The sequence below is a fragment of the Phyllopteryx taeniolatus genome, chromosome 1 (genome assembly GCF_024500385.1).
Source record: "Phyllopteryx taeniolatus isolate TA_2022b chromosome 1, UOR_Ptae_1.2, whole genome shotgun sequence".
Taxonomy (NCBI): Eukaryota; Metazoa; Chordata; class Actinopteri; order Syngnathiformes; family Syngnathidae; genus Phyllopteryx; species Phyllopteryx taeniolatus.
The window spans coordinates 19324458-19468636 of record NC_084502.1 but is presented as its reverse complement, the minus strand read 5'-3'; the positions used below and the strand labels follow the sequence as shown (position 1 = coordinate 19468636).

The window sequence follows — 144179 nt, the reverse complement described above, 5'->3', positions numbered from 1 at the left end:
TCATATCCATACTGTTAGAGAGGGAGTTTGCATTGTTAAAACTGCCAGAAAATTTTTAATATACGTAACATACACTGTAAACAAGCCAACGTTAGCCACAACTGCTACATTGGTAGCATGACTAATTCGTAATGAAGTTTACTATTACACGGAAAATTTCTATCGGTTTGAAGTTTTATTTTATGGAATGTACAATCAATGAGAAATCAAAAAGATGTGATAAACATACCTGTAAAGCAGATATACAGGAAGTCCTCGAGTTACGACGCACTCGACCTACGACGTTTCGACTTTACGACGCCCGTGCCTCGTCTGCCATTTTGTCCCAGCACCATAGTGTTGCTGCTTAGCTAGTGCATAGTGCTTGACTGTGTTGGTGCGCCAGGAGTATCTTTGCCTTTTTCGTCCTACTTTTTTCACACTCTCAGCAGTAATGGTAAGTACAGCGTATTTTTTTATTTTAATGTGTTTTAGTTTCTTTATACAAAGTGTTAACCTTTCCTGCTACGGTCACCTGACCGTGGTCGGGAGACGCAGGGGTTAACTCCCTTCTCTCGTTGCAGAGCTGAGCTGGGTGACGGCAACAATAAAGGCACGAAGCACCGATTTGCTGCTTTAATGGCTTTTATTAGCTCCTCAGCACATTCAACGTCAACGGGTCCTCCGCTAATCGCTACTCTTCCCCGGTCGCCATCACTACACTTGCTACTGTACACAGTCGCACTGGCGCGCACTCCTTCCTCCTTCACTCTCCCGCCGGACGACGCCTGCGCAGTCACGTCTCACTCACACATCGACGCATACGCCCACACACACTGAGCTTGCTTTCACAGTCACGTGGGACACTACCCGTAACAGAAGTATTTCGCCGTAAATTTCGACTTTAACGGGGAAATCCGACTTACGCGAAAATTTGTGTTACGTCGCCAGCGTAGGAACGGGACTCGTTCATAAATCGAGGACTTCCTGGACTGCTAATTCCGCGTCGCTTCTGAATCGTCTCAGCTGCCTGAGTTCCTTACACGTTATTAGGATTCCCACATAGTTTCCAGGCAGGACACATCCCACTGCAATATGACTGACTCCTGCATCGCGGGGAGGGCAGGCTACGCAAATATAACAAGATGACCATCCCAAACATGTATCATATTTGTATGAAATAAAAACAAAGAAATTTGTTATGGTGAGGTTTAGGGCTAGGGTTGGGGTTGAAGGCGGTTTAGAATAGTTAAGGTTAGGGTTAGGGTGGGTTAGGGTCAGTGGGAAATATATTAACGGCGCAAAAATTGTCAAAAGTCAATAGTGCGCATTATACATAGGTATGGAAAAACTTTCACATTTTATAAATGTATGCCGCCATCTAGTGGCTATGAAAAAGCTGTTCTTTTAAGAATTGTACCCATCCTACAAATTATGCCTGGGTTATCAAACATATGAGCACAACTGTGTGTTTACTAAATAAAAGTAGGGCTGTGAATTTCAAAATAAGAGCAAGTAAATTAAAAAAAGAATTACATGTTCCAATAAAGTGCTTAACTTCAGAATAATTCCCTGGGGGAAAAAAACTAAATACAGTTAATACTTCGTTTTGGTCATATGGGTAGAGGCAAAATCATGCATTGTAAAAATGCATTATACATGGGTAGAAGGGTTTTCCAGAATTTTGAAGTCAACTTTGGGGGTGCGTATTATACATGAGTGCTTTTTCCCCCCTTCTGGAAGCAGTAGTGCATGTTCTGCTGGGATACAGCAGCCAATCATAGTGCAGCGACGCATGTCCAGGAGCCAGTAATATTGGAGCGGTGCATTTCCTGCCTGGAAACTATGTGGGAATCCTAATAACACGTTCCTTGCAACTCTGAAGTGCAACTGTGTTCAGTGTTCACCCTTGTTTTGTCTCCGGGTCTTTCTAACTCCTCCTTTTGTTGCTTCTTCGCTTTGCTTTTGTTTGCTAGTCTTATGCCCAGTTGTCGGCTAATGAGGGATGGGAGTTTATTTTTAATTATTTTTTGCTGGAGGTGGATATTCTGTCACCATTGCCCACAGGACAGCGTGAGGCTGCAGGGATATCTCTGCAAGTACAACCCCAATTCCAATGAAGTTGTGTTAAACATAAATAAAAACAGAATACAATGATTTGCAAATCATGTTCGACCTACATTTAATTGAATACACTACGAAGACAAGATATTTAACGTTCAAACTTTAAAGTTAATAATCATTAACTTCGGATTTTATGGCTGCAACACGTTCCAAAAAAGCTGGGACAGGGTCATGTTTACCACTGTGTTACATCACGTTTTCTTTTAACAACATTCAATAAACGTTTGGGAACTGAGGACACTAATTGTTGAAGCTTTGTAGGTGGAATTCTTTCCCATTTTTGATTGATGTACAGATTCAGCTGTTCAACAGTCCGGTGTCTCCGTTGTTGTATTTTACGCTTCATAATGCGCCACACATTTTCAATGGGAGACAGGTCTGGACTGCAGGCAGGCCAGTCTAGTACCCGCACTCTTTTACTATGAAGCCACGCTGTTGTAACACATGCAGAATGTGGTTTGGCATTGTCTTGCTGAAATAAGCAGGGGCGTCCAAGAAAAAGACGTTGCTTGGATGGCAGCATATGTTTCTCCAAAACCTGTATGTACTTTTCAGCATGAATGGTGCCTTCACAGATGTGTAAGTTACCCATGCCATTGGCATTAACACAGCCCCATACCATAACAGATGCTGGCTTTTGAACTTTGCTTCCATAACAGTCCGGATGGTTCTTTTCCTCTTTGGCCCGAAGTCCACGATTTCCAAAAACAATTAGAAATGTGGACACGTCGGACCACAGAACACTTTTCCACTTTGCATCAGGCCATCTTAGATGAGCTCGGGCCCAGAGAAACTGGTGGCGTTTCTGGGTGTTGTTGATAAATGGCTTTTGCTTTGCGTTTCAAGTTGCACTTACGTATGTAGAGCTGAACTGTATTTAATGACATTGGTTTTCTGAAGTATTCCTGATATCCTTTACACATTGATGTCGGTCTTTGATGCAATGCCGGCTGAGGGATCGAAGGTCACGGGCATTCAATGTTGGTTTTCGGCCTTGCCGCTTACATGCAGTGATTTCTCCAGATTCTCTGAACCTTTTGATGATATTATGGACCGTAGATGATGAAATCCCTAAATTCCTTGCAATTGTACATTGAGGAACATTGTCCTTAAACTGTTCGACTATTTTCTCATCCACTTGTTCACAAAGAGGTGAACCTCGCCCCATCTTTGCTTGTGAATGACTGAGCAATTCAGGGACGTTCCTTTTAAGACCCAATCATGGCATCCACCTGTTCCCAATTAGCCTGTTCACCTGTGGGATGTTTAATGAGCATTCCTCAACTTTTTTGCCCCCTGTCCCAGCTTTTTGGGAACATGTTGCAGCCATAAAATTCTAAGTTAATCATCATTTGCTAAAAACAATAAAGTTGATCAGTTTGAACTTTAAATATCTTGTCTTTGTAGCGTATTCAATTAAATATAGATTGAACGTGATTTGCAAATCATTATATTCTGTTTTTATTCATGTTTAACACAATGTCCCAACTTGAATGGAATTGGGGTTGTACATGGGAAATCTTTGACATCTCATCTGTCTAATGTCTATAATTGTTTTTTTCCCCGGGCGTGGTGGATTCTTAATAATCAAATTAGAGATACATAAAGAGACCGGAGAGGGCTGAATTCTTTTCACAGCTCATTCTAGTTATTTATTACTGTCAGATCATTCTGACAGTTTTAACAAATATGACAAAAGTTTTTTTGTTTTTTTTTAATTAAATTGTAAACACTCCTTTAAAGCTCTTGTTTTAGCACTTTGAAGATCATGCATGATGCAGTGCAACTAAAGGCATTGATTCGCTGTCACATTATTAACGCATTTAGATTTGTCAGCTCTTTGCTTTCTCTGTAAATATGCTGCGAAGATATTTAGCATTTGGCATTTTGTGTCTACATCTGTCCTGTCCATACAGAGGACTTAATTACTTATTATACTATTAATGTAGACTACATTATTAATCATTCAGGTGTGAAAACGGGTGGTCAAGAAGAGAGGATTTTTGCATGGTTTATGCATTCAACCAAAGTAGTTATAGTCGGGACTGATTTTCATTGGTGCCTCTGTAGGAAAGGTGTGGCATTACAACCTGCTGAGGTGAGAAGCATTGTCACTGAGTATGTGAAGAAGAATGACCTGGTATATGAAAACAACAAGAAGTAAGTACATTTCAGAATTGTGAAAATAAACATTAGTGGATTCATGGGGAGTAATACATTCTTTGTAAAACATTTCACTTCCCACAATACTGCTTGCTTAATTTGTAAAGGTGATTGATTGACTACAGTACGACATAGTGTTTATGTTCCATGGAATTTTTCCAGAGTCAAATAAAACTCTGTTCCAGGTAGAGAATAATAAACATTGGAAGAATAGAACCTTAAAACGGCACTGCTTGCTTCAGGATTTGATATGGTGCCATGGTGAAAGGGCAACAGCATTCACTCCCGGGCATGTGATGTTGATCAGATAAAAAGCTCAAATGTGACTTGGAATCTGAGGAGGCATCTCTGTTCTTTTTTAGGTCTCAAAATCTCCTCTGTGTCTTTTCATGTGCCACATAAATTGATGATTAGTGGTAGAGATTAAACAGATTTGACCACGAAAGCCTAAGGAGGCAAAATGTGTTCTGCCATCCAGTTGAATGAATGATCAAGTGCAAAGAAGACAGTCATTTTGTTTTTGTTTTTCCCAACCAGTTATGTGAGAATCAACCCAACACTGTGTGACTGTTTACTTGAGAAATCAGAGTACCAGGATATACAGACTCTCAATTGGGATGACCTTTTCACCAGGTAACATACTGTATTTTCTATTGCCATGACATAAACTAACACTGATAAACAACCTTACCCTCCTTTGTTGTACACTATACATTCTTGCAAGTGTATTTACATCGTTTGGTCTCAAAGCATTTGGACCTTGACACGTTTTTTTTAATGTTTCCTTCATACACCACTACAATTGATTTAAAACAACACAACCACGTTGACATTTAACTATAGATTTCCAGCTTTAATATAGAATGTTTCAAAAGTAAAAATTAAATGTATGTTCTTTACTACAGCCATTTTTTTGCACAGTACCTCCATTTTCAAGGGCTCAGACAATTCCCACACAAGAGGTTGATAGACCAGGTACAATCCTTTACCTTGTTACTTTAAAGTTGTGATTCTCAACTGGTGGGTCACGGACAGCTACTAAAAAAATTGTGTTGTTTTCCTATTCTGATTTTTCCGCTACAGTACATAGTAGGGCTGCACGATATTTGGGAAAAAATTAGTTTTTTGTTGTTCTTGTTTTTTTAGGTGACGCTATATGAAAACTAAATATTGTCATGCAGATGTGTTCAGGGCATGACTAGTATGAAGCATGAAGTTTGGGATTTTTTTGGGAGCATGTACAGGGGAGTTAAGCATTTTCTGTTTTGTGGCAAAGGACATTTGATATGCAAAATTTGATGCCCCGTCCGTGCCCATCATATAGCATGGCGAAATAAGGTCACTTTAAACTGCATACGTTCCTTCAAGTCTCGCCCTTTGCACAATGGTCATTGCACCAAACTATTGCTATATTAGTCATTCAAACTGCTCTAATTGCTAGAGGACTCTGCATCGTTTTGCACAATTGTCAAAAAAATTAAAAAAATAAAAACAAAATTGTACCGGCATTACTAGCAACCTTTTATTGCTCAGTGACTGTTTTTCTCAATGTCTTTATGTCTCAAAAGTATTCTCTGTCAATTGACTGTCTGTTGTCGTACTAGAGTGGCTCCAACTACCGGAGACAAATTCCTTGTGTGTTTTTTGGACATATTTGGCAAAATAAGGATGATTCTGAAAAGATTTTTTTTTTTAAATGTAAAATTGTCTGGAGATACTACACACCAAGTTTGAAGTCAATCGAAGGAAAACTGTAGGACAGGTTTGCGAAAGTATGACCCCTGTGAATGTGGAAAAATGGCCAACAAAACACCAAAATTCAATTTTCAAATAATCATAGTTCACTTCCTGTTGATTTTAGGATAACTTTCTTTTAGATTTGTAGGTGGCGCTACGGAGCCATTTTCTAGTAATCGTGTATGATAACTTTAAAATATCAAATGTTTCGCCAGGCCCAATGTGCGTGCAAACTTTGGTGCGAATCGGCGGCATGTTTAGGCCCTCAAAAATGCGATTGATTTTGAGAATAATAATATTTTCTACGATTACAATAGGATCCTTGGAGCGGTCGCTGCTCGGGCCCCAACTAGTTCAGTTCGTAGTTCATAATGAAAAATGTTGAACTAAGTTTACCGGTTCAAAAACGAACTAATTCATATATATATATTTCAATATGTTGCTGATGGGCTATTACAGTAGCCTCAAAATACTGGCATGTCATTTCCTCATTGTTGCCACCCAATTAGTCCACACTTGTAGCTTTCACCCTACAATCTCAAAAATATAAAAATATAATATACTGTATATATGTACTTAGAGGCTGTTTTTAAATTAAAAAAATATTTATTGACTAGATTACAAAGGCCTTAAAGTGAAATCTGCTGCCCGTTGTCAGAAAGCTTGGTCGCAGATTTAGTTTTTCAACAGGATAAAGACACAAACACACAGATATTAAAAAACCAACAATGGCTCAGAACAACAACAACTGCTAGGGTGAAGGGAAATGTTTATAAGACGGTGGTGAGGCCAGCCAGGATGTTCGGATGAGAGACAGTGGCACAGGAAGCAGAGATGGAAGTGGCAGAAATGAAGATGTTGAGGTTCTTTCTAGGGGTAACTAGGTTGGATAGGATTAGAAATGAGCTCATCAGAGGGATGGCTAAGGTTAGATGTTTTGGAGACAAAGTAAGAGACCGCAGACTTCGATGGTTTGGACAAATCCAGAGGAGAGAGAGTGAGTATATTGGTAGAAGGATGATGAAGATGGAGCTGCCAGGCAAGAGAGCTCAAGGAAGACAAAAGAGAAGGTTGATAGATGTAGTGAGGTGAAGAGATGAGGGCACTTGGTGCGAGAGAGGAGGATGCAGGAGATAGGCTTACATGGAAAAGGATGACGCGCTGTGGCGACCCCTAAAGAGACAAGCCGAAAGGAAAAGAAGAAGAAGACACGACAAAGAAGATAGATTTTTTTCTCTCAAACAATTCGGCAGCTCAAAGAATTACCTCCAAAATACATCCAATCATCATCAGCGACCATGCACCAATTTCTCTCAATCTAAAAATGTTGTCAAAACGTCTCTATTGAAGGACCCGGATTTTGATTCTTTCGTGAGGAAGGAATGGGATGAGTTTTTGAAATTCAACGACTCCCCAACCAAATCCCCATCTCTGCTGTGGGAAACCGGGAAAGCTGTATTGAGAGGTCGAATAATATCATACTCTTCATACAAGAAAAAACAAGAACAAAAATTAGAAAATGGAATTGAGGAATAAATTAAACACCTCACAGAAGAATATGCAATTAATCCGACAGATACGCTTAGAACCCAACTTCAAAAGGCAAAACATCAATTAGACATGAACAGTTTTGGTCGTATTGTGTGTGTTGTGCTCCGATAATCCCAACACAGAACACCACACACATAAAGAAATCTTTACGTGAGCTCACAAAACCAAAGACGAAAGACTTCCAGCTTTGTGCTGATGTTTCCCGAAGGTTACCGGAGCCGGGAATCTTATAAAATGGCATTGTCCTCAAAAAACGAATTGCTTTGGAAAATACTTCTTGCTGTCTGGGGAACCCACTTTTATACAAAAAAAACATCGGGTGAGACTTGCTTGTTTTTCTTTACGGTCGTTTAATTTTTTTGAGTCAGGGTGCTTCTTCTCACAATTGCATCATGACTCTGGAGGAGTTGGCTCGCCCTCACACACAAAGACTTTTTTCATTAATATTGAGCACGTTCATTATTTTAAGATTGTCGGCCCCGACCAGTTTCGAACCCTAAAATCGGGACGAATCTACTTTTAACACACATCAGACCTAAGGACAATCTTATAGGATCATCTTGTCAGATTTAAGATAGTCTGGCGTTTGACGTGCTTGGTTGAGAAAGGGCAGAATCGGCACAAAAACAGGTTGTTTGTTTTGGTGTGTACCGGGCTCAAGACAAACCTCAAGTCCAGTCTCCTATTGGGTGAGCCAAGGAAATAAAAGACCATTGAACACTTTAAAGCTACGTGCAGAATCTAAAGATGATGCTAAATGTTTGAATAAGGGTCTCTTTACAAATAAGGTTTTTCTCAGTTTTGATTAACACTGTCAGAGAATATTAGTGGAACAATAGGTTTATTTTTGTGGTCGTATAGAATAGATGAAACATTGACCTCTCATTCTTACAGGACATTAGGAAGAATGCAGGAGTGCTATCAAATAGTGTTTCCTGGACAAACACCCCTACTAAAGAAGGGACATATTGAGCCCATAGATGTCTCAGTGGCTTCCCGAGGCTCCAATAAAAAGGTAACCACCAGCCCTGAGATTCGAACTCGTCAACTGTACAGGACTATCAAATTATGTCCAGACTTTGTGCTTAATCACACATGGATATTTGCTGTTCTCTTTGCAATCGTCACATTTGTTAATAGCTTTAAGTTTATTTTTGTTTATATTTACAAGGTGTCCCAACGTCACTATACACTTCTGTTCTCCCATTCCACTTCAGGTATCATTCAGACAGACGTGAAACTATCAGAATTTGACAGCTAAGGTGTTGCAGTTTTTTTAAACATATTAATTCCCTTACCCACTCATTTGACACTAGAGCATGCTCATGTCCTCACTTCTGTCCAAATGATACGTGAAACCAAAAAGAAAAAAATGAAGTGTACAGTGACTTTTGTGACATGTCAGTCACATTTTTGTTGTTTTGTTTTTGGGATAAAAAGACAAGCCTAAAATGTTAAGATCCTTTTCTTTGGACAGCGCTGACGTGTAAGCTACTATAACCATTGTGCAAAACTGAAACCAGTTTCCTGGTTGATTTTATTATTCTAGCTCTGATCGTTTCCATGTGCTACACACATATAGGTGACCATAATAAAGAACCTGGAAGTATACGCTTTGGATCCTTCTGCTGTTGCCACTGCATTGCAGCACAGAGTTCAAGCCAGTTCAGTCCTGCAACCAATTCCTGGGGCCAAAGACAAGGTCCTGGTCCAAATTCAAGGCAATCAGATTCAACAAATTGGACATTTGCTGCTAGGTTTGCACCATTCACTGTTACATTTATAGCTTATATAAATTATTTAAAAAAACTATAGCAAATTATAGTTTAGCAAATTGTTTTGTTCATGTAAGTAAACATCTTGTCTAATCTTTCATTTCAGATCATTATCGAGTTCCTCGCAAGTACATCCACGGGTTAGACAAAGCTCCGAAAGGTGGAAAGAAGAAGTAGCATTTTAATGCTATACTTGGTATTCTGTCTGCATAGTCTACACAGCTGCTATAATGTTGGTTAACATTCCTGTGGGCCTTTTGCTAATATATGATCATCTTATGACAGCTGATGAATGAAACATCTCTGCATTTAATTCTGTATCGAGAATACTGTACATTTGCTGATGGTGTTTTGTCATATCTGCCACACATTGTTGCTGCAGGATAATTAGAGTCTGTTGCGGCAAGAACTATCCTCAAATGTTTAGACATTTAGTGCTGTCATCTTAAAGCAGCTGATAAGATGGCAAGGGATCGCACATGGCTTTCAGGATGTCATTAATGCCCAATTTAATTTCATGTAAACGCATTTCAGAGAAACTTTGTAATTATATCAGCGTTTCTGAAATGTGACGTCATCACTGCATAAAATGAATATTTTGGCAACGTAAAATGTGTTCTGCATTTATCATGTCAGTCGGTGAGATGGTGCTGAATAGAGGAGATAAGGGGAAAGTAAGGTCGAGAAATTATGTTCACCGTACCTCTACTCCCAGACACCAAATGAGAGATTGGACATCATGGCCCCGGGCCAATTGTTAAACCATTTATTAACCCTCTTTGTTCAGAAAAGATGTACTTGAATTCATTGGGATTTAACGGATAATACGGATTTCACGGGAATCATGAATCTGAGGCATGAAAATGGCTCGCCCATTTCTCCAGAAAGGACAAACCAATGTGACTGGGCTGTCGTATCTGCCAATCTGATCAATAAATCGAAGCGGGTCTTTCTTGCTGAAGTCAATCATGTCGAGAGTGAAAACATCCTCTCCATGAAGAAAATTCCTGGCTTCTGTTCTTATATTAAGAAATATTATTTCATTCTGATAGAAATCAAGTTTGTAGTAAGCTAACTATGAGTCAAGGAGGTATCCATTTAAAACACATTTACATTGGGAATACAATTTTGAAATGTATTGAATTTTTTAGGTTATTTATTTCAGTCAGAAATAAATAACCAAGTTAATAAAATAAAGAGAAAGAAACTACAAGTGCAGGATACACTGGATTTTAAACTACTACAGAGCATTTTTCTAGATAGTTTCCTTAATTTTAAGCACATACAATAGGTCTTTTAGCCAAATTAGGAATGTTCAACCTTGTCCACAGTTGTGTTTGGGAGGAATGTGTTTTTATGTGGAATACAGCTCTTACTTTTTTCCTGGTTCCAGGCTAGTATCCCACAAACGGATAATTGTACTGGTTTTGATAGAATCAAAGTATTTCAAACTTGCTGCATCACTGTCAAAACTTGAACCCAATTCACAAAACGATTGATGTTCAAAGGTTGCATGACACAGTAGCTGTAGTGATCTGACCTTTGCAGTGTCCACACACTTCAGTAGCTCTAAAACAAAATCCCTGCTCTTTATGGAAACTATATGGCACTGGTTAATGCAGTTTACAGTGGTTAAAAGTAATTTTTCATAAGGAAAGTGGGAGTAAAGATATGGAAGCCAGGACGGAGAGCAGCCTACAGAGATTACCCAATATTGAGGCCTGTCATTTGTCATTTTCATTTTCAGAATTCTGTACTTGACACTCTGTTAGTAACGAGCTAGTGAGATGATGTCTCAACAGTTTATCTCTCTCTTATTTTTCCTGGAATTAATCTTGTATTTCAGTACATCATCAACATTTATTGTCTTTTCTTTAATTTTCAGGTGTAAATATTATCATGGGAATGCTTTTAGACTTTCCAAAAACATTATCCATGGTTTTTCCACTCACCAGCATGTTAGAACAAAAATTAAAGTACAATTCAGTCGGAAAAGGGTGATTTTTTTTTTTGTGTTTCCTAATTGTTTAATCGTGGTCGTGATTTTTGGCTGCCACGATAAAATGTGCTGTATCGTTGGCGATTTTTGTACATTTAAAATGCAGGCCCGGCTGCTTATGTAAAGTGCTTCATTTGTAGCAGTGCCCACAAGCTAGTCAGCCAGCCACCAGGGGGTGAACGTATGGGATCAGGGTTCATTAATGCCTGGATCAGACTACAGTACAAATGTGGTCTTTCACGATGGCCCGATGCCAGACTACTGCCACAAAATCTTGGCATATCTGGGTAAGCCACTGGCAACACTACACAACATTTATTACGATAACACTGTATCCCCTCTTTTACGATTAGTGGGCTTTATCTTGTCAAATCAAACACTGGGAAGGCGGGACAAGAAAACATGTCAAGACACACGGTCGAGGCGGCCGGATACCCCGTGGCCATGGCGACGATAACAAAACTGGAGCGTGCCAAGGTATTGTATTGTGTTTGGGGGGGAAAAGAACAAAAAGAGGAAAAACCGGTGCTGGGGAGTGGGCTGTCCATTCAAGAAGGGCTTGAGGTATGTAAGCAGGCAACATAATAATATGTAGCCTAGCAAGCTAGTGCCAGCATTAACATTTGTATGTAAACATGCCGGCTTTCTGTCCAGTCATGCTCTAAAACTTCGGTAAACATTGGTTCGGTGTCCGCGAATAAATGTTGACAACGGCGACAAAGTTTTGTCGCTGTTGACAAAATACGTCAGGCCCGATCTGGGAAATCGGCTGTGAGAGCTAATCAAGTCAATAATGGGGCTAAAATACTGTAATCTGATCTAGGCATAAAGGCCGGCACCGTGCTCCGTGGCCAACTTCCAAATCAAATCTTAAAATTGCATTGATGTCCATCCATCCATTTTCTGAACCGCTTCTCCTCACTAGGGCGTGCTGGAGCCTATCCCAGCTATCATCGGGCAGGAAGCGGGGTACACCCTGAACTGGTTGCCAGCCAATCGCAGGCCACGTACAAACAAATAACCAGTCGCACTCACATTTATACCTACAGGCAATTTAGAGTTGTCAATCAACCTACCATGCATGTTTTTGGGATGTGGGAGGAAACCAGAGTGCCCGGAGAAAACCCACGCAGGCACGGGGAGAACATGCAAACTCCACACAGGCGGGGCCGGGGCTTGAACCCCGCTCCTCAGAACTTGGGAGGCAGACGCTCTAACCAGTCTGTCACCCTGCCACCGCATTGCTGTCCAATGTAGTAACATATGAAGCTTTTTTTTTTGAAGATGGACCTTCAGCACGGCGGAGAGGCAGCGTGTCACAGTAAGACAATCGTTGTAGCAGCTGCCTTGACTTTAACTTATCGGCTGGCCGCAGTAAAAAAAAACAAAAAAAACGCCAGAAGTAAATAGAGAGGGAAATCACAAGTGTCGAGTTCTTTGCTGTTTGTGACCGTGCTCGACTGACCAATGGTCAACCAGAACAACGGAGATGTACCCTTCCGTGACATTTTCACTATATTGACGGGGATTTTCTAATGAAAAGTCTGCTTACAGCCTAATGTTATTGCGTTTTATACATTAACTGTGTTTGCAATTCATGATTGCACTTTGTAAAAACATATTTATTCAGTTAGCCCTTGGTAAAGTAAAATATGTTTTGGTGTATTTTTTTAGTATTATCTATAATTTAGTCTTATTTCAAGATTCATTTTGCACTAAAAATTTACATTTTGTTTGTTGAAAACCCCTGACTTGAGGAATAATCCTGATTAATAATCGTGATTACAATATTGATCAAAATAATCGCGATTATTATTTCGGCCATAATCAGTGCAGCCCTAACATTAAGGATTTGCTTTGAGAAAAAAATCGGAGTGTGTTAGTGTGGAATCATGCGCATCAACATATTAGGTAAGCAACAGGAAGTACAGCCGCCACTAGTTTAGGCCTACTTCAGAAACAAATACAGTGAAGCTCAGCCACTGGTAAGCAGTCGTCGTGGCGAACAATATGCTTTTGGCGGTACATCAAACGTGGCATTTGAAAATATGATTTACTACGCATGTTTTCAGAGGCTGTTTTGAAACAAAACGTTCTTAATTGTTCTTAACTTCTGCAAAAGTGGGTCGCGACTTTGCAGCGATAGGAAAATGCAGGTACCAGGATGACGGCAGTTGAGAATCATTGATTTAGACAATATCTCAACCGCAGCCTGCTGGTCATAGCGGAATAAAAAAAAAAAAATGTTGCGTAAACCAGCCCACAAAAGAAATTCACAGATTCTTCCAAGCAAACAACATAATTCAGTTAAAATGGAGCGGATAATAAAAATGGGAGTATGATATCTCCAAGGGTTCAATATTCAGTGGCAACGTACAATACATAGGGGTGTGCTCTGGTTGGAGAACACATACTTGCAATTGATTGGTTTATTTACTGTGCCCTGCAACAACACAGACAAAGAAGAATTAGCAAGGGATCGACATCATGACTCTCACATTTCCACAAGAGTGAATCCAAGTTGGATAAATCACTGCATTCAGTAGTTGAATAACTAAACCCAAACAAACCACCTTCACTTAAAACTCATTACATTAGTTAACATATTGGCCTGAATAACATGCTGGCACAGACTGGCGTGAGTGACGTCACACGTGTCAACAAATACAGTGGAGGTAATAATTATTTGATCCCTCACTGATTTTTGTAAGTTCACCCAAAAAGACTTGCTTTCTATCATGTTAATGGTCGATTTATGTTAACAGTGAGAGACAGAATATCTACAAGAAAATCCAGAAAATTTAAAAAAGGATAAAAACGTATTTGCATTTTATTGATTGAAATAAGTATTTTATCCCCTATCAACAAAGAAAGAATTCTAGCTCCCACAGACTAGTCCTCTGACTTTAAGAAAGTAGTCCTAATCAAAAGTCATTAGCTGTATGAAAGACACCTTTCTCAACTTTGTTACCTGCATAAAGACAACTGTCTACGGAATCAATCAATCAGACACCAGCCTCTCCATCATGCACGGCCTGCCACAGGAGCTGTTGAGGCAGTTCTACACAGCGGTCATCGAATCAGTCCTGTGTTCTTCCATCACCATCTGGTTCGGTGCTGCTACAAAAAAGGACAAACTCCGACTGCAACGGACAATCAAAACTGCTGAAAAGATTGTCGGTACCCCCCTACCCACCCGTGAGGACTTGCACACTGCCAGAACTAAGACAAGAGCGTGCAAAATCCTCTCGGACCCTCCACATCCCGGTCACCAGCTCTTCCAGCTGTTGTTGACCAATAGTGGCCACTCATGCCAGAGTAGCATCTGCCCCACTTGCACACTGACTGAGGAGTATCTGCACCATTTGCACAATCAACATTGTCCCAGATTATCACACTACAAGTCACTTTAAACTGCATACATTCCTTGAAGTCTCAGCGCCCTTTGCACCATGGTCATTGCACCGGACTATTGCTATATTGGTCATTCAAACTGCTCTAAGTGCTCAAGGACTCTGCATCTTTTTGCACAATTGTAAAAAAAAATAATAATAATTTTATTGTACCGGCATTACCAAATAACTAGCAACCCTTTATTGCTCAGTGACTGTTTTTCTCTATGTCTTTATGTCTCAGTAGTGTTCTCTGTCAAATGACTGTCTGTTGTCGTACTAGAGCGGCTCCAACTACCGGAGGCAAAATAAAGATGATGATTCTGATTATACGTTTGTTCACAAGTACACATGTATGAGTGCCCTGTTAACAATAGCCAGTACCTGTGTTATTGGTGTTTTATATGACGACATTAAGTAGTTAAAGTTGCTGTGTAGCAATCGCTAAATTATCGGGCTTATCCTCCTTTCCTTTCGGCTTGTCCCGTTAGGGGTCGCCACAGCGCGTCATCCTTTTCCATGAGAGCCTATCTCCTGCATCCTCCTCTCGAACAGCAACTGCTCTCATGTCTTCCCTCACGACATCCATCAACCTTCTCTTTGGTCTTCCTCTAGCTCTCTTGCCTGGCAGCTCCATCCTCATCATCCTTCTACCAATATACTCACTATTTCTCCTCTGGACGTGTCCAAACCATCGAAGTCTGCTCTCTCTAACTTTGTGTCCAAAACATCGAACCTTGGCTGTCCCTCTGATGAGCTCATTTCTAATTTTATCCAACCTGGTCACTCCGAGAGCGAACCTCAACATCTTCATTTCCGCCACCTCCAGCTCTGCTTCCTGTTGTCTCTTCAGTGCCACTGTCTCTAATTCGTACATCATGGCTGGCCTCACCACTGTTTTATAAACTTTGCCCTTCATCCTAGCAGAGACTCTTCTGTTAGATAACACACCTGACACCTTCCTCCACCCGTTCCAACTTGCTTGCACCCGTTTCTTCACTTCCTGACCACACTCACCGTTGCTCTGGACTGTTGACCCCAAGTATCTAAAGTCCTCCACCCTTGCTATATCTTCTCCCTGTAGCCTCACCCCTCTCATTCATGCACGTATATTCTGTCTTACTTCGGCTAATCTTCATTCCTCTGCTTTCCAGTGCATGTCTCCATCTTTCTAACTGTTCCTCCACCTGCTCCCTGCTTTCACTGCAGATCACAATGTCGTCTGCAAACATCATGGTCCACAGGGATTCCTGTCTAACCTCATCTGTCAGCCTATTCATCACCACTGCAAACAGGAAGGGGCTCAGGGCTGATCCCTGATGCAGTCCCACCTCCACCTTAAATTCATCTGTCACACCTACAGCACACCTCACCACTGTTCTGCTGCCCTCATACATGTCCTGTATTATTCTAACATACTCCTCTGCCATTGCAGACTTCCGCATGCAGTACCACAGTTCCTCTCTGGGTACTCTGTCATAGGCTTTCTCTAGATCTACAAAGACACAATGTAGCTCCTTCTGACCTTCTCTGTACTTTTCCATCAACATCCTCAAGGCAAATAATGCATGTGTGGTACTCTTTCTAGGCATGAAACCATACTGTTGCTCGCAAATACTCACTTCTGTCCTGAGTCTAGCCTCCACTACTCTTTCCCATAACTTCATTGTGTGGCTCATCAACCTTATTCCTCTATAGTTCCCACAGCTCTGCACATCACCCTTGTTCTTTTTATTTTAAAAAATGGGCACCAGCACACTTTTCCTCCATTCCTCAGGCATCTTCTCACACGCTAGAATTCTATTGAACAAGCTGGTCAAAAACTCCACAGCCACCTCTCCTAGATGCTTCCATACCTCCACAGGAATGTCATCAGGACCAACTGCTTTTCCATTTTTCATCCTCTTTAATGCCTTTCTAACTTCCCCCTTACTAATCACTGCCATATAAATAAATAATAAATAATGATCATAAACAATTAAAAACCATATATATGCTGTCATATGATGCCCCCTTAATATTTCTGTCTGCACCCTCAAGTTTGCATTCCTATTTAGTTCTTTGGACACAATGGAGAGAAGCAGTTGAATGCAAGGGGATGATGATTTGTTCATTGAAGTTGCCATGCTCCTGAATAACTTGTCCCATCCACTTCTGAAATGATAGCTTTGCCCCATGAGACTCTCATGAGTGTGAACACGATGAGATTGTGAGAGACAGACATAGAAGAAAGGCAAACGTTTGCTGGGAAGTTAACGCAATTGATACAGGGACAACCTGAAGGCCTCCTTGAAGTGCTACACAGTATCAATCACTGGACCTGGGCGGACACAGCACAGGATCACTCCGCCTGGCAGGCCATGGCGCCCTCTGGAGTGCCTGTCCTGCTATGACGCAAGGCGTGAGGAGGAGGAACAGCATAAACGGCAGCAGAGGAAAAGAGCAAACATCGCCTCTGGCAGTCATCCGGTGTCCTCATTGCTAAAGAATTGTCAGGATTCGACTGTACAGCCAACTTCACACTCACAAAGATGTCGCCAGCAAGGAACGAGCATCACACTTTAAGAAATAAGTGTACAGTAGGGGTCAATGTCTGTCATCCAAGGTGAATCCAAAATAACAGGACAGACATTTTACATTGTAAAGAAATGAATGAGCCATAAAAGAGAAGTGAAAATCGTTAGTTTAAAAGATAAACGTACAGGAGGACGTATGGCCTCCTCTGCTTCAGACAAGGCGATGTGCCATGTTTGTCGCCATCTACTGGCTACCCTATATCACAACAACCGCACCAGTTGATGGAACATTTACATCGAAGCTGATCTAACCTATGCGTATCATCAAGTCGTTTAATTGCAAATGGAAAACTTGTTTAAAATCAATCATCTAGCTACCTATCTATCTTTTCTTGAATTTCCCCCATGGCATCATTAAAGAATTGTCTATCTTGACAAAAATAACATGGTTAGGACTAATTAATCCGCCCATTTTTGGATACCGCTTATCCTCACTAGAGTCACGGGTGAGCTGGAGCATATACCATCTGATTTTGGGCGAGAGGCGGGGTACATTCACGTTCACATGACTTACCTATGGACAATTGAGAGTGTACCTAACATGAATGTTTTTCAAATGTGGTAGGAAGCCAGAGTACCTGAAGCAAAGCCACGCAAGCACAGGGAAAACATGCAAACCCCACACAAGAAGGCCGGAGGCCGGATTCAAACCCCGAAACTCACCGAATTACGACAAGTGCAGTGCTGGATTTGTGCTATTCACAAAAATAAAAATTGTAAGAAAATGATATTCATAACATCCCAATGAATAAAGATAATTCAGTTACAGCAGTAAATAGTATGAATTTTGATGTGTTTACTCCACTTTATGTTCTATGTCAATGTCATTTTAGCACAGATTACACTTGTTTTGGTTCTGAATATGGAGATGCAATTCTGCTGCTGCTCAGTGCTGGGGTGGGTCTATTCAAGTGGGGTACAGGGCTGCAGGCCACCCCCAAACCCCTAAAAACATTTTTTCCTTAACAACCTAGCAGTTTTTTTAAAATAAATATATGTAATATATATACAAAAATATATATAATTGCTCAGTATACGTTTACCTACATTGATGGATTGGTTTAATGTGTTAAAAAAAAAAAAGGGTGTATAATGTCAAAGTGGCCCTTGCTTCCATTTTCTGTATGCAGCCCTTGGAAGAAAAAGTTTGGACACCCTTGATTTCAGGTCATATGTATAGTAACAGGCGGCACGGTGGCCGACTGGTTAGAGCGTCAGCCTCACAGTTCTGAGGTGTGGGGTTCAATCCCCGTCCCCGCCTGTGTGGAGTTTGCATGTTCTCCCCGTGCCTGCGTGGGTTTTCTCCGGGCACTCCGGTTTCCTCCCACATCCCAAAAACATGCATTAATTGGAGACTCTAAATTGCCCGTAGGCATGACTGTGAGTGCGAATGGTTGTTTGTTTCTATGTGCCCTGCGATTGGCTGGCAACCAGTTCAGGGTGTACCCCGCCTCCTGCCCGATGACAGCTGGGATAGGCTCCAGCACGGCCGCGACCCTAGTGAGGAGAAGCGGCTCAGAAAATGGATGGATGGATGTATAGTAACATCACGGCGCTTCAAGTGAACTAAGCAGATGTCACCAGCAAAGGTGACGTCATCATGCTGAGAGGATTTGTCTTCTAAAATAGGATTACATTATTTGACATTTTTCCTGATCAGAAATGCTAAACCACTTTGATTAAAGACCAAAAAAATATAAACTATTAAGAATATTTTTACAGGCTGTCGTTATAGCACAGCAAAACTGACATGGGTGAATCGTTGATTGGAGATTAGTTAAGGGCAAAAACAGCAACATACTATGAATGGAAATGCCATTAAAGCCTCCCCAAAAAGTTGTTGCGTTTTTAAGAAATATTGCAATCTCCAATATTGTACTTTATTTTAAAAAAATGCACAAATGATGTGATTAAATAGGATGTAAACAAATATAACCGTTTTTGACACCTTTTTGGCTTCAGTTTAATGGATATTTTGCTGCTCTTTGTGGGAGCAGTATAATACAGACATATGTACAGTATATATACTACATGCTTCTTAGTAACCCGCAGAAATATGAGTCATTCTTTACAGACGTTAAAGAATGCAGGTATACAGTATGCTTGTCACTATTGTTAAATTATTTGTCTACATGTGTTGCTCCACTGTTTTTTATTTATTTATTTTTTTTTATATAAAATATACTTTACTTAAAGGGTTACAACACCATAAAGTAACGGGCTAACTTTTTGTTGGCCCATCTATGGAGTTTTGTATTGTTTGTTGGTATTAAGCTAAAAGAGATTTATTAAGGCAGAGTATTGCGGTGGTTTTACGTACACAATGTTTAGTTTGACAGTAACTGGGAGTGACAATAAAGAGCTTGAAGCCTCTTTTTTTGAAGAATTGCTCACTGTCTGCCAAACTGCTGCTTGTTGTGAAGTGAGTTGAGTTCGTTGCCACATTACAGCGCTCGTATCTAAAAAAAAAATTCTCACAAGTAAAAGTAAAAAAATCGTCCAAACAACGGCTCGTGTCTCAAAAAACCTCTAAGTCGAGTCACTCGTATCTCAACGTACCATTGTATAAAAAAAATTGTCTTTAAGAAGAAATACATGAATTGCTCTGTTTTGATACAACATGGATTATCAACATTGTACGTGTTGAGGATTTTGAGGATACTAGTGCATTTGGCTATCGTTTTAAAATTACCATTACCATGGTCAAAGTGTCATAATAGAGTGATAAGAAAATCTGCCGCTGTGTTCAAAACATTCCCCTCGGCTGCGCCCTTTCTGGTTGTAAAGATCAAGTCCAGATGTTGAAAATAGCTCTCATCAGGTGTTTGTAAGATATGGTGCATTTTTCTCCTTGCAACCTTTTATCAATTGTAATAAATGATCAATTGTAATAAATTATACTCTCAGTCTTACTGATAATGTATGCATATCACAGTTTTTCTCAAATAGCAACTAATCAATAACATACCATTTATGTCTCCAATGATGATGTTTCAGCCAATCGAGTTAAATAACTGGCCTAAAAAAAATGCTCTTTTGACATTGCAAAGGTGAGACTGATGTGAACTACTCCAATATTTATCTATTTTTTTGCATGGATGACCATCACAAGAACATAGATTACTTTAATACTGTCATCCCCTACAGATACATTCGGCCTGAACCCCACCCTCTGTTACTGGCTGCTAGACTTCCTCACTTGCAGGCCGCAGTCTGTCAAGGTTGGTAACAGAATTTCAAGCAGCATTACCACAAACATGGGCACAACACAAGGATGCGTCCTCAGCCCCATCCTATACACCCTGTTCATGCACGACTGTGCATAATAGCTAAATGCTCCTTCACCATGTTTGCTTTGGACTGTGTGCTGCACTATTTGACCTGAGTCTGACAATCTCGGAGCCCTACTGGGTATATAGTGATTTATAGACCAGTAGCAGAACTTTAAAATCTATTCTAAAGCTGACTGGAAGCCAGTGTCACTTGATGGAGGTCTAAATAGCCAAAATATGGGACCTTTAAGTAATAAAACAAAAAAATAGTACTAAGATGAACAATTTCATACATACGTTTGACTTTTTGAATTAAATAATTGGTTGATAAATATAATTACATTCAGTATGAATAATAAAAGGATTAAAATCAACTAAAATCAAATATGGGCACAAATCTTTCCCCAGCCTTGTTTTAAACGCTCATCGTGCACTTTGGACACACAGGGGTCAATACAATAGTCCCTCATTTATCATATGGGGTTATGTTCCAGAACCCCCAGTGTTAGACGAAAATCCACAAAGTAACAACCATATATTTATTTTATTATTTATACAGTGCAACCTTGATTTAACAGACTAATGGGGGTTAGGGGTCGTCCATTAAATCCAATTGTCTGTTAAATTGAAACACTTTTTTTTTGCCTAAAAACATCAATACAGTGCAAAATTATTGTTTCATCCTTTTCGTGGCACAAAAACACCCGCCACACTACAACATTATTGTAAATAAATGTTTTTTTAAAAAGCTTTAAAATGTTGAAAAGTTTATCCAACCTTACCTCGCTGGTGCATGGAAGGGGGGGATTTTAAATTCCAACTGGATACGATTTTCAGTCTGTTAAATCCAAAATCTGTGAAATCTGGGTCAAAGTTCAATTCATCCATCCATTTTCCGTAACGCTTATCCTTACTAGGGTCGCGGGCGTGCTGGTGCCTATCTCTGGCCGAGAACCCTGAACTCATCACCAGTTAATCGCAGAGCACACATAGACAAACAACCCTTCGCACTCACATTCAAAGCTACGGGCAATTTAGCGTCTTCAATTAACCTACCATGTATTTTTGGGGGGAATGTCAGAGGAAACCGGAGCACCTGGAGAAAACTCACGCAGGCAGGCATGGGGAGAACATGCAAAGTCCACACAGGAGAGGCCAGATTTGAACCCAGGTACTCAGAACTGTGAAGCAGATGTGCTAACCAGTCATCCACCGGGCCGCCAAACCGAGGTTCCACTGTATATATTTGAAAGCTTAATGCATAGTACCAATACAAAATATGCATGTGAGGTACGGGTATTATTTTTGTCCACTTAGGGTCACCAGCCTCACTTTCGACACTGTAGTACCTGTGACTTTTAATGTGTGTGGCTTTAAAGGAAAGGCTTTGCCAAGTGAGTGACCTGTACTTTTGCGTATGAGAGCTTAGCCATTCTGCGTGTTGAGTTACTGGGTGTCAGTTGTAGCCATTGCAGTTAGTATATCAAGGTGTTTGTTATGTGTTTCTTTTGTTACCATTCTTTCAATAAAGCAATTGAAAGTGCACTAGTGGCTGTGTCTATCCTTGACCACCTGTGGAGGGATTACAATTCATTCTAACTAGCGGTGGTACGTATTAAATTTGCTAACTCTGTTTACCGTAGACGTGCAGTTGTCTGAGTCAGTTCTGTTTTGAAGTAGAAAGACGGCACTTTATTCTCTTTTTTAAGTGTAAAATGATCATAAATATTGGATATTCTCTGTCTTTTGTGTATTCTTTCCTCCTGGCTCACGCATATTGCTTCATGGGTCTGCAGTAACATTTTTGTGGAATAAAAATATTACTGCAAAATCCCACGATATGGCAAAATGTGCAATGTAGATTGCATACATACAATTTAAAAATCTACGATAGTGAGATTTCAAAAAATGAACAGCCATATGGCGAGGGACGACTGTATCATCATAAGGTGCCTTTGACTTACCCATTTCCACAATGTTGAGATTTTCCATTTAACTTCATTGTAATTGTACCAGTATTTAGTCGCTGGTGGAAATGCATATTTGTCAAGCTGAGCCAGCTTCTGCAGCTGGGGCATCCATTCATTTTCTGTTCCGCTTATCCTCACTAGGGTCGCTGAGGCAATTATTTATAAATTAACTGCAAGCAGACAATGTACACGTACATGCAAACGGCAAAATATGTGCGCTTACTGAAAGGATGGAGAATGACGCCTTATGAATCCCACTAGGCACCGGTTACGGTTAGGTGGGTTCATGGGATTCATAATAACATTGCCACACTGAAGTCAGATACTGCAATTCCCGCCTGGATACAGTAGGGTGTGTCCTGCCTGGATGCAGCAGCCAAACAGATTGCAGCAGGCTGTATCCTGCAGCCAATCATATTGTAGCAGGCCATGTCCCGGTGTGTATCCTGTCTACAGAACTCAAGTGGGATTTACAATACATATGTTGGACTTTGACTTAGCAATAGCGATGCACCGAAATAAAAATATTTGGCCCAAACTGAAAATGAGGAAACCAAGGCCGATTACCGAAAACTGAACCACTGAAAGAAATGATTATACCAATTAGCAGCCTATGCTCTAAACTTGCCAGTCTGCCAGAAATCAAGAAGAAGAAAAAAGAAGGGAATACTAATTCATTTCTGGATTCCGGTTCTGGGTGGCTGTGTAATGATTTTTATTTTTTTTTTTAAGCATTTTTTTTTATCTAGAAACTTAACTCATTTACCTGCTTTTTGCTCGGCTTGGTTACTGTCTGCTAGCTTAGCAATTAGAGTGGCTTCTTTGTCTTTCTCCTGTTAAAGTGGCTCTAAGCAGATATCCGTGTTTTGTTTCTAAATACATGAAAATATGTTTGACGATTTTTTTTAATTAATTATTTATTTATTTATTTGTATTCACTAGTCTCAAGTTACCCACAAAGCCATATTGTCTCTGGTGAAAGTTTACAAAACTATCCCTCATAGAATGCGCACTGCAGAGTCAGCTGGTGGTGTTGATGTTCAGCTTGTCTTCAAAAAGTCATTCCATCGCTTTTTTATTTCCTCATTTTATGGGAGCTTAAGAAAACGTCACCGAGCTGTTCTGTAAATTGAGGCATCCAGCAATGACACATTTTTGTGGTGTAGCCATCATTGGTTTGCCTACTGCAAGCTGGAGTGGTAAATGGGCCTTGTTATGGATATTAAGCACAGCTAACTCACAAGTGAGCAGCCAAACGAAATGATGTCACTTTGTACTTATATACTGGGGGAGGGAACTCACGCTAGAAAGAATACGCCCCAGCGCTGTGATATCACAGGGCTGTGTTTAAGCCACAAAATCAGGAAAATTCAAATGGGGAAAATGATGTTTAAGCTATATCTCAACAGTTGAGCACTATATTGTTATAAGTCTTTGCATTTTCGGTCTTGGACTCATCTAATGCCTCTAATTTATTTTTATTATTATTTTACCACTTTTCATGTCGCTGCAAGAATGGCTAATCAGAGACTGTAGAGAAAGGAGGAATGACCGAAGAGACGTCAATCATTTTATCATGCACACCTCACGAGGGGGACGTGCGCAGCCTCATGCAAAAGACTATACAGTAGTATCTTGGCCGTATTATTTAACTCCGGTTAGCAACAAACGCTAAAAAGAAGGAATTGGTCAGCTCTCGACTTCAAATCAAGCGTAAATATATATAACAGTGGTGTCCTATGCGTGGATGGCTGCATATTGATGGGCATGTAAAACCACCGGCGCCAATTTATGAATAAACAGTAAGTTCTACTTTTCTCACCAGGTCATCAGGTAAATTGATCACCTCCATCCATCCATCCATTTGCTTTACCGCTTATCCTCACTAGGGTCATGGCCGTGCTGGAGCCTATCCCAGCTATCTTTGGGCGAGAGGCGGGGTACAACCTGAACCGGTCACCAGCCAATCGCAGGGCACACAGATTTACACAAACTTACACATCTGTGAAGGCACCATTAATGCTGAAAGGTACATACAGCAATGTCTTTTTCATGGATGCCCGTGCTTATTTCAGCAAGACGATGCCAAACCACATTCTGCACGTGTTACAACGGTGTGGCTTCGTAGTAAAAGAGTGTGGGTACTAGACTGGCCTGCCTTGAAGTCCAGACCTGTCTCCCATTGAAATGTGTGGCGCATTATGAAGCGTAAAATACAACAACGGAGACCCCGGACTTCTAAACAGCTGCAGCTGTACATCAAGCAAGAATGGGAAAGAATTCCACCTACAAAGGTTCAACAATTAGTGTCCTCAGTTCCCAAACGTGTATTGAATGTTGTTAAAAGAAAAGGTGATGTAACACAGTGGTAAACATGACCCTGTCCCAGCTTATTTGGAACGTGTTGCAGCCATAAAATTCTAAGTCAATGATTATTTGCTAAAAACAATAAAGTTTATCAGTTTGAACATTAAATATCTTGTCTTTGTAGTGTATTCAATTAAATATGGGTTGAACATGACTTGCAAATCATTGTATTCCGTTTTTATTTATGTTTAACACAACGTCCCAACTTCATTGGAATTGGGGTTGTACATCCAATGACAAAAAGGATATATAATGAAGGAATCACATTTTCACTAATCGTCATTGTACTGGAATGTGTGTACATGTTTTCATGACTAAGCCATTCTGATGATGACAACAAGGGCAATTTATTGTGATAGTGACCCAAAAAGTGTTGGTTGGTCATTAAAGACATTTTCTTTCAGATATGACAAAGGTCAAATGTCTGCTACCTGCCAGTGGAGCTGGATCATCATCTGAGAGCAGTCTCTGTTTGATCAGGAAAAAGAAATAGTGGATTTTAGTCCAATGCTCCATGGCCTTAATCTGCAGGATTAGTGCATCAGAAACTTCAGTCCGGTGTTGTTATTGTCTTCTTGCCATTTCATTTGTGTGAGTCAAAGGGCTTACATGGCTTCCTTAATATAATTGTATTTGTGCATCATGGCTGTGTCGTAAATGCCTTGAAACTAGCACAGGTCGGATTGAACGTATGAGCAGCCACATCGTCGGCCACATGTGCAGCAGCGGCCAGCAGCCTGGATGGAGGGAGGTACACATGGGTTAAGAGCTAAAGCGGCTTGGCCCAGATGAACAGAAATCTCAGGCTCTCTGCCAATCAAAGCCCAGCCAATAGCCCACTCTCGCTGACATGGTAAGTAGACGAGCTTGGCCACATGCATAGTTGATGTACAGTATCAGTCAAAAGTTTTACATAACTTCTTATTTATAGCATGAGCAAGCATGTCCAAAACTATGCAGGTGTGTGATGCACTGTGGCTATACTCTACAGGGATGTCAAGGGATGTTGAGAAGTTCCAACTAGATATAGTCAGACTCGCCTCCACGCACAGCTTGGGCTCTGGTACCAGTCCTCTTGAGAGGGGTTGGACTCTCTTCCACTCTGGAGTTGCCCACGGTGAGAGGCGCCGAGCAGGTGTGGGTATACTTATTGCTCCCCGGCTCGGCGCCTGTATGTCGGGGTTCACCCCGGTTGACGAGAGGGTAGCCTCCCTCCACCTTCGGGTGGGGGGACGGGTCCTAACTGTTGTTTGTGCCTATGCACCAAACAGCAATTCAGAGTACCTACCCTTTTTGGGGTCTTTGGAGGGGGTGCTGGAGAGCGCTCCTGCTGGGAACTCCATCGTTCTGCTGGGGGACTTCAATGCTCATGTGGGCAATGACAGTGAGACCTGGAAGGGCGTAATTGGGAGGAACGGCTCCCCCGATCAGAAGCCGAGTGGTGTTCTGTTATTGGACTTCTGTGCTCACTACGGATTGTCCATAACGAACACCATGTTCAAGCATAAGGTTGTCCACATGTGCACTTGGCACCAGGACACCCTAGGTCGCAGTTCGATGATCGTCTTTGTGTCGTGTCATCGGACTTGCGGCCGCATGTCTTGGCCACTCGGGTGAAGAGAGGGGCGGAGCTGTCAAATGATCACCACCTGGTGGTGAGTTGGCTCCGATGGTGGGGGAAGATGCCGGTCCGACGTGGCAGGCCCAAACGTATTGTGAGGGTCTGCTGGGAACGTCTGGCGGAATCCCCTGTCAGAAGGAGTTTCAACTCCCACCTCCGACAGAGGTGCTCATGTTCCGGGGGAGGCGGGGGACATCGAGTCCGAGTGGACCATGTTCCACGCCTCCATTGCTGAGGCGGCCGACCGGAGCTGTGGCCATAAGGTGGTCGGTGCCTGTCGGTGCCTTTCCCGCAATCCCCGCACCCGTTGGTGGACACCAATAAGGTTGGTGAAGAATCAACGCTGGGCTCTCCCGCGCGTGGCTCAGAACAGCGTCCGTACGAAAGAGACCACGGAAGCTTTCGTCCACTTGTTTTGTGGCCAAAGCTGCTTCCTGTCGTGACGTCATGCAGTCTCGGACCAATCCTAGCTACACCTCAGTGTCTGGGTGCGGAAACTCATTCCGACGCTCTCGCCGTGTTTGCAGTACAGTTTGCAGTACTCAGAGACAGAGCATGCTTCATTTTCTATAACTTTACTAATGAACGTGTTGGCGATTGGCAGGGATATGTCAGTACGTCCGCCATATTGAATGTGTCAGTTCTGCTCGTATCCAACGGCACACTCCAACAACGTTCCCGTAGGTTCCGGGGTGCAGATAGGGCACCTGGAGTAAATTTCCTTGCGCACCCTGTGTTGATATTTTGTGCGTTTGTTGTGTCGGTGCAACTAAGTGTAATGCAACGACAGTGTTCCCTCGTTTTTCACGGTTAATGTGGACCAGAACCTCCCGCGAAAGGTGAAAAAATGTTCGTGGATGTCTATGTGGGTACCAGAATGTTTGAAATATATAAACAGTATTTATACTTTACATATTTGAGACAAAGATTACAACAGTACACGTATTTACTTAAATCTTTAATTATAAAACCTTATACAGTAATTAACATTTATTATACAGTAATTAACATTCATCAACATTGCCTCAACATTGGATGTTTGCTTCCTCTTTCTTTATGTACCGCACTGTAGATTTATTCATGCCATAATGACGTGCCACATATGCATAACTTCTGCCCTCTTTGATCAAATCTAAAAAGTTTCACTTTTTCGCTGATGGTCATCATCTTCTTCTTCCTCTTGGGCGCCCCGGAGGAATCTTTCGCAGGGGCACAGCGCTTCGGCGGCATTGTAAGGGCTTGCTTAACTAATCAAAAAAATTATCGCTTAAACAAAAAAACTTATTGCGAACACAACAGCGTGGACGAGACACAACAAGGGAAGATGTTGGGTGAGGCTGCGATGATGCGCAGTCCATCAGCTCATGGGATAAATCCACTCGTGCTCTCATTGGTCGATGTTGCGCCGGGAACCAATCACGTGCCTTGTAAACAACGCGTCTTTCTGCAATATGGCTGCCGATATGGCTGTATTTTTTATTTTATTTTATTTTTTTAATAAATATTTTGGAAAAACCCGCGAAGCACTGAAGCCGCAAAACGTGAAGCGCGAAGTGGCGAGGGAACACTGTATATGTTTATAAGGAGATCTGGGTGTGTATCTGTAATGTATGTAGTGTTGTTTAAGCGTGCAGCCAATAATTTCTATCAATACACTTCAAAAGAATGAAACCATTTTTGTCACACTACATCTATGGAATGGTCATTGTACTACTCTTTCTGGTGTGCCCGCCTTGGCCATCTGGGAGCAGTCTAAGACAGACAGACAGACATTGAGACGTCTCAACTCCTCACAGCTCATCAGTACAGCACTAATATTAGCCGTTCCTTGCAGAGGATAAGAAATATATGACTGTGAGCACTGTTATATTGTCTGTCTACATGAGTTGCTGATCATCTGTGTTCAACCCGTTGCTTAAAGGGTTATAGCGCCGCAACATACAGTAGATGCTAATTAATGTTAGAATTAAGCTAGCAGACTGAAAAGCTAAGTTATGTGGCTGTTTTAAATACACAAGGTGTAATTTTCTTTCTAATATGTTTAGTTTGACAGTAAACTTCAACTGGGAGAGGCATTAAACAGCTTGAAGCCTCTTTTTTGAAGAATTGTGCAGTATTTCACAGTGCTACTTATTGAGAAGTGAGTTCAGGTCACTGCCACCATACAGCGCTTGTAGCTCAAGTCTGCGCTCATAAGTCAAAGCAAAAAGATTGGCTAAACGACGAATCATATCTCCAAAAACTCATGTCGTGTCACTCATACCTCAAAACACCATGTAATGATTTCGTCCTATGCAACACCCTTTTCAATAAATTATATTGAACTGAATAGATGGCCATCTATATCTATGTTTCCCGCCTTATAGTGTTTGAAGACCAATTTAACACAGTCCCATTGGAGTTGTTCCCATAAATCAGCTTCGTGTAAGTGTAGTCTGGTGCTCTCATCTTGTCACAGAGGAGCGGGAGGACTTTATAATGCAGAGAACGTCAGAGAGGACCAAGGTGGGAGGTCATTGAGGATAAAGTCTATGTGGACATCTGCCAAAACTAAGAGATCATCTCACCACAGCAGAAATGGCTTGACAGTTCATTATGATGTAACATAGAAATACTAATGGGGAAAAGGCTTTGGGTTTTTATCTTTCATCCATTTAATGCCCATTGTGTTTTGGCAGCGCTATGTTGATCACGAGGCCGGTGGCTAAAAGGGCCGCATTTGGTGATAAACTCACCACTATCAAAAATTAAATGAAAAAACACCTGCGGCACGGTGAGCGACTGTTTAACACGTCTGTCTCACAGTTCTGAGGGCCTGGGTTCAAATCCGGCCGGCCTTGCCTGTGTGGGGTTTGCATGTTACACATAGGGGTAACACAGGGTAAAAAGTGGGAGGGGAGTGCTCCCAAGTCCCCCTGGGTCTGTCGCCTCTGCACCCCTCACATTTTTGTGTTAAATATTTTTGTGTTAAATATTTTGATGGGGCACGGTGAAGCTGTACATCAAGCAAGAATGTGAAAGAATGCACTCCCGGAGCCCTTGTGAGGATAAGATTAGAGAATGGATGGATGGATGGATGGATGGATGGATGGATTTTGATGGGACAGCATTGAAGAAATGAAACATTACATTGTAAAGTAGTCAGTATACCGCTTGTTTCACAGAGTCAATTTATTTTCCGCTCAAAATATCTAAACCGCTGGCAAAAAAGGTCAGTACACCTCTAAGTGAAAATTTCCAAATTGGGCCCAAAGTGTCAATATTACGTGCGGACACCACTTTTTCCCAGCACTGCCATGGGCATGAACTTCACCAGAGGTTCAGAAGTTGCCACAGGAATCCTCTTCCACTCCTCCATGACGACATCACCAAACTGGTGGATTTTAGGGCCTTTGTGCTCCTCCACCTTCCATTTGAAGAGGCCCCACAGATGCTCAATAAGGTTTAGGTCTGGTGACATGCTTGGCCGTCCTCAACTTTACTCTCAGCTTCTACTGTACATACGCACGCACACACACAGACAGACACAGACACAAACAGACACGCGCACACACAAAGGCCCACCTCATAAGGAGAAAGGCTTTTTAAGTTATACAAGTACAGCTTGCAGCCATTCCGACAGATAATTGGTCTTGGACGTGCACGGATATATGAAAAGGGAGACATTAGGTGGGGTAAAAATAACACATGAAAAGGATGTACAACAAGTAATGGAAAAAATGCAATTTTGTCTGCCCTCTGAAAAAGCATCAAAAGAGATGTCTAATCTCAGGAGACGGTGGGTTATCATCTAACATCCTCTCCATGCTTCCTGTCCTCATGATGACATGGATGATGGTGCGTGAGGGAGTGAAAAAGAGGACGGGAGGGAGAGGGATTATACCTTGTGAATACATGAATGTAGTGGTAGCGAGTGTAGCACAGGAACAGTGAGAGCGCATGTGTCATCAAGCTGGCCAACTCGCCCTTGTTGCCTCCCACTGTCCCTCAATCGTCCTGCTGAAGAACATCAAGCAAGTTAAAAGGGATACATACCTGTTCTTAACTTCTGAGAGACTGCAGCCCACATACAGCTTCTTTTTGAAGCACAGGAAAGGTTCCCGTGCACGCAGCAGAGTGCAGAGCTTTAGGAGGAGAGAGGATGCTCAACAACGTGACAACGGATTGCAAGGAAGGAGATGGGAACCCTAACAACCAGGGTGAGTGAGGCCGGTGAGAGGGGACCATGTGTGGCTGATGAGTGTGTGCACGTGTTAGGAGGGGAAAGGATGCTGTGGTTTGGCTTGTGGCTGTTGATGGACTTTTGCTTCTGTGTGACAGAGACATACAGACTTTCAGAGAGATGTGTCTGCTTTGTGATGCATTCACTTTTCTAAATCAAGTTTGCAACCGTACATTTTCATTGTTTGCTCGTGATTTGCTGGTTCAATGCAAACCAGCAGAGGGTTTAGCTTTTTAATTAATCCATGTAAAAGCAGGTCAAAAGCTTTATTGTACAAGTATACTAAGTGCAGTTGTTCCTTCAGTCTCATTCATCTCAGCAGCAAGAATGTCTTGCCAGGGGCTATACATGCCTTAATAATAGAGCATTTGCGTACTATGCACCCAACGCAATTTCAATAAATCCCATACGTGCTGAAAATGCTCCGTTTTAAATGACTTTTTATTGAACATTATTTTGAAGCATGGTGGACGAGTGGTTAGCACATCCACCTCACAATTTAGAGGTTGGGGGTTCAAATCTGAGCTGCAGCCTTCTTGTGTGGAATTTGTATGTTCTCCTGTGGTTGTGTTGTCCCAAGAAGTTTGTAAGGTCGTAAGAGTTGTTTATATCAATTGGGGAGTGGCCCCACACCAAGCAACTAAGTCCTGAGGGTGTGTGTCTGCGGACACATGCAAGTGAATTGACACCGTCTCGCATGCACAATAAATGTCAGAGGTGTCTTGGAATTGCTATGACCCCAACCCCCTCAGCCAAGTGGGGCCCACCCCAGAATGGCCCGGCCGACAGCACACCACCCACACTAAGGGATCCAGGGCAGTCCACCGGCCCCACAGAAGCAGCCCAAAACCGGCCACTCGGAGGAGAATACCGCCACACCCCTGGCCAACCACCACCACAGCCCCCCACACTATCGACACAATTATACAACTATTGACCAAGGAGGTGAAAGGAGTTTCCACAGTGGATGTAAAAATTAAACACACCCCTGTTCAAGTGACAGGTTTTTGGAAGGGTGCAAGGCAGGAGCATAGGTACAATTCTCCCAAGGACTCAAATAAATGCCCGTCAGATTTTAAAACACTTTGGGTAAAATTGATGACAGTGAGGGTAATTTTTATTTATTTTTTTAATATTGATGAAGACAAAAAAAATAGGCAAAAGAGCAGGTGCTTGAGCCCTACCTAGTTGGTATGTGTGCATGTGCCTGGGAGGGCTATACCCTGGACCGATCACCTATATCACAGGACTTACACATATAGACAGAGACATACAGCTAAAAACAGACAACCTTTCACATTCACATCCACAGCTTTGGACAATTTCCAATCTGCAATGGAACTCCAAACAGTCTTAGAAATGGGAGTAACTGGAGAAACCTCAAGCTAAACAAGCACAAAGAGAGCATGCGTCATTTACTGAGAAGTTTATTTTAATTGACCTACACCACCGCAAACTAAAACCCAGAGCCTGCCCTGGCCATAGACGACATAGACGGTCACCGAGGGCGCCATCTGCTGGAGGGGCGCACTGCCAATGCCCTCCTTCTCGGGAAAAATATTTCAATAAAATCCTAAAATATTTTGTGACGCCCACTGTTTCTGTCATGAAAATAACAAATAAAATTACAAAATAAACTAAAGTAGACTCTTCAATTAACCGATCATGCATGTTTTTGGGATTTGGGGAGGAAACCCACATGAACATGCAAACTCCACACAGGCGGGGCCGGGATTTGAACCCCAGTCCTCAGAACTCTGAGGCAGATGTGCTAACCAGTCATCCACTGGATTTTACTCACCGACTAAGAAACATTTTCCTTTTGTCTCATTTTCATTTTGCATTGAGTAAATCCCTCAAGAAATTTCATTCCTTACATTTGTTTCTAGCAATGAGGTGCTTATAAGTGGATTGGCATCTGCATTTTTATTATGTTTAGGATTTTGAGAAATATCTACAAAAAAACGAGTAATTATGTTATTGTGAATAAACAGTTACGAGAGAGAGATATTACACAAATTTGTAATTTCTATAACATCACGTTCTAGCCTTAGATTTACTCATTTTTTTTCCTCCACTGCAAATGAGGTCATCGTTGTTTTAACTTTTTAGTTTAACATTAAATGATTCCGTTTTTGCTTTGCACATTTATTGACGTCACCCCAGAGAACTTTGCAAACGTCAAAACGACCAAAACTGTCCAGAACGCAGGGAAGAAGAAAAAAAAGGAGGGGATGACAGGTCAACTTTTGGTTTGTCCCAGTAGCTGTCATTACTCACATGATTTGTTTGGCAGTAAGAATAGAGTAATCAAATGAAGAATGTTCTATTATATATTTTACATTGTGTGGCATGTTATTTTGGAAATTAAAGGCAATGTTAAAAACTATTGGACTATTCGACTTATTTAAATCATTATAAAGCTTATTTAAATCATTGATTGCGGGGGGGGTATGAGTAGCTTTGTAAAGGCAGAATTACTGATGTTTACAATGCACCGTGAAACAAAAGCTTTAATTATCCATCCATCCATTTTCAACACTGCTTATCCTGGTTAGCGTCGCGGCGCGCTGGAGCCTATCCCAGCTGATTTTGGGCGAAAGGCGGATTACACCCTGAACTGGTCGCCAGTCAGTCGCAGGGCACACCTTTAATTATAATCCCAATAATGCACTTGTTTAAAACCATGCAGCAGAGTGGCAACCAATCAAGCGCTAAAACACACACAAACTAAAACCACAAGTATTTCCAAAAACGAGCCACTACTACTTTGACGCAGCGTTGCTGAAAGAATGTTGGCTGGGTCATTTTATTTTTCACATCCCTGCAAAAGTCCAACTACTGCTGCACTGCACAGTGAAGTTTAATACCCAACTGGATAGTGATACAAATGATGTTGGCAGAATTGGACGAACATTTGCAAGCGAAGTAAAGTCTCAGCGTACAAGTTGTTCACCCTTGTCCGCACTTACAAAATATGTAACGTGAACGACGACTGTTAATTCACTTATAAATATTCAGAGCTCTTCATGGTCTCATACAGAAGCAATAAAAGTAATACCACTGATGTATCTTCACATCTAGGCCCAGTAAACAATATGTGGCAATTTGGCTTCTACAACGGCTGGACGTGTAATGTAGTAGAGTGGTTATAACTTCTTTTTAATTGGCTAGACTCTCTCATTTTCTCAATGGCTACCCACTGGGGATAGTGTATTTAATACTTCAAATGAATACAAAATAAAGAAAACAGTCTACATTAGCCTATATCATGTGAAGCAACAAAAGTACAGGTAGACTGACGCATGTTTGGAGGACTCATTGAGAAAATGAGACGCAGTAAATTGCATGAGGTAGAATAAATGCACACAATTGTTTTGCAAAGTGGCAAATGACCTTTGAAGCACACCACATCCAGTGCATTCACATAGAGTGGATTGTGATCATTCTGTAGGAGAAACACATGATGAATCCTACCAGTGAGATCCCTTGATTATTACATCCATTCCTGAGTAAAAGGAGCAGGCAAGATAACAAGTCTAGATAGATCCCACGAGAGGCCTACGGTCCACAGGTCATAAATTGCAATCAATAAGCTTGACTGGAATGTCTGTGAGGTTAAATTAGCAATTTGTCATAGCGGAATCAATGGTGATTCAGCGATGCACTGGAAAACATTTTATTTCATGTTATTTTGACTTTTCCCCTCAATTACTTTGCGTTCAATAACTTATTGATGAAATCACACACTCACCTGTTATACCTAATAACATCTGAGCCTAGCCACTTAAAGACATAAAAAGACACTTGCTATATATACAGTGGATATAAAAAGTCTACACACCTCTGTTCCAATGCCATTTAGTTTTTGGGATATTGAAAAATAAGTTCAAAACGTTTTCCAACATTAGTGTGACCTGTACAACTCTATTGAATTAAACAAATATATATATCTAGACACCCTCTTAAAACTGAAGATATGACTGTTTTTAGCATTAAACAAATTAACATTATAACATTAACATTTTCCCACATTTCGGGAGATTTTGTTTGGGTCCAGTGAAACCAAGCTTGAACATTTTGTAAACTTAAGGCACAAACACAACACTGCTCATCACCAAATGAAGCAACGTGGTGGCAACATTAGGCTTTGGGGATGTTTTCCTTCAACTGGACCTGGGGCCTTCGACGAGGTGAAGGGAATTCTTAATTGTCCCAAATAGCAGTTAGTGTTAGAATAAAACCTTCAAAATTCTGCTAGAAGGCAAAAGAAAATGTCAGGAAAAGCCTACTAGACAAATTGAAGGTTATTTGGGGTGAATGAGAGGGCATTTCAATGCAGTCAGGTGTGTGCTGACTCCCATTTAACTTGAGTTTGAATTTGATTGGTTAATTCGGAACACAGCCACATCCCAGTTATAAGAGGGCGTGTACAGTTGTGCAGGCACATAATCCCATTTGTTTATTTTCACATCCACTCTCAAACAGATTGTTTTTTAAAAAATACATTAAAAAAACAATTAAGCTGTACAGGTTATAGGCCATATTAACGGTGGAAAAAGTTTTGAAATGATTTACCTTTGTGTCTTTTTTTTATATGACACATACCTGGCATTCAAACAGGGTTGAGCCAACTTCTAATAAGCAGAGTAAGTAGTAGTCAACTTTCCCACGTTCAAAATTCTTTTTAGGTAATATTTCATGATCATATATTTGCCGTGGGAAATGGTTCAAGACATTGTGCAATGCATACAAGTCAAACTAAGTTGAATTTGTTTTGTTTTGAGAGCAGGAATTATCATGGATGAATCATCCGTTTGGACCAAAGTGGCAAAACTCCAGATGTTAACACAAAAAAAAAAAAAAAAAAAGTCCAAAACTGGATCATGATATAATCCATAACAAAGATAGGAGAAATAATCTGTTCCAGTGTCAAATGTCTTCACTACAAAACCCCAACTTTGACAAAAGCACACATCTGGACAAAAAAAAAAGCATGCCGTGGTTCTTCCTCACTGAGACGTGTATTGGAGCATACAGTACCAATGTATGTTATTGTTGCAATTCATTAGCTGCTGTTCACATTAGTGGATCACTGATTTTTCAACAGGCTCAAAGCCCTTCAAATCATCTGGCGCAGCTTGTAGAGGACAGCATAGGTCATTTCAATGACAAATATTTGTCAGCGTTTATGTAACAGCATAAAATGACACCGTGTGTGCTTAATGTAGGGTCAGGGGTGAAGCGTTGTGACTGTGTTATGCAAGTGAAGCACATGGATGGACACTAATACAAATGAAAATGAATAGAAAATTAAATCACTACAAAGAAATGCATCACATTCAAAGTAAAAGAAATGGAATCATACTTCTGCAACAGATTACAATTGTAATATCACAAGTGTATGAGAAGAACAAATATTGATTTACACAGAAAAGAGCCATTCTCGTAAACAGCCTGCTGTTTGGGTTGTGTCTGAAAGTTGCATAACACTCCATGCTTCAGTCCCATTGATGGGCTGCAACCGTTTCCCCTGATTCAACTGTGATTGGAGGTAGACCACACATGCTTTTTTGCTAGAAAAAAACAACAACAAAAACAACATTCTAAACCCAGAAAATATCAAATTGCATTGATGCTCATCTAACTGTGTGTGAGAAGGGAAAAGTTGATCCTTCTCAAATTTGCAGAAATCGTCTGTCTGCATCTGACGATATTGAGCTTTTTTCTTTGAAGGTGGTTTGAATACAGTGCAAGCTGCTGCTGCCTCGCTTTTGAAACAAACAGGCAGCTGAGACGAATTAATCCACTCGCCAGATGTCACAAGCCTGTCCATGGGCATGAGACTATGAATCCATTTCTCTGATTGCCCATACGTCAATGCAGCCTGTAATAATTCCCATGAAGGAGAAAGAGTCACACGAAATGGTCAATGAATGTAGCTATGTGATTGACAGATCAAACATTCTTCACATGCATTATCTAGCACACCCAATAATATAAAACATTGTGGTTTCCCTTTTTCACTGTAGAGGAATTCAAATGTGTTTACACTGGTGTGTGCCTTACGGGTTTTTTTGTTATACAAGCAGTCGTTTAGACGATTTGTTTGCTTTGACTTGACCACAAAAATTTGAAATACTTGCGCCCTATGGTGGCAGTGAACTAAACTCACTTCACAGAGAGCAGTTGGTAGATAGTGAAGAATTCTTTAGAGTGCAGGCTTCAAGATGTTTAATGCCACTCCCAGTTGAAGTTTACTGTCAAATAAAATATACAAAAGGGAATTATACATTGTGTATTTAAAACAACCACATAACAGCCTTAGGAAGGTCAGTTTAGTTTAATGCTATCAAACAATGCAAAATGCCATAGACGGGCTAACAAATAGCATTAGTCTCCCTGTGTTATAACCCTTTAAGCAACAGATATTTGAATACAAAAGGTGAAGCAACACATGTAGGCAGACAATATAATAATACTCACAGGCATGTATTCTTTATCCTCTGCGAAAAATGAGTATCATTACCGCGGCTTACTAAGTAGTTGACTGTGAACGTCTTCTTTTAGATCCATATGTGTGTATTGTACTGCCCCTATGTGGTCAAGGCGCACACACTAGAAGGAGCTGCCAACTCACAATGAATTAATCATGATGCATAAACTGTTTCATTTGTAACATTCTATCTAATTACATTATTGTATGTTGTTGTGGGTTTTTTTTGGGGGGGGGGGGCACAATATCACATCCTATTTTTAAAAAACACATTAAAAAAAACGTTTTTGGGGGAGACTGGAACATATTCATTTCAATGGGAAAAAGATGATTTGAGATCCAAGTGTTTTGAGTTACAAGCGTAACGGAATGAATCAAATTCGTATCTCAAGCACCATTGTACTAAGTGGCAAGCTGCTGTGTGTTAAGGCACTTTTCATAAATGGTAGCGTTTATGAAAACTTTAGCGCCACAGAGATAGCAGAGGTACCGCACATAACAGTCGTAGTTTAAAAAAAAAAAAAAAAGCAAATATTGATGCAAAAAGGCAAAACATTTTAGCAGTTTCCACTCATCTTTTCTTCCACAAAATGGAGCACATAGGGTTAGGGTTAGGGCTCACTAGCCTATCTGGTGTAGTTTCCTTTTATCTCCATTCATAATCAGGTAGTAATGGATATCCAGAGGTGGGTAGTAACGCATTACATTTACCTTTACGTTTACTCAAGTAGCGTTTTGTAAAAATTGCACTTGTCAAAGTAGTTTTAACATTGCATACTTTTTGAGTATTTATGTTCAGAAGAAATGGTACTTTTACTCCGTTACAATGATCTAAATGCCGCTCACTACTTGTATGTATCAATTATTGCTTATTTATCAACTATTTCGTGCGCGACATAACTGTTTAGACTACGACTTCAACTTCCGCATTGTGCGCTGTTTGCCCCAATCCAATTTAAGTGCTAATGACGTTTAATTATAATTCACCAATCAAACAACACAAAGAAGTCACATGCAACATGCTGTCAATTTTTTTGTCTTGAGTTTGTTGTCACATTTCTGTCGGGCCAATTATACATGACTTGTGCACTCACTGTAGTAGTCTCGCCACGCTGGACTATTTGCATACCTGTTGTTGACCAATACCGGCCACTCATGTCAGAGTAGAATCTGCCCCATTTGCACACTGATTGAGGATTATCTGCAACATTTGCACAATCAACATTGTCCCAGATGATTGCACTACGAGTCACTTTAAACTTCATACATTCCTTGAAGTCTCTGCGCCCTTTGCACAATGGTCATTGCACCGGACTATTGCTATATTAGTCAGTCAAACTGCTCTAAGTGCTAGAGGACATCTTTTTGCACCTTTGTCAAAAATAAATAAATAAATAAAATTGTACCGGCTTTACCAGATAACTAGCAACCCTTTATTGCTCAGTGACTGTTTTTGTCAATGTCTTTATGTCTCAAAAGTGTTCTCTGTCAATTGACTGTCTGTTGTCGTACTAGAGCGGCTCCAACTACCGGAGACAAATTCCTTGTGTGTTTTTTTGGACATACTTGGCAAATAAAGATGATTCTGATTCTGATGACTGCACACGTCTTCTATTGGGCTTCCCCGGAATAGGTATTAAACTAGATAAAGCAGCCCAGCTAATCGATGTGCCTACGTGGCGACCATGTGGAGAAGGTCATCATTACCAGTGAAGGCAGTGGCGCGTGAGTCATGTTTTCCTTTAGACAAGTGGTTCTTAACCTTGTTAGAGGGAAAGAACCCCGCAAGTTTCATCTGGAGTTCGCGGAACCCTTCCTAATTTGAAAAATAAAATGTGGTTTATTTCAAATTCAAAACAGGTATATATTTTATTGACTGTGTAGATTCTCAGTCATCCAGGTCATGCACAAAAGGAATCACGCATCAGTTGCACACAAACTCATTGTGTTAAAAGAACAAAACCAACAAAACATGAATTTCACACACAAAAAAAAAAAAATCAGTTCAATAAAAATTTACTGTAAGTGAATGTGAATTTGCGGCACGGTGGGCGACTGGTTAGAGCGTCAGCCTCACAGTTCTGAAGACTGGGGTTCAATCCCCGGCCCCGCCTGTGTGGAGTTTGCATGTTCTCCCCGTACCTGCGTGGGTTTTCTCCAGGCACTCCGGTTTCCTCCCACATCCCAAAAACATGCATTAATTGGAGACTCTAAATTGCCCGTAGGTGTGAATGTGAGTGGGAATTGTTGTTTGTTTGTATGTGCCCTGCGATTGGCTGGCAACCAGTTCAGGGTGTACCCCGCCTCCTGCCCGATGATAGCTGGGATGGGCTCCAGCACGCCCGCGACCCTAGTGAGGAGAAGCGGCTCAGAAAATGGATGGATGGATGGATGGATGAATGTTAATTTTGTTGTTGCCATTCTTCTTGGTAAGTGCCACTCTCATATCATTGGAATGGACTTCACTGTGAAAATTCACAACAAAATCTGTTCCTTTTCTTTATGTTATTTCTACAATCCTCGAAAAGGGTTAATAGGTAAGAGTACATTTTTTTTGTCTCTTTTTTATTATTGGATGAACTGTCTGACGCCACAGCAATGCTGTCAACTCAAGTGTATCATTGAAATGTTGTTAAATAAAGATAGTTTAAAAAACAACAAAACATTTCAACTCGAGGCGCAGCGTTGCGTTTTGAACGGCATGAACATGGCATTCAAAATGCAGTGTAAAAAGGCTTCTACGGATACATGCACGCATGCACACACGGTGTGTGTCGAATCCTCCGTTGAACCCCGGCATCTGCCTCACCGAACCCCTTGCGATCGATCGAACCCAGGTTAAAAACCACTGCTTTAGACGAAGAAAAACAACAGCAATTGAAGACTCTAAATTGCCTGTAGGTGTGACTGTGACTTCGAATGTTTGTTGGTTTATATGCGCCCTGCGACTGGCTGGCGACCAGTTAATTTCACTCTCAGCATCGTAGTACCTCAGGAATGCAAAGGACAGCCAAGGGCGAGGGGTGAGGAAAAATCCTGTCAGTGATCATCAGTAATCCTTACAATTTGTTTTTGTGCCTTTTCTATTACTCCACTCTAAATGTAGAGTGTGTCACATCGTGACTTTAATCTATAGAGCTCGAGTAGGTCGGAATGTCAAATTTGGATTATAGAGGTCTTGATACAGATCCAATTCATTTTCAGTATTATGGATTAGAATGTGAAGCACATAAATTGAGGGGTTACCACATTTGTCTCACAGTTCTGAGGTTCTGGGTTCCAATCTCAGCTACCTGCCTGTGTGGCGTTTGCAAGTTCTCATGTTTTGTCCGGTACTCAGAATTCCTCCCACATTCCAAAAACATGTTATGCTAAGTGAAGACTCTAAATTGTTCTGTGAATGCGAGTATGGTTGTTGTTTTGTCTACACTATACGAGTGTGTTGTGGTTGGCTGGCAACAAGGGTGTACCCCCCCCCTCTCACCCACAGTCAGCTGGGAGAGACTCCAGCTGACCCTAATAAGGACAAGCAGAATAGAGAAATGATTGGATGAATTTGAATATCTTTTAGATAAGCACACTTTGCATCATTAACAGCCATGTCTTAAGTTCGAGAAGCCTCAATACATTAGACTTGCAGTAAAAAGGACGTAAAATAACCACACTGTTCGTGTTTAGTGACAAGAAGAGAAGTACATTGTACTTATGTTCAATGAATAAAATTTATTTTAAAGCAAATTCAGTCTAAATTTGCCTCAAATTTAGGTTGGATTTGGATACACACCGTGGCAGTGGAATAAGAAAAATCTAAGGCCATCGATCATTTGGACATTTGGGACATACCCTATTTTTGGGAGTCAGACAATATGTTGTCACTTCCATTTCTGTACTGGTATGTGTTACTTGAAAGTGGATGTACTGTAAACAATGAAAATATGGGCTTGTGATCAAGAAAAGAAAACACATGTTGTCAAAGCTTCCTCATGCTCATATTACTAAGTTGTTCACAAATCTCCGGGGATCACCCTGCTGAGAATGTTTGTCTACGATCCAGAAGAACAGCAATGAGATGTGGAGTGAGAGATTTTCTTTAATCTTACTACTGAGCTACAACAGTACCCAGTCTTCTTAGACCAGATATTAGGAAATACAGTACACTGCGTCACCTAATCTTTGCTTTAATTTAGAATACTGGATAGCATATCAATGGTTACAATCACACAACAGCAAGGCACCGTTGATTCCATCCATCCATACATTTTCTGAACCGCTTATCCTCACAAGGGTCGCGGGAGTGCTGGAGCCAATCCCAGCTATCATCGTGCAGTAGGCTGGGTACACCCTGAACTGGTTTCCAGCCAATCGCAGGGAACATACAAACAAACAACTATTCGCACTCACATTCACACCTACAGGCAATTTAGAGTCTCCAATTCATGCATGTTTTTGGGATGTGGGAGGAAACCCACGCAGGCACAGGGAGAACATGCAAACTCCACACAGGCGGTGCCAGGGATTGAACCCCGGTCCTTAGAACTGTGAGGCTGACGCTCTAACCAGTCGTACACCGTGCCGCCAACGTTGATTGATTCCCTATCTTAATGTATGAAATGTTTTTTTGTTTTTGTATAATCTCTCAAGACCCTATGGATGCCATTTCCATGACAATGTTTTGAAAATGTTGAATGGATTTTTATCAGAATCAGAATCAGAATCATCTTTATTTGCCAAGTATGTCCAAAACACACAAGGAATTTGTCTCCGGTAGTTGGAGCCGCTCTAGTACAACAGACAGTCAATTTACAGAACACTTTGGAGACATAAAGACATTGACAAAAAACAATTGTCCTCTAGCACTGAGAGCAGTTTGAATGACTAATATAGCAATAGTCCGGCGCGATGGCCATTGTGCAAAGGGCGCAGAGACTTCAAGGAGTGTATGCAGTTTAAAGTGACTAGTAGTGCAATAATCTGGGACAATGTTGATTGTGCAAATGTTGCAGATAATCCTCAATCAGTGTGCAAATGGTGCAGATGCTACTCTGGCATGAGTGGCCAGTATTGGTGCAGTGTGGTGAGACTACCACAGTGAGTGCGCGAGTATAATTGGCCGGACAGAAATGTGACAACAAACTCAAGCCAAAAAAATTGGCAGCATGTTGCAATGGAATTGTAGGTTAGCTGTTTAAGAAGTTGATTGCAAGAGGGAAGAAGCTGTTGGAATGTCTGCTAGTTCTAGTTTGCATTGATCGGTAGCACCTACCTGAGGGAAGGAGCTGGAAGAGCTAGTGACCAGGATGTGACGGGTCCAAGAGGATTTTGCACGCTCTTGTCTTAGTTCTGGCAGCGTGCAAGTCCTCAAGGGTGGGTAGGTGGTTACCGACAATCTTTTCAGCAGTTTTAATTGTCCGATGACAGTGGTGTCTTCTTCAAACTTTGTTTGACAGCCTGGTGCGTTGAGGTGCAGTCGTTCGTGTAGAGAGAGAAGAGCAGCGGCGAGAGGACACAAGCTTGGGCTGCCCCAGTGCTGATGCTGCGTGTGGATGAGGTGGCCTCCCCCAGCCTCACCTGCAGTGTCCTGCCCGTCAGAAAGCTGTAAATCCACATGCAGATGACAGGCGAGACGCTAAATTGGAGAAGCTTGGAGGAAAGGAGTTCAGGGATGATGGTGTTGAACATTGAGCTGAAGTCCACAAACAGGATCCTCGCGTAGGTCCCCGTGCTGTCGAGGTGTTCTAGGATGAAGTGCAGTCCCATGGTGACTGCATCATCCGCAGACCTGTTTGCTCAGTAGGCAAACTGCAGGGGGTCCAGCAGGGGACCTGTGACGCTCTTGAGGTGGTCGAGCACGAGACGTTCAAAGGACTTCATGATCACAGATGTCAAGGCAACAGGCCTGTAGTCATTTAGACCCGAGATTGTAGGTTTCTTGGGGACTGGAATGATGGTGGAGCATTTGAAACAGGATGGTACTTCGCACAGTTCCAGAGATCTATTGAAGATCTGTGTGAAGAGCTGGTCCGCGCAGACTTTGAGGCAGGATGAGGACACATGCTCTGGGCCTGCCGCTTTGTTCATATTTTGTTGTTTGAAGATGCGTCTCACATCCTGTTCGTGGATGGTTAATGCAGAAGTCAGAAGTGTGAATGTGGTTGGTGGTGCGGTTGGGTGGGTGTGGGGTGTGAACGTGTCCTTTTCAAATCTGCAGTAGAAGGTGTTTTAGTCGTTGGCTAGTGTACAATTGTTCTCAGCTTGGGGTGATCGTCGCTTGTAATTTGTCAGCGATTGTAATGCATGATCAAGGCCAGCGATGATGTACGGATTAGAGACAGTGGCACTGAAGAGACAGCAGGAGGCAGAGCTGGAGGTGGCGGAAATGAAGATGTTGAGGTTTGCTCTCGGAGTGACCAGGTTGGATAAAATTAGAAATGAGCTCATCAGAGGGACAGCCAAGGTTCGATGTTTTGCAGACAAAGTTAGAGAGAGCAGACTTCGATGGTTTGGACACATCCAGAGGAGAAATAGTGAGTATATTGGTAGAAGGATGATGAGGATGGAGCTGCCAGGCAAGAGAGCTAGAGGAAGACAAGTGTTTTGACAAGAAATCTCAGAATCTCTTGTGGACTGTAGTCTACACATAATATTCAAACATTTATACAAGTGTACATAATAGTTCCGTCGTTCTTTGTATTATTGGCAATGGCACAAAGCCTCACAATTCAATGTCAACGCCACCCAGTGGAGACTTGAATGGAATTAGTATAAGTCTTCAGTTACAGCAGGCGAGGTGAAAATAGATGAGGTATTTGTGTGGCTGATGTAATTGATGTAATTCAAGCTCACTTATGCAGCTGATTGGTGCATTTTGCTCACATGCAGATGTTAAATTCAGCCTTCCTCTCTGGCTTCCAGCAGCTGCTGGATAATCCCCTTGAGCCTACGTCCTATTAAGCTTTTAAAAGCTGGAATAAACTGTCCATTTTGTAATAATCGTGTCACATGAAGGGTACAAATCTGCCTTGCATTTCAAGGTGCTGACTGCAGTACCATAAACATTTTTTTACAAAATAGAGTATATAGTATATGTATCCGTAACATGTAATTTTTGCTATTTCATTTCAGTTTTGTTCTGCTTTGTTGGTTTAGTCGGCCAAACAAATTTCACAGAGATTTATCTGTTGTTCAAAGCTTTTTTTGTTTGTTTTTGTTAGAGGAATTAGTTATTTAGCATTTTTTGCTCATTTTAATTTGGCTGTTTCTTTCAGTAAATTAGTTTCCCTGTATATGATGGGCACCTCAAAAAAGGTACTAAAAGTGGAGCCTAAAACACTGATTTTTCAGGTAGTCACCCTGCACTGACTGATAATCTAAATGGCACCATAAAGAACAGATTACAGCCGAGACACTGAATAAGGTTCAGATACGGAAAGTTTGAACATTTTAAATAATAGTTCAACAAGATTATTACATGTTTGCAAAACCCACAAAGTCAACAAGACATAAGATGTAGACTTTCTTCAACAAATGCTGGCGAACGATACAAACATCAAGTGGACCAGCAAAGTCAGAAATGAAGAACTGTGGAAGAGGACAGGACAACCAAGCGTTGAGATTCAAATTATACATCGCAAATGGGGTTGGACACTTTACAAACCAGCAAATGAAGTCATCAGGCAATCACTGAATTGGGACCTACAAGGTAAGAGAAGCAGAGGAAGAGAGAGTCCCCTGGCGAAGAGCTCCAGAAGAACTAAGGGCAACAGAAAACTCTTGGAAGGAACTCGAAGGTTTGCACATGGAAGATCACTTGTGTGTGACCTACGTGCCAAATGGCGGGTTGACGACCCCACTGCCTAAGCAAAGCCAAGCAATAGCATATAAAACATTATTACGTCAAGAAAATGATTCTAAACACATTTTGCCTTTTATTGGTGTATCAGGTGATGGAAACCCCAAAGAGAGCAGTCCTTTCATCAACAGCAGTGCCTCTAGTGATATGGAGAAGAGCCAACAGTATGATGGCAAGAACATGGCCCTGTTTGAGGTAAGAGATTTTTTTTCCCCAAATGTGTACTGTGACAATATAAATTGATAACGACAAGTGTGTGCGTATGTGTGCGTGTGTACGCTTGCAGGAGGAGATGGACACTAGTCCCATGGTATCCTCTTTGCTCGGCAGCCTTGCCAACTACTCCAACTTGCCAACAGGGAGCAAAGAACATGAGGAGGCTGAGAACAATGAGGAAGGTGAACGTCCGTCTAAAAAAACTGTCAAGGTAGAGAACTGAATGGTGAACTGCACAGCATTGAAAACAAACCACAAAGTCAAATTTGATGGACAAGACACCCCATTTGTTTGTTTGTTTTATTTCTTATTTTGTCATTATTAAAACTTCTACAAAATGAATTGATATTGGCAAATATTTGCCATTCACATTGCTCTTCTTTTGTGTTTTTCAGGCACCACAGCTGGGAACTCTGATGGGTGTGTACTTGCCATGTATTCAGAATATTTTCGGTGTGATCCTCTTCTTGCGAATGACCTGGATGGTCGGGATTGGAGGCGTCTTTGGTTCCTTCATAATTGTCTTCATGTGTTGCTCCACTGTGAGTAGAAGTGCATGTGCTCCTTGTGTTTCGTCTTTTTTGTCACCAGATTCCTAACCACTGTACCGAAATTATCCAATTTCACTGAATTGGTCCAAAAATTGGAAGCACGGTGGACGATTGGTTAGAGCATCTGCCTCACAGTTCTGAGGGCTGGGGTTCGATCCCCGGACTCGGCTGTGTGGTGTTTGCATGTTCTCCCCATGCCTGCGTGGGCTTTCTCCAGGCACTCTGGTTTCCTCCCACATGCCAAAAACATGCATGGTAGGTTAATTGAAGACTCTAAATTGCCCGTACGTGTGAATGTGAGTGTGAGTGTGAATGGTTGTTTGTTTGCCCTGCGATTGGCTGGCAACCAGTTCAGGGTGTACCCCGCCTGCTGCCAGATGATTGCTGGGATGGGCTCTGGCACTCCCGCGACCCTTGTGAGGATAAGCGGCTCAGAAAATGGATGGATTGATGATGTATCCTTGTTCATCTACCGATGCCAGCGCCATATGACGGGCAGAACAATTTAATGCTCTTCCACTAGATGGCAGAAGTTACATTTAACCTGTTTATGCACCTGTTGCCATTTATACAACTGAATGGCTTTGTGTTCCACTAAACAGGGCCACATTTGACACTGTGTAAGTACATGTGTGAGTAAATTAAGACAAGTTCAATCATTACTTCAGCATGTATGCTTTTTGTATGGTGGTGTGTCGGGCGATTTTGCAAATGTAAAATATGTGCCTTAGCTCGATAAAGGTTGGGAAACATTTCTCGACATATCAGTGAGTGATACATGTCATGTTTGAAAATATCTTTTGGCTTTATAGGACTAAATACTTTGTACAAGTTTACGTGACTAAACTACGATGCTTTTATACAAAAGGAAATAGAGGGCATTGTTAGAATGTGCATTATGCAGCTGCTGAAGGTGAGCTGGTAAACCCTGGTGTAAAATATTTAGCCAATAAACGCACCAACAACCCCACCATGGCCATGTCCTATTCTGCATCTACAGTGGGTACGTATTCAGACCCCCTTAAATGTGTCACTCTTTGTTATATTGCAGCCATTTGCTAAAACCATTTAAGCTATTTTTTTCCTCATTAATGTACACACAGCACCCCATATTGACAGAACAAAAATGGAATTGTTGAAATTTTTGCAGATTTATTAAAAAAGAAAAACTGAAATATCACACAGCCATAAGGATTCAGACCCTTGCTCAATATTTAGTAGAAGCAACCTTTTGAGCTAATGCAGCCATAAGTCTTTTTGGGAATGATGCAACATGTTTTTCACACCTGGATTTGGGGATCCTCTGTCATTCTTCCTTGCAGGTCTTCTCCAGTTCTGTCAGATTAGATGGTGAACGTTGGTGGGCAGCCATTTTCAGGTCTCTCCAGAGAGAGATGAGCAGTGCCTGGTTTCTTCCACACATACCGCTTAGAATTAAGGCCAAAAAGTTATATCTTGGTCTCATCAGACCAGAGAATCTTATTTCTCACCATCTTGGAGTCCTTCAGATGTTTTTTTTTTTGCAAACTCCATGCGGGCGTTCATGTGTCTTGCACTGAGGAGAGGCTTCCGTCGGGCCACTCTCCCATAAAGCTCCGACTGGTGGAGGGCTGCAGTGATGGTTGACTTTCTTGAACTTTCTCCCATCTCCCGACTGCATCTATGGAGCGCCGCCACAGTAATCTTTGGGTTCTTCTTTACCTCTCTCACCAAGGCTCTTCTCCCCCGATTGCTCAGTTTGGCCGGAAGGCCAGCTCAAGGAAGGGTTCAGGTCGTCCCAAAGGTCTCCTATTTAAGGATTATGGAGGCCACCTCTCTTAGGAATCTTAAGTTCAGCATAAGTTTTTTTGTAACCTTGGCCAGATCTGTGCCTTGCCACAATTCTGTCTCTGAGCTCTTCAGGCAGTTCCTTTTACCTCCTTTGATTCTCATTTGCTCTGACATGCACGGTGAGCTGTAAGGTCTTATATAGACAGGTGTGTGGCTTTCCTAATTAACCCGAGTTAAATATATTAATGTCCCAGAAAATGGTCTGAATACTTATGGCTGTGTGATATTTCAGTTTTTCTTTTTTAATAAATCTGCAAAAAATTCAACAATTCCGTTTTTCCTGTCAATAAGGGGTGCTGTGTGTACATTAATGAGAAAAAAATGAACTTAAATGAGTTTAGCACATGGCTTCAATATAACAAAGAGTGAAAAATTTAAGACCCTCCTTGGGTCGTCACCTTATCGTGGTGGAGGGGTTTGTGTGTCCCAATGATCCTAGGAGCTAAGTTGTCTGGGGCTTCACGCCCCTGGTAGGGTTACCCATGGCAAACAGGTCCTTGGTGAGGGACCAGACAAAGCACGACTCCAAAAACCCCTATGATGAAAAATACAAATGGAGATCGGTTTCCCTTGCCCGGACGTGGGTCACCGGGGCCCCCCTCTGGAGCCAGGCCTGTAGGTGGGGCTCGAATGCGAGCGCCTGGTGTCCGGGCCTGCCCCCTTGGGGCCCGGCCGGGCACAGCCCGAAAGGGTAACGTGGGTCCCCCTTCCCATGGGCTCACCACCTGGAGGAGGGGCCATAGGGGTCGGGTGCAGTGTGAGCTGGGCGGTGACTGAAAGCGGGGACCTTGGCGAGCTGATCCACGGCTATAGAAAATGGCTCTAGGGACGTGGAATGTCACCTCTCTGGCAGGGAAGGAGCCCGAGCTGGTGTGTGAGCTCGAGAAGTTCCAACTAGATATAGTCGGACATGCCTCCACGCACGGCTTGGGCTCTGGTACCAGTCCTCTTGAGAGGGGTTGGACTCTCTTCCATTCTGGAGTTACTCATGGTGAGAGGCACCGTGCAGGTGTGGGTATACTTATTGCCCCGCTCGGCGCCTGTACATTGGGGTTCACCCCGGTGGACGAGAAGGTAGCCTCCCTCCACCTTCGAGTGGGGGGGACGGGTGCTGAATGTTGTCTGTGCCGATGCACCAAACAGCAGTACAGAGTACCCATCCTTTTTGGAGTCCTTGGAGGGGGTGCTGGAGAGTGTGCCCGCTCGGGACTCCATTGTGCTGCTGGGGGACTTCAATGCTCACGTGGGCTCAGTGAGACCTGGAAGAGCCTGATTGGGAGGAACGGCCCCCCGATCAGAACCTGAGTGGTGTTCTGTTATTGGACTTCTGTGCTCACTATGGATTGTCCACAACGAACACCATGTTCAAGCATAAGGGTGTCCACATGTGCACTTGGCACCAGGACACCCTAGGTCGCAGTTCGATGAGCAACTTTGTGGTCATGTTATCGGACTTGCGGCCGCATATCTTGGGCACTCGGGTGAAGAGAGGGGCGGAGCTGTCATCTGATCACTATCTGGTGGTGAGTTGGCTTAGATGGTGGGGGAAGATGCCATTCCGACCAGGCAGGCCCAAACGTATTGTGAGGGTCTGCTGGAAACATCTGGCTGAATCCCCTGTCAGAAGGAGTTTCACCCACATCTCGGGGGGGGCGGGCGACATTAAGTCCGAGTGGACCATGTTCCGTGCCTCCATTGCCGAGGCGGCCGACCGGAGCTGTGGCCGTAAGGTAGTCGGTGCCTGTCGTGGCGGCAATCCCCGAACCCGTAAGTGGAGACCAGCGGTGAGGGATGCCGTCAAGCTGAAGAAGAAGTCCTATCGGGCCTTTTTGGCCTGTGGGACTCCTGAGGGAGCTGATGGGTACCAGCTGGCCAAGTGGAATGTAGCTTTGGTGATCGCTGAGGCAAAAACTCTGACATGGGAGAAGTTCGGTGAGGTCATGGAGAAAGACTTACGGACGGCTTCGAGGAAATTCTGGTCCACCATCCGGCATCTCAGGAGGGGGAAGCAGTGCACCATCAACACTGTGTATAGTGGGGATGAGTCGGGACGTTATGAGTCGGTGGGGAGAATACTTCGAAGACCTCCTCAATTCCACCGACACGCCTTCCCATAAGGAAGCAGAGTCTGGGGTCTCTGAGGGGGGCTCTCCTATCTCTGGGGCTGAGGTCACCGAGGTGGTTAAAAAGTTCCTCGGTGCCAAGGCCCCAGGGGTAGGTGAGATTCGCCCAGCGTTTCTAAAGGCTCTGGATGTTGTGGGGCTGTCCTGCTTGACACCCCTCTGCAACATCGTCTGGACATCAGGGACAGTGCCTCTGGATTGGCAGACTGGGTTGGTGGGCTTCCTTTTAAAAAAAAAAAAAAGGGGGACCGGAGGGTGTGTTCCAACTACAGGGGTATCACACTCCTCAGCCTCCTTGGTAAGTTCTATTCAGGGGTGCTGGAGAGGAGGGTCCATCGAGAAGTAAAATCTCAGATTCAAGAGGAGCAGTGTGGTTTTCGTCCTGGCCGTGGAACAGTGAACCAGCTCTACACCCTCGGCAGGATCCTTGAGGGTGCATGGGAGTTCGTCCAACCAGTTTACATGTGTTTTGTGGACTTGGAGATTGCATTCGACCATGTCCTTCGGGGTGTCCTGTGGGGGGTGCTTCGGGAGTATGGGGTGCCGAACCCCCTGATACGGGCTGTTCGGTCCCTGTACGATCAGTTTCAGAGTTTGGTCCGCATTGCCGGCAGTAAGTCGGACTCGTTTCCGGTGAGGGTTGGACTCCGCCAAGGCTGCCCTTTGTCACCAATTCTGTTGATTACTTTTATAGACAGAATTTCTAGGCCCAGCCGAGGTGTAGAGTGGGTCCGGTTTGGTCGCCTCAGTATTGCATCTTTGGTTTTTGCAGATGATGTGGTTCTGTTGGCTTCATCAAGACGTGATCTCCAACTCTCACTGGAGCGGTTCGCAGCTGAGTGTGAAGCGGCTTGGATGAGAATCAGCACCTCCAAATCTGAGACCATGGTCCTCAGTCGGAAAGGGGTGGAGTCCCCATTCCGGGTCGGGGATGAGATCCTGCCCCAAGTGGAGGTGTTCAAGTATCTTGGGGTCTTGTTCACGAGTGAGGGAAGAATGGAACGGGAGATTGACAGGCTGATCGGTGCAGCGTCTGCAGTGATGCGGACTTTGTATCGGTCCGTTGTGGTGAAGAAAGAGCTCAGCCGAAAGGCAAAGGCAAAGCTCTCTATTTACCGGTCGATCTAAGTACCTATGGGTACGAGCTGTGGGTCGTCACCGAAAGAACAATCCCAGATGCAAGCAGCCGAAATTAGTTTCCTCCACAGGGTGTCCGGGTTCTCCCTTAGAGACAGGGTGAGAAGCTCGGTCATCCGGGAGGGGCTCAGAGTAGAGCCGCTGCTCCTCCGCATTGAGAGGAGCCAGATGAGGTGGCTCGGGCATCTGATTAGGATGTAAACTACGTAAACTACTGACAACATAGCTCACAAATTCCAAATACAAATCTTGTCATTTAAAATATTTTCTTTCAGAAAATGAAATAAAAGTTAAAACACCAAAAAAGGTTCACTTTTTTGTTCTAATTTTTTTCAGAGCTGTATATAATATATAGTATGTGTATAGTATGTAGTCTGCGATGGGCTGGCAACCAGTTCAGGGTGTACCCCGCCTCCTGCCCGATGATAGCTGGGATAGGCTCCAGCACGCCCGCGACCCTAGTGAGGAGAAGCGGCTCAGAAAATGGATGGATGGAGGGCTAGTATATAGTATAATTACATATATTACAAGTTTTATATGTTGTATTCCAACAAAGACCAACTTTCATGCTGAAGGCTCCTGTGTAAACTTGTTTGAGATTGTTTGAGCAGTTTGAGATTCTTGCTCAGTGGTGCGTCAACATGCCTTCTGCCCACAAGCAATAATAATAATAATAATAATAATAACTATACTGAGCAATGTCGCCTCTTTGGCTTTATTGTCTAATAGCAATATAGGTGAGCATTTCCTGACATTCCACTTATAGCTAGGCAATTCAGTGGAGTCTTTAGAAAAAATGTCTCCCACAGTCTCTGCGGTGGTTAGAAATTGATTTCCTGGAAAATGAAAGACCCAATTCAAGTCACATATTTTATGTTTGAGTTACCAGTAACCATAAGTGTGCATCACATATAAATGAACCGAGTAGGCTATACGATGGATAGTGGTGTTAACCAGAGCCATGAGGCTTAGAACTATGGTTCCGTACACATGCATATTATTTAGAAGTGCGGCCTCTGCTTCCAGCCCTTAACCTCTACCAGCCTGACAAGTTGGTCATTTGGAATGTCCCAAGCAAAGAAAATCTTGCAGAAGAATTCAAGGAAATTGTGTTGAATATGAATTACTAAATGGCATAAAAATAACATAGATATGTATTTAATCCATCTATCCATCCATTTTCTGAACCGCTTATCCTCACAAGGGCTGCGGGAGTGCTGGAGTCGGTGCCTGTCGTGGCGGCAATCCTTCGACTGGCGGGAAGTTAATTAACTTAGCGTCCCACAGGCCAGCTATCTTCAGGCAGGAGGCGGGGTACACCCTGAACTGGTTGCCAGCCAATCACAGAGATATTTATTTAACAGATTGTAATTGTTTAAAGAAGTTCAATGTGCATACTGTATGCAGTTTGTGGTTCATCTCATCATCCTCCAAAAGCAAATATTAATTTTATATGAATTGTGGAAACAAAAAGTCAACACAACAATTTCTTGTCCATTTATAACATGAAAAAGTACTAAAATGGCACCATGAGCCTTTTGATTGAAAACTGGTCAAGAACCAGGCACTGTTCCTTTCCAGTCCTGAGGAAACTTGAGCTGGTGGGTCACTGCCCCCTCCTGACCCTGATGCAAGGAGACCTCTTCACAACCAGCAAATAACTGAAAATTCCACAATTTTCTCTCATCTTTGTTATAAGGGTACCATCAGACTCTCTTGGTATTGTTTGTAACCAGCCTCACGACAATAATCAAAGATGGAGAATTCATCAAGCAGATCAATCAAATTATTCTTCTGATAGTTGTTTTATCTGCTCCCTTTTTTTTTTTGTTCCCCAGTCAGATGCATTTCTTTCATGTTTTTATATCATCAGACTATGCTCACGGCCATCTCCATGAGTGCCATTGCCACAAACGGAGTGGTTCCGGGTGAGTGGATGTCTGAAATTGTTAAATAATACTTCACTGACACAGACTTCACTCTGACTGACTGTTTCCTCTCCTAGCTGGAGGTTCCTATTACATGATCTCTCGCTCACTTGGGCCTGAGTTTGGTGGCGCTGTTGGGATTTGTTTCTACTTGGGCACCACTTTTGCTGGTGCCATGTACATTCTTGGTTGTATTGAAATTCTGCTGGTAAGTCAAAAATGATTATGTTATCAAATGTGTGATGCAACGCCGCTTATGTAACTGGTGGTATTTGACTCTTTGTTGTGTGTGTTTGAAATGATGCACACCAGGGTTGCTTTAGAGTTGCACTTTTGTTTATTTTCAGTGACAAACTCAGGACAAAAACAGAAATCCTCCTGTCAAATGGGGTCACATAACGTGACCACACAGATTAATTGACAGGAAAAGGGGAAGGAGAAAAGACGAGACCCAATTTATAGAGGCCAGTGCCATATTTTTTAGTGAACTAGGGGTACAAATTAATGTTCCGCATATTGACACTGGAGGCTGCATTGCGAGACAACATAACTATGTAAAGCACTTTGAGATGCATATCATTTTATGAAAAGTGCTCTATAAATAAAGTTTGATTTGATAATGATATCTCTATGTAAAGTTGCAGATTTTGTGAAATTATACTAGAAGAAATAACAAAATACAAGATATTTGCAAGAGCTTAACTGACTATGTTACATTTAGAAGTGTCGCAACTAGAGCGTCCATGAACATTTGCAGAGGTGGGTAGTAACGCGATACTCTATTACATTTACTCAAGTAACATTTTCCATAAACTGTACTTGTCAGAGTACTTTAAATGCACCATACTTTTTACTTTTACTTGAGTATTTATATGAAGAAGGATCGATAATTTTACTCCGTTACAATGATCGACATGCCGTTCGCTACTTTTATTTATTCATTCTTGCGTGTGCGTGTCTATTTTTAGACTCCACTTCGACTTCTGCATAGGGTGCCCGTTGCGCCAATCAAACAGGATCACTAATGTCATTTGACTCCAATTCACCAATCAGACGACACTAGGTAGTCACATGACCACTACGTAGCCTCTGCGAGCCAATCAAAATGACTCATTTTGGGGGGGGGGGGGGGAATAGCCGCGCAACTGTTTATTGTACGGACTCCAAAAAAGAACAGCTTTATCATGCAGCTCAAATTGTGACTGGCCAAACGTGGATATTTCAGCCCATTTCTAACTTGAGAAAACACCTTGCAGTAAGTTGCAGATGCTGCTATTGTTGTTTTGGCAGCGGATATGGCAATATTAGCACTATCCCTATGGTGTCGCACACACAATCACAAAGTCTGTTGAACAAACAGCTTCTTCATGAATTCATTTAAGCGAATAAAGCAAATGTTTCCTGTAGCGCCCAATATATGTGTTGTTGGTTTTTGGGCAGTTAAGAATTGAAATGGTGGCAGGTGTGTGTCGACTCCCATATTTTAGTATTTATTTTATTTTATTTGATGGTCTGATTAAATTAAAAAAAAGTTATTCACAAGTTACTCTTTAGTTAAGTAGCTTTTTCATTGAGTACTTTTTTACCCTTACTCAAGTAAATATTTGGATGACTACTTTTTACTTCAGTCATATTATTCTAAAGTAACAGTACTCTTACTTGAGTACAATATTTGGCTACTCTACCCCCCTCTGAACATTTGAAATGAACAATATATGCATTCCATTCAGGTGGTCCAATTATATAGTTTGGTAAACAGTAGTAATTCTTGCTTACAGTACATGTTCAGTCATGGTTGAGCATCGTCAGCATTATTGAAGTGCTACTGGGATTATACTTAAAATACCTGTGAAAGGGTCAAAGATTTGTTGAGAGACGGAATACCATTTTTTTCCCCCCATCGGGGCATGGAACCTTTACTGGGAGGATGGTGGCATTTTGTGTATGATATCATAACATGGGCCAATTATTAGTACTTGCTGCCACCATTTATAAAATAAACCCCCCCCCCAAAAAAAAGATACAGGACAAGATCTTCTGAAGTAGATAGAAAATTGGTAACGACTTATAGTTTGTAGTTCCATGTATGTATTTCACTGTATCATACTGTATTGCAGTTTAAAAGAGGAGATGATAATTTTTTTCTTCCTTTGGCAACATTCTCCTCCATTATCCTCTGCACTTTGCCCATTCTTTCCCTGCCTTGCCCCATCTTTCCACCTGTCAGATTTATATTGTTCCTCAGGCAGCCATCTTCAAGATCGAGGGCTTGGAAGGGCTGGAAGCAGAGGCCGCGCTTCTAAATAATATGCGGGTGTACGGCACCATAGTTCTAAGCTTCATGGCTCTGCTGGTGTTTGTGGGAGTGAAATATGTCAACAAGCTGGCTTTGGTGTTCCTGGCCTGTGTCATCCTCTCCATCCTGGCTGTGTATGCAGGAGTCATCAAGACCGCCATTGACCCGCCGGTCTTCCCGTCAGTCTAAAGAACACTTCTGATGATGATTTTGTGGCGGCATAAGTGTGTGACATTTATTCCTCCTCATTGTCTTTCCCTGCAGTGTGTGCCTCCTGGGAAATCGAACTCTTGTCTCCAAAGGCTATGACGTTTGTGCAAAGGTCATTGAAATCGACAACGAGACCATCACTACCAAACTGTGGCGCTCTTTCTGTGATTCCGAGTACCTCAACGCCACTTGCGATGACTACTTCAGTGACAACAATGTCACAGAGATACAGGGCATTCCAGGAGTCACTAGTGGAATTTTGGCAGGTAATCGGTGCCTCAAGTGTCATTACATGACCCAATTAACAAAAAACATAAATAAATCCAAATGACCAGCTCATTGGTTTATTTTACAGAGAACCTGTTTGGCAATTATTTTGAAAAAGGGATGATTGTAGAGAAGAGAGGACTTGCATCACAAGTGGACCCAGACAGTTCTGCTTCTAGCACTAACCGCTTTGTGCTCGCTGACATCACCAGCTTCTTCACGCTGCTGGTGGGAATATATTTCCCATCTGTCACAGGTTAGAGGCATGCTGGAGGTAGACACTATTGTCTTTGACATTGGGCAAAAATGACATATTGCATAGCTATGAAAGACAGGAATAATGTATTAGATTACAGATTTGGCTACGTAAAATACACGACAGTACATCCATCCATTCTACTGTATATACCATTTATAACGTACAAGGTCACAGCAGTGCTGAAGCCTATTGCTTAACATTGCAACACAAAATTTACACCAGGCTTTTGATCCATGCATGGACCGATTAATGTTGGTATTTAAACAGTCCTCATCATCATGCTGTTCACATTTGCACATCACGAAACCAAGACGACACTTCACAAATGATCAACAGTTCCTTGCCATTGCATGGCTTCAAAAAGAAAGTCACCACTGAGCTTAGAGTGTCACAAAGTTTCATCAGCAGGTTGCAACAGAGGTACAGAGAGGCTGGAAAAGTCATAGAAAAACATGTCCTTGGAAATGTATTGGCCCATTCATGGATCAAACACCTGTTGTGAATTTTGCTGTTCAGCTACTTGTTAGAAAACTGCAACTTGTGCAAGAAACACTGAATAGTTGGACACGTGCAAGAGACACTCAAACTAAGTTCACCTGTGCATTTCAGGTTCATCCTGAAATTCTACCTGAAACCTGACTATTCCAAACGTTTTGTGAGTAGTGTAACGTATATATCCGAACTGTTATACCTGGCTACATTTGCAGGTATAATGGCAGGTTCCAACCGCTCAGGAGACCTGCGTGATGCTCAGAAGTCCATCCCCATCGGCACCATTGCAGCCATCACCACCACATCTACTGTGTGTATCCTTCACAGGCCAGCAACAGACTATAAAACACAATCTGAATGAATTAAATAAGAACCAAGATCTTATTTTCTCACCATTTCCAATTATATATTCCTTAGTACACTTTTTAACCAGATATTTCGTGTGTGGTGCTCTTTGGTGCTTGTATAGAGGGTGTTGTCCTGAGGGACAAGTAAGTCCCACTTATTGGACCCAGAACTGAACCTTGCAGTACTCCAAAGTGTAATAGCCAGAATCAAGCTGGATGTTAAATAATCTATTAAAGCCTTCTGATTTCCCTTCACCTCTCAGGTTTGGTGAAGGGGTCAATGGTAACCTGGTGATTGGGACTCTGGCATGGCCATCTCCATGGGTCATTGTGTTTGGATCATTTTTCTCCACCTGCGGCGCAGGACTTCAGAGTCTGACTGGAGCTCCGCGTCTCCTGCAAGCTATCTCAAGAGACGGTATCATCCCATTCCTTCGAGTGAGTTTACTCATATCGGCTTTTAGGCCTCTCAGAGAAATGATTATTTTAAACAAATCCATAAGCTTGGCGTAACACTCAATCTTTCTTCACTTCTATCTGGTTATATATTTATCGTAGCTGTGTTCATTCTGCAAGAGGGTAATACAATGTGATTTCATGTAACCCTTTGTTATCCCTGCAGGTGTTTGGACATGGTAAAGCCAATGGGGAGCCCACCTGGGCCCTCCTGCTCACAGCTAGCATTTGTGAGATTGGAATCATCATTGCCTCTTTGGATGCTGTTGCACCCATCCTCTCCATGTAATTTTGCTGTCAAATCACGCAAACATACAGCAGGTTCAAGTTGATCAGGTCCTTTCTCTTTTTTTCCAGGTTCTTCTTGATGTGCTACATGTTTGTTAACCTTGCCTGTGCACTGCAAACTTTACTGAGGACACCAAACTGGAGACCACGCTTTAAATTCTACCACTGGTGAGTTGCAAGAGCTTCAGTTTAATATGTCAAACACTATAAATTTAAATACAATTTTTGTTAGCTTTGCTCTCAGAATCTGTACGGTTTTTGGTATTTATCCATCCATCCATTTTCTGAGCCGCTTCTCCTCACTAGGGTCACGGGCATCCTTGAGCCTATCCCAGCTATCATCGGGCAGGAGGCGGGGTACACTCTGAACTGGTTGCCAGCCAATCGCAGGGCACAAACAATCATTTGCACTCACATTCACACCTACGGGCAATTTAAAGTTGTCAATTAACCTACCATGCATGTTTTTTGGGATGTGGGTTGAAACCAGAGTGCCCGGAGAAAACTCACGCAGGCACGGGGAGAACATGCAAACTCCACACAGGTGGGGCCTGGGATTGAACAACGGAACTCAGAACTGTGAGGCAGACGCTCTAACCAGTCGGCCACCGTGCCACCTTTTGGTATTTAACTAACCCCAATTTTTAACTGATCTTCTTAAATCAGAAAATTATGGTAAATATATACAGTATAAGAAAGTCATAACCCAGTTGATTTTAAGCAATTTCCAACACAAAAAAACGAGAGGAAGCCAGACAACATGGAGAAAACCTGTGCAAGCACAGGTAGGCGTTATGCCTTTACGGATTGGCTGGAAGTAATTCAGGATTACCTCTCACACACAACTGAAATACTCTCAGGCACACTACTGAAACGCTATCACGTGCACTGTTTAAATTTTATGTGTTTTTAGTAGTGTGTGTAAGAGTGCTTTAGCAGTGAGTGTAAGAGTGTTTCAGCCATGTGTGAGAGCACATTTCCGTCGCCTGTTTGAGAGCATTTCAATTGTGTGTGTGAGAGATAATCCTAAATTATGTCCTTGATGACTCCTTATACAACTCAGTTTTAAATTACCATAATTTCTCGTGCATAATGTGCATCTATGTATAATACGCACCCCCAAAGTTGACCTCAAAATTCTGGAAAACCCTTCTACCCATGTATAATGCATTTTTACAATGCATGATCTTGCTTATACCTATACGATAAAAACTAAGTATTATCCGTATTTTGTTAGTTTTTTTTTTCAAAGAATTATTGTGAAGTTAAGCACTTTATTTGAACACATAATACTTTACTTTATTTACGTGCTCTTATTTCACAATTCAAAGCCCTACTTTTATTTAGTAAATTAGAAAACACATAGTTGTGCTCATATGTTTGACTAACCAGGCAGAATTTGTAAGATGGGTACAATTATTTAAAGAAAACATGAAGCACAAGGCGAAATATCCATCCATCCATTTTCTGAGCCACTTCTCCTCACCAGGGTTGCAGGCGTGCTGGAGCCTATCCCAGCTATCATCGGGCAGGTGGCGGGGTACACCCTGAACTGGTGACCAGCCAATCGCAGGGCACATACAAACAAACAACCATTCGCTCTCACAGTCACACCTACAGGCAATTTAGAGTCGTCAATTAACCTACCATACATGTTTTTGGGATGTGGGAGGAAACCGGAGTGCCTGGAGAAAACCCACGCAGGCACGGGGAGAACATGTAAACTCCACACAGGCGGGGCTGGGGACAAGGCGAACTATATTTAATTTTATTTTAATGGTATTCAAATTAAACGGTCTAGCAGAAAAGCAATATCATAAAACAAAACATAAATTAATGATGGTTGTTGTTCAGTCATCAGTTATATTTATTTTAAAAAATTAAAAAAAACATTTCACAAATTCTGCCAGGGTATGTAAACTTATGAGCACAACTGTACATATATGCAGTCATACTCCTGTCATATTGGAATGAAAGTGTAGGCTCCACCTTTTATAACCACTAGGTGGCAGTGGCATTTTGGAATGAAAGTGTACAGCTTTTTCATAACCACTACATGGCAGCATAGGTTTATAAAATGTGAAAGATTTTTCCATATGCCCCTATACCCATGTATAATGCGCACTATTGACTTTTGACAATTGTTTTTTTTTGTGGGGGGGAGTGTGCATTATACACGAGAAATTACGGTAATCATAATTATAGAAAGCAATTATAGAAAGTAATCTACAAGTAACTTAAGAAGAGGGTTTGGGAGTTCTGCGAGCCTGAAATGCTTGGAAAACTGTATCTGACGAGCCGCAAGCAAAATACCAACAATAATATTATTATGAGGCTGGCAGAAATTACAGGTTTGGTCAAAAATGCAATATACTGTCACCCACAGGGCTTTATCATTCCTGGGTATGAGCTTGTGCCTATCACTTATGTTCATCTGTTCCTGGTATTATGCCATCATTGCCATGGGAATTGCCACCTGCATCTACAAATACATTGAATTCTGTGGGTAAGTATGTCATAGTATGATGGAGGCTTAAAAAAAAGTCTAAATATGATCAGATTGTATTCACACTAACATATGACTTGGTTTATGTGCACAAAGATCTGAGCAGTTTAATCCAGTTGTATGCAGCGCCGTCACAACAGTAAAATGCCCCTTCACCATTCTTCTTCCCCTCTTTTCCCTATTCATGGTCCATGTTTTGTATGAGCCTAAACCAAATGGTCCTCTGGTTTTGGTTTTTGTTCTTCCCTAATTTCCACGTCCTCTGGTTTTGGTTTTTGTTCCTCCCTAATTTCCACGTCCCATGTACTATCATCATTCAGTTCTCGTCATCAGATGTCCAAACCAGCTCAGTCTTGGTTCTTGTACTTTCTATGAAACTTGGTTATCGTCACACAACCCTTGATGTATTCATGAGTAGGCTTTACACGATCAGGATTTTTGGGGCCGATCACCGATCAGCAAGTTTAAAAAAACGATAACCGATCAGTATACTGTATATACTTTCTCAAAAAATTATATTTACAATAAATAATGTATCTTTGATCCTCTATTTACGCCAGTGAGTCATAGTGACAGACAGAACAAATTAATGGTCTTCTATTAGATGGCAGGAAGTAAATACAGTAATTAACATATCCACATTTTGGGACATTTTTGTTTGTTGGTGTGCCGTGAGATTTTTCAATTGTAAAATATTTTCCTTGGCTCCATAAAGGTTGGAAATCACTGCTCTAGTCAGACGTGTATTCTAATCAGTCAGGTCAAACCAACATTACAACATAACATAAATAATGGGTACTAACTTACTGTAATTAACTTACTTTATTTTTAATTACATTTCTTCACCTACAATGAAATTTTAGAGAATGAATCGACAGAACGGCGGCATGTTTACGTCCAACCGTTCGTGCTAGCGCTAGCTTGGTAGGCTACATAACGTTTTATTACCTGCTTGTGAGCCGTATCGTAATAAAACTACGTAAACATACCTCAAGCAAGCCTTAAACGAACGTCCTCTCCTGTCCTGAGCATCGGTGACCACCAACACACGTTTTTCCCCATTTTGTCCTTATAATACAGCTCGAGCCGGCTCGCTCCACTCTTGTTGGCGTCGCCACGGTAACGAGTGTATCCGGTCGCATTTGAGTTGACAAGATAAAGCCCAATGATCGTAAAAAAAAGGGATGCGGTGGTATCGGAATATAAGATTTTATTGCAGTAGTCTGAATAATGCAATCGTGAAAGAGCAAATTTGTCTTGTAGTCTGTTCCGGGCATTACGTGTTGTCTGTCTCAGACGTGTTGTCTGTTCCACACCGCCGACATGTTTTTTTATTTTATTTATTTTTAATAACTTCATTGGCCTCAGATATTTACAGTGCTACGTCAAAAGACACGCGACAAGGCTAAAAATAAACTAGCTTTTGGATTCAAATATACTGTGCATGCGGCGATTCGGAGTAAATGTCTTTTGCAGCGCATTGATCAGATCGGCAAATTATGAAATTAAAGCCGATCAGCCAATCAGCATAAAATGCTAAATATCGGCCGATCAGCCCGATCAAATTGGTGTAAAGTCTATTCATTACTTATTCTGTCTTTTCTAGTCCCTCCTGATATGCATCACAACATCTTCATTTTAGTAACATCGTGCTTCTTTTCTTCTACTTTCTCAAGTGGCGCTGCTTCCATCCGTACTTCATGGCTGGTCTTACCACTTCTTTATGGACATTACCTTTTAATTTTAATGGGACTCTTCTGTCACATATCACCCCAATACCTTCCTCCAGTTGTTCCAACCACAACTAAATGCCGCTTCACCTTGATTGAAAAGGAAGCGCGTACATGATTTGTCTCAATAATGCACAAGCTGCAATGAGATGAAGTCTTGATTGGAAATGTCTTTTAAGCTAACTGAATAAACCGCTGTGTGACAGAGCTGAGAAAGAATGGGGTGACGGGATACGCGGTATCTCTCTGAGCGCTGCTCGATTTGCTCTCATGAGGTTGGAGGAGGGACCACCGCATACCAAGAACTGGAGGTCAGTCCACAGTCAAGTTCAATTGGTTACATTTAGGGATAATGATGCTCAATTTCTGGTCAAGCTGGCTGTGCTCTACTGTAGATATGTACATGTTTCTTTGCTTAGGCCTCAGATCCTGGTTCTGGTCAGTATGGATGCCGAGCAGAATGTCGAGCAGCCTCGTCTAATCTCTTTAACCAATCAGCTGAAAGCAGGCAAGGGCCTCACTATCGTTGGCACCTCTGTTCAAGGAAAGTTTCTCGACAACTATACTGAGGCCCAAAGGGCAGACCAGGTCTCTGTTACACACCACTAAGTGAGCACAAAATTTGTTTTAATTTCTAACAACTGCCATTGATTCTTTGTCACCTTGCAGTCTTTGCGGAAACTGATGGAGACCGAGAAGGTGAAGGGCTTCCCTCAAGTGGTTATATCCTCCAATCTGAGGGATGGAACGTCCCACTTGATCCAGGTTGGAGGACTGGGAGGTTTGAAGCACAACACTGTGATGGTCAGCTGGCCACGTAACTGGAAACAGCCCGAGTTCCACCAACAATTCCGAGACTTTATTGGTATGTTCCTGCTGATGTTATCACTATCTATACATTTTATTAGCTTTCGGTGACCACGGTCTTCTCTACTGCACATTCTACAACCCCAATTCCAATGAAGTTGGGATGTTGTGTTAAACATAAATAAAAACAGAATACAATGATTTGCAAATCATGTTCAACCTATATTTAATTGAATACACTACAAAGACAAGATATGTAATGTTCAAACTGATAAACCTGATTGTTTTTAGCAAATAATCATTAACTTGTAATTTTATGGCTGCAACACGTTCCAAAAAAGCTGGCACAGGTGGCCTCAAACACCTGTTTGGAGCATCCCACAGGTGAACAGGCTAATTGGGAACAGGTAGGTGCCATGATTGGGTATAAAAAGAGCTTCTCTGAATTGCTCAGTCATTCACAAGCAAAGATAGGGCGAGGTTCACCTCTTTGTGAACAAGTGCGTGAGAAAATAGTCCAACAGTTTCAGGACAATGTTCCTTAACGTACAATTGCAAGGAATTTAGGGATTTCATCATCTACGGTCCATAATATCATGAAAAGGTTCACAGAATCTGGAGAAATCACTGCAAGTAAGAGGCAAGGCCGAAAACCAACATTGAATGCCCGTGACCTTCGATCCCTCAGCACTGCATCAAAAAACGACATCAATGTGTAAAGGATATCACCACACGGGCTCAGGAACACTTCAGAAAACCAATGTCAGTAAAAACACATCCGTAAGTGCAACTTGAAACTCTACTATTCAAACCAAAAGCCATTTATCAACAACACCCAGAAACGCCGCCGGCTTCTCTGGGCCCGAGCTCATCTAAGATGTACTGATGCAAAGTGAAAAAGTGTTCTGTGGTCCGACGAGTCCACATTTCAAATTGTTTTTGGAAATTGTGGACGTCGTGTCCTCCGGGCCAAAGAGGAAAAGAATCATCCAGACTGTTTTGGGGGCAAAGTTCAAAAACCAGCATCTGTGATGGTATGGAGATGTGTTAGTGCCAATGTCATAGGTAACTTACACATCTGTGAAGGCACCATTAATGCTGAAAGGTACATACAGGTTTTGGAGAAACATATGCTGCCATCCAAGCAACGTCTTTTTCATGGACGCCCATGATTATTTCAGCAAGACAATGCCAAACCACATTCTGCATGTGTTACAACACCGTGGCTTCGTAGTAAAAGAGTGCGGGTACTAGACTGGCCTGCCTGCAGTCCAGACCTGTCTCGCATTGAAAATGACAATTGTGCAAAAGATGCAGAGTCCTCTAGCACATGGAGCAGTTTGAATGACTAATTCGAACTGCTCTAAGTGCTAGAGGACTCTGCATCTTTTTGCACAATTGTTTTTTGTCAATGTCTTTATGTCTCCAAAGTGTTCTGTAAATTGACTGTCTGTTGTACTAGAGCGGCTCCAACTACCGGAGACAAATTCCTTGTGTGTTTTGGACATACTTGGCAAATAAAGATGATTCTGATTCTGATTCTGATATTGCAATAGTCCGGTGCAATGACCATTGTGCAAAGGCCGCCGAGACTTCAAGGAGTGTATGCAGTTTAAAGTGACGAGTAGCGCGATAATCTGGGACAATGTTGATTGTGCAAATGTTGCAGATACTCCTCAGTCAGTATGCAAATGGAGCAGATGCTACTCTGGCATGAGTGGCAAGTATTGGTCAACAACAGATATGCAAATAATGCAGCGTGGCGAGACTACTACAGTAAGTGCACGAGTAATATATAATTGGCCCCACAGAAATGTGACAGTCAAAAAATTGCCAGCATGTTGTAATGGAATTGTAGGTTAGGTGTTTAAGAAGTTGATCGCAAGAGGGAAGAAGCTGTTAGAATGTCTGCTAGTTCTAGTTTGCATTGATCGGTAGCGCCTACCTGAGGGAAGGAGCTGGAAGAGCTGGAGACCGGGATGTGGAGGGTCCGAGAGGATTTTGCACGCTCTTGTCTTAGTTCTGGCAGCGTGCAAGTCCTCAAGGGTGGGTAGGGGGGTACCGACAATCCTTTCAGCAGTTTTGATTGTCCGTTGCAGTCGGAGTTTGTCCTTTTTTGTAGCAGCACCAAACCAGACTGTGATGGAAGAACACAGGACTGATTCGATGACCGCTGTGTAGAACTGCCTCAGCAGCTCCTGTGGCAGGCCGTGCTTTCTCAGAAGCCGCAGGAAGTACATCTTCTGCTGGGCCTTTTTGAGGACGGAGTTGATGTCAGTCACCCACTTCAGGTCCTGAGAGACTGTAATTCAGCTGGACAACGTGAGGGGCAGCTGTGGCGAAGGATGCCTCCTAAAGTCCACGATCATCTCTACAGTCTTGAGCGTGTTCATCTCCAGGTTGTGTTGGCCGCACCACAGCTCCAGCCGCTCCACTTCCTGTCGATATGCAGACTCGTCACCGTCCTTGATGAGGCCGATGACAGTGCTGTCATCTGCAAACGGAGACCCCGGACTGTTGAACAGCTGAAGCTGTACATCAAGCAACAATGGGAAAGAATTCCACCTACAAAGCTTCAACAATTAGTGTCCTCAGTTCCCAAACGTGTATTGAATGTTGTTAAAAGAAAAGGTGATGTAACACAGTGGTAAACATGACCCTGTCCCATCTTTTTTGGAACGTGTTGCAGCCATAGGATTCTAAGTTAATGATTATTTGCTAAAAACAATCCAGTTCATCGGTTTGAACATTAAATATCTTCTTTGTAGGGTATTCAATTAAATATAGGTTGAACATGATTTTCAAATCATTGTATTCTGTTTCACACAACGTCCCAACTTCATTGGAATTGGGGTTGTACTACACGTGGAGTTTTTCTTGTAACAAAGAAGTAGACGCCGCTTTTGAAAGGGTACACTTAGCTCACAGACAGACCCATTTATCCAGTCACTCTTTTTTGCAAATAAATTCCTCCTGTCACTGTGCAGAGGTGGTGAGAGAGACCACAGTGGCCAGTTTGGCCTTGTTGGTTCCCAAAAACGTCTCTAGCTACCCATCCAATGGAGAGCGCTTCACAGAAGGACACATTGATGTGTGGTGGATTGTCCATGATGGAGGCATGCTGATGCTTCTGCCATTCCTGCTGCGTCAGCATAAGGTAAAAAATGCAAGACTGTTAAGTATTCTTTAGGTTGAATGTCTTCCTCTACTGGTCCTCCTTTTTCCTGTAGGTGTGGAGGAAGTGCAAGATGCGCATTTTCACTGTGGCCCAGTTGGATGACAACAGCATTCAGATGAAAAAGGACGTCATGACTTTTCTCTATCACCTGCGTATTGACGCTCAGGTGGAAGTGGTGGAGATGGTAAGATTGATGTACACTCACTGGCCACAGTATTAGCTACACCTGCGCAATTGATTCTATTCATTCATTTGTCTGTTTTATTTATTTTAGACCAATGATTCTAACAAGAACTTGGTGATGTGTGGAATAATGCAATACAATACAGGAGCTTGCTCAAAACTTCTGTCCTGCACCAGTCACGTAGATAAATGAAGAAACCAAAATATCAGAAATGCCACATAGTATAATGTAGTGCTATTCTATACAACTGCAAACAATAAATATGTACAACAAAAAAAGAGCGTGTGGTTAGATTCATAGCTCTGTGACAGTCAATGAAACGCACTATTATCCTATTCGGACGGAATAGTATAGGATCTCTGAGTATAAGGTCACAAACAAATTGTTCAATAATATAAGTGCCGCTCCTTCATCTATCAACAATATGATGCTTGTTTTACACTTGCACTTTGCCTTCCTATCCTAGCATGACGGTGACATCTCAGCCTACACGTATGAAAAGACACTGGTAATGGAAGAGCGCTCACAGATCCTCAAGCAGATGCATCTGACTAAGAATGAGATGGAGCGAGAAGTAAGCAGGCATATCACCTAAATCAAAGAAGAAAGCTTCATTTTGTTTTCACCCATCTTGCTCTAACCGTATGCGCTCTGACGATAAATTGAACAGCAAGCTACCAAAAAAATACATTCCTCGGGGAAATTAGCAACTGGGAGTCATCTGTCGCATTCCTTTATAACTACAGATTCAGAGCATAACAGATTCTTCCCGTGGGTCCATCCGACGTAAAAAATCCTTTGCCTCGCGCTCACACCACAGCATTGACGAAGGAGCCAGAGTGGCCGAACAACTAGAAGAGGAGGTACAGACCATCTGAACTGTTTTTTCTGTTCATCTCTTGGGTGTCATCCCAAAATCACACAACTACGCCAATTAATGATCCATTCATTCATTTTCCATTAGTGTCACGGTTGAGCTGGAGCTTATTCCAGCTAACATTGGGCAAGAGGCAGGGGTCTGATTGGTCAACAGTCAATCACAGGGCACATATTGACAAACTTAAGACAGACACACATGGGCAACTAGTGATGACTGCTATTGATGAAGTATGTGAATGTACAACCCCAATTCCAGTGAAGTTGGGATGTTGTGTTAAACATAAATAAAAACAGAGTACAATGATTTGCAAATCATGTTCGACCTATATTTAATTGAATACACTACAAAGACAAGATATTTAATGTTCAAACTGATAAACTTTATTGATTTAAGCAAATAATCATTAACTTGGAATTTTAAGGCTGCAACACGTTCCAAAAAAACTGGGACATTGTCATGTTTACCATGTTTACCATGGTTACATCACCTTTTCTTGCTTGATGTACAGCTTCAGCTGTTCAACAGTCCGGGGTCTTGTTGTATTTTATGCTTCATAATGCGTTGTTCAAAACCTGCATGTACCTTTCAGCATTAATGGTGCCTTCACAGATGTGTAAGTTACCCATGCCATTGGCACTAACACAGCTCCATACTATCACAGGTGCTGGCTTTTGAACCCATAACAGTCTGGATGGTTCTTTTACTCTTTGGCCCGGAGGACACGACATCCACAATTTCCAAATACAATTTGAAATGTGGACTCGTCGGACCACAGTACACTTTTTCACTTTGCATCAGTCCATCTTAGATGAGCTCGGGCCCAGAGAAGCCGGCGGCGTCTCTAGGTGTTGTTGATGAATGGCTTTTGGTTTGCATAGTAGAGTTTCAAGTTGCACTTACGGATGTAGCGCTGGACTGTATTTACTGACATGGGTTTTCTGAAGTGTTCCTGAGCCCATGTGGTGATGTCGGTTTTTGATGTAGTGCCGCCTGAGGGATCGAAGGTCACGGGCATTCAATGTTGGTTTTCGGCCTTGCCGCTTACATGCAGTGATTTCTCCAGATTCTCTGAACCTTTTGATGATATTATGGACCGTCGATGATAAAATCCCTAAATTCCTTGCAATTGTACGTTGAGGAACATTGTCCTTAAACTGTTGGACTATTTTCGCACACACTTGTTCACAAAGAGGTGAACCTCGCCCCATCTTTGCTTGGGAATGACTAAGCAATTCCGGGAAGCTCCCAATCATGGCACCCGCCTGTTCCCAATTAGCCTTTTCACCTGTGGGATGTTCCAAACAGGTGTTTGATGAGCATTCCTCAACTTTCTCAGTCTTTTTTGACACCTGTCGCAACTTTTTTGGAACGTATAGCAGCCATAAAATTCTAAGTTAATGAATATTTGCTAAAAACAATAAAGTTGATCAGTTTGAACATTAAATGTCTTGTCTTTGTAGTGTATTCAATTAAATATAGGTTGAACATGATTTGCAAATCATTGTATTCTGTTTTTATTTATGTTTAACACAATGTCCCAAGTTCATTGGAATTGGGGTTGTATTATTATAGAAATGTTCGTGGGGGAAAAAGAAAAATAATACTGTTAGCTGTGTTTACAGAGTTCTCAGTTCTAAATTCAAGGAGGCATGTTTACAAACACCAGGAAGGTCACTTTTGTTGAACAAGTATATTTATTATTTCCAAATAATAAATTCAAAATGCTGAAATTCAATTTGTAGTCTTCAGATGCATGTCTTTCGCCGGCGATTGGCTGTCGACCAGTCCAGGGTATACACCACCTCTTACCCAAAGTCAGATGGGATAGGCTCCAGCACACCAGCGACCCCAATGTGGACAAGCACTATAGAAAAAGGGTGGATGGCTTGTTCAGGTTGCCAGTGAGGTAGCGGTGTCCACTCTATTCAGCTCTAAAGTGTTACATCTCGTTTGATGGAGGCGCTTTCTCATTGCTGTCATGGTGGACAGTGACACCTTTGTTGATGGGTGTCTCTTTTCTTTCTTTCACCCTGTCACACTGTCATTATGTCCATGTCTCAGTCTGTGGATGTTTCCAACACAAAACAGGTCCAACTCATCCACAGTAAGGATGCCTCAACACCTACCAGCCCCACCAGCCTCACTGCACCTGCCGGGGGTGGGAACACCTGGAAAGACAATAAGGCAGCTGACAAGGGGAAGAACCTGGAGGCGGGCAAAGACCCTTTCAGCATGAAGCCGTGAGTGGCCGATTAGCTTGTTACTCACGGGAAGCCATTTGTCTTGATAAAATGTGACTTGACTCTCACAACATTACCAATATTTTTAGTGTGACTACAAGAAAACTGACATGACATATTACATTCACCTAAGGACTTCGGTTGTTGACTTTGGCAAACGTTTGAACTCAAATTAACAACATCATGCTACCTTTTCATCAAATTGGCCCATCAGAGGCATTATTTGCCTCTGCCCTTCAGACAGAACTGCAGAGTACGTAGTGTTTGCTCACACAGCCGTTGCAGCTCAGTGCAGTCAGTTAATTGTAGTCTGGGACAGTGACAATTGTGTTCAGCATGCAGGGGCATGGGTACATGGGCAGTGAGTCTTCTAAACTTCACACTCTGGCCGCAGCTTCCTCTTATCGCCTTAGGCTATGTTTGGCCTCTGATACTACATCGGAAGTTGATTTGATTCCCAATTATGGATCAGTGTCTTACACACGCAGAAGAAAGCAATGAAACAACTAGCTTAGATGGACAGTATGAAAGGGCCTACGGGTTCTTGTTTAAGCACGTCTTATTTTTATTTTAAAAGTTATTTGTCCCTTTTGACATGCTGCTGTAGGGAATGGGAAAACTTGTAAGTATGACCATGGCACACTGAGACCAACTGTGTGATCCGAATAATGGCTACATCCAAAGTTATGAAATGTCTCCACAAGGAACCAGACAGATGTGAGGCGCATGCACACAGCTTTGCGGCTCAATGAAGTCATCACAAAAAAGTCCAAGGAGGCAAAGCTCATCCTGCTCAACATGCCTGGACCCCCCAAAAATCGTATGGGTGAAGAAAACTGTATCCTTGCAAGCTTGCAATAAATGAATGGCTGTTGCAGTGGATACCGTTCCCCTCGAGGACCCCATTAATGGACACAAATTGACAAAAAATATTTAGGAGAGGAAGATAAAGTATGTCTTCTGTATCAGTGCGGTAAGATGCAATGTTACCATGTGGTACAATCAATTAGTTTGTCTCAGATTTTGGAAAGGTTAGATTTATAGTTACACTTTGGAACACATTAAAAAACATTTTTTTAAATAGATTAATTTTTATAATTTTTGACTTTTTTATGGAGCATTCACTGATCTGGGTTGTCATATGAACTTCTATTGTCTAAATTGTGCACATTTGTCATGAGATAAAAATGGTATAGTACGGCGGTTTTCCACATGCTGTACACATATTTTTGCTATGCATGTTTTTACTTTTCATCTTTTTTTGTCAACAGTTTATTATTTGTGTAAAGACCAAATATGTGGTTAATTCCAACATAATGATCCATGGTTATAATCCACTTTTTTATAGGAAACATCAAAGGGTCCCATTGATGCATTAATTCAAAATTAAGAAAAGTAATCAAAATGTAATCAAATGTAGTTACACTACTACTGCATTACATTTTCAGCAGGGTAAAATGCGCATCTTGCACTTCCTTCCTTTCAGCAGGGTAACTTGTAATTGTTACTACTACATTTCCAAAGTAATATTCCCAACACTGTCTGCCGACGCGCAGCGAGTCTTGCGCTCGCACAAAAATGAAGATGTATCAATGAAAATAGTCCGCAGTAACCAAAATGTCCCATACTCCGGGCAGAAGCCAAAGGACCCACACTAGCTGCACCGATAGCATCCGGCTTTGCACAGACCGATCTGCCAGAAAGGCAAACACATGCAGCGAGCCTTGCACTGGCACGAATATCAAGATGCGCATCATTTGTGATATGGTGCATATTATGCAGTCTACGAACTGTCAATAAGACTCCAAAAGTATTTCATACCATTTAACAATGACCTATGATGAAATAAGAACAGTGTTGAGCTGTTCTATGATTTGTATTTTGTATTAACGTGCTAGTCTTTGCTCCTCCTTCACTGAAACTGCCCTCCAGACATGGAGTTCCTCGAGGTGCTCACCGAGGGTCTAAATCGAGTTCTCCTCGTCCGCGGAGGGGGACGCGAGGTCATAACCATCTACTCCTGAATGTCCTGAATATATTTTAACCAGGGGCTCTACCCTCAACTCCCACTGACTTCCACAAAACCACCCTCAGGGATCTCATGCAGGAGTCTCCATCCTGATTCCATTGTACTTCACTACTGCGTCTTTTCCCACTTCTTAATGAAGAATGCGTTTGTCTTTTCTTATTCCCTAATACAATCTTGTTGTGTGAATGTTTTCAATATTTACTCATCTTAAAATGTTTATTTCTTTTTCTTTAATGGTGTGTATGATCACACACCTAATTTACAGCTCCACAGTGATCATATAAGTTATGCAAACACTTAAGAATTTTGTTGCCTCAATTGTTGTAAAAACATGACCCTTGTTTGTGAAGTTCTGTAGCAGTAATTAAGAGGAGAGATTAATTTTCGTTTTCAATAATCAGAAATGGAGGTGCATATGAAACTGTATATCATCAAATAGTCATCCTTGCATGTGTGTGTGTGTGTGTGAGTGTGTGCTTTTGAGAGAGAATGAGAATGACTAACACTTGTAAATAAATTTCAAATTAAAGTGTGTGTGTGTCAATAAAGGTTTTTGTGTTGTTTTATTTAATTGTCAGGTATTAATTTAAAGATGTCATTAATACTGTATACTCGGGTGAAATACAAACGGTACAAAAGTCTGTTTAGTGTACATATTAGTCAGGCCGATAGGTTGGACTCAGTTTTCACTTGTTGAACTGTGGTTACAGGTTGTAACAGACCACATTGGTATTACAACATCCATCCATTTTCCGTACCGCTTATCCTCACTAGGGTTGCGGGCGTGCTGGAGCCTATCGCAGCTATTTTCGGGCGGGAGGCAGGGTACATCCTGTATTGATCGCCAGCCAATCGCAGGGCACATATAAACAAGCTTTTGCACTCACCATCACACCTACGGGGAATTAACCTACCATGCATGTGTTTGGGATGTGCGAAGAAACCGGAGTACCCGGAGAAAACAACTCAGGATAACATGCAAACTCCATACAGGTGAGGCCGGATTTGAACCCCGATCCTAAGAACTGTGAGGCAGACGTGCTGCCGGTATTACAACATGTACTTTATTTTGTTACAATCAATTGGATAGCAGTTGTAGTATATTTCAATAGTACTGAAGTCAGACTTCCTTTGAGAGGGCCAAATGTTTGGAGATCTGTAGTCACGCCAATCATCTTTTCTTTGTAATTCTACATCTAAGGACTTCCTTCAACCCTTTGTACGTTTATTAGGGTTTTCCGTCTCCTCCCAGACAGTAACCTGTCTTGGGTTTACAACAGGCGTCCCGATCTTCAAAGAGGGCTGTTTTGCATTATAGAAGAGAAGGGCCCCGCTACCTCTACTATAATTACCCCCATGGATATTGTTTTAAGGGAGAATCCCCTGGGGATTCACGACACATCCCAAAAGAGGTGTAAACGCTGGCCAGAAATTGATAGACCTTGGACAGGTGAGGGGACCTTCAACTCGGATGTAATTGAAACCACCCGTGTGTTTGTATCTACATATAAAGCTTAACAGAAAAAGGGAAAAACAGGAATAAAACGTAAGGAAAAGCGGTTAAGGGAACTGGGGATGTTGAAACTGTTTGAAGATGAGGGAATTAAAGTACAGAGGGAAACAAATGAGAATACGGGGGGAATGACTGAGGAGATATCAAAGAATTGGGCAGAAGTAGGACAACTTATGACAAATGTTAACACACCTTTCTCACATGTTTCCCCGGTTTAGGGTCCCCCGCCATATGAAGGAAAACCGGTGCAATCTAGCATTTACCCACAACTCCCAATAATTAGTCAACATGGTAATTACCAAATTGAAGATGAGAGGGACGGTACAATAGAGACAGGTAAAGCCATGGGCCACAATTGTATTACAACCGAGTCCCTGCTGTAAGGAAAAGGCAGTAAGATTTTCAAAAGGGAGTGGTAAAAGGCCAACAAAGGGGGTCATTAAGTATGATATCCGGAGTGACACTGAAGGGGCCGCTGGAGGGTACGACCCGAAAATCAAACGAATATTGTTCAGGGCGGAGAAAAAAGGACGCATGACATTGCAAGGGGGGAGTCAAGTGAGAGTAACTGTGAAAGTGGCAGTGACAGTGATGACATTACCCAGGAACATGAGGCCAGGGGCCCCACACCTACCACCCGAGACACCCCCACCGATGTTGACGATTGGATAACGCAGTCACTGAGGGACAGAAGACTGAGAAAGCAACGTTGTCACGTGGACTTGGAGTTGGCAACCAGACAGAACGTGGACAGAACCTTGAATACAAGCCTTGGCAGAGTTACGACATGACGGCGGTGCTTGAGAAGTTACCCACCCTTCAAGACGGAGCGCATCCATGGATATCCAAGCTTGAAGAGGCCTTAGTGGGAACGCAGCCTGCTGTGGGGGACATAAAGAGACTTTTAGCCACCCTTTTGGGGGTCCATACGCTGAAAGACATCCTGAAAAAGGCGGGACTGTACCGATACAGCAGGTTCACCTTGACAGAGTCCAGAGATTACTATCGGCTTTTGGAGCAGGAAGATGTGACTCTAGCAAGGTATACCACTGAACCCCGCTAAACTTTTGCCAACTTCAGAAGATGGGGAACCTCATGATTGGATGTACGAGGCGGAAAAGTATTCCAAATTAAGAGCAGATTTGCAAGCCCTCCCATTGCGTGAGGCCAATTTGGAACTGTGGACGGTTGGTTCTTGTTATTGTATTGGGGACTCGTTGAGTGCTGGTTATGCGATTGTGAAATTCGGAATTTGTACTTGTAAAAGCTGAAACAATACCTCAACCAGCCTCAGCACAACTGGTGGAATTAGTGGGTTTAACCGAGGCATGTTTGTTAGCGGAAGGAAAACGGGTAACCATTTATACTGATTCAGCATATGCACATAATGTTTGTCACCTGTTTGGCTCTGTGTGGAGGAACCGAGGGTTCAAGAAAACCGACGGCTCCCCCATACAACATCATGCATAGATACTGAAACTATTGGGTGCGATAATGAAACCTAGTGAACTAGCTATCGCCAAGTGCGCAGCAGATAAATCTGATGCATCAAAGGTCTCACTGGGTAATACAGCAGCTGATGAAGCAGCTAAGGCAATTACGGGAGCTAATAAACTGGGGAAAGTTCTTTTGGTCACACATGACATTGATTTAGAGGACAAGATAACTCTTCAGGATTTTATTTTACTGCAAGAGGCAGCGCAGCCAATTGACAAGCAGCTGTGGGTTGAGAAGGGAGCGTGCCAAGACTCCACGGGTTTGTGGAGAAATCATGAGGGTCTCATAGTGGCGCCCCGGACATGTTGGGTCTGGTAATTCATGAGTGGGGAAGTGAAGCGGAAAAATTAGGAAAGTGAAGCTGAAAATTACGAAAGAGTATGGTTTTTGGGCACCATATTTGCTGCAACAAATTGACTATATTATAGGCAGATGCATCATATGTCTGAAAAACAATGTCAGGAGAGGGTGATGACACCTCCAGGTTATATTTCAACCCCCAACGGGCCAATGCGGGAAATAGTTGTGATATGATAAAACCAATTGAGGGGAAAAGATATTTGCTGGTGGTCGTGGATAGATTTTCACGATGGCCTGAAGGGTGCCCAACTAAACGGAAGGATGCTCAAGTATCTGGCAACTTTACATAGGTCTATATCGGCATGTGTTGTTGACAGGCAGAAGCAAGACGAAGCGCAAGAGAGACTCAGGGAACATAGAAAGAACACAGTGCAACCTGGTGACAAGGTATTTGTGAAAGTTTTCAGGAGGAAGTGGTTCAACGAACGGCAACAAGGTCCATTTGAAGTTGTTCGTAGCACTGGTACAGCTGTCCAGATTAAAGGGTCACCAACCTGGGACCATTTGTCACACTCTGTCAAAGTACCAGAAAAAGAAACCACACAAAGGTATAGACATAAGAAGGATGGCCCCGAACCACTTCATATCCCCGAAGGAGAAGATGAAGGAGAAGTACAAGCGGAACTTCAACATCAATGTAAAATACAATCCACGGGGGATATGGCCTCTACTGATCCTGAGGTACACGCTCTGGGCACTACCAGCAATGACACAGTCGTTGAGAGAAGAGAAAAAAGGTTCAGCAACGTCAATCTACAACACGCCCCAGAGGAACTCAAGTTCAGGCCTTCAGAACCTAGAACGACCCAGGTCATGGAGAGGAGTAAAGACCCAGTGCGCGGAACAGCTAACACCACCAGATCTAGGAGTCCAAGACCAGCTCGTCAGAGAAGTAAACCTAACCGTTACGATGATTACGATTGAGGGAGTTCTGGTGAACTCCATTTTACTACCATGTGGGTGTCCCCAATATGATACTTTTCTTTGTAAACAAGGTGCCGAGTGGAAAGATAATCCTGGGAAAAAACTTGATCTGCTAAGGTTAACTTTAGATGATAATTTCTTGTTGTTTAATACTTTGAGGAGGTTTGAGGTCAAAGGTGACTGTGCACTATTCATACAGCATGTCCAAACCACAGACTGGGGACCATATACATGTTCTTGTATCAGACCGGTATCGAATAATCGAGGCGACCTTACTAAATGGTTAACGCTAACCTATAAGACCCATTTAGTCAACCTGGTAGAACAAAAAGGACGAGTTAGAGCCCCCTCTAAGGGGATAACTATTAAAGGAAGTATCATTTCCTCTAAAGGCAGTAAACGGAATAAAGATCCCGTAAAGTCTAATGGTAAAAGGAAAACTGCGGTTCTGACCTCTCAAGGTGAACACACAGCCGGCAGAGCACCTGAGACCAGGTTAGTCGTGCGTGAAAGGGAAGAGAACTTTTTTTTCGGGCCGGTGGGGTCACAAGAAGTAGCAAACAATGATTTAGGGGATTTAAAGAAACGTCGAGCCAAATGGAAGGCCTTTGGCTTTGACTCCTCGGCATTACAGGGCGACGACCTTTGGGCAGGTAGGAATAAGTGGTATCGACAGTTGAAGCATTCCGTTAGAGTTTCGGGGTTAGTTAACGGACCATGCTTGGTCAGGATTCCACCTCCCAGTATGTCGGTGTCAGTTTTTGAAACAATACCGGTGCCTTTACGTCACTTTTGCCAGCATGCTTTGTTAAGGTGGTTAGACTTCATACAAACCGACCCACCTGATCATCATCTTCAGTGGTATCACAACAATATCAGAGTGCGTGATACAGAGTGTGACTGGGTGGAAGATCTGAAATATTTGTACTTACTCGGACAGCATGAAGATTTGCAATCAGCTGTCCCTGACTCGATAAATGTGAGACCGGTAAAATCGACAATTTGTTTTTGTTCAAATGAGACTCATGGGAATCCAGGAAGGTTTATGGGAATTTCGGAGTGTGTATATTGCTTGATGAAATTTAAAGTTCAGCCATTTGGAGATAGGCTCAAGACCTATTCGGTGACATTTTATTCACAAGCCAAGGGTCAACTAGTGACGTTGCAGGTAACGAACTGTACGTTAGTTGGAAACAGTACTATGGGGAATTTTAAAGATATTTGGTGGGTCTGTGGAGATAAGGCTTACATATTTTTACCTTATGGTTGGACTGGATGTTGCTATGCGGCAACATTACGGCTTCCGTATGATGTAATAACTATTAAGCGGGGTGAGGGGCCTGTGAATGTTCAACCTATTGGGGTTAAGGATACCAGGACTAAGAGAGAATTGGCGCAGTTCCACAAATTGGAGGCATATCATTGGCGTATTAGTTTAGGAGAAAAATGGGGCATTGGATTTTTCCCATGGTATAGAGTAACATTTTTAGCTGATCACATTGATAATATAACGTAACCTTTGCAGGGTTTTGCTAATGAAACGATTAAGGGAGTCGAGCTTTTGTCAAATACAAAGAGAAGCCATCGACTAACTCTGCTTAAACACGACATGGCACTGGACTACATTTTGGCCAGGCAGGATCGTTTGTGTGTTTATCTTAATTTGACCGGAGATGCTTGTTACACGTTGATACCAGACAACTCAGATAATATCACCAGCGTAGTGGAAGCGTTAAAGGTCATTAGAGACGCTTTTGGCCCTTCGGCTGAAGCTGGCTGGTCAGCCAATACCTGGTTAAAGGATAGGTTTGGGCCTATGGGTGCAGTGTTGGTTCAAATGTTAGCAGCGCTCGTATTGGCTTTGTGTGTCATGTTTTGCTTCTGCACCTTGCTGCTCACATTTGCCAAGGCCATGATCCTCCGGTGAGTTGGCATTGTAATGCCGGGAGACAAAGTACAATTGCCAGTATTAAAGGGGGATGAAACTAATGGTGACGTGGTAACAATGGAGTCCACGGTACGAGATGCATATCCAATGTGAACGTTTGTGTATTGTTTTTAATTCAACGTTAAGTCATTTTCTGTGCAAAGATTCCTTCTATTTTGTTTCATAAGAGTGATGTTCAGTGGTGTACGCACAGGAGTCATGTCCACATTGATTGGAGACCTGAGGTGATGGAAGGGGGGTATTGGGCAGTTAAGTATTAAGCAACTGCCCTTGCCAGTTCGGCTCTACCTCTGTGGACATGACTGCCCTCCATATGATGTATTGCTAGATATCCATTTGACAATTTGTTGTATTATGTTTGCTTTTGTTGCCAAATACTGGCAGATTTTTTTGTTTTTCCAGTTCGGGGTCCCGGTTGTGTAAACCTGGACTCTGGGACTTGTTCTTGGACTGTGATTATGGACAGCGGGCTCCGGGCTGAATGGTTAAAAGTTTCTTCAGCAATGTCACGAACTGTAGACCATATGGAGGGGCACCGCTATTAAGATTCTTTTCTATTTTCGTTTGTGTGTATTTGGATATGTTTGCTTCCAGAGTTGTATTTTTGTGGTTTGCTCTGTTTTTGTTCATTTATTTCGATGATGGTATTATTCTGTTGTGCATGTTTTGTCATCCGTGTCGGGGTCCCTTTGGGCGATTTGCTCTACGGGGCTCTGAAGGAGACTTGATATGGCTCTCTCTCTTTTCCTCGTCTCTTCAGAGAAAGGTTTTTCGACTGAGAGCCACGAAACCTTGGCGCTTCCACGAGGCTGCACGTACAAATGGATAAATTTAGGATTGGCTCGTTATTGTTCGCGGGGAGGAGATTTGGTTTATTTGGCTGTTTGGTACTCACGTGTGGCCTGAGGAGGCGACGAGGGGACGGAGGGAGTGATTCGGCCTTATTAGGATAATTGTTTTTCCTAGTTAATGGTTAACCTTAAGCAGATGCCTTGGAGCATGATAGACTGTCTTGACCAAGTAGATTCTTCCAAATTGTAGATAATAGGTTACCTTTTTGGGCTAACGCTGGTTTGTTGTTTCTTGCCAGGTATCAGTTGCTGCTTCTATGTCTTGTAATGACTTCGGAGATCTCATTAAAGCGGGGAATATGTAGTATATTTCAATAGTACTGAAGTCAGACTTCCTTTGAGAGGGCCAAATGTTTGGAGATCTGTATTCACGCCAATCATCTTTTCTTTGTAATTCTACATCAAAGGACTTCCTTCAACCCTTTGTATGTTTATTAGGGTTTTCCGTCTCCTCCCAGATAGTAACCTGTCTTGGGTTTACAACAGGCATCCCGGTCTTCAAAGAGGACTGTTTTGCATTATAGAAGAGAAGGGTCCCGGGTGGGATCTTAGCTAGACTGAGAGGCGCCAACAGGCGGCTATGGTTATTTCACGGACACAGAGTGCACCTGGTGGCCATCTTAACACTCCAAATATGGTCATGAGGAGCACTCACCTTCCGGGTGCACCCAGGGAGGGGCTAATTCCATGCCACGAGAATTAAACCTTGACAAACTGAGATCCAGGGGTTTTCTGGGTTTTTTCGTTGTCCTGGCTTGGTACGCAGCTGCTATGACACTAAGGCTTGTTCAATACATCGAATTAGCCCAAACCCCAAGTGTCTCGAACTCTTCATTCATTCCTGCCCAACGGAAGCTGGAGTTCTCCCGGGTGACCTCCGACTCGGAACCACAGTCGAAAAAAATCCTCCTCACAGTAACATTTTGCAAAACCTTCACAAATATTTTCTGTGGCCTTATGGTGTTTATGAGATGGGAAGTAAACACAAGCATTGTAAAAACTGCAGTGACTGATCCAAGGAAAACACGCTGATAGTGACAGACCAATTGAAAGTTTATTCACTGAATAACTTTATAGCCCCATAGTCAGCTTTCTCCCCCCTCCCCAAAAAAAGGCAAAAATTCTAATTTGGTTGAAATGGATCACATCCTTTTAGTGGGAATCTTGTTATAATGTGAGAACACTGGTAAATTCAGTGCTTGTTATTCTAGAATATGAGGTGCCTAAATTTTCAATAAACAACTGCTTGAACAGCAAGACATTTTTATGAGCCGAGCCAAAGTTCAGACTACTGAATACCTGGACTTGTTTGAGCGGGAGCAGACTTAAACGTTATCCTCTCTTATCTGCACAATGATTATCCTGGCTTCAAATGAAACAAGTCACATTTCATCCAAGAGGACCAACAATGAAGCCAGGTGTAAGCAGCCTGCGGCTGAGGCTGCCTGTATTTGTGTTTGCCACTTTTGTCACATATGATGAACAGGCCGATCACAGATTTCAAACCAACGAGACCAGACCCATGGACAATGCAGTATACAAAGATTATCCTTTTTTTGCCGACATCCATGCTGGTGATGATATTCATAGGCTTCAGATACCTGCTGGCACTTTATGGTTTTGGAGGGATGTTTTTTAATTTTCTCGTGGCTTCCTTTTCCATCGAATCGGCCATTCTAGTACAGGGGTACTTCCAGTTCAGCCATGATGATAAGATCCAACTTGGAGTGATCAACCTCATCAATGCAGAGTTTGCCTACGCTGTGGTGCTGATATCCTTCGGGGCAGTGTTGGGGAAGACGAGCCCGCTGCAGCTGCTGGTCATGGCTCTCCTAGAAGTGCCGGCATTTGCAGTCACTGAATGGGCAGTGCTGAAGTACCTGAAGATAAACGACGCAGGAGGTTCCATTCTGATTCACCTCTTTGCCTGTTACTTTGGCTTGGGAGTCACTTTTGTGCTGTACAGGCCTCGCCTCAACGAAGGTCACGCGAAGGAGAACAGCAGCTATCAGTCAGACATCCTGGCTATGATGGGCATCTTGTTCCACTGGGTGTTCTGGCCCTCCTTCAACTCGGCATTAACCCTGAAAGGCGATGACCAGAACAGGGCCATCCTCCACACCTTCATTGGCCTCTGTGCCTCCACCATCACAGCCTTTGCTCTCTCTGCACTACTCAACAAAAATGGAAAACTCAGCATGGCTGACATCCAGAATGTGACCCTGGGTGGAGGCGTGACAGTCGGGGCATCCGTAGATATGATGATTTTGCCTGCAGCAGCACATGCCCTGGGCACGGTGGGCTGCACCGCATGCATGCTCGGATACAAGTACTTGAGCCCCCTCTTGGCAAAGTGGTTTAGAATCCAGGATCAATGTGGAATACATAACTTGCATGGTCTAACAGGACTCATATCTTGGATTTGTGCAATAATTATGGCTAACGAGGAGGTCTATGGGCCTAGTTTGTATGATACTTTTAGGCACAGAACCCCGAAAGAAGGGGATCCAAAGTTGCTTGAGCTCCAGGCATTAATTCCTGGTCTGCAGCCAGGTTTGGGGCGGACTGCCCGAGAACAGGCGGCAGCTATCTTCTCCACCATAGCAGTGGCCGCCATCGGAGGCATGCTCACAGGCGTGGTCTTGAAAATGCCTTACCTCGCCTCACCTTCGGATGATTTATGTTTTGATGACCAGTTATATTTTGATGTGCCTCTGGACAGTTACTTACCACTTAAACTCAATGAAGCCACAGATAAAGAGGAAACTATTGCCTAAACACGCCACGCTCTCATTATGGTAATAATAAAATACAATGTCTTTTGAAAGTGTATATGTACTGTATATTTTGTGGTTATCAGGTGGTAATTATGCAATATTTATTGTCTAATTAAATCTAATGTTTTTTAGTTAAATTTGAGATAAATATAAGTATGAATATTGTGTTTGTCATAATGACATCACATATGTGTGTAAAAAAAATAAATAATAAATCAAGTCATTAAAATAAGTGTCCAAATGTATGTGACTTACTGGAACAATTATTTTTGCCGTGATCATGAATGAGCGAACCAAGAAGATGTAGATGAATGTTTGAAGATTGATCTGGTATGTCAAATTTTATGAGTAACGCAATCATACTGTAATGCCCTTGTATGTGGTCAAGGATAACACTGTCGCTGATCGGCTACAACTCGCACCCAGTCACTCTACATGCAGAACCTATGCCAACAATGTCCCTCTGTGCATTCATCTTTGCTTTTTTTTCTTTCTTTTTTTTCATCTTTGCTTACGTCACAACAACCATTCACCAGGCCCCACACTCAGAATGACAGCTATTAAATACTGTACATATACTGTATGTACAAGGAAGGCACTTATTTCTGCCCTTATGTTTAGCATGAATGATCCTTCTTATGTTGTTTTAATCTTTCACTGTTTCGAGATTCCTCCGTGACCCTTCAGAGACCAACAGGTGCATGTTTCTGAGGGAACCTGTGCAAATGTGGTGATAATACAGACGGTTCTGTTGTGTCATGTGCTTGTGCATGCTTTAAATGTTAAAGTCAAGGTGCTACTGACAAGTTAACTGACTGGATGCCACTTAAAACATAAAGAGGAGCAAAGAGTTGATTTTATATATCAGTATTCCAAGTATTCACAAAAGTCAATTTCTGGTCATGTCTTTTATATGTTGTGCATGACATTTCATATAAAAATCCCCAAAATAAGTTCCATTTGGGGGATTTTTAGTAGACTACTCACTATAGGGGGCTGGTTTACTCTAGAAATAAAAGGGGAAAAAAGTATATTTTTAATGTGTACGTAGAGGTGCTGCTGTATAAAAATTAGTTGTCTTCGCTCAGAAATTATTAGGGTTACAGTATGTTTGTTTTATGAATCCAATCCATTCCCCCTTTGCTCTGGTGCAAGATTTAAATAACACTTAATGTATTTGATTGTCACAGATCACTTTCCTAAAAAGTTGTATGTTTCTCTTGCATAGAAATTGCGTTGAAATGTACAAAACAGTGAAATTGATCTTGTCTGGTCGGGACCTCAGCACCCCTAAGCTTATGGTCCGAGAATTGCCCCTATATTTTATTGCTGTCAAAAGTCGAAACAGGTATATTTGACCCGAACAGTAAATAAGGGTGACATTCATGATGGGAAGTACAAGTCCGCAAATGTCCGCTAGGTGGCAATAATGTCCAACCTGTTAAGAAAAATACTTCAAGGATGAGTGACGAAGAAGCATGTTTCGTATGCTGTAGAACGAGGCCACGACACGATTCTTGAATTCTTCTGTTCTCGCGTACCAAACAAAAACATCTTACATAAGGCCCTTAATGAAATTATTTTATTCCACTTTAGTGGGATCTGCCGAACGAGAGGCACCCAGAAGATCCTCTACAGCGGGACATTGTCGTTGATATTTGGACTTTTCCTCACATTTTCGCCAATTCCAAACGGTAACGTCATTTGTTTGCTAGGTAAGCTAACGTACTGCTGGCAGCTAACCTTTTTTGTGCACAGTAGCCTCACGCTGTTGTGTTTGTAAACATTTGAGCTAACTGTGATTATAATATGCTCTTATCAAATTTGACCTTCGTGTCTGTTTATTCACATTGACGTCTGATAGACATGTAGTTGAAAGCGTGGCCGTTGACCGCTACAAAGGGCCCAAACAGCTAATCTTAGCATATAGCTGCGACCGCCATTTAGCCTCCATCTGACTTGCTTGTTCATTGAAGCGTGTTTATCGTTCGTGTTTTCTATGTACGCCCTAAGTGTAGGGTGTGGATTCTTAGGATGACACACCTTAAACTAAAGAAAAAACTTTAAGTGAATATTGTGAACCTTAATCCCACCATTCTATTTAGTTAAAAAAAATTCATGTAGTGTTGTTTAGCATTTGCTGCGCCTAATAACTAGCAATTCCAACAAGAGTGTAAGGCTAATACATTTCTGTGTTCCGTGTGTGCAAACTAATGAGCTCACGCTCTTATTTCAGAATCGTCATGGCTGATGATTTTGATGTTGAGGCCATGCTGGAGGCGCCGTACAGAAAGGTGGGTTGAGATTCAAAGAAATTAAACTTATGTTCTACACTTGACCCGTTCATAATAATTACAACTGTGACAAAGTTTACATTGTTGTGTGGTGTGTTTGAGTAAAACGCTATAAGTTTATAAATAAATCCGCATCTATCTCTCTTTATAGACTTCCCTAATGATATCTCACCTCTACTCCCATGAATTCATCTTTGATTCCACTGTGAACTGTGAAAAAAAGGAAGGTAGTTATTGTGCATATACTGATGTACTGTGGTTCACCATAGCACTAAAAGAGATTCGACCTAAAACACAGGCCTTATTCGGTTGCAACAAGGTGAATACCAATGATCGGTAGGCCCATCTTATCTGGCCAGCAAAGTCGGCAGTATTCAGATTTATGACCTGCATATGTAATTCAACAGATGGTCATCGGAAGGCTCAAAGATTGTATCTCTGCTTTGAAACCTTTAGAAAGAAGCCAGTCTTTTTACACACGCCACCCTTGTAAATTAGCTCGGGACAGTCTTACAAGTAAGACTTCAATTGTGCTAGTTCTGTCCCTCATTACTGTTAAACGTTTCTTTTTCTTATAAATATGAATACTGCCTCTTTGCCTCATTCAACTTGAATGTGTATCAGCAACTTTATTTTGCATGCTACACACAAAGCAGTTATGAATCTAGCAGTACTTTTTACTTGTAAAGTGACTTAGCATTCACTAGTCAAGACAAAATTAATTATTCAAGATAATAGTATCTCTTGGAAGATTTAAAAAAAAAAATAATAATAATAATTTTCTTTTTCTTGGGCGTCAATATTACTAAGAAGTGTGAATCCCTGTTTGCTTCAGGGCAAGATGTGTGACAGAGGTGGCATCGAGCTCTTACAGTCCAAGAACGAAAATGGGTGAAGATCACTGGACTGACACCAACCACAAAGGATCTCTTTTAGCGGCCCCGCATCATGCGTGGTCACATGATTAGGCACAAATAGCGACATTGGTACGAGTTGTCATAGAGGGAAGGGTTGAGTTGAGGTACCAATTGTCAGAGCCTCCTGAACTCAGCTAAAAGTTGTTGGGGCACCCTCCATCAGAGTACTTTACAGCCATGTTAACAGAGGGGCAGCAATTGGGGGAAGGACATCTGTCCGGGCACAACAGAAGAACATTTTGAAGTTTTATTATTAATTGAAATATTTCTGCATTTTCTCTTGTCCTACCCCACCCCCTTTTTACCATGACGACTTGAAATGTTGCGTCTACGTCCTCATGATGTTCTTCTATCAACCTTGCTTAGGATGAGGTCAAGTCTTCTCATGCAAACGGACACGATGGCCAGAACAGGAAGTATGTTTTCACATCATCGTATTTGACTTGCATGTCAGTGGTCGTATGAAAGTAACAGAACTCTGTATTGAATGGCACACAGGAAGAGGCGGAGCAAGAGCCGAAGCCCAGGCTCCAAAAAAAGAAGGAGCCGAAGCAGAGACAGAAAGAAGGCCAAGAAGAGGAGCAAGAGCCGAGAAAGGAAGCCAAGCCACAGCAAGGAACGGCATCGTAGCCGCTCTCGAAGTAGGGAGCGCGCTGGGCGCTACAAAGCCCGCAAGAGCCCAGTGTATGTGACTTTAAATGGACTTTCACTGCTGTGTGGCTTCTTCCAGTGTTTCCCAATGTTGAGCCAAGGCACCCATTTTGCATTAGAAACACTGAACAAAAATATGAATACTGACATAATCATCTCAATGTACTCACAAATTGACTAACTCTGTGTAAAATCTACTCACAGGATGCGATGACAAAGCGATAACGTTCAGACAAATTAAGTGCAATTTAATAATCTCCCACGGCATCCTGACAATGTCTCACAGATCACTACTGTGCCACGGCGCCCTGGTTGGAAATCACTGGCTTAGGAGAAACTGTTAATAAAAAGGCTTTCTCAAGGAAAATCTATGATCTTTGTTTCAGAAGGAAGCGTTCCAAAAGTCCTTTCAAAAAAGAGAAGAGTCCAATCAGGTAAAAAGTAGTTTCCTATACCAGCTTTGCTTATGCCAATGTTCGAAGAGTCAGTCCCTCAAGGCTTGTGTTGCATACTAAAATGCGTGATATGGTGTGATTCCTCATATTTTAAAGACAGATTTGATTTGACAATAATATGCACACAAATGAATTAATAACAGCAAAATGCTGGTCATTTGTATTTATTAAAGCATCCCTAGTTGTTAGAGGATGCATGTTTAATCCATCTCAAGTTAGTCCTTTCGCGCTCACACCGATTTAGATGCAACAGTTTCTGTCACAGTGGTTGGTCTACTCTGTGGTCTTGTTCCAGTCATTCTCTGCTGTTCTTGGTACAAAAGTGTCTATGATTTTTTTGTTTGTGCTCCATCGCACCATTGCAATGGGGTGCAAAACCGTTTTCCTCCACTTGTCATGTTTGCGTGGGGCACTGCTATGATTTGTGGAACCTGTGAAAAGCTCCAATAATTGGTCCAATTCATAAAAAAAAAAAAAAAAAGTTGCAGCGATTGGATGATAATCCCAATCTTAAATGAAATTCTTGGAGCGACTGTTATTGAGCCACTTGTTTTGTGTCTCTAGGCAACCAATTGACAACCTAACACCAGAGGAGCGAGATGCCCGCACCGTTTTCTGTATGCAGCTGGCTGCTAGAATCAGAGCTCGAGACTTGGAGGATTTCTTCTCGGCTGTGGGAAAAGTAAGTTAGTAGTTAATTTGAATGTAGACTTCCTACATTGAGTATAGCAAATGCCGTCTGAAATCGTTTTGTCATTTAGGTAAGAGATGTGAGAATGATATCTGACCGCAATTCCCGGAGATCGAAGGGGATCGCCTACATTGAGTTTGTGGAGTCGTCGTCTGTGCCCCTGGCCATAGGACTGACTGGCCAGCGCCTCTTGGGGGTGCCCATCATTGTCCAGGCATCTCAGGTAAGTGACCACATTTCTTCTTACTTTCAAATGTTTGATATGCATGGCTTATACAATGCTGTAAAAAAGTATTGGCCCCCTTCTCAAATAATTATATTTTTGCATAGTTTCCCCACTTAATATTTCAGATCATCAAACAAATGTAAATATCAGACAAATATAACCCAAGTGAGCTTAAACGCTGTTTTTAAATAAATTTCATTAAGGGAAAAAAAAAATATTCGATGTTGCCTGGCACTGTGTGAAAAACGTAATGGCCCTCTAAACTTAACTGGTTTGGCCATCCTCAGCAGCAACAACTGAAATCAAGCGTTTTCTATAACTGCCAATGTATCTTTCGCATCTCTGTGGAGATATTTATCATCCTTGTAGAATTGTTTGAATTCAGCAAAAATGGAGGGTTTTCAAGCATGAACGGCCTTTTTAAGGTGATGCCACTGCATTTTAATCGGATTCAGGTCTGGACTTTGACTAGGCCCCTCTTTTTTTTTTTTTTCTTTTTTTTTTAAGCCATTTCGAAGTTGACTTGCTGGTGTGTTTTGGATCGTTATCTTGTTGTAGTACCCAAGTGCGCTTCAGCTTGAGGTCACAAACTGATGGCTGAACATTCTCCTTCTGGAGGTAAGCAGCCCGTGACCATCACACTACCACCACGATGTTTTACTGTTGGTATGATGATCTTTCTGAAATGCTGTGCTACATTTACACCAGATGTAATGAGATGGACACCTTCCAAAAAGCTAAATGTTCATCTTTTCAGTCCATATAATATTCTCCCAAAAGTCTTGGGAATCATTCATATGTTTATATTTTTAGTTTATTTTATTTATTTTGCAAAAGTATGATGAGTCTTTATTTTTGGTCAGCAGTGGTTTTCACCTTGGAACTCTGCCATGGATGCCATTTTTGCCGAGTCTCTTCCTTATTGTTGTCATGAACACTGATCTAAACTGAGGCAAGGGAGGCCTGCAGTTCTTTAAAAGTTGTCCCGAGTTCCTTTGTGGCTTCCTGGATGAGTCATTGCTCCTGGAAAGGTTCACCACTGTTTTCTCCATGGAGGATAATGGCTCTCCCTATGGTTCGCTGGAATACTAAAGCTTTTAGAAATGGCTTTTGTAGCAATGTCCAGACTGGTATATTACAATTACCTTTATTTCTCGATTGTTCTGGAATTTCATTCAATTTCAAATCGTGTCATTTTGTTGCATCTTTTTAGATCTTTTGTCCAACTTGATTTTTTTGTGGAGAGATTCTGTTTGTGATTTCTTGATTGAATAGGTACGGAGGTAATCAGGCTTGGGTGTGATCAGTCAAAATTAACCAAAAATTTTGATTAGCGGCAATTAATTCATGATTTAACAAGGGTCGTAATTATTTTTTCACACAGGGTCAGGTAACTGAATAGTGTTTTTCCCCCTTACTTTTAAAAACAGCAGTTTAAGTTCACTTGGGTTATAGTTGTCTATTTACAGTTTGATCTTAAACAAGATGGGAAAACTATGCAAAAATGTAAGAATTTGAGAAGGGTGCCAATAATCTTTCACGGCACTGTATATTTTGCATTCACAGGCAGAAAAAAATCGAGCTGCTGCAGCCGCTAATAATCTTCAGAAGGGCAGTGCGGGTCCTATGCGGCTGTACGTGGGCTCGCTGCACTTTAACATTACGGAGGAAATGTTGCGAGGGATCTTTGAGCCCTTTGGAAAGGTCAGAATGGACTTTCACATCTTGGGGTTGGCTAAGTGCTTGTGTGGATTAATGTTTCTCATCTTGTGTTGGTGTAGATTGAAGGAATTCAGCTCATGATGGACAGTGAAACTGGTCGCTCCAAAGGATACGGCTTTATATCAGTAAGTGAATGAGCTTTTCTTTTGGGGGAGGGGGGGGGGGGGGTCAACTATGATTTGTTTTGCCTTGGCTGTGTTCACTACTGTGATAGGTTAAATGCAGCGGACAAATTTCATGAACGTGTGTTCATGCCAGTCAAGACGACTCTTAAGCCTTTTCACACGGCACTTGGCAAAGCGTCTGCCCCCTCGACTTTCCCATTCATTGTGTCTGTGTGTGTGTGTGTGTGTGTGTGTGTGTGTGTGTGTGTGTGTGTGTGTGCTGAAGGCGTTTTGATGTGACACCGAGCGTGATCTGATAGAAAAATGTTCTGTTCTTAGGCGTTGACACAATGATGTCAAAAAACTCCTCCAATGGAGGCGGGGCTGGCAGAGTGATTTCTGAGGGCTTTTTTTTGGCTGACGTGTACTGTTAACGGCAAGGGGGAGGAAGGCATAATAATTGCGTTGTGCCACTATCCCAAACTTTGGGGCAATAGAAAAATAATAAAGCGAGACCTCTCTGCTGAAGGCTTTCAAAGCTCCTTGCTCAACTTGAAATACCTGTAAGTGCTCTTCCTAGAACTAGACAGTTCACGTATGAATTTAAACTGTTAAATTAGTATGGGATATTCCACCCCCGCCCTTTTTAAAATTTATTTATTTATTTATTTTTATTTCCTGCTGCGTCGTCGTCTCCTTTAAAATAAGCAAAGGTAAGGCTTTCTTTTCCAACAATGACAAATACAGTACTGCTGAGTTGCGGGGAAAGCCTCCCGACTTCCTTCTAGGCTGTTGCCTCACCACTTTCAAATATAGGATACCTGCTCCCCCGTTTCGGTCGTCATTGCACTTTGACTGTTTGACTGTGCAAATGCAGTGTGAAAAGTGTGTTGTTTTTCAAGTTTGCAGATGCCGAGTGCGCAAAAAAGGCCTTGGAGCAACTGAATGGCTTCGAGCTGGCCGGCCGGCCAATGAAGGTGGGCCACGTCACAGAACGCTCAGACGCATCCACAGCAAGCTCGTTCCTGGACAATGATGAGCTGGAACGGACTGGCATCGACCTCGGCACCACTGGTCGCCTCCAGCTCATGGCACGACTCGCTGAAGGTTCGATAAAGCGTCAGCACCGCTTATGAAACAACTTTGTGTAATGTTACATTTAGATTTAGTTTTATCTCGTGTTGACCCAGTGTGTTTGGTCCTGCAGGAACTGGTCTAAAGATTCCCCCTGCTGCTCAGCAGGCTCTGCAGATGACTGGCTCCATATCTTATGGAAACATGGGCACACCATCAGGTAAGTCTGCACGCACCTTTTACTTCAGTCCAACCTTTTATTGAACTAAGGCGTATCATAAAAATTATAAAACCATTTCATCAGGTTTGTAAACGTGCTAGCGTACTTCTATTTGGCAGAATGCGAGTGACTATAACACTGACTTGAACAGAAAAATGAAGAGAAAAACCGTTTGGGGTTTCACCACCAGATATACCCCAAAAGGGTTAGGGGTTTTCCTGTTATACTTTATCTCACAGTAGGGCTGCACGATTTTACCTGCGATGTATATTGCAACGTGAAATAATACAGGATCAGCGTTGGGAAAGTTAATTTTCTAAGCAAAGTAGTTCCAAGTTCAGTTCATCGTTATAAAAATGAACTAGTTCAGTTCATAATCCAAAATTTTGAACCAAGTTCACTAGTCTAAAAACAAACTAGTTCATAGTTCTCTTTTTTTGTTCAGTATGTTGCTGATGGGCTATTACCTTCAAAATACTGGCATTTAATTTCTCCATGGTTGCCACCCATTCAGTCCACACGAGTAGCCAGCTGCAGCTTTCACGCTGCAGTCTCAAGAACATGAGGAAAAACGTGTTGCCTCAATGGTGTTTTTTAAAATGAGGAATTAAAATAAAAACAGGACTTTTGTCCTTCATCTTCTTTTCCTTTCGGCTTGTCCCTTTAGGGGTCGCCACAGCGTGTCATCCTTTTCCATGAAAGGATATCTCCTGCATCCTCCTCTCGAACAGCAACTGCTCTCATGTCTTCCCTCACGACATCCATCAACCTTCTCTTTGGTCTTCCTCTAGCTCTCTTGACTGGCAGCTCCATCCTCATCATGCTTCTATCAATATACTCACTATTTCTCCTCTGGACATGTCCAAACCATCGAAGTCTGCTCTCGCTAACTTTGTCTCCAAAACATCGAACTTTGGATGTCCCTCTGATGAGCTCATTTCTAATTTTATCCAACCAGGTCACTCTGAGAGCGAACCTCAACATCTTAATTTCCGCCACCTCCTGCTCTGCTTCCTGTTGTCTCTTCAGTGCCACTGTCTCTAATCCGTACATCATGGCTGGCATCACCACTGTTTTATAAACTGTGCCCTTCAGCCAAGCAGAGACTCTTCTGTCACATAACACACCTTCCTCCGCCCGTTCCAACCTGCTTGCACCCGTTTCTTCACTTCCTGACCACACTCAACATTGCTCTGGACGGTTGACCCCAAGTATTTAAAGTCCTCCACCCTTGCTAGCTCTTCTCCGGTAGCCTCTCTCTTCCCCCACCACCCCTCTCATTCATGCACATATATTCTGTTTTACTTAATCTTCATTCCTCTGCTTTCCAGTGCATGTTTCCATCTTTCTAACTGTTCCTCCACCTGCTCCCTGGTTTCACTGCAGATCACAATGTCATCTGCAAACAACATGGTCCACGGGGATTCCAGTATAACCTCATCTGTCAGCCTTATCCATCACCACTGCAAACAGGAAGGGGCTCAGGGCTGATCCCTGATGCAGTCCCACCTCCACCTTAAATTCGTCTGTCACACCCACTGTTCTGCTGCCCTCGTAAATGTCCTGTACTATTCTAACATACTTCTGCCACTACAGACTTCCCGCATGCAGTACCACAGTTCCTCTCTGGGTACTCTGTCATAGGCTTTCTCGAGATATACAAAGACACAATGTAGCTCCTTCTGACCTTCTCTGTACTTTTCCATTAACATCCTCAAGGGAAATAATGCATCTGTGGTACTCTTTCTAGGCATGAAACCGTACTGTTCCTCGCAAATACTCACTTCTGTCCTGAGTCTAGCCTCCACTACTCTTTCCCATAACTTCATTGTGTGGCTCATCAACTTTATTCCTCTATAGTTCCCACAGCTCTGCACATCACCCTTATTTTTAAAAATGGGCACCAGCGCACTTTTCCTCCATTCCTCAGGCATCTTCTCACACACTAGAATTCTATTGAACAAGCTGGTTGAAAACTCCACAGCCACCTCTCCTAGATGCTTCCATACCTCCACAGGAATGTCATCAGGACCAACTGCCTTTCCATTTTTCATCCTCTTTAATGCCTTTCTAACTTCCCCCTTACTAATCCTTGCCACTTCCTGGTCCACCACACTTGCCTCTACTACTCTCCCTTCTCTCTCATTTTCCTCATCAACTCCTCAAAGTATTCTTTCCATCTATCTAGCACGCTACTGGCACCAGTCAACATATTTCCATCTCTATCCTTAAATCACCCTAACCTGCTGCACATCCTTCCCATCTCTATCCCTCTGTCTGCCCAACCCGTATAGATCCTTTTTTCCTTCTTTAGTGTCCAACCTGGCATACATGTCATCATATGCCTCTTGTTTGGCCTTTGCCACCTCTACCTTTTGCCCTATGTCGCATCTCAATGTATTCCTTTCGCCTCTCAGTGTCCCACTTCTTCTTAGCTAACCTTTTTCCTTGTATGATTTCCTGTACTGTGAGGTTCCACCACCAAGTCTGCTTCTCTCCTTTCCTGCCAGAAGATACACCAAGTACTCTCCTGCCTGCCTCTCTGATCACCTTGGCTGCAGTGGTCCAGTCTTCTGGAAGCTCCTCCTGTCCACCGAGAGCCTGTCTCACCTCTTCCCGAAAAGCTGCACAACACTCGTCCTGTCTCAGCATCCACCACATGGTTCTCTGCTCTTCCTAATCTTTCTCCCCACCACCAGAGTCATCTTACACACCACCATCCTAAGCTGTCTAGCCACACTTTCCCCTACCACTACCTTAAAGTCGGTAACATCCTTCAGATTACATCTGCACAAGATGTAATCCACCTGCGTGCTTCTACCTCCGCTCTTTTAGGTCACCCTATTTTCCTGCCTCTTCTGGGAAAAACGTGTTCACTACAGCCATTTGCATCCTTTTTGCAAAGTCTACCACCATCTACCCCTCCAAGTTCCTTTCCTGGATGCTGTACTTACCCATCACTTCTTCATCACCCCTGTTTCCTTCACCAACATGTCCATTACAATCTGGACCAATCACAACTCTCTGTCTGGGATGCTCAGAACTACTTCGTCTAGGTCCTTCCAGAATTTCTCTTTCACCTCTAGGTCACATCCTACCTGTGGGGCATAGCCACTAATCACATTATACATAACACCCTCAATTTCAAGTTTCAGCCTCATCACTCGATGTGATACTCTTTTTACTCACATTTAGATGGCTTACCAGAAAAATCGTATTCAGTGATTTAGAGATATCGAGACAGTATATCATGGATATTATAGCAGCAATAGTGGAGAGGAAAATTGAAACACAATCAATACACTAAGGTAAAAGTAAAAACATAAATTTTAACATTCAAACATAGAGAAAACAGTCTTATAACCATATGGGCTAACAGTGTGTATGAAGTTCAGCACGAAAAGGAGAAAAGATTTCATTTGATTTCAGTAGGTATTTTGGATGATTGCTTTTATCCAAATACTGTATGTAGACAACTATCAAAAACAACAAGCCGTTTCTAATCACATACGATGTCGTCAACTGAGCAGCAGGGCTTCACTTGGCTTCATCTTGTTAATCCCCGTTTAAACATGTTAACATTAAACAATGTTAAAGCCCCGAAGATAAGAGCTGGCCATGAGCCGGCAGTGTGAGTCACGGCTGAAGCAGTGCCGCGATGAGGCGGCAATTAAAGGAGCATGAAAATGAGAAAATATCTTTGACTGAAGCATTTCTTAAGATGTGGAAGATTTCACTTACACATATTAATATACATCACTGTATATTGACAACTATTTAAAGAAAGAGGGGGGGAAAAAGCCATTATTACACATCGGATGCCCAAGCTGCTCTGGGCCATTGGTGGCTCTCTGCATAATAAGGAATAAATACTTACATAATGTCATCTTATTGGTAACAATTCCTCTGCACACTAAATTAACAATAGTCTCAAATGCTTTGTTGAGAAAATTATCATGTTGCCTCATAGAAAATGTATTTAAAAATGAAATTGATCTTAAGCTCTTCATGGCCAAAGAGGCTTTATAGACCAATACTCCAAGGTAATAAAAAAAAAAACCAACATACATTCAAACATAAAGAGTTAAAAAATATATATATATCATCATATGGGCCAAGAGTAGGTGTTTTGGATGATTATAGTTATACATATACTGTTTATTGACCGTTATCAAAAACAACGAGCCGTTTCAAAGCACATACAATGTTGTGGAATTAGACCCTACAATGGGACTATTGTGCGCACGTACATCGCAATGACGATGCTCAAACAAAAATAGCGTGCAGCCTTATCTCACAGGTATTTATAAAATGTTAGGTTGTCTTTGGTGTGCCAGCTTCCTTGCAAGCAATTTATCTACCATAACTGCTTCTTTTTGACTGACACATCATGTATTCAAACTATGGTGGGAGAGAAGGATAAAATAATCAGTCAAGGTGTTTCCCCTGTTTTCTCAATGGCTCTACCTTGGTGAAATGACACACGGGGTTGTTCACTAATGGTGCCTAATGGAAAAGTATCCACCTTTTGCCACCCGGTAATACATGCGACATCATGGTGAAAATACTGAAATATTGCTATGGTCTCAATTCACTCACAAATGAAGTTTCATATGGTCTCAATTCACTCACTAATTCACTCACTCAGTGTGTGTGCTATGAATCCCCTATGCAATAGGTGGATACAAACGTTAGTATTGTACCTTCTGCCCGCTAGTGGAACAACATTTAATTGTTGTGCCTGTCACCATACAGTATGTCGCTGGCATGGACAGATTAACAAAGAGGCATTATCTTCAGTAAATAATTTTAGTGGAATTGGATCATTTCTAATGACACACCTGATGATCTCTGACAACACACTGCTGGGCATTCCTTGTTTCTGTCATATGGTTGATGTTTTCTCATCGTTTAGGTGTTCCAGCTCCTGCACCAAGCCAAGCTTCGAACCTTCCTTCTCAGCCACTGGCCACTCACTGCCTTCAGTTATCCAACCTCTTCAACCCACAAGCGTAAGTCTTTGCCCATTCACCCAAGGCTTTCAAAGTGTTTTTAAATATTTACAATATTACCTCTTACTGGACTTTCCCCCCCCCCCCCCCCCCCCCCTCAGGGAAAACGATCCCAGCTGGGCTATTGAAATCCAAGATGATGTCATTGAGGAGTGTAACAAGCATGGAGGAGTCGTTCACATTTATGTTGACAAGAACTCTGCTCAGGTAAAGACATTCTCATTTATAGTAGAAGAACATCTCCGAGAGATTATAAAAAGATGGTCAAATTCTCATTTATAAAGCACTTTAAAACAAACATGGCACCACACAGTGTGTGTGTGTGTGTGTAATGTACAAAAACAGTTAAACACAACACAAGAGAAAACAATAATAGCAAAGGTAAAACAATGGAAACAAAAGAACACTAAAACAGTGCAGAGTCTCATGCTGAGTTGAAAGCCCAAGAATAAAAATGGACAGTGAGTGGGCTTGCCTAATATTCAGGAGGTGGTTATTCCAGAGAAATAGACCAGCAATGGAAAAAGCTCCATCTCCTCTGAGCCTCCCTTCAGTCCTCGATACCTCCAGGAGTGTCTGTTTAGCTGATCTGAGGCACCAGCAAGGAGTTCACAAATTTCCAAAAATCCCGAAGATGGCACAGAGGATGCTGGTGGTGTTTGGCTTTACGTGTGTGTGAACAGACCTTTAGTGTGATGAACACCAACAACACATCCTACAGATCCCAGCTGACTGATGAACACCTCAAATGTGTACTGAGAATTGCCACAACAAAACTAACATTCAAAGCAAATCTAGGTATTAACACTACAATGCCTTTTTATTTATTTGTTTTTTTTTTGTGTGTAAGCATCTTGTTCTGGCTTGGCCCGCCTGGCCCCGAGCCAAAAAGTTTTTACTTTGAGCGGCACGGTGGCCGACTGGTTAGAGCGTCAGCCTCACAGTTCTGAGGACCCGGGTTCAATCCCCGGCACCGCCTGTGTGGAGTTTGCATGTTCTCCCCGTGCCTGCGTGGGTTTTCTCCGGGTACTCCGGTTTCCTCCCACATCCCAAAAACATGCATGAATTGGAGGATCTAAATTGCCCGTAGGCATGACTGTGAGTGCGAACGGTTGTTTGTTCCTATGTGCCCTGCGATTGGCTGGCAACCAGTTCAGGGTGTACCCCGCCTCCTGCCCGATGACAGCTGGGATAGGCTCCAGCACGCCCTCGACCCTAGTGAGGAGAAGCGGCTCAGAAAATGGATGGATGGACATTTTACTTTGTAATTTTTTTTTTTTTTATTGATCATGCTGTAAAAATATTGTACTTATTTTCCTGGAGGATGCATTTGGGATTAGCCTTTGATGTTGGTAATAGTGAAAAATGAAGTGAAACAGGCAATGATTTTAGTACATTTTCTAGAATGAGAGTGATTAAAGAGGAGGATGCTATTCATGTGGCACAGCTTGAAGCAGGCATCAGGTGCCAGGTGGAGATGGGCCTGGCTCAAATTTGAGGCCAGGAAAAAAAAAAAGCAAAGAAATGAGGCAATTTGAATCTTAAATTTGTAGATCAACATGTTACTTATTTCTGCGTGATTTTTTTTTGCGCCTTATTGTACTCTTTAATCTTCCAGATTGCTTGTTAAAATAAAAAACAATTTCTGCGGGGGCATAGGGGATTTCCCCCCCAGGTGTTTGCATGTCTGATTCATCCACGACTATCGCCTCATGTTGCAGCATGATAATGCACGGCCCCATGTTGCAAGGATCTGTACACAATTACTAGAAGCTGAAAACGTCCGTTCTTGCATGGCCAGCATACTCCCCGGACATGTCACCTATTGAGCATATTTGGATGCTCTGGATCGGCGTATACGACAGCATGTTCCAGTTCCTGTCACTATCCAATATCAACTGGTTTTCTGACCCCCACAATAACGCAAAACTGCACATTTCAGAGTGGCCTTTTATTGTGGCCACCCTAAGGCACACCTGTGCAGTAATCATGCTGTCTAAGCAGCATCTTGATATGCCACACCTGTGAGATGGGATGGATTATCTCAACAAAGGAGAAACGCTTACTAACACAGATTTCGACAGATTTGTGAACGATATTTGAGGGAAATGGCTTTTTGTGTATGTAGAAAACATTTTGGGTCTTTTGAGTCCAGCTCATGAAAATGGGAGCTCTCCCCTGCTCCCCCCACTCCAATATGTTACTGATGGGTTATTACACTCAAAATACTGGCATTTCATTTCCCCATTGTTACCACCCATTCAGTCCACACTAGTTGCCAGCTGCAGCTTTCACCCTACAATCTTGAAAACATGAGGAAAAACCTGTTGCTTGAATGGTCTTTTATAAAATGAGCAATTAAAACAAAAACAGGACTTTTGTCCTTAATATGCAAACAAAAGCAACAGATTATGACAGGAACGATGGTGAAAGGACATTGATAACTTTGCACTACTCGCAGCTCTGGCTCACTATGATAAAGTAATTTATCTATCCTACATTACAAAACAGAATAAATTCAATATCAGTGTGATAGTACAGTGTTTTAACTAAAGCAATCTATAATAATTTTCCTAGTTTTTGCAATTATGTACTGTATTACAAAAGAACTCACTCAGTGCAGCAGCAGGTCTACAATCTTTTCTTTGAGCATGTCCAAACACATCCCTCTGCTGGTCACTTTTAATATTACAGATGATTCACTGTATAGTGCAGTACACCAACATCGCAGCAGACCCTGCGATGTGACTATTGCGCACACGTACCTCGCAATGACGATGCTCAAACAAAATATCGTGCAGCCCGAGTTTAATTGAACCATGAGTTGTCCTGTTATTTATTTATTTTTCAGGGTAATGTGAATGTGAAGTGCCCCTCCATACCTGTTGTTTATTTTTTTGCAGGGTAATGTGTATGTGAAGTGCCCCTCCATACCAGCAGCAATGGCCTCTGTAAATGCACTTCATGGACGCTGGTTTGCAGGTATGTGCAGTAGCACCAGGGATGGGTACCGAGCCCCGATATTGAATTGGCGCTGTGTCCGGCTACCGTGACAAAAATTTCTTTATTCGATGAAATAAACAATAGTGTTAAAAATGTAATAATAATTTAAAAAAAAGCTAGGGTATGCAGTTTTATTACAACCCTCCCCCCCCACACACACGTTATTAATAATAGATATTTGTAAGATAACCTTTATTAGTCAATCATTTCTGTCACAATATAGGAAATACAGTGGATACAGAAAGTATTCAGACACCCTTAAATCTTTCACTTTGTTATATTGCAGCCATTTGCTAAAATCATTTACCGTATTTTCACGACCATATGACGCACCGTATTAAAAGGTGCAGTCTCAGTTACGGGGTCTTTCTTTAACACATGCATAAGGCGCCCCGCATTATTGGGCGCTGGCATGGTAAAACACGCTAGATTAAAACATACAGTAGCATGCATACATGCTAAAAAGGCAGCGGGAGCAAAAATGAGTTCGGTTGTACTTTATTGAAGTATTTAACAATGTACTCAGGTTATTTTTTTAATCAATCCTCATCCACAAATCCATCAAAGTCCTCATCTTCTGTATCAGAAATGAACAGCTGGGCAAGTTCTCCAACAAACACGGTGGGTTCCCTCTCGTCATTGTCGGAGTCCGTCTCGTTGCCGGGGGGCTGTTCAGCAATGATGCCAACTTTCGCAAAAGCTCGGACAACAGTCAAAGCAGATACCTTAGCCCAGGCATCCACAATCCATTCACATATGGTGGCGTAACTCGCCTGGCGCTGCCTCCCAGTCTTAGTAAAGCTGTGGGGAAAAAAACATCCGGTTTCTTTATGTACACCTCACTCAGCCACTCTCATTTTCTCCTCGTCCATCCAGCCCTTTTAATTGACCTTAACGATGACTGGAAACTTCTTTAGGTACCGTCTTCCTCTTAAATATCACCATAGGTGGGAGTTTCTGTCCATTACCGCGGTAACCAAGCACAACAGTAAAAGCCGACTTCTCGTGCCCCCTTGTGCGTATCGCTACCGTGGTGGTCCCCTTCTCTACAGTGTGGTTCACCGGGATGTCGAAAGTGAGCAGCACCTCGTCCATGTTGGTGATGTGGTTGGACTGGATGTCTTTGTCGGAAATCTTTTTACTGCAGTAGGAGCAGAAGATGGCCAGCTTTTCCTTGTAGTACGCCGGAAGTTGCTGCGCCACGGTAGTCCTTGCCCGGATGGATAGATGGCGCCGTTTCATAAAACAAAAGCACCAAGACGGACCTCCTTGAAAATGTACAATTTTCATTTCTTCTGCAACCGTTATTGCCCTCAGTCGAATGGTGACTGTAGAGACATTCTCCCAGCTGTTCTTTGCTCATTAACCCATTGCTCGAGTTGGTCTTCTAACTCGGGCCACCTCGCCTTGTTTCCGCGGAAACTCAGCATCTTGACTTGGCGAAGCTCGTTTTCCTGCTTCCTCCACTTGCAAAACATGGATTTGTTGATCTTGAATTCTCTCGCGCCTGCTCGATTCCAATGTTCCTCTGCGTAATTGACAGCTTGTGTGTCTCTTCGTAGGTGCCCTTTTCAGGGGTCATTAGCCAAACCGATGTTGTTTTGCACAATGCACACCCCGGTACTATATATCTACTGGGGGCGTGCCTTTAGCATCCTCCTTCACGCGCACCCTTTACGTCCGCATGCTGTCCTCAGTCACGTCCGCCTTTCCTCTATATAAGCAGTGTGTCGGCAGGAAATGCTCCCCGTCAGTCAAGCGGCGCGCTCATCAAAGTCACACACTTATTCCCCCCCCCCCCCCTCAATGTACACACAGCACCCCATATTGACAGGGAAAAAACAGAATTGTTGGAATTTTTGCAGATTTATTAAAAAAGAAAAACTGAAATATCACACAGCCATAAGTATTCAGACCCTTTGCTCAGTATTTAGTAGAAGCACCCTTTTGAGCCAATACAGCCATGAGTCTTTTTGGGAATGTTGCAAGTTTTTTCACACCTGGATTTGGGGATCCTCTGCCATTCCTCCTTGCAGAGCCTCTCCCATTTCTGTCAGGTTGGATGGTGAACGTTGGTGGGCAGCCATTTTCAGGTCTCTCCAGAGATGCTCAATTGGGTTTAAGTCGGGGTTTTCTTCCAGTTTATCCCTGTACTTGGCCGCATTCATCTTTCCTTTGATTGCAACCAGCCGTCCTGTCCCTGCAGCTGAAAAACATCCCCACAGCATGATGTTGTTACCACCATGCTTCACTGTTGAGACTGTATTGGACAGGGTAATGAGCAGTGCCTGGATTTCTCCACACATACCGCTTAGAATTAAGTCGAAAAGGTCAGACCATAGTCTTATTTCTCACCATCTTGGAGAGTTTGTTTTTTTAGCAAACTCCATGCGGGCTTTCATGTGTCTTGCACTGAGGAGAGGCTTCCATCGGGCCACTATGCCATAAAGCCCCGACTGGCGGAGGGCTGCAGTGATGGTTGACTTTCTTGAATCTCCCGACTGCATCTCTGAAGCTCGGCCACAGTGGTTATTTTATTTTTATTTTTTCCCCTCTCTCTCCTCCCCCTTTACCTCTCTCACCAAGGCTCTTCTCCCCTAATTGCTAAGTTTGTCCGGACAGCCAGCTCTAGGAAGGGTTCTGGTCGTCCCAAACGTCTTCCATTTAAGGATTATGGAGCCCACTGTGCTCTTGGGAACCTCAATTGCAGCAGAGATTTTTTTTGTAACCTTGGCCAGATATGTGCCTTTCCACAATTCTGTGTCTGTGCTCTTCAGGCAGTTCCTTTGACCTCGATTCTCATTTGCTCTGACATGCACTGTGAGCTGTAAGGTCTCATACAGGCAGGGGTGTGGCTTTCCTAATCAAGTCCAATCAGTATAATCCAACACAGTTGTACTCCAATGAAGAACCATCTCAAGGATGATCAGAAGAAATGGACAGCACCTGAGTTAAATATATGTCAGAGCAAAGGGTCTGAATACTTATGGCTGTGTGATATTTCAGTTTTTCTTTTTTAATAAATTGCATAAATTTCAACAATTCATTTTTTTTTCTGTTAATATGGGCTGCTGTGTGTACATTAATGAGGGGGAAAAATGAACTTAAATTATTTTAGCAAATAGCTGCAATATAACAAAGCATGACAAATTTAAGGGGGTCTGAATACTTTCCGTACCCACTGTATATCTCAAGAAATAGACACTATGATCTTCTGGACCTTCACTTAAAGAAATTGAATTTGGACCTGATTAAATTTTAGTTGAATACACCCTGGTTTATATACTGTAATTTGTCATGTATATTGCGCATTTCACACCCCCCCCCCCCCCCCCCCCCCCCAAAAAAAAACTAATCTTTGTCAGTAGTACTTATTATACATGGGTATAGTAAAAGTTTTAAAAAATTCCTTCATAATTAAATGTGTATTAGTAGATAGTGGTGTGAAAGTGTTTGCCCTCTTCCCAATTATTTTCAAAAATGTTTTGCATTTTTGCCACACTTAAATGTTTGCCATCATCAAACAAATTAAAATATTAGTGAACAACACAAGTAAACACAAAATGCAGTTTTCAAATGTTTTTTTTAATTAAGAAGGGAGAGAAGCATAGAACTCCATGGCCCTTCAAACTGGACAGCACCAGAGTTAAATATGAGTGTCAAAGCAAAGCGTCTGAATACTTATGGCTGTGTGATATTTCAGTTTTTCTTTTTTTAATAAATCTGCATAAATTTCAATAATTCTGTTTTTTCTGTTAATATGGGCTGCTGTGTGTAGATTAATGAGGGGGGGAAATGAACTTAAATGATTTTAGCAAATAGCTGCAATATAACAAAGCATGACAAATTTAAGGGGGTCTGTCACTTTTGCCACACAGGGCCATGTAGTTTTTTTTCACTCAATAATAAAAACTGCATTTTGTGTTGACTGGTGTTCTCATTGACTAATATTTTAATTTGATTGATGGTAAACATTTGTGACAAAAAAATAAATCAGGAAGGGGGCAAACACTTTTTCACACCACTGTTTTAGAACAGACAATTTTGTTTTAAAATCATGTGACCTCTATCATTCGCACTCTTCTCCCATTCTCTTTACGGTTCTGTTAAAAATACAAAACTTTTCTACCTCTAAATAATTTGGCTGCGATGCACCATAGTGTTTAATTTTCACATGGTGGCTTTACGGAGTTACATTCCACCTCCCACGTGGCGATGGATCACAGTTTGATGCCACGTGTAAAATTTTAAAAAGTGGGAAATTCCTTGATAGCACGCTGCCATGATGATGTGAACGATGACATCGTTGAAGCGTGGCAACTTTTCAGAGGATTTCCCAGCTTGCCTAGTGCCGTTGTGTAGTTGTTAAAATGTTAGTTAGTCCCCTAATCCCATAAATAGTTGTAATAATGTGAGTGTTAATAGACCCCATGTGTGTTGATCCCCACTCCGCAGCTTATTGTCTTAACTATTTTTTTTATCTATTTTTTATCATCTTAAACCAGGAGTCAAAATGACATCCAGGGAAATCAAATTTACAGTAGATTGAGCAGGACGGATCGGCTCACGTGCTGATGGTCACGTGGGAGGTGGAAAATACCTCCGCTGCGGTTTCAAAACTAAACCCTAGGATATGTCACGGTACACATCCATCCTTCCATTAAACATGTTATTTAAGAGTATGTAAACTTCCGTATTAATAAACTGTTCAGTTGATTAGGACAACTACTTAGGAGGATAACCATGGACATTTATTATGTTAATATATTAATGGATAGAAAGTCGTGGGTGCGGATTATATATGGGTAGAAGACTTGTTGATTTTGGTGGTGCGCATTATACTCACATTTTTATATGTACATGTATATATTATGTACATGAGAAATTACGGTAATGCATAGGTGTCAATCTCAAGGCCCAGGGGTCTGATACGACCCGCCACATGATTTTGTGTTCGCAAAAGCCAATCATGTCGACTTCCCGTTTGTTGCCAAAATAACAAAATCGCAAATTGTCCTCGCTTTTAAGTGTTGGGATATTGCAAGCCTTTTATTACCAATCCCCCTTTCAAAATTAACTGAATAATAGTTGAACAACTTATTTACTGGATTCTGATTTCAAAACTAGTTATCCAATGTTTTTGTGTGTATGTAATATGAAGCGATCATACATTTATATGGCTTCAGTCATAACGGCCCTCCGAGGGAAACCAAAACTACGATGTGGCCCGCAACAAAAATGAGTTTGACACCCCTATGTTTAGCATTATTGTGATTTCTTCAAACGGGCTATTTTTATATGAATTATTTTGACGTTGTTGTTGAACCAAGACAACTTGGTTTAAAAAAAACAAAAAAAAACAATAAGGCAATGTTAATTCTGATATGTTTTTCTTTAAACAAAACAAACAAACAAAGGACCGATAAGAATATCATTTAAGTAGCGGATCAATAACCAGTATTGTTAAGAGTCGTAGAAGTGTTGAATTCTTAATACCCATCTCTGAGTTGCACTTTTGCATTCAAATGAGCATGAATGATACTCCAGATTGACACGTCTCTTCCTGTTTGTCTTGAAGGGAAAATGATCAAGGCGTCTTATGTTCCTTTACCAACATACCACAACCTTTTCCCAGATTCTGTAACAGCGAAGCAGCTTCTAATGCCAACACGTCGATAGTGAGAGACATGCTTCTGAACGTCAGTGTACATACATTTCTTTGCACTGATTTAAAATGTATTTGAAAAGGCTGCATTAAAGTTGGTTGGCTGAAGTTCGTGTACGCCCTTGGGAAAAACAGGCAGTTTTGAGTTTCCTTTCAACTTTGTGGCTTTGTGATGTCAACTACCACTGAAGAAATCTGCAGGTCTGTTTTTAAAGATTTGTCTCATCTGCTTGTTTCTGTCAGTACTTTTAGATTGAAAACAAATAGCAGGATTACACAAGTCTGAAATATTGGGTCTTAAATACCAAAAGTATATCAATGTCTACAATAATCCTTTGTAACTTTTTACAGCCATAATTTCATTTTTAGTATTAAGACTCCCAATAAACTATTTGAAAACTCATATGATCAGTGTGCTTTTTTTTTTTCCGTCAATCTTAACCCTCACATTTAAATTACTGGGGGGAGCAAAGAGTGACACCAGTTTACTCTTGGAGTCATTTTACCATTGACATTCAAACGTCAAGTAAAATGATGCATTTCAAATTGTGATTACATATAGTGCAGCAGCTCTGTCCAATTTAATAAATGGAGTCATTCAATGATTTTTGGCTTTGTACACCACAAATTACAGATTAAACATGATTATAAAGTGTAGACTCAGTTTTCATTTTTTTATGGCTTACACTAAAGCTGCAGAAATAAAAATAATCACCTGAATGCCAAAACACTTGAAAAACCTTTTGGGGATTAAATGTATGAAAAATTATTTTAAAACTTTCTGCATCAAACACTACATCAGCATCACACAACACTCACTGATTTTCACACAACCATTTTTATTTTGATTTAAAGATTTTACATGAAGAATTAAGATGTGCAATAACCTAAATATTGTATAGGGGGTGGCACGGTGCACGACTGGTTAGCGCATCTGCCTCACAGTTCTGAGGACTGGGGTTCAAATCCCGGCCCCGCCTGTGTGTAGTTTGCATGTTCTCCCCTGTGTGGGTTTTCTCCAGGTACTCTGATTTCCTCCCACATCCCCAAAATATGCACAGTAGGTTAATTGAAGACTAAAATTGCCCGTAGGTGTGAATGTTTGTTTGTTTCCATGTGCCCTGAGATTGGCTGGCGACCAGTTCGGGATGTACCCCGCCTCTTGCCTGAAGATAGCTGGGATAGGCTCCAGCATGACGATAAGATGTACAGAAAATGGATGGATGAATGAATATTGTATAGATTGCCTAAGATTCAAAACACAGGGACACACTACTGACAGTATCAATAGTTTGCCAAATGTGCCGCAACTCTTCGAGGCCTCATCTATCCATCACCAGTTGGTACCCACCCCCTCAATTCGGCTGAACAGCAACGAGGCATTTCCTGGTTTTAGGCAAGTCTCAGCTGCTGCCGAATAAAAAATATACTGTATAAATAATGTAATATATACATTTGTGGTTTTACAACAATACTTAACTATATTCAGAATTTATGATGGAACAGGATGAAATGGCAATACTTGGAATCATTGTTGCTATGGGAGCCACCCCCTTTTTTTATGTTCTGCTCCTTCATCTGCCAGCGCTTTTCGTGTCCGATTTGTCAAACATTTGATGTCAGTACATTGTGCTGCATACGGTTACGCCCAACGCCGTACAATTACAAGGAAAGAGGGAATAACCATTCACAGGTAAAAATGTTTCCCCCAAATTGTTCTGTATTGATAGCACACCTTTTGGCATTGACAAAAAGAAAACTCATAAAAATCAGTTGAGAAATTAGCAAGTTACAGCTTTCAGTGACTGCATTGCCTTCGATGGGCATGTCGGTCCTCCCAACATGGCCACCACGTAGGCACGTCAGTTGGCTGAGCTACTACAGCGTGTTGGCATATCTAGTGTGCTCTTCATATCTGTGGTTCAGATTGCGCTCGCATCAGATCCAATTTATATAATTGTACTGTTCACATTGACATAAAAAAATAGATTTTGTTTTTTTTAAACACTATTGTAAATAAAACAATTTTAATAATTGGATGAGCTTTGCTTTAAATGCAGCCCTATGGGGGGGAAACCTCCAACAGAAAGCCAGATTAGACATTGATCCAGTCAATGCACACATTCAGCAAAATGATACAAAACTGATCAGACAGACAACGCTTCCAAGTGCAAATGATAGATCCTAAAACATCGTGAAAGCAACTCAGTGAGTGAAGGAAAACAAATGGAATAATCTTCAGTGGCCTAATTTCAACCGGAAAGACAATGCTTTTCAATTACTGAAGACAAATGTGAAAGCAACTGCAGGTGTCGGTCAGTGCAGTGAAGGCCTGGCAAAGCATGTCCAGGAAGGAAAATCCGAACTTTAATATCAATGGATTCCAGATCATCCGAGTATTACACTTACAACTGACAAATACTTATGAGCCCTTGGAAATGTACATTTTACATCCATCCACTTTCAATACCGCTCTTCCTCAGTTGGGTCTCAGGCGAAAGGCAGGGCACACCCAGGATTGGTCACCATCTGATCGCAGGGCACATAGACAAACAACCATTCACACCTGTGCTAATTTGGGGTCTTCAATGACCTAGCATGTTCTTGGAATGTGGAAGGAAGCCTGAGTACCCAGTGACAACCCCCACAAGCATGGCGAAACATGCAAACACAGGAAGGGCCAAAAGTCAAACCCAGAACCTCGACTGTGAGACAGACATCCTAACCACTACACCCACCGTGCTGACGATGAATGATGCAATTGCGTAAATATAAGGAGAGTTCAATCTGAAAATGTAAAAGTCTACACTACTTCATCAAAATCCTAAAACCTCTGCCACCGTCCAAATACTTATGGGCCAAACTTGACAAGTTTCTGTTCAGTGTAGAAATGGATGATCCAATGTTTCAAAGAATCGAATAGAAATTTGAAGAGGCATATCCTGCACATTTGCTTAAGGCCACAGTCCTGCTTTAATGTGATGAAAAGAATCAAGACAGGTTTAATGCCTATATTGTGAACTTTATATTAACAAAAGATATTACAAAATGGAACAAAACAACTCCTTTTGTCAGTTACAGCCACATACAACATTGTCTTTTTGGGTTTTTTTTTTTTTAAAGCTATTTCACACACCACCAGAAAGTGGTCAGCATCTGTAAAGAAAACTACAGTCACATTTTAAATAAATGTCCAAATGAGCAAACATACAAACGGTTTTGTATTACAGGATATCGCATAAGATTGAATACAAGTCCAGCGTTTTTACCCCCCCCATAAACATTAATACAGGAAAAAAAAAAAAAAAACTTCATAATTCTGCCAAAGCAGTCCCATCCAGCCACTGTAGGACCAATCTTAACAGAATGAACAAAGCTGACCAAGGATTCCTCACTTTTTTGGACCGGAGACCTTGGCCTGGTGGGCTTGTAAGACAGCAATCGCCTCGTCCACCTGATCCAAAACAAACAAAAGGATTACAGTGGAACCTTGGGTTACAAACTTAATTGGTTGCAGGACCCCGTTTGGACCCCCGCGCCCCAAATGCAATAAATCCGTTGCAGTCACAAAATTAAACTATACTTACCTTTATACCTTCAGTGTCGTTAAAAATAGTGCAATATGGAAATAAGTGAAAACACAATTTCATGAAGAAATAAAACTAAAGTTTATTGCTCATTAACCTTAACTATAAGTAGGGAAAAGAGGAAAAGAATTATAGCTATTCATTGAAGAGCCTTCTACCATAATAACAGGGAAATTCTGATTCAGGTGTTTTCGCTTTTGTAATTCACTGGTTGATTGTAGGCAAAACAAACCGATCCAGGGAAATTTTTATTTTTCTGTTCAGAAGAAGAAAAACAAAACCAAAAAATCTAAAAGTTGGCTGTCACATTGTAATTTAAAAGATAAAGTGCTCTGCTGTCCATTAAACCAAGCATTCATTGGTTTAATTAAAGAGACGCTACAATTCAATAAATAACATACTATAAATAGTATTTTTTGACAAAAGTAAAAATGATTTCTGGACTTTTTTTAACCACAAACGTTATTAGATTTGTGATTGGATGATCGAGGAAGGAGGCGGAATTTCCGCTTTGAACACATTTCTGCCTTAGGCCGAGGAGCAGACTAGTTTTCACCTTACAGCCGAGCATCGCGTACAGAGTCAATGCAGCGCAAGTAGAAGCACAGCATAGATCCTTCGGTTCGTCCAAACCGAAAATAATACGTTAACTACGAACACTTTGTACGGAACCCAAATTGTTCGTAAACAGATGGGTTCGTAACCTGAGGTTCTACTGTATTGGAATGAGGAATATTTCTATTTTACGATCATGGTGCAGCCCTTAAAGGTATCGTTTTTTTTGCCTTGGAGTGGAGGGACTCTGGTGACTCCAGCATGTGTAGCAGCTCAGAGTTGTCAATCTCCAGCAGCATTCCAGTGATTTTTCCAGCCAGGTTTGGGTGAAGAGCATGGATCAGAGGGTACAGACGCTCACCTAAAATATACAATATGCTGAGATGATTTCATTAATTCAGAGTCAGACAAGAGACCATTTAAACGGCCACACCAACATGCTGCTGTAAACATAATTCCAACCAGAGTCAATATTCATTTTATGTCTTGTAGTTGCCAAGTCCATACCAAAGAGCTGCTTCTGGTCCACAAGCGGTGCTCCAGCCAACATTGAAGCGGTGAGTGGTTCAATGCTTTGCGCATGCACTGGCTGCTCCATCACAGGGGCAGGAACAACCTAAAAAAAAATCTTAAATCTTTTCAACAGGCAACCAGCTGAAACAGTGAAAAGAATGGCACTTAAGTACAGTGATCCCCTGACTTACTAATTTAGTTCATTCCTTAATCTCACTCGAAACTCAAATCACTCTTGTCAAGTCATCATTCCTCATTGAAATGAATGGAATAACATCCAGCTCGTGTAAGGCCCAACGAGCACCAAGCGACTTGGGTGAACACGAGTGAAGTGGACCATCGCTGTTCCACCTTGTGCAGTTCAGTCATTGTTTCTGGTCGCACACTTTTTGGAGACTGAGGTTTACATCCTTTGGAAAAGTTAGTTTGAGACAAACCAGCGACCACGCAGGAATCCACAACTTAAGCCTCATCACGAAAACCTGGTCAGATCTTTGATCGGAAAATTTGATCTGTGTTGTACTTTGTGAAACAATTTATTGTTCCTGGCCATTTTTTCAGCCGGGTAACACATGGTAAAAACAAGTTCACTGATGTAGTGTTTAATTCGCCCAGCAGAGGGTCTCAGCGCTACCTATCCATCCATCCATTTTCCGTCCCGCTTATCCTCACTAGGGTCGCGGGCATGCTGGCGTCTACCTCAGCTGTCTCTGGGCGCAGGGTCGGCCCTGGGCATAGATGACATCGGCGGTTGCCTTGGGCACCATCTGCTGGAGGGGCGCACTTGCCAGCGCCCTCCTCCTCAGGAGAAATACGAAAGTAACTATGTTTGTCACTAGTCAAGTCATGTCACAAGATGTGGGAGCGCATCTCAAGTCAACGAACGAGCGATCAGTCAGAACAGGACAGGTGATTTTATTTCCAATTTTTTTCCATCATGAAAAGGACAGCTAAGCCCTCGCGCGCAAAAGAAGAAAAGCGGAGGAGGAAAAGAAGTCAAAATATAAAGGTAACGTTATGTCAACATATTTTTTAAATATCATTTTGTGTAAAGAAGATGTTTTAGCTAGCGAGCTTGAAATAAAGTAAGCAAAGTCTGTGACGAAACAATCAAATCTGATAAATGTTGGGTCAGAGCAAAAGAGGCATGGATTCATAAACATACTGTTCCCCTATTAAATATGGGGGAAGACTACTCATTTTGATACAGCAGCACCTCTACATACACATTAACAGTATACATTTTTTCTAGAGTAAACCAGCCCCTTAAGTATCCATTCATCCATTTTCTGAGCCGCTTCTCCTCACTAGGGTCGCGGGCGTGCTGGACCCCATCCCAGCTGTCATCGGGCAGTAGCCTACTAAAAATACCACAAAAAAAAAAAATGGAACATGGACTTATTTTAGGGATTTTTTATATAATGCAATGTACAACATACAAAGGACTAACAGAAATGGCATTTTGTGACTACTTCAAATACTACCCAGTCAGCAAACACAGTATGTCGCACCAATGTCGACAAGCAAGGTCTGTTTTGCGCCAGCTCAGCTGGCCAATCCCAGCCTGCTGTTGTGTTGGCACGAAGCCGGGAACTTTCCGATTTTTTAACGCAGCGGCTGGATTGTGCACAACCTGCATTAATTACAGCACCAGGACACATTTTGCCACCACCATCTTTCAAGGAAATTGGCAGAAAATGACAATGTTGTCACAGGTAATGAAGTTGTGTGTTACTGTATTTAGTGTGCCAGGAGGGGCCCGGCTGCCAGCTTTACACGCGTATTAAAAAGGTAACGCGACCATTTTTACGGACTACCACAGAATATAAATCGGCGTATCTGATTCATCAGCAAACAATGTTTTGTGACAAGTATTTATGTAAATGGTTCATCTTTCATTGCCACAATTTTTTCACACTTTGTTCCGTTTTAACCCGACCAGGCTTTAACTTTATTAATAATTCAGCATGTGCGGTAGATTCAATTGTCTAACAGGTGATGTCACTCAACAATTCCGTGTGTCAACACTAAACAATAGCACCGACCATGAGTTTGACACAGGTGGTGAATAAACTTACACAATGACGTGAGATATCAAAGTGATTAAGGCTTTTCTTTTCCCTTCAGCAGGCTATCAAATCGGCAGGAATCGGGTGCTGACTTTGCTGTTGTTTAATGATGCGCATTAACTGTTACTCATTGTATATTTCCTTTTGTTTTTACTGCAAATCTGTAAATACTATTAATCTGAATTCTGTCTTCATTACAAACATGAAATTAGGTTATTTTAAGAAGTCTATTGTTTTTCCCCATTGGACAGTAAAATGTACTGAAGCAACGTGTGTTGTTCTCTGGGGTGATTTGTAGGATTTCCAACGCACTTTGGGCAAATGTGCAGCACTGAGCTGGTGGAGTGAACGGAGTGGAACAAGAGGCGGAAAAGAGGTGCTACCTGAAAGCTAAACGGCCCGTTGAATGAGTCAAACAGCAGACGTTACAGTACAATTGAAAAGGTCCGACACGAACGAATAAAGTTAAAGCCATATGAGCAGGCTACCCTGGCTGGCGCTCCAGCTTTAATCATTCAGACGTCATGTGGTGGAAATTTCTGATTAAAGACCGACGACATATTGCCAATGAGCAATTGCTTTCCCTGCAACATCAGGGCAATGGAACTTTTCATGACGGGCCGACATCGGTGCAGGACCTATGTTTGCTGACTGGGTAATATATAAAAATCTCTCTTTGCGTCCTAATAGGAGTTAGAATGGTAATTTGTATCCATTCACTTAGCTCATCAGTACCACTTTGACATTAATATCTGACAACAGTGACCCCATCTCTGACCACTTGAAACATTTCTGAGCTTGTACAAACGTCAGCTAACTTCTACCAACGCAAACAGTTAAGCTAAGATTAAATGCTGCAAAAATGAACAATGCTAATGATATTGTTGGTTGAGCGGTAGAAGTTAAATGTTCCACATATCCTGGTTTAACATAGTTCGTTACACCACGACTGCATATCACTGTAGCGTATTGCTATGCACAGGTAGTGCGATTAGAGCCTACTCAGGGAGAGGTGGGAGTGATGGTGGAACAAACCATTTTTTAGGCAAGGGGATGTTCTGTATTTTTGTTGTTAAAATGTTTCAAACAAGTACTGTGCCGTTATGGACTTTTCCACCTTGTTTAAAAAGGACAAATCTCTTAAACTTTAGGGGCACAGGGATTCAATTGAGGCGTGCTTGCCCCCCCCCAAAAAAATTTTTGGGGATAAAACACCATATTTGCCATTTCAGAAGTTTGTATCAAACTCTTAGCCCTTCACATAACTCTGCACCGAAGAGGTTGCTCTCAGGTTCAAAAAGGTTGGTGACCCTGCTCTATATACAGTATTGTAATGATTGGTGGCGTCACAACGGACGGCTGGGTCTCGCATAATCTTAGTACGCAGAATGTACATTTTTCTTTTGTGAAAGCTCCTGCATTTTTGACTGGCCGTTACATCTGTGACGTTTCAACGCCATTCACCGGCAATTCAAATTTCGAGTCACAGGAAAACCAGTGGCCGAGTGTCAGCCACTCATAAAAACAGGCGGCCGAATCCCGTGCATAGCAAAACAGTTCAGTCAGGTTCAGTCAGGTTTGGCAGCGGCTCGTAACCCGAAAAACCCGAAAGTCAAGGTATCACACTGTACTGATTTTTCATGTATGAGAGTCTCGGTACTAATCAGAACTTGGTTGAGTACCTGGAGTCTAGTCATGGGTACAGGCACAGGCATGACGTGCTGTGGGTTTCGCACTGCCGACGAGTACTTAAAATGACTCCTGGAGACACCGGACAGGTCAGCTCGCCCACCTGCAGTCTGGGTTCCGATGTTATCTAAATAAAGAAAGGAGATGTGCACGTTCATAACTGCTCCATCCATGTCCAGCCGTGTATGAGATGCCAGGACTGACTTGTCTTTTGTGTGGAACTGGCGATACGTGGAGCCTGAGTGGAAGCCTGTCTCACTGTGGCGATGGGAGTGGAGCCACGGCGAGGGGCAGACCCGCCAACATATTGGGTTGAGTATGGACCTGAAAACATAGGTAGCACCGTTTGTGTCTAGATGAATCATTTGAGCCTCAACACATCCACATTGACGCGAGTTATCCCTTCACCCTGCACTCTCGGTGACTGTCCTGCCCAACGAGGCACTGATCTCATGTTGCTGATGGCATTGTGCTCATAGAAGGTGTGTGTGGAAGCCTGCAAGATAAATGCTCATTTCAAATTAAACGACAAGAAAAGTAAAAATACATTTAAAAAATAAGTCTAAATAAATAAAAAAGAAAATCACAGATACATGCCCCGATTACAGTGCAACACGATTTGACAGTTCTGAGTTACAAACGTGGTCACGTAACAAACACGCAAGTCAAGGTACCATTGTATATACTTTATAAAATAGTAGCATATCCGAATTGTGTTATGAAACAATCAGGAATCACAATATGTACAGAGGAAAAAGTATGTTAACCCTTAGCAATGTCTTAAATTTCTGCATAAATTGGTCATCAAATGTAGTCTGATACTACAAGAATAAACAGTCTGCTTAAACTACAAACCCTAATTCCAATGAAGTTGGGACTTTGTAAAACAAACAGGATACAATGGGTACGAAAGTATTAAGACCCCCTTATATTTTTCACTCGGTTATATTGTACCCATTTGCTAAAATCATGTAAGTTCATTTTTTTTCCTCATTAATGCACACACATCACCCCATATTGACAGAAAAAACAAAATTGTTGACATTTTTGCAGATTAAAAAAGAAAAAATATCACACAACCATAAGTATTAAGACCCTTTGCTGTGACACATTTAACTCTGATGCTGTCCATTTCTTCTGATCATCCTTGAGATGGTTCTACACCTTCATTAGAGTCAAGCTGTTTGATTATACTGATGGGACCTGATTACAAAAGCCCCACACCTGTCTATAAAAAGACCTTACAGGTCACAGTGCATGTCAGAGCAAATGAGAATCATGAGGTCAAAAGGAATTGCCTGAAGAGCTCAGAGACAGAATCGTCGCAAGGCACAGAGGTTACAAAAAGTTCCTAAGAGCACAGTGGCCCCCATAGTCCTTAAATGGAAGAAGTTTGGGACGACCGGAACCCTTCCTAGAGCTGGCCGTCCGGCCAAACTGAGCAATCGGGGGAGAAGAGCCTTTGTGAGAGAGGTAAAGAAGAAACCAAAGATCACTGTGGCTGAGCTCCAGAGATGCAGTCGGAAGATGGGAGAAAGTTCTAGAAAGTCAACCATCACTGCAGCCCTCCACCAGTCGGGGCTTTATGGAAGAGTGGCCCAACGGAAGCCTCTCCTCAGTGCAAGACACATGAAAGCCCACATAGAGTTTGCTTAAAAAAATAAAAATAAATAAATTAAAATTTTAAAAAAACACCTGAAGGACTCCAAGATGGTGAGAAATAAGATTCTCTGGTCTGATGAGACAAAGATATTAGTTTATGCCTTAATTCTAAGCGGTATGTGTGGAGAAAACCAGGCACTGCTCATCACCTGTCCAATACAGTCCCAACAGTGAAGCATAGTGGTGGCAGAATCATGCTGTAGGGTTGTTTTCCAGCTGCGGGGACAGGACGACTGGTTGCAATCGAAGGAATGAATCCGGCCAAGTACAAGGATATCCTGAATGAAAACCTTCTTCAGAGTGCTCAGGACCTCAGACTGGGCCAAAGGTTCACCTTCCAACAAGACAATGATCCTAAGCACACAGCTAAAATAACAACGGAGTGGCTTCAGAACAACTCCACAACTGTTCTTGAATGGCCCAGCCAGAGCCTTGACTTAAACCCAATTGAGCATCTCTGGAGAAACCTGAAAATGTCTATCCACCAACATTCACCATCCAACCTGGCAGAACTGGAGAGGATCTGCAAGGAGGAATGGCAGAGGATCCCCAAATCCAGGTGTGAAAAATTTGTACCATTCCCAAAAGGAATCATGGCTGTATTAGCTCAACAGGGTGCTTCTACTAAATACTGAGCAAAGGGTCTGAATACTTAAGGCTGTGTGATATTTCAGTTTTTTTTTTTTTATAAATCTGCAAAAATTTCAACAATTCCGTTTTTATTGTCAATATGGGTTCTGTGTGAACATTGAGAGAAAAAAATTAAAAATGATTTGAGCAAATGGCTGCAATATAACTGAAAATTTTAAGGGTGTCTGAATACTTTCTGTACCCACTGTACATTGATTTGCAAATCCTTTCCAACCTATATTCAATTGAATACATTACTAAGACAAATTGTGTGCAAATTTTCTCATTCTGAATTTGATGCCTACAACAGGAGTTGAGAAATGCTTAAAAAAAAAAACGAAGATTCCAAAGGTGAACAAGTTAATTGGAAACAGGTGAATGTCATGATCGGGTATAAAAGAAGCAGTTCCCAAGAGGCTCATTTGTTCACAAGCAAGAATGGGGCGAAGTTCACCACTTTGTGAACAACTGCACGAGCAAATAGTCCAACAGTTCGAGAATGTTTCTCGACGTACAATTGCAAGATGTTTAGGGATTTCATCATAGACTGACCATATCATCATCAAAAGATTCAGAGAATCTAGAGTAATCTCTGCACATAAGTCGCCAAGTCAAAAACCAACATTGAATGCCCACGACATTCGGTCCCTCAGGCAGCACTGCATTAAAAACAGTCATCATTGTGTAAAGGATATTGCCCCGTGGGCTAAGGAACACCTCAGAAAACCATTGTCAGTTAACACAGTGTATTGCTACACCTACAAATGAAAGTTAAAACTCTACCATGCAAAGTGAAAGCCACATATCAACAACACCCTGAAACGCTGCCAGCTTCTCTGGGCCCAGTCTCATCTGAGATGGACTGACTGCAAAGTGGAAAAAAGTGCTGTGGTCTAACAAGTCCATATTGTTTATGGCAATCATGGCCTCTGAGCCAGGAGGAAAATGACCATCCGAATTGTTCGTGCATCAAGTTCAAAAGCCAGTATCTGTGACCGTATGAGGGCGTGTTAGTGCCCATGGCATGGGTAACTTGTACATCTACATCAAGCAAGAATGGTAAAGAATTCTGCCTACAAAGTGCCAATTTATGTCCTCAGTTCCCAAACGGTTATTGAGTGTTGTTAAAAGGAAAAGTGATGCAACAGTAGTAAACATTCCCACGTCACAGCTTTTTTGGAAGATGCTACAGGAATCGAATTCAAAATGAGCTAATACAACCCCAATTCCAATGACGTTGGGACGTTGTTTAAACAAATAAAAATACAATGATTTGCAAATCATGTTCAACCTACATTTAATTGAATACACTACAAAGAGAAGATATTTAATGTTAAAACTGATAAACTATTGTTTTTAGCAAATATTCATTAACTTGGATTTTTTTGGCTGCAAGACATTCCAAAAAAGCTGGGACAGGGTCATGTTTACCACTGTGTTACATCAGCTTTTCTTTTAACAACATTCAATCAACGTTTGGGAACTGTGGACACTAATTCTTGAAGCTTTGTATGTGGAACTTTTTTCCCAATCTTGCTTGATGTACAGCCTCAGCTGTTCAACAGTCCGGGGTCTCGTCGTATTTTACGCTTCATAATGCGCCACACATTTTCAATGGGAGACAGGTCTGGACTGCAGGCAGGCCAATCTAGTACCCACACGCTTTTACTATGAAGCCACGCTGTTGTAACACGTGCAGAATGTGGTTTGGCATTGTCTTTCTGAAATAAGCAGGGGCGACCATGAAAAAGACATTGCTTGGATGGCAGCATGTTACTCCAAAACCTGTATGGACCTTTCAGCATTAATGGTGCCTTCACAGATGTGTAAGTTACCCATGCCATTGGCACTAACACAGCCCTATACTATCACAGATGCTGGCTTTTGAACTTTGGGTCCGGATGGTGCTTTTCCTCTTTGGCCCGGAGGACACGACGTCCACAATTTCCAAAGACAATTTGATATGTGGACTCGTCGGACCACAGAACACTTTTCCACTTTGCATCAGTCCATCTTAGATGACCTCGGGCTCCGAGAAGCCGGCGTTTCTGTGTGGTGTTGATGAATGGCTTTTGCAAAGTAGAGTTTCAAGTTGCACTTACGGATGTAGCGCCAAACTGTATTTACTGACATTGTTTTTTTCTGAAGTGTTCCTGAGCCAATCTGGTGATATCCTTTGATGTCGGTTTTTGATGCAGTGCCGCCTGAGGGCTCGAAGGTCACGGGCATCCAATGTTGGTTTTCGGCCTTGCCGCTTACATGCAGTGATTTCTCCAGATTCTTGGAACCTTTTGATGATATTATGGACCGTAGATGATGAAATCCTTAAATTCCTTGCAATTGTACATTGAGGAACATTGTCCTTAAACTGTTCGGCTATTTTCTAACGCACTTGTTCACAAAGCGGTGAACCTCGCCCCATCTTTGATTGTGAATGACTGAGCAATTCAGGGAAGCTCCTTTTATACCCAATCCTGGCACCCACCTGTACCCAATTAGCCTGTTCACCTGTGGGATGTTCCAAACAGGTGTTTGATGAGCATTCCTCAACTTTCTCAGTCTTTTTTGTCACCTGTCCCAGCTTGTTTGGAACGTGCTGCAGCCACAAAATTCTAAGTTAATGAGTATTTCCTAAAAACAATCAAGTTTATCAGTTTGAACATTATCTTGTCTTTCTAGTGTATTCAATTAAATATAGGTTGAACATGATTTGCAAATCATTGTATTCTGTTTTTATTTATGTTTAACTCAATGTCCCAACTTCATTGGAATTGGGGTTGTAGTATTTGAACAAAAATAAGTTTCAGTTTGAACATTAAATATAGTTTTTGTAGTGTATTCAATATATATGGAAAAGGATTGGCAATTTGTAGTACCACACCAGCAAATTACAGTATGTTTTCATATTTTTATACAGCATAACATGTAAACATTCACAGGACAGGGAGCAAAAGGTAAAGGAACCCTGGATTCACTAACTGGTTGACACTCCTTTGGCAGCAATAACCTCAACCAAACATTTCCTGTAGTTGCAGACGTGCACAAACTTGTGATTACATTTTTCCATTGATGATGGCAAGCTGTCCAGGCCCTGAGGGTGCAAAGCACAGCCATAATGTGACACTCCACCATGGTTCAGTTGGGAAAAGGTTTTGATGTTAGTTGGTGTGCTGTGCCATTTTCCACTCCTCCCAAACAATTCAACTCTTTTCATATGTCCACATAATTTTGCCAGTAATGCTGTGGAAGACCCATAACTCTCTTTAGCAAACTTCAAATTTGCAGTAACGTTTATTTAGACACCAATGGCTTCCTCTGTGTTCCGCCATGAACCCTATTGTTTATGTTTTATGCATGGTAAAATTGTCAGGTGTTGCCATGTGCCACTGAGTCTTCAGCAGACAGTTGTTTTTTTTTGTTTTTTGTTTTTTACACCTCTGAGGATTCTGCGCTGTGCTCTTGCAGTCATCTTTACAAGGTGGCCACTCCTTGTAAGAGAAGCAACAGTGCTGAACTTTCTCCATATATAGACTACTTGTCTAGCCGTGGACTGATGAACAAGACTTTTAGAGATACTTTTGTAACATATCCAGCTTGAAACAAGATTATATTCAGTATAAATCCTGACAACTCAACTGAGCTGCTATGGCATGACCTCATCAAAGCTCTTTACAGACATAACAGGAATCTTGCTGAACTGCAACAGTTTTGTAAAGAGGAATGGTCCAAAATTCATCTTGATCATTGTGCATGTCTAATCTGTTTCAGGTTATTGCTGTCATAAATCCCCCCCAATGTCCCCAAAAAAATGTCTTGTATATTTGACACACCACAGAAGAAAGAGCCTTTTTAACAAGTCAGAAAATGAATGAATCAAAATAAATTACAGTAAAGTAAATTTCAATTGCAACGCATGTGGAACCAGGCTTCAAAATGGTCAAGAATTGAGACATTTCAGCTTGCAGGTGCTGTGGGCGTGTCGCTGAATGCTCTGAAAACCCCGCCTCCCCAGAACTTTAGCCATCAATCAAATACGTGCCTTCTCTCACAGTTCACGTGGGGAGAGGAGAAATCCAAGCGGCACACATTGCCCTGGCTCTCACGGGCTGCAGAGAATCAGCCTTTGAGCCCTGGCATAATGACCATCAGCCGCAACGCTGGCACAAGTCCCCCTCCCATTGCCTCTGTTGAAATTCAGCGGCACAATGCGCTGCTCTGGCCGCTGAAGGATGCACCATAAGCGGCCACAGGACTGGGTTGCACAGCGGTCCTCGTGGAGGATTTATTTTCCTTCCTCCTCGCATGCGACCGGCACTGTGTGGCTGACGACCCCAACGCTGTTGTGGCAGATCTCCGTAGGGGGCGGGGGGTTACTCTAACCGATGTCAGGCTGGTAAGGGGCTGCAGGGTGACAGATCCAGTCTGGTTCGCCGCTGCCTCACAACGCACGTGGATATTTTCAGAGGTTGAAGTGGGCACAAGTAGAGGTGTTCACATACATTTTGATGACAGTTGATCGCAGCTTTTGCTAGACTGGCTGGAAAGTGGAGTAAATTTAAGGAAGAGAGAGAGAGCGAGAGAGACCGGGGGGGAGGCACTGAATGGAATAAGGGTGCTTGGCGGTTATATAGCGGGGGAGAGCCTCATGCCAGAGAGTATCAGCCGTAGCCCGCTGTCGTCACGAGGTTAGTTATGAGCGCTGCCCAAAGAAAACCGGCCAGTTGAGATGGTGAAGTAGAGTCTCAAGCTATGTCTCAACAATTCAGTAATATATTATCCTCAGTCTTTGCACATCTTCTAACATTAATTGTTTTACAAACAAAACGCGACAATGACTTTGGGGGAATTTAAATCCATGGGTTCACTTTTTCCTCCCTGTCCTGTGAATGTTATTTTCAATAAAATTATGCATAACTTCAAGAAATTCCAAAGGGTTCACATACTTTTTCCTCCCACTGTAGCTTACCTGTGGCACAGTCATGTAGTAGCCAGTCTGATGGTACGAGTCAATGATGGGACTAGTCATGCTCCTCAGGGTGGCCAGTCTCTGCATGTACTTGTTAGTGAGGATCGCTTTACGCTCCTCCCTTCGCTGGGCAAGTGCCACATACAGGGGCTTAGTAGCAATAATTCTTCCATTCATCTCAGTTACTGCTTTTGTTGCTTCCTCAGGTGAAGAAAAGCAGACAAAGCCAAAGCCTTTGCTTTGGGACCCATCAGTCATGACCTACATGCGGCGAGAGAGGTCAGCACAAGCTCAAGTACAACCATCATCAAGGTTCTTCACACCTGTATAAGAAATTGGAAACACCGTAGACAGGCTAACAAAATTAGCATCAATGCCACAGTAATTATAAACGTTAATTAATTTGAACGCAAGTGGTAGCGAAACCTGCAGATATTCTTTATCCTCTGCAAAAAACTATTGCAGCTTAGTTGTTTTTAGTTACGACCATATCACAGAACTAATTCAACTCATAAGGGACCACTTATTGTGCTTCTAAATGTCTAATTTCAGCACATACCTTAGCACTTGTTATGGTGCCATAGGGGGAAAACTCCTTCCGGAGTCGCTCATCATCTATGCTATCGTCCAAGTTCTTCACATACAGATTGACACCCTGAGAGCAGACAGATTTAAGATTTGTGCCAAAGTTAGAGAGGTTAACTGCCACAGAGAAGACAGAAGCGATAAGTCAACATGAGGCTCGGTGATATGACATTTAAAAAAACAAACAAAAAAAAATTTTTTCACAAAAAATCTTATTTAAAAAATTTTTTTTACCCTTCAATTAAAAAAAGGCAAATGCCATTGCCCTAAGTCAACAACTGCGCAGATACAGAAACATCTAGCAGCTATATTAGCAAGACACTAGCAAGCCTGTTGAAACTAATTACTTGACATTGTTATTAGTAGTACCTGATAACGCTGGATTCGGTCCTGTTTGATCTGGTCAAACCTGCGCTTAAGCTCTCCCTGACGCTCCAGCCGCTTCTGAGCCCGTCCGACGTAGAGGAACTTCCCGTTGAGTTCCTTACCATTCATCTCATCAACTGCCTGGTGAAAACAAAGGAGTCACCACCATAACTTTACTAAACCAATCACACCAAATCCACGTCATTTCTGCCATCTTGCTTCATCTAATATTAGTTTGATTAAGATTCCTTACTGAGCCTCAGCAACCCAAGCAGTGAAATCTTTCAGTGCAGAGCCAAAGCTTAGGCATTCAACTCACAAATTAGTTCTTGTACTGTGGTACCTTGATTCATGAGTTTATTTCGTTCCATGACCTAGCCAAAAATCACTCTTTTCTGAAACCAACTTTCCCCATTGAAATAAATGGAATGCCATTAAACTGTTCCAGATGCCCCCCAGCCCCCAAAAAAACCCAAAACATTGGGAATGCTTTTTTAAGAAAAATAGCACTGTATTAAAAACAATAAAATACAATATAAAGAAATAGTTTCCTTAATTGATACACATTCAATTAAGTTTTTTTGCCTTTTTCACCACACTGAGCAGCTTTTCTACCTTTTCATGGACAGAGGTTTGGAACTTAGAAATTTGTGGTTTTTTTAAACACCCTCAGCTGGCATTGTAACCTCCCAACTCCTTCAGTTTAAAGATAGTACGTATTGTAGAAGCACTCCACTCGACTGCTTTCTCAAGTCGACTACAAACACACCTCACTCATGTTCTATGATTTTCAGCTTTAATTCAAATGCACAACTTCTTCTCAGACCTCCCTTTCTTAGGACCCAGTGTGGAAAAAAAAGCCATCTGACAAACTACCTGCACAAAAAAACAAGAATGCGAGCACAAAACAAGTTACCTGTACTTTCAGAACAGAGGGTGGCCAGATGATGTAAATTCCACTGCTGCCATCGAGTGGCGGAGTAGCTGAAGCTGATTAAGTCAAATTTTTGCTTGGCAATGCAAAGCAAAAAAGAAAAGGAGGAAATATCCAAGTGACAGCTTGCATCTCGAAAAACTTCAGTTGAAGTACTCTTACGTAGCGGTACCACTGTATTTTCTAATTATTGCCGTCTCTCAAAATGTCTGCCGAGTTGTGTGCTCTCTGTTATAATGAACGTGTACATCCGAGCACAATTCAAATCCAACAACAAAGACAGAGAATGTGAAATCATGGACATGAACTCACCACAGAAACTTGACATTACCTTTTGCGCATCCTCGTGGTTGGCATAGTTTACAAAGCCAAATCCACGCGAATGACCTCGCTCGTCCTTCATCACACGCACACTAAGAGTCTTCCCTAAGAGGAGGAGCATGCAATCATTTAACATCCCAAGATTTTGGTCAATTAGTTCAGGAAAAAAGGCTGATTTGAACTTTCATTCATGCTTACCAAATGCAGAAAAAACATCTTTTAGATTGTCATCAGTGTAGTCTTCACCAAAATTTTTAATGTAGACATTGGTGAATTTCATAGCTTTGGTGCCGAACTCCTGCTCTCGATCCTTGCGGGACTTGAAGTGGCCAACAAAACTGCAGACATCACCACACCGGGGGGGTAGAAAGTAATTTAATTGTCCTAAAGGTCGAAATAAGTCTTCCTAGGTATGAGTTCATAGTACTTAATGAAAAATACAAACGCATAGACTCTTTCAAAGAGGATTTAAATATATATTGCTTTGTACTTCCCTGGAAGCAGAGGTGGGTAGCAGTAATGAGCTACATTTACTTTTTGGGGATAAATTCCACTTGTCAGAGTAGTTTCAATGCAACATGCTTTTGACTTTTACATCAGTATTTTTGTCGTAAACAAATAAAATGAATAAATCCCAGTCTTGGTTTCCACAAAAAAGGATGCAATTTAACATCTTTCACAGGAGATTTTGTGTGAAAACCAATATTTGAAAACAATCTGGGGTTATTTCCTCAACTTTTTCCCATCAATATCTTTTACTTTTGCTTTAGTTAAGTGTCTAACAGTGTTGTAGTCAATATATATTATACATTGAGGGCTGAGTGGTGTAGAATTCAGGTGTAGGGGGAAGGAATGCCCCTTTTTGTATTTTAACTTCGTTATCTTCGGTACTTCTATTTTTGTATTTAATTTTGTCTTGTCTAAAAAAAGAGCCAACAGATCAGATTCATATATGTACGTACATGGGTGTCACTAAATAAATCTAAAAAAAATAAATAAATACTTTTAGTACATTACATTGAGCAACATTCAGCTCGCTGCTTGTAATTTCATCTATGGGTAGGTTTGTCAGGGATTTCTGTCACATGACTGTTACCAATCCAACGTAACTATTTGTGACGTTTGACCATTTGAACAATCAAACGGAGTAAGGCATTCACATGACTGCACAGTCTCCATATGGCCCCACACTGAAACAACCTTTTCAAAGTGACTCAATTACACAAAATGTGGCTTAAAATCTATATTTACCTTACATATACGGCTGGCTCCAGCTTGCCCGTGACCCGAGTGAAGATAATTACTATAGAAAATGATGAATGGACTATGAAAAAGAACAGCTACGTCATGTGCTGTCATCTGTGTCTGCTGAAAATATCCACATTTCCGCCTACAAGAACTCCACTTGGCACTTGAGAAACAAAAAAGGCTCTCGATTTGCATTTGCAAAATGTACTGCTCTGTGGAAAAACAGCAAGTCAACCACTGCACATTAATGCAAATTACTCTCCGTAGTTGTGTTATGTCCTAAAAGTATGTTTTGTCATAGTGGTTGTTTGTTGTTATACTAGAGTGGCTGCAACTACCAGAGACAAATTTCTTGTGTGTTTTAACATACTTGGCCAATAAAGCTAATTCTGAACTATAGGTACTGTAGTTATACAATTAATCACCTCTGCCTGGTAAGCCTCCTGCTGTTTTTACGTGTAAACAAAAAGTTAATTTAAAGTGTGGATGGAAAGTTTTCAGACCCCCTTAAATTTTTCACTCAAGATATTTAATGTTCAAACTGATTAACTTGATTGTTTTTAGCAAATACTCATTAACTTAGAATTTTATGGCTGCAACACGTTCCAAAAAGCTGGGACAGGTGGCAAAAAAGACTGAGAATGTTGAGGAATGCTCATCAAACACCTGTTTGGAACATCCCACAGGTGAACGGGCTAATTGGGAACAGGTTGGTGCCATGATTGGGTATAAAAGGAGCTTCCCTGAATTGCTCAGTCAATCGCAAGCAAAGATGGGGCGAGGTTCACCTCTTTGTGAACAAGTGCGTGAGAAAATAGTCGAACAGTTTAAGGACAATGTTCCTCAATGTACAATTGCAAGGAATTTAGGGATTTCATCATCTACGGTCTATAATATCTTCAAAAGGTTCAGAGAATCTGGAGAAATCACTGCATGTAAGCGGCAAGGCCGAAAACCAACATTGAATGCCCGTGACCTTAGATCCCTCAGGTGGCACTGCATCAAAAACCAACATCAATGTGTAAAGGATATCACCACATGGGCTCAGGAACACTTCAGAAAACCAATGTCAGTAAATACAGTTTGGCGCTACATCCGTAAGTGCAACTTGAAACTCTACTATGCAAAGCAAAAGCCATTTATCAACAACACCCAGAAATGCTGCCGGCTTCTCTGGGCCCGAGCTCATCTAAGATGGACAGATGAAAAGTGGAAAAGTGTTCTGTGGTCTGACGAGTTCACATTTCAAATTGTTTTTAGGAAATTGCGGATGTCGTGCCGGGCCAAAGAGGAAAAGAACCATCCGGACTGTTATGGACGCAAATTTCAAAAGCCAGCATCTGTAATGGTATGGGACTGTGTTAGTGCCAATGGCATGGGTAACTTACACATCTGTGAAGGCACCATTAATGCTGAAAGGTACATACAGCTTTTGGAGAAACATATGCTGCCATCCAAGCAACATCTGCACGTGTTACAACAGCGTGGCTTCATAGTAAAAGAGTGCGGGTACTAGACTGGCCTGCCTGCAGTCCAGACCTGTCTCCCATTGAAAATGTGTGGCGCATTATGAAGCGTAAAATGCGACAACGGAGACCCCGGACTGTTGAACAGCTGAAGCTGTACATCAAGCAAGAATGGGAAAGAATTCCACCTACAAAGCTTCAACAATTTGTGTCCTCAGTTCCCAAATGTTTATTGAATGATGTTCAAAGAAAAGGTGATGTAACACAGCGGTAAACATGACCCTGTCCCAGCTTTTTTTAACGTGTTGCAGCCGTAAAATTCTAAGTTAATGATTATTTGCTAAAAACAATAAAGTTTATCAGTTTGAACATTAAATATCTTGTCTTTGTAGTGTGTTCAATTAAAGATAGGTTGAACATGATTTGCAAATCATTGTATTCTGTTTTTATTTATGTTTAACACAACGTCCCAACTTCATTGGAATTGGGGTTGTAAAACCTTACAGCTCACAGTGCAGAGCAAATGAGAATCATGAGGTCAAAGGAACTGCCTGAAGAGCTCACACAGAATTGTGGCAAGGCACAGATCTGGCCAAGGTTACAAAACAATTTCTGCTGCACTTACGGATCCTAAGAGCACAGTGGCCTCCATAATCCTGAAATGGAAGACGTTTGGAACGACCAGAACCCTTCCTAGAGCTGGCCGTACGGCCAAACTGCACAATCGGGGAAGTAGAGCCTTTGTGGGAGAGCTAAAGAAGAACCCAAATATCACTGTGGCTGAGCTCCAGAGATGCAGTTGGGAGATGGGAGAAAGTTCAACCATCACTGCAGCCCTCCACCAGTTGGGGCTTTATGGCAGAGTGGCCCGACGGAAGCCTCTCCTCAGTGCAAGACACATGAAAGCCCGCATGGAGTTTGCTTAAAAAACACCTGAAGGACTCCAAGATGATGAGAAATAAAATTCTCTGGTCTGATGAGACCAATAAAGAACTTTTTGGCCTTAATTCTAAGAGGTGTGTGTGGAGAAAACCAGGCACTGCTCATCACCTGTCCAATACAGTCCCAACAATGAAGAATGGTGGTGGCAGCATCATGCTGTGGGGGTGTTTTTCAGCTGCAGTGACAGGACGACTGGTTGCAATCAAAGGAAAGATGAATGCGGCCAAGTACAGGGATATCCTGGACGAAAACCTCCTCCAGAGTGCTCAGGACCTCAGACGGGGCCAAAGGTTCACCTTCGAACAAGACAATGACTCTAAGCACACAGCTAAAATAACGAAGGAGTGGCTTCTGTGACAATTCTGTGACTTTTCTTGAATCGCCCAGCCAGAGCCCTGACTTAAACCCAATTGAGCATCTCTGGAGAGACGTGAAAATGTCTGCCCATCAACGTTCACCATCCAACCTGACAGAACTGGAGAGGATCTGCAAGGTGGAATGGCAGATGATCCCCAAATCCAGGTGTAAAAAACTTTCATCATTCCCAAAAAGACTCATGGCTGTATTAGCTCAAAAGGGTGCTTCTACTAAATACTGAGCAAAGGGTCTGAATAGTTATGGCTGTGTGATATTTTAGTTTTTCTTTCATAAATCTGCAAAAAATTCAGCAATTCAATTTTTTTTCTGTCAATATGGGGTGCTGTGTGTACTTTGTGGGGAAAAAATTAACAAATGATTTTAGCAAATGGCTGCAATATAACAAAGAGTGAAAAATTTAAGGGGGTCTGAATACGTTCCGTACCCACTGTAAGATTATTTATTGTGGCTGAATTTGCCTTAGTGTTTGTTATTTACAAAAATAATAATAATAATAATAATTTGTGATACTGCTTGGCAAAATTATATTTACATATACCTGTAATTTTTTTGTATTTGTCTATTTGACAGTCAAGTGCTGTTTTAAAGAAAAAGTAAATCAGAAGTTACTCACCAGTACTTCAGTATTTTTTTTTTTCACTTAATACTTACACCAACAATTAGTAAGTTAAAAAAAGTAATTATTTGGACGACTATTTATTTTTAAAAAAATTTACTTCGACTTGAGCGACATTATTCCAAGGTAACAGTACTCTTACTGGAGTACAATTTTTGGCTACTCTACCCACCTCTGCCTTTGTGTTGTTGACAAAGACAACGGACCTAATAATAGATCCTACCAATTCACTGACCAAGTGGGGGAGATCTGACATTTGTCCCCAAGGAAATTGGCTGGTTTGGTGCCAGACTCCACCCGATTTTTTTGTCCACTAACTGAGCAAAACAGACAGAAAAATCATCTGCTCAGTCAGACACCTTCAGCAGTCATTAGTAGCTTACATGTTTATTGTGCACTACTCTTTGCCTAATATTATGTATGTTGCTTGACCATTTTTAAGAATGGATCAATGAAAGATATTAATGTACTCACACTTTTCTGTCATTCAGCAGCATTCCGTTCATGGTATTAATGGCACGGTTTGCAGCTTCCTGAGTCTCAAAGTGAACAAAGCCGTACCCTTTTGAGCCTCTCTCATCACAAACGACCTACAGCAAACACGCCATTTACGGTAATACTTAAACCATAACTTTTCAGCTAAATAGGTAACACATGGCGTACAACAAACAGCTGTCGAAACACCAACACTCACCTTGCAAGACAAAATATTGCCAAAGGCTGAGAAGGTATCATATAATGCCTTGTTGTCAATAGAATCATCCATGTTCTTGATAAAGATGTTGCCCACGCCTGACTTCCTGAGGCCTGGGTCGCGTTGAGACCACATTATTCGGATTGGGCGTCCCTTGAGAACATCGTAGTTCATTGTATCCAAAGCACACTCAGCTAAAAGACAGGAAATGTTTGACCGAAATGTCAAAAGACATTCACTGCTAAGAGTTAGGCTCTGAATACTTGCATTATATTTCTAAAGAAGTCTACTAAGGAATTAATTTAATTTGCAACCATTTGAATTCAGTTTAAGTCCAGAGATATCAGATACTCCTGTCAATGTATGATCACCTCAGGGCTGTGCGCTTCCTCATATGCAGCATTCATTCTGGGATGTCTTGCTGACATTAAGAGAGGCAGCTCTTTCACATTAATGCTCCTTGCTGCTTCACTGAGACTAAGCTGAGGATATTTACAGACAAAGCCAGCGTGACATTTGGCAATCGGTGCGTGAAAAGGAGCAGCAACCATGTAAGTAACTGCAAGTTTTAATGTTACAAAGAGCAGAAGTGAACGCGTTGTAAGCCCAATTTAAAGACTATTAAAGCACTAAAGATGGGACTTTTTAGCATTACCCAAGATTTGATTTAAAAAGCTATTGGATAATATTAGTAGGCCAGACATGTTGAGGATTGCTGTCACTAATTTCTATGTTGTTTAACATGACAACACAGAACCTGATGCTGCCTTTCTAAATGGCATTTAGAAAAAAGCACCATCATCATGACACTTCAATGAAGACATTTGGGGGGGTTCTGCATCAGAGAAGTTAAAAATGAAGAAAAAACAGGTACTTCACCATCCGCTGGTTGCTGGAAGTTTATATAAGCATATCCCAAGGATCTCCGGGTTATAATATCACGACACACACGGATTGACATGATTGGGCCAGCAGGAGAAAACTTCTGGTATAGCATGGCCTCTGTAACATCTGGATGCAGGTCCCCGACATACAAAGAGGCGAGGGGATAGGTCGGTCCGCTGCTGTTCATCATTAGCGACTTCTAGTTCAAGAAGAAGGAAGCATCCATTTAACAGCCACATGTACAAAACAGTCAAGTTGAATCTTTGATGACACATATTACATTGGTTTTAATCAAAAGGACAAATAAAACAACTACTCACACTTGTGATGGCAAAATTAAGTTATACATTAAAAAAATAAAGGTTTTCTAGTTTGATTCTATTTTTCCTCCAATTCTATATGAGAGAAGAAATCCATTTTCGCCCATTTTTGGAGGAAAAAAATAAATGGGCTACTTTTGACAACTGTATCGCAATGGAAACAAAACTATAAACTTCAACATCTCTAAATCGATCTTGATGTGGTTCAAAACATTCTGGTAACACTAACAACACTTTCAGCTGAACTTTGCTTCAACTGAAACATTTTAAGCAAAAACATACAACTAAGTTGATATGCAAGGCTCTATTTAAAAGCTACATTGAGCTCAATATTTACTGTCTATTTACTGTCCAAAGGCAATCGTAAATAGAAAAAAAAAAATTCGGCGTTCAGAAGACATCCTGACATGGCTTGATGTGACTACATGAGCACACTACCATAAGCCTAACCAAATTATACTTTACAGATGGGAAAAAAATAAAATACATAAAAAAAGATGCGTGGGTCTTGAGCGTCTAAGTCGCAAATAGATAAACTCATCAAACGTGCTGTTACTTACAGCGAGCCAAAACGTTGAACATTTAGTGTAACACAAGTCGTGAGCAAGCCGGGTCACAGGTCACTAAGGCGGGAGTCTCGTTGCGTTTAATTAATGCCGCGGAACACCTGCATCAGTCCTCATTGCCACTTCACCCAGGAATTCATATGGCCGTCTACTCCGCGACAGAAAGCAGTTCTTGCAAAACCAACCACTCGAAGTCGCCCCCTAGCGGGATTCGCATGTGAAGCATAACGAAGCAAAAAACTATTGCTGCTTTGACCACATTATAAAATGACAGCAATTGATTTATCTTAAACGAAACTTTATTTCACTGGATGGTCTTTGACACGTTCCTATGTATTACATGTATAGTGAAACTAGAATGGTTTTAAGATACATAAACACAAAGCTAGAATTACACCAACCATTGTTTTTCTCCAAGTCATTGCTTTTTAGAACTATTCTAAATTTTCACAACCACGTGTGTGCACTGGGTAATAGACTGTTACAGAAGCAATTTTTAGCCATAAGACTTGTCAGTAAAAACAAAGCAAGTAAATACCAGATATACAGACAGGCTTCGTTCCACATTCACTAACGGCATTTTCATCAAGCAGAATTAAATTGACTTTTTTTAATGAACAAAACATTTCAATTCCTTGGAGCATCGTCAGAAGAAACAGTATAATAACGTGGAATGGTGTCTTCAACTACAATATATGGAATGTAGTGGTGATACACGGTATTGTGACACTGAGCTTCTCAAATGAGATGAAATGGCACCTTCACATGATTTAGGAGGCGATTTAGGAGTCATTCAATCAGAATGAAACCCTTTATGAGTTTGTCTCAACTCGTACCCATTTGTTAACGTCAATTGTAAAATGGAATAAAATAGCCTAAGCCGGACACAAATACATTTTGTTGTTGAGAAAACAAGCACTTTAAGAGGGATATTTACCAAGCTAGCTTGATACAGGAAGGTAAAACATTTATCCATCCGTCCGTTCTCAATACCGCTTATCCTCGTTAGGGTCGCGGGGTAAAACATTTATAAACAACTAAAGTTTACTTCAGATATTACATACAGATGATAGTCAATCTTTTAACATACTCTGCAGCAACGTTAGACTTCTTAACCAGTGAGTCAAAATACAAGGTCAACCTACACTTCAGTTTGTAAAAGGCAATTCCTTTCTGGGAGCCTTGAAATACAGAATGAACAATAGGAAACTCGAGGGGTCCCTTTTAAGTTTGTGAACATGATCAAGGTGCATTACACTCAGATGTCAGTGTCACAATACAGCCTGCCTCCTTTCTGTATGAGCCCACAGCAGAATTGCAGTAAATTGAATACAGGATTGTACATGTTTCCGGAAAAGTCGAAACACAAACTGCTTTTGGGTTGTGAAGGAAATGGAACACCTACCATCACAGTGTTTGCCAGTTTAATTACCATACAATAAATCCCATAGAATAAAACCTGTAAATACCATGTTGAATCACAATAATAAAAGTAACAAAACAAACAAAAAAAAACAAAAAAAAAGGGGGGGGGGGGGGGGGAAATGCGCCACAAACTAGCTGGGACAAAGGAATTTGGAGGGACTATTAAAATTCACAACACCTCCCCCCCCAAGATCTCTCACACACAAGTGCGCGCACACACAAAATATCTTTTACACTCTTCACTCACTCGCTTGCTCCCCACAAACGTGCAGACATACACACAAAGCTAACGAAAACAATACGAGTTTCTACAAAGTGACTGAAGGTACTAACAACTGAAAATGACCCTGTCGCCTCACAATGAACTGAGAGGGGTAAACTAGTTGGTCAGGAGCAATTCAGGCTGCTTGTCATACAGAAGAGGGAGGGGCTGATGGAGTGGAGGGAGGAGGGGGGGGATGTATATAAGCTGTCTGTGTTTTAAGATAAGAGTGTAGGTGGATTAACAGTGCAGTTCCATTAGTTTTCCCCTTCTCCGGTCTCCCCCTCATCTCCCTGGTTTTCTGATGTCCACAGCTGCAAACACACAAGAAGCACAGTTGAAGTTGTCTTGCCAAACCTTCAAACCAACGTGAGGAAAACAACATGGGGGATCAGACTCACAGTCAAGTTGTCCCTTAGTAGCTGCATGATCAGGGTGCTGTCTTTGTAAGAGTCCTCGTTCAAAGTGTCAAGCTCAGCGATGGCTTCATCAAATGCCTGAAATGCAACAAAATGGTTAAAAACCCTATAAGGTGAATTTAGAGATTTGTTTCTAAAAACATGATACATGTTTAAAGATAATTGCTAAAAACATGCAAAGACTGAGAACTATGTAGTGGTCAATTGTGGCAATTTAGTGTTAAAGGTCCCATGCTATAATTTTTTTCATAATGGTTGATGTCGTTTTATGGGGTTTGCAAGATAATTTGGGTTGGAAAAGCCCAGAATGCCCTTTTTCAAGCTATTCTAGTTGGTCATTTACACCTGGCAATTGAGACTTTATCATTGATACTGTATCTGATGTGTAAATATGCCTTGCTCTGATTGGATCGCTCTTATTCTTAATTTAAATATGGAAAACAGCTTTGCTCTGATTGGTCCATGGTGATATCACAGCATTTAGTGGCTTGTGGCGGTCAAGCAATCATAACGACCTCGAGTTTGAATCCTTTGACGTCCCACTATCATTGTGAAGCACAATTCACCAAGCGTCAAATTGTTGGCCCACTAATGGGGAACGTGACCTGAAAGAGGTCAGAGTAGCCGATTTTGGGGCGCCTTAGTGGGGCCAGTGGACCGCCTTGGGTCCCTCGGTGTGGGTGATGTCCCGTCCACTGGTTCCCGTCCACGGCTCTCGGGTGGGCTCCTGGGCCCGACCCCGCCTCTCGGCTGGGTGGGGTCCTCAGCCCCCGCGGTGCAGGCACAGCAATTACAGGTCACTTCGTCAGTTATTGTGCATGCAAGACGGTGTCAATTCACTCGCATGAGTCCGCAAATACTCACCTCTGGGACTTGTTCACTAAGTGTGGGGCCACTCACTCATTGCAATAACTAACTCATAGCTTTGCAGACTTCCTGGGTATCCCCTCACTTGCACTCAATTTCTAAAGAGGTTTAGAATTTACATAACCACTCCAACCACACTTCAGTTGTACATCCGGGTCCACTACCTCTGTCTTGCATGCTTCCCCTCCTTTCCTTGTCCTGTCCAGTCGTGTCCTGTCCTTCCTTCACAGGGTGTAGCACAACTGCCCCATACAACACTCAAATCTGTGTCATTGTACTAGGCATATAATGATTTACTTTCCTCATCTTTCTTACAGCTGTCCTGTCTTTTGTTGTCTTCTCTTCCGATATTTATCTTTTCATTGTCTCTCCCCTTTGATTTTTCTGTCACTCCCCTTTAAAACTTTGTTCTGTTCAACTGAAACTTTCAATAAAAATCCATTAGAATTCAAAGAACCACAGCGGTAGCTGAAAAACTCTTACTCTTACTACTCTCCACTACCTTACTGTGGCACAGTAAAACTGTTCCGGCATTAAAGGGATACATCCTCCTTCCTGTTTGACCTAACAGGCGAACAGGATAAAAAAAAATCAAAATGAAGATGCTTTAGACCTGTTAAATATAAGAAAATGTTAGCTCTGGTTGCACAAAACCCTTGAAATGACCACAAATGCGTTATGACGAGACCTACGCGAGGGGAAGTATTTACTTCCGTCCACACGGCGCATCGTGCTTGTGCACGTGCGCATTGTGTGTGTGACGTCACGGATGCGTTCTGTCTCCAGTAGAAGACGCATTTGTAATCTGAACTACCGTATTTTCAAAACCATAAGGTGCACTTAATAGTCTTAAATTTTCTCCAAAATGGACGGGGCGCCTTATAATGTGGCGCGCCTAATGTGGCGCGCCTAATGTGTGCACCGAATTCCAAAATCTGTAAATGTAGTTGTGTGACTTTGATGAGCGCTCTGCTTGACTGACTGGGAGCATTTCCTGCCGACACGCTGCTTTTATAGAGGAAAGGCGGACATGACTGAGGACAGCATGTGGACGTTAAAGGGGCAAGGGTGCGTGTAAGAGGACGCTAAAGGCACGCCCCCAGTAGGTATATAGTGCGGATATGTGCATTGTGCAAAACAACATCGGTTTGGCTAAGGACCCCCGAAAATGGCACCTACGAAGACACACGCTTACGAAGCACAGTTTAAACTGCAAGCTATCAGCTACGTGGCGGAACATGGGAATCGAGCAGCCGCGAGAGAATTCATGATCAACGAATCCATGGTTCGCAAGTGGAGGAAGCAGGAAAACGCCGGCATCATTGCTGAACAGCCTCCCGGCAACGAGACTGACTCCGACAATGACGAGATGGAACCCGGCATGTTTGATAGAGAACTTGCCCAGCTGTTCATTTCGGATACAGAAGATGAGGACTGATGGATTTGTGGATGAGGATTGATCAAAAAATAACGTGAGTACATTGTTAATTACTTCAATAAAGTACAACCGAACTCAGTTTTGCTCCCGCTGCCTTTTTAAAAACATACGCTAGTATGCATGCTAGCATATGTTTTAGCGTGCATGCATGCTCCCGTATGTTTTAAGCTAGCGTATGTTTTACCATGCCTGCGCCCAATAATACGGTGCGCCTTATGTATGTGTTAAATACGGAAATAGACCCCGTAACTGAGACTGCACCTTTTAATGCGGTGCTCCTTATGGTCGCAAAAATACGGTACATAAAAAGATTGGATTTAATAAAAACGAAAAAATACTACACAATTGTCAACAACAATTAGAACAATATCATAATCTAATTGACATAGAATGAAACTATCATGCACTTGTCAAAATACAATGTTCAACGTACTTTGTACACATTATCTGTCGCAAAATTTGGAGACATTGGCACAGGTGCCTCTTGTATGTTGCTTTTTAGTTTCCGTATTTTTTTTTTTTTTTATATACTTCTTTAGAAATGTGACATTAAGTTACATCTTGGCTGTCTCTACATGGACCCCCAGTCTATATATAGAGTCAACCGACTGATTGATAATTCTGTATTTCAGCTCTTGTATTGGAACTCAGCGGTGTGTGTGTGTGGGTGTGGGTGTGCGCGCGTGCGTGCATTATATCCATGTGTTAGATACCAAAAGTATTCTTAAAAACTTTAGTTCACACCGTCTTTGCCAGACTGCAGGCCTTTTCAGGGTTGTTCTGGATCTCATAGTAGAAGACGGAGAAGTTGAGTGCCAGTCCAAGCCGAATTGGGTGTGTTGGCTGCATATCCCCCTTGCTAATGTCAAAAGCTTGCTGGTACGCTTGCTGGGAATTATCCACTGTATCTAGAAACATAAAATTATGTCAGAAATATAAATTATTTGTGGTAACATTGAGAGGCATACACCACAATGCCATAAATTTAAAAAATATTTGCCAACACCTCAGCATTTAGCTCTTCGAGGTGGCAAGCAATGTCGTATTCAACATTCATGAATAAAACAATTAAGTGTATCATGTCCTCGCTTACCCTTCTTAGCGTCTCCAGATGCGACCTCAGACAGGTATCTATAATAGTCGCCTTTCATCTTCAGATAGAACACTTTGCCTTCAGAACTACCTGCATTGACGATAAGGTACTTGTCCAGTAGCCCCTGAAAAAAATAAGATGTTGAGATTGTCAGAGTTGTGCAAATGGGTGGACGTCAAACAAAGTAAAAGGCAGAGAGCCTTACAAGCACATCGTGGCAGATTTCCTGCAGCTCAGATTCAATCTTCTCCCGATATTCACGTGCCATCTGCTTCTTCTTGTCATTGCCTTCAATCTTCTGCTCAATGCTGGAGATGACGCGCCAGGATGAGCGGCGCGCCCCGACCACATTCTTGTAGGCAACCGAGAGAAGGTTGCGCTCCTCATTTGACAGCTCCGTACTTTGCTCTGTCACACTCTTCATGGCTGCAGCCATATCGTCATAACGCTCAGCCTGCTCAGCAAGCTTGGCATTTTGTACCAGGTCGTTCTTATCCATTTTCTAGACCAGAGGATACAGATTGCACAGAGACAGAGTTAGTAATGTACAGATCATCAAAAGATACCATATAGATTACTGATTCCCAACCACTGTACCATGAGAGACAATCACAGGAAATTATCTATTTCCACTCAATCGGACACAAAAATATTATCTACAGTGGTGCCTTGAGATACGAATGACACAATGTACATTTTTTCGATACGAGCCGTCATTGGGCTGATTTTTTTTGCGAGATAGAAGAGCTGTATGGTGACAGTGAACTTGATTAAACTCACTTCACACTAATTGGCAGTTTGGCAAATAGTGAGCAATTCATCAAAAAAGGCTTCAAGATGTTTAATGAAACTCCCAGTTGAAAGTGAAAATTACACATCGTCTATTAAAAACAGCCAAAGAATGTTTTAAAAATGACCTACCAGTTTTAAATAATGGAAAATACCATTGACATGCTAATGGTTAACGTTGATAATTTTTTTAAGTTTTAGAATGCTTTAAGCAACGGATATTTGAATACAAACGGTGGAGCAACACATGTAGACAGATAAAACAACCTTACTCAAGACATATATTCATCATCATCTATGAAAAATGACTAATATTACAGCATCTTACCAAGTCACTTACAGTAGTAGTAGAGGAAGAAGTCTATTTGTCATTTGTGTCTGCATGACTATTATACTGCCTCGCAGTGGCCAAAGCGGGCACAACAGGAGCAGCACAATGAAAGCAATTGCAGCATTAAATCATAATGCATAAATTGTTTAATTCTTTACATTTTAAATAATTATGTTGTGACTCTGTATTTATAAAATACAATAATATTGGGGACTATTTTCTTTATTTAAAAAACGAGCCTGCACGGTGGACAACTGGTTAGCACATCTGCCTCACAGTTCTGTGGACCGGGGTTCAAATCCCAGCCCCACCTGTGTGGCGTTTGCATGTTCTCCCTGTGCCTGGGTGGGTTTTCTCCGGGCACTCCGGTTTACTCCCACATCCCAAAAACATGTGTGGTAGGTTGATTGAAGACTCTAAATTGCCCGTAGGTGTGAATGCGAGTGCGAATGGTTGTTTGTTTCTATGTGCCCTGCGATTGGCTGGCGACCGGTTCAGGGTGTACCCCGCCTCCCGCCCGAAGATTGCTGGGATAGGCTTCAATTACTGGTGACATACCCCTTGTTTTTTTTTTACCCATACTTGGCAAATAAAGATGATCCTGATATTTGTTCATATATCTATGCCATGACAGGCAGTAGGTACCCCTCTCTCTATTCACTTTGCCTTATATTTTTGTTTGGTGGTGTCCGACACATTTTTCATGTAAGACATGTCTTTGCTCAATGCATGTTGGGAAATACGGATTTATACAACAAATAAACTAAATTACATATTCCCAATTGAATGTTACGAAATCTGTCAAGGCTGCAATATCATTTGAGAAAGACGGCATTTGGACGAAGTGTGCGAATGGATGAGCGCCGCAAACTGGGCCCCTTGGCAAGTGGGTCAACCTTGCATTTGCTGAGGTTAGCCCCAAGCTAATTACAACCGCTCTCCAATCCCGTCTCTTCGTTAGCTCAATTTAGGTAAAAAATTACTCATCCACAATTAATCTTTCATATTGTAAATACACACAGAACGTTCTCAATAGCATTTTACTATTCAAAAAATGAACATTTCCACAAGCATCCGAATCTCCCCCCTCCTATCTACCACTACTCTTGCTAACGGCGCTAGCGTAATGACACATTTTATTAACAGGTACTAACGACATAACATAAATTTCCACTGGCATAGTGGATTTAATAATGAACACCCAATCTCAACGTGCCTTAAATTCATGTCATATATTGTTCAGCGAGCGAAGCGGTTGGTGTGCCTAATGCATATACAACGTTAGCTAGGCCACAGAAATAGGGTGGATTTAAAAAAATAAAATAAAATCACGCATTTACGGGCTTGCCAATTCATGTTCGAAACGGAGCAGTAACGGCGCACTGCGATGCTCAAGGGGGAGAAAAGCTCTGCGGCGGCCTTATTTTAAAAAGTGAAAACGTTTTTTATTCGTCTGCTTTAACAACACGGCCCGCAGTAGCTGGCGAGTCCCTGTCAGAACAAAGTGTCATGGCATCGTAACGGACGCTCTGTCGTTCGCCTGCGAGCTAGCTGCTAGCATTAGCGAACTAGCTAGTCATGGTGGCACCGTAACGAGGGAGCTAGCGTTAGCATTCCTAGCTCGCTAATGCTAACGCTAGTTAGCCTTTGACGAAGCCCGAGCTAGGCTGTACCGTTATATGGTGGCTCCTCAAAAAGGATTCAATTGGCCGCGACGGGGGGGGAAAAACACGCGTCGTAAATCGGCTTCGGCACATTAGACAACGAATACAGCTACAGTAAAATAAAATTAAAAATATCAGCCCCGAGCTGGGCACACTTACAATATTTGCGACTTTTAATCCTGATTATTCTCAACTCTCTGTTAGTCGTTTTAATGCCTCCGTCCTCCCGTCGCGCTCGGCGTATATCTCAGGGCAGTACCACTTCCGTTAGACAGCTTCTTGCATTTCCTCTTTTCTCGCCACACTTCTGCCTTACGTAAGACATTACGATGCTCATCAGAATCAGAATCAGAATCAGAATCATCTTTATTTGCCAAGTATGTCCCAAAAACACACAAGGAATTTGTCTCGCGTAATTGGAGCCGCTCGAGTACGACAACAGACAGTCAATTGACAGAGAACACTTTTGAGACATAAAGACATTGAGAAATATTAATAAATAAAAATCAGTGGGGGAAATGTCCACCTTTTCAACGAAGTGAGGTTTTTCATTCTTTAGATTGGGAATCTCACGAGACAAGGTCGCTCGTTAGATGAACGTCATTTTACTTTTCTCTTTGTAGCTCGAGTGAGAACGTTAGTTCAAAGATAGTTCAAAGGTCAAGGTCAGCAGGCAGTTCTTTAATGTTGTTGGGGTTTTTTAAGGAGTGGGAATGAAGAACAATTTAAATTATTTTTATTTATTTATTTATTTTTAATTGGATGACATTTTCTGACCCCATCCATGCATGCACAGAAAAATAGATTTGTTGTGTAAATAATAGTTGTCCTCCGTTATCCTGGGAATATACCCCAAATACTTTGTTAGGTCCAAACAGATGAAAATGATTAACTTTCAACTTCTTCACAGAAGAATGATCACCCTTTGTTGGAAAATGTAGAACCACCATTACTTCAAATATGAAAAAAAGGATGCTTACATGTCTTGGAATGGAGAGGCTGACATATATTGTCAGAGGCAAACAGGAAGAGCTGGTGTATGTTTGGAACTCATTTATGTGCTTTTTGGATAATGAAACAAAGCACACTAAGTAGCAAATGTAAAATACTTATATATCCTGCCTTCTATTGTTCTTCTTTTGTTTTAAATGAGTGTATGAGGGGAGAACATTTGTGTGTGTATTGATGTGTAAAATGCATTCAATCGGAGGGCACATATAGACATTCAGTTAACCGAAGAAGCATGTTTTTCAAATGTGGGTTAGTACCTGCAGAAAAATCACACAAGCACAGGAAGAGCATGCAAACACCACGCAGGAAGGCCAGAGCCCGGATTCAAACCTCAGAACTCAAATCAATCTAACAACGACCGATCTTACATTCCTACCCTCACCTACGATCATGAGCTGTGGGTCATGACCAAAAGGACAAGATCGTGGATTCAAGAAGCTGGAATGAGTTTCCTCCGCAGGGTGTCCAGACTCTCCTTTAGAGACAGGGTGAGAAGCTTGGTCATCCGGAAGGGGCTCAGACTCGAACCGCTGTTCTTACGCGTCGAGAGGAGCCAGATGAGGTGGCTTGGGCATCCCTGGTGAGGTGTCCCGGGCACGTTCGTCTGGGAGGAGGCCCCGAGGACGACACAGGACAAGCTGGAGAGACTACTGTATGTCTCCCGTTTGGCTTGGGAATGCCTCGGGACACACACACACCCACCTCCCACTTCCCCGGAAGAGCTGGATGGATGGATGCATCAACAGGACCCTCAGATGTTTCCTCTAAAAAAGTAGATTAAAACCATTTATCCTTATTTTGGAATCACATATTTGTTCTGTACACAAATAATAAATAGCACAGAAATCACTTTCTTTTTCTTTCAGGAGCCACAATAATGCTTTTTAGGACTTTACTTTTCATAACTGTGGTGCTCTCATGGGCACTGTCCTTTGCAGTGGGAGATGAATCAAACAAAGGAGAAAAGGTGCAGGTAAAATATTTTTTTAAAGAGTGACTATGACAAAACTCATAAGCTGGGAAGCTTGAGATCATCAGGATTCACTTCTTTTCACAGAGTGACATGCATGATCATGACATCCTTCAGGATACAGACCAAGCTGTAGCTCCAAAAGCCATTGGTGAAGTTGGTCTAAACTAATTTACAACTATTTCGAAGCTGATTATGCAATACTTGAAAAGGAATTTATCCACATTTGTGAAAGCAACTAAAGTCCATATTATGTAATGAGGGGGCTGGTCAAGTGTCCTTGTCCTAAATGTTTGTGTAGTGTACCTTTAGCTGTATAAAACATCACTGAATATTCATCAACTGATCTGTTTTCCCCATTAACAGACATACCAAGATGTTTACTATGTGTTTGCTTGAGTGGGTCTGTTTACTGTGAGGACGTGTCTCCTGAAATGTCAGCTGTACCAGCATTGCCGAAGGAAACAGCTTATCTCTATGCACGCTTCAACAAAATCACCAAAATAAAAAATCAAGACTTTGCAGACACAAGTAAGTAAACACTGTTTTTGTAAACAAATCCTTGTCTGAAGTGATTTTTGTTTCTTTCCAAAGCCTCCCTTTTTTTCCAGTCACACTGAAACTAATTGACCTTCGTTGGAATCTCATCACGGAGATAGAGGACGGAGTTTTTTCCAGACTTGCAAATCTCGAGGAGCTCAATCTTTCAGACAACAGGCTGACTAAACTGCCCACACTTCCCATCAGGCCTATGTCTTTCAACGCCAACTTCAATAAGCTTACAACACAAGGTGTAAAGTCCACTGCTTTCAAGGTAGTAACCATCCAAACCCACTACTTGCATTCAAAAGTATAAATAAGTGAAACAGTTTCAGGTTTGTCGTACTCTATTGACAAAAATAAAATAAATAAACAAGGTGTCTTTGTTGCAGAAACTCACAAGACTGGCTTATCTTTACCTTGGAAACAATGAGCTGACAGCTGTGCCTCAACTTCCAGTGTCTCTTCACACTGTGCACCTACATGTAAGTTCATGTAAAGTGGAACCTCTTATAGTCGCCAGTCGTGCCACTGTGAGTTCCACGGGTGTATTTAGGCATTTGGGTTCCCAAGGGGCGGCACGGTGGACGACTGGTTAGAGCGTCAGCCTCACAGTTCTGAGGACCCGGGTTCAATCCCCGGCCCCGCCTGTGTGGAGTTTGCATGTTCTCCCCGTGCCTTCTTTTAGCATACTGGAACAGATTGTGAGACTTTGGAGGTTCCACTGACATTCAACAGGAGAAACAGCCTTTCTACAGAACCTTTTTCACCATTTAAACATTAAAAGTCAGCTCGGACTTTGTGATTAGTTTCTGTGTCTTCTACAGAACAACAAGATCAAAACAATGACAGATGAGACATTCTGCCAAGGAAACACCAGTTACTACATTCGAGCTAACATGCATGAAGTGAGACTGGATGGGAACCCCATCCAGCTGTGGAAGCACCCTTACAGCTTCATCTGTCTGCACAGTCTTCCAATCGGATGGTACAACTGAAATAACCAGTGTCCTTTTTACAGAAGAACTAACATTTAGTGAAAAGGTTAGACTTTTATATAGCCAATGCTTGAGTTATACTATTAAAAAGAATTCAGACAAGTCCATAAACATAACTGTTTAATCATTAGAAGTGACAGAAAATCTGTTCTTCGTCCTGCGTAATATACAGCACTATATAAATACACTAAAGACACTTCTTTTTGTTCTTGGCAGGCGCTATTTTGTATTTAAAACCAGATCAAGTAGTTCAAACATGATTATGAGCATACAGTATGTGTAATTTTGTTAGATATAACAATAAAATGTTCATGATTTTACCATAATGTAATGGATTTGAGGTTTTCAATTCAGTGATAAAATTCCAAGGATGTGTCCATGATGAAATGTGGCAAGCCCACACAAACATCATTCACTTGGCTGTAGGCTCATTTAAAACTATCACACCATCCGCCAGTTTCTGCTGGTACTCCCTCTCTGATCGTTTTCTTCGGTAGACATCATCTGAGTAGAAAATAACACATACGACATTGAAATCAAGAAATCTATGTACTGTACAATAAAAACATTTGTTGTTTTTTTGAAAACCCTATGACACATTGAGATGTGAAAAAAAATACAGGAAAACTGAAAACAAATGTGGAAATCAGCACAAATTTCTCTCTTTGCCACTCTGATTTATTGTTTGGACAGTTTATAATAGCTTCAGGAGAAAGAAAGAAACTATACTCAGTAGAGCACAGAGGTATACTGAGTAATTTATGTGTATTTAAATCTACTGTAGTGTTAAACAGGTTTATAGTCTTGCCAGACTGCAAGTTAAAATAATCTATTTTCATACCCAGTTATATTGTAAGTACAGCACAGTCATTAGCACATTTCTAACATGATTTTTTTCTTCTTTTTTTACATATGCTTAAATATACAGTAATATCCATGAGTATTTCTACATTTGAGTGCATTAGTTAGCGCAACACACGCTGTGTACAGCTTAAGTTTGTCCCCTCAAAATAGCCATAGTTTTGCTTCTTGTCCTTCCCTCTTGATAACCAACATACATATCCACTAAATGGGATAAAACAAGGGTTATTCACCGTTTTTTCATATGATTTTGTTAAGAAGTCTTCCTTGTAATTCGTGTATTTTGTTTCATCACAGACATTATAAATATTAGGATTTATGCTCTGAAGATGTATGTCTCTCAACATACACGCAACTCTTTTACTTAAACATTTTATCCGTATGGACTGAGGAAGAGAGAGAAAAAAGTGAGGGCTATGACTCATCAGAAATGATATCAAGCTAATTGCTGACCATGGGTAGATGTAAGGTAAGCCCTGTTTACTATTTTTCTGACCACTCCTGGACCACTAAAGCAGTCAAACACAGACATATGTCTGTGGTGATGCTGAGTGTGTCACTTTGCAAAGTTACACTTACAAAACGTTTCTCTTCCTATCCTCACGTTGATCATAATCCACTCCATGACACCTCCAATGCAAAAAAAGACAGGAAGGAATCTATACGGACCAAAACGACGTTTCCCAGGTACGAGGCCCAGAAAATATCGGAGTGTTGAACTCCTCTGAAGCATCCCGGAGGCGTAACCTAGCACACAAGTTTTGATAAGTTAAATAAATGTGGCTGTTGCGTTTGGACGTTTCCTAAAAAAAAAAAAAAAGTCCTTCCCAAGGGCAGTTGGAGTTGCGCTTGATTCAATGAGCTGATAAAAAAGAGGGGCGGCTTACGGCAAATGGTAAATGTGTCAATGAGACATTGTTATTGAAGCGAGCGCACCCACAATTGACGTAATATCCGACAGTGTATTGCGTACTTCCGGTTCCTGTAATAAATGCGATCGAATTCTAATTTAGCGGATATGAAACCGGGTCCTCGGAACTGTGAGGCAGATGTGCTCATCAGTCGGTCACCGCGCCACCATGGTTGAAAATATTATCCATCTATCCATTTTCTACACTGCTTATCATCACCAGGGTCGCGGGTGAGAGGCGGGGTACACCCTGAACTGGTTGCCCGCCAGTCACAGGGTGAAAATATTATCTACTTATTAATTCATCAGCAACGTAATTGGTTTTAACATTTGTTTGTTAAATAGGGCTTCACATACTAGCGAACATTCGTAGCTATTTAACAACTATTAGCAATTTAGCTATATTATCGTTATACAGTTAGCCTTAAGCCATACAAAATTTTGCTGAGAGCAGATGGATGGATGTATAGGAGCATACAGCAGCTGAAATAGGTATTTAACACGTCACCATTTTTCTCACTAAATATATTTCAAAAGGTGCTATGGACGTGAACATTTCACCAGATGTTGGGATCAACCCAAGTAATTCATACATACAAAGAAAGTAGAACAAATAAGCCCAGAAAGTAAGTTGTGTGTAATAATGTGAAATGACACAGGGAAAACGTATTGATCACATGAAGAAAGGGAGGTGAAAAAAAGGCATAGAAAGCCAAGACAACACCTTAAATCTATCAATAATGAAACAGCAATCCAGCCCCATATCAGTACAAATGAATACCGGATGGTTCAGTCCTAATTGATGGCCTACAAAAAGGTCTCATTGCCAAGGTGTGAGTCAAGACACATCTCATGATGGGTAAGAGCACAGAGCTGTCTCAAGAACATCGCAAACTAATTGTTGCAAAACATAACAATGGCATTGGTTACAGGGGCATATCTATCTATGCTTCTGAATGTTCCAGTGAGCACGGCGGTTGGGGCCATAATTCGTAAGTGGAAAGCCAATCATATCGCCATAAATTTGCCTCCATCAGGTGCTCCTCGCAAGATTTCTGACAGAGTAGTGCAAAGAATAATCGGAAGAGTTGTCCAAGAGCCAAGGACCACCTGTGGAGAGCTTCAAAAAGACCTGGAATTAGCAGGTACAGTTGTTACAAGGAAAACAGTGAGTAATGCACTCCGCCGTCATGGCCTGTATGTACGCTGAACATGCAAGACCCCATTGCTGAAAAAAAAGCATGTCAAAGCTCTTTTAAAGTTTGCTGAACAACATTTGGACAATCCTGTTAAATACTGGGAGAATATAGTCTGGTCTGATGAGACCAAAATTGAACTCTTTGGATGGCATAATGTACATCACGTTTGGAGGAGGAATGGCACTGCACATCACCCTAAAAACACCATACCGACAGTGAAGTTCAGAGTTGGGAACATGATGGTGTGGGGCTGCTTTTTAGAAAATGGTACTGGTAAACTTCACATTATTGAAGGAAGGATGAAGGGGCAAATGTTCTTGACAAAAATCTGCTGCCATCTACAAGGATGACAAAAATGAAATAAGGACAATGATCCAAAACGTACTGCCAATAATAAAAAAATCTATGGAAAGAACTGAAACTCAAGGTCCATAAAAGAAGCCCACGGAATATTCAAGATTTGAAGACTGCTTGTGTGGAGGAATGGGCCAAAATTATACCAGACCAATGCGTGCGACTAGTTTCTCCATACAGGAGGAATGTTGAACAAAGGCTTTTGTACAAAGTATTAAATAAATACTAGTTGGCGTGTTCAATACTTTTCCCCTGTGTCATTTCACATTATTACACATAATTTACAATAATAATAATAACAATTTCTGATCTTATTTGTTCCACTTTCTTTGTATGTATGGCTTAGTTGGGTTGTTCCCAAGATCTTCCCAAATGTTCATGTCAATAGCACCATTGGAAATAAATTTTGTGAGAAAAACGGTGACGTCTTAAATATTTATTTCAGCTGCTCTATAAGCATTAAGGATACAGTGATATAAAACATTTACACACACCCTTCAAATGCCAGGGTTTTTGTGATTTAAAAAAAAAAAAAGAATAACTAAATTTTTTCGTTAAGGTTTTCGAGAGGTGACGTAAAAATAAAACTACTGAAATGATGTGGTTCACAACTGTGCACTCCCACCTACAACGGGGAAGTGTCTGTGTTCAGAATTAAGCAGTCACATTCAAACCCATGATGAATGGTAGTCAGCACACAACTGCCACCATTTAAAGTGCCTCTGATTGATCACAAATGAAGTCCTAGTAAGCTTTTCCCGACATATTTTTTTTTTTGCTTTCTGATGTTTTGTGCTAACACCAACTGCAACAGTATTTGTAACTCTTCATAATTCCCTCCATGCATGAGTAGAACCTCAGTTGCAGCTGAAGCAAAGCCGATTTATTTATATAGTGCATTTAATACACAAAGTAAATCAGTGTGCTTTACATGATCAAAAGCATGTAAAAACAAATAAAATAAACAGCTTATAAACATTTAAAACAGAGAAAAATGTATAATACAATTAAAATAGCATACAGTGCAAGAAAGATTTAAAAGTGGAAATGCTCTAAAAAGCATGAGAAGAGTTTTTAACCTGAACTGAAAAACATTCACACTTGG

At 41.8% G+C, this 144179-nt stretch overlaps 8 protein-coding genes across 19 annotated transcripts in view; 5 read left to right on the top strand and 3 right to left on the bottom strand.

Moving 5' to 3' along the window:
* The window catches only part of eif2d (eukaryotic translation initiation factor 2D), a 25839-nt gene extending 15898 nt beyond the window's left edge, over positions 1-9941 (top strand). Inside the window, exons 11-15 of one of the 2 annotated variants that reach the window (XM_061778644.1) lie at positions 4174-4263; positions 4804-4899; positions 8449-8569; positions 9137-9311; positions 9436-9941. In XM_061778644.1, coding sequence (XP_061634628.1) covers positions 4174-4263; positions 4804-4899; positions 8449-8569; positions 9137-9311; positions 9436-9506 — 553 coding nt within the window. In that variant the 3' untranslated portion in view covers positions 9507-9941. Of the gene's footprint in view, positions 1-4173; positions 4264-4803; positions 4900-5171; positions 7303-8448; positions 8570-9136; positions 9312-9435 lie in introns of those variants that run through there. The other variant, XM_061778653.1, reaches the window with a different exon arrangement.
* Positions 9942-25614: 15673 nt separating this feature from the next.
* On the top strand, positions 25615-71613 carry slc12a5b (solute carrier family 12 member 5b). 6 transcript variants are annotated; one of them, XM_061778612.1, is made up of 26 exons: positions 25615-25758; positions 45185-45288; positions 45380-45491; positions 45705-45851; positions 52824-52878; positions 52956-53086; positions 55106-55353; positions 55439-55650; positions 55740-55907; positions 56618-56716; positions 56836-56893; positions 57013-57187; positions 57372-57490; positions 57563-57661; positions 59880-59999; positions 61936-62040; positions 62149-62317; positions 62399-62594; positions 65524-65693; positions 65767-65898; positions 66365-66472; positions 66645-66761; positions 68840-69018; positions 69626-69640; positions 69723-69856; positions 70951-71613. In XM_061778612.1, the coding sequence occupies exons 1-26, from the start codon at positions 25756-25758 to the stop codon at positions 71040-71042; spliced, it is 3267 nt and encodes a 1088-aa protein (XP_061634596.1). In that variant the 5' UTR covers positions 25615-25755; the 3' UTR covers positions 71043-71613. The 6 variants fall into 6 exon arrangements, with proteins under 6 accessions (XP_061634596.1, XP_061634606.1, XP_061634591.1 ...); XM_061778622.1 differs by having other exon boundaries at positions 25616-25758; positions 45380-45520; XM_061778607.1 differs by lacking the exon at positions 25615-25758 and adding an exon at positions 30360-30725.
* A 7935-nt stretch (positions 71614-79548) lies between these two features.
* Positions 79549-80917, top strand: rh50 (Rh50-like protein). The gene is given in 2 exon segments (XM_061748196.1): positions 79549-79713; positions 79715-80917. Coding segments are annotated over 2 exon segments (1368 nt in total).
* Positions 80918-82387: 1470 nt separating this feature from the next.
* On the top strand, positions 82388-103354 carry rbm39b (RNA binding motif protein 39b). Of its 3 annotated transcripts, none has more exons than XM_061778563.1 (15): positions 82388-82611; positions 83154-83211; positions 84495-84544; positions 84627-84812; positions 85166-85213; positions 85799-85916; positions 85996-86148; positions 87718-87855; positions 87933-87998; positions 88880-89084; positions 89185-89271; positions 94187-94283; positions 94385-94490; positions 97187-97265; positions 102865-103354. In XM_061778563.1, exons 2-15 carry the CDS (start codon positions 83161-83163, stop codon positions 102963-102965), a joined length of 1485 nt encoding a protein of 494 aa, XP_061634547.1. In that variant the 5' UTR covers positions 82388-82611; positions 83154-83160; the 3' UTR covers positions 102966-103354. The 3 variants fall into 3 exon arrangements, with proteins under 3 accessions (XP_061634547.1, XP_061634557.1, XP_061634538.1); XM_061778573.1 differs by having other exon boundaries at positions 82388-82632; positions 85169-85213; XM_061778554.1 differs by having other exon boundaries at positions 82388-82632.
* Positions 103355-106029: 2675 nt separating this feature from the next.
* On the bottom strand, positions 106030-128083 carry LOC133480449 (embryonic polyadenylate-binding protein-like). 4 transcript variants are annotated; one of them, XM_061778482.1, is made up of 15 exons: positions 127378-128083; positions 127052-127253; positions 126173-126366; positions 125953-126068; positions 121027-121166; positions 120839-120933; positions 119577-119714; positions 119182-119277; positions 118623-118883; positions 111773-111860; positions 111569-111688; positions 111358-111491; positions 107601-107709; positions 107324-107454; positions 106030-106405 (listed from the first exon to the last, which is right to left on the bottom strand). In XM_061778482.1, the coding sequence occupies exons 2-15, from the start codon at positions 127245-127247 to the stop codon at positions 106343-106345; spliced, it is 1881 nt and encodes a 626-aa protein (XP_061634466.1). In that variant the 5' UTR covers positions 127248-127253; positions 127378-128083; the 3' UTR covers positions 106030-106342. The 4 variants fall into 4 exon arrangements, with proteins under 4 accessions (XP_061634466.1, XP_061634457.1, XP_061634476.1 ...); XM_061778473.1 differs by having other exon boundaries at positions 127052-127256; positions 127938-128083; XM_061778492.1 differs by having other exon boundaries at positions 127938-128083.
* A 137-nt stretch (positions 128084-128220) lies between these two features.
* Positions 128221-136549, bottom strand: LOC133480464 (14-3-3 protein beta/alpha-1). Its single transcript, XM_061778527.1, has 6 exons — positions 136391-136549; positions 133653-133949; positions 133448-133571; positions 133099-133262; positions 130032-130127; positions 128221-129944 (listed from the first exon to the last, which is right to left on the bottom strand). Exons 2-6 carry the CDS (start codon positions 133944-133946, stop codon positions 129888-129890), a joined length of 735 nt encoding a protein of 244 aa, XP_061634511.1. The 5' UTR covers positions 133947-133949; positions 136391-136549; the 3' UTR covers positions 128221-129887.
* Positions 136550-136718: 169 nt separating this feature from the next.
* ognb (osteoglycin, paralog b) lies at positions 136719-139895 on the top strand. Its single transcript, XM_061778516.1, has 7 exons — positions 136719-138014; positions 138109-138215; positions 138300-138363; positions 138579-138743; positions 138824-139026; positions 139145-139237; positions 139580-139895. Exons 2-7 carry the CDS (start codon positions 138120-138122, stop codon positions 139748-139750), a joined length of 792 nt encoding a protein of 263 aa, XP_061634500.1. The 5' UTR covers positions 136719-138014; positions 138109-138119; the 3' UTR covers positions 139751-139895.
* On the bottom strand, positions 139858-141541 carry LOC133480468 (ubiquinol-cytochrome c reductase complex assembly factor 5). The gene is made up of 2 exons (XM_061778540.1): positions 141191-141541; positions 139858-140254 (listed from the first exon to the last, which is right to left on the bottom strand). Exons 1-2 carry the CDS (start codon positions 141342-141344, stop codon positions 140163-140165), a joined length of 246 nt encoding a protein of 81 aa, XP_061634524.1. The 5' UTR covers positions 141345-141541; the 3' UTR covers positions 139858-140162.
* Between the last annotated feature and the right edge of the window lie 2638 nt (positions 141542-144179).

Bases quoted from the DNA above. Each gene is read 5' to 3' on its own strand.
- ognb (XM_061778516.1), top strand. From the start codon at position 138,120: ATGCTTTTTAGGACTTTACTTTTCATAACTGTGGTGCTCTCATGGGCA. The intron at 139,027-139,144 runs GTAGTAACCATC...TCTTTGTTGCAG, and splicing joins TAAAGTCCACTGCTTTCAAG to AAACTCACAAGACTGGCTTA. The intron at 139,238-139,579 runs GTAAGTTCATGT...TGTCTTCTACAG, and splicing joins TTCACACTGTGCACCTACAT to AACAACAAGATCAAAACAAT.
- LOC133480468 (XM_061778540.1), bottom strand. From the start codon at position 141,344: ATGCTTCAGAGGAGTTCAACACTCCGATATTTTCTGGGCCTCGTACCT. The intron at 140,255-141,190 runs GTAAGTGTAACT...TTTTCTACTCAG, and splicing joins GATAGGAAGAGAAACGTTTT to ATGATGTCTACCGAAGAAAA.
- LOC133480449 (XM_061778482.1), bottom strand. From the start codon at position 127,247: ATGATGAACAGCAGCGGACCGACCTATCCCCTCGCCTCTTTGTATGTC. The intron at 119,278-119,576 runs GTACTACTAATA...GTCTGCTCTCAG, and splicing joins ACCGAATCCAGCGTTATCAG to GGTGTCAATCTGTATGTGAA. The intron at 111,861-118,622 runs GTAAGCTACAGT...TTTATCTTGCAG, and splicing joins ACTACATGACTGTGCCACAG to GCTTCCACACACACCTTCTA.
- LOC133480464 (XM_061778527.1), bottom strand. From the start codon at position 133,946: ATGGATAAGAACGACCTGGTACAAAATGCCAAGCTTGCTGAGCAGGCT. The intron at 133,263-133,447 runs GTAAGCGAGGAC...TTATGTTTCTAG, and splicing joins ATCTGGAGACGCTAAGAAGG to ATACAGTGGATAATTCCCAG. The intron at 129,945-130,031 runs GTGAGTCTGATC...GTGTGTTTGCAG, and splicing joins TACTAAGGGACAACTTGACT to CTGTGGACATCAGAAAACCA.
- rbm39b (XM_061778563.1), top strand. From the start codon at position 83,161: ATGGCTGATGATTTTGATGTTGAGGCCATGCTGGAGGCGCCGTACAGA. The intron at 85,214-85,798 runs GTAAAAAGTAGT...TTGTGTCTCTAG, and splicing joins AAAGAGAAGAGTCCAATCAG to GCAACCAATTGACAACCTAA. The intron at 87,856-87,932 runs GTCAGAATGGAC...GTGTTGGTGTAG, and splicing joins TCTTTGAGCCCTTTGGAAAG to ATTGAAGGAATTCAGCTCAT.
- slc12a5b (XM_061778588.1), top strand. From the start codon at position 30,668: ATGCTCAACAACGTGACAACGGATTGCAAGGAAGGAGATGGGAACCCT. The intron at 45,289-45,379 runs GTAAGAGATTTT...GTACGCTTGCAG, and splicing joins AGAACATGGCCCTGTTTGAG to GAGGAGATGGACACTAGTCC. The intron at 55,651-55,739 runs GTAATCGGTGCC...TTTATTTTACAG, and splicing joins CACTAGTGGAATTTTGGCAG to AGAACCTGTTTGGCAATTAT.